Raw genomic sequence first — 131358 nt, 5'->3', positions numbered from 1 at the left:
CAAAAACTAAAAATAAACTATATGGCTTTCAGAATATGGAGACACTAAAAAAAAATTATATATGGTTTATGTGAAACTGAAACAAACAACCCAAAAAAGTTGTCATATTTTTTGTCGTGTCTGTAACAACCGGCTCTATAAAAATACCACATGATCTAACCTGTCAGATGTACAGCTATTTTTTTTTTTTTTTGTTACCTTGCCTCACAAAAAGTGTAATCTAGAGCAACCAAAATTTATATGTACCCTGAAATAGTACCAACAAAACTGCCACCTTATCCCGTAGTTTCCAAAATGGGTTTATTTTTTGGGGGAGTTTCTACTAGCGTTGTTTTGGGTATTGAACAATCGATACTTTTGTCCCGGTTATCGATACGATACCGGGATTTGTCTTTTATCGATACTGGGCTGTGCAGCCCAGTATCAGAGAACATGGATTGTGCTGCTCTCGGCGTCCGCCATGTTCCCTCAGCAGCACAGGGAAGAAGGAAGCAGTCCGTCCCCCTGTGCTGCCGGTGATGCCAATGAAAGCGTGGAGAAGGGGGGAGGCTGTGGCCACTGCTCCACCAATGCTAACTAAGATTTAATACATTACAAATTCAGGCGGTGGCAGAAACACATTGCTGGCACCCTGTCTCTGACAGGGCGCTGCGATCTGTGGCAATTAACCCCTCCGGTGCCGCACCTGAGGGGTTAACTGCCACAGATCGCAGCGCCCTGTCAGAGACTGGGTGCCAGCAATGTGTTTCTGCCACCGCCTGAATTTGTAATGTATTAAATCTTAGCATTGGTGGAGCAGTGGCCACAGCCCCCCACCCCCAGTATTAAAATCATTGGTGGCAGTGACCCCTACCCTCCTCTTCATTGGTGGCAGTGGTAGCTTCTGATCTGAGCCCCAGCAGTGTAATCCTGGGGCTCCAATTCGTTACCATGGCAGCCAGGACGCTACTGAAGCCCTGGCTGCCATGGTAATCTCCCTGATGCTGTGTGTACTATGCACAGGGCAGCAGGGAGAGTGTGAAGTCCTATTCATCCTGATAGAACTCTATTAGGGTGAATAGGACAAGGGATTAAAATATCCCAGGTTCTAGCACCTAAGGGGGAAATAGTTTATTAAATGAACTGTAAAAAAAAAAAAACACACCAAAATATTTAGGTATAAATCGCCTCCTTTCCCAATTTTACATAAAAATAAAAAGTCCAAACTATTAAAATATCTCCTATGCGGTGAACGCTGTGAAAGAAACTGCGTGATTCACCTTGTCCCCCCAAAAAATAGGATAGGACTGTTCGATTATGGGCCCAGACGTTCCATAAAATGCGTAATGCACGCGGCTTTTTATGGCGTTTTTAATTTTTTTTTGCATGGTATCGAGTATCGCAATACTTTTTTATAGTATCGAAACCGAATGAAAATGTTGGTATCGAAACAACCCTAGTTTCTTTCCTTCTGCGCCCTGCCGTGTGCCCGTACAGCAGTTTACGACCACATATGGGGTGATTCTATAAACTACAGAAACAGGGCAATTTATATTGTTTTGTTTGGCTGTTAACCCTTGCTTTGTTACTGGAAAAAAAATTATTAAAATGGAAAATCTGCCAAAAAAGTGAAATTCTGAAATTTCATCTCCATTTTCCTTTAATTCTTGTGGAACACCTAAAGGGTTAACAACGTTTGTAAAATCAGTTTTGAATACCTTGAGGGGTGTAATTTCTAAAATGGCGCCATTTATGGGTGGTTTCTACTATGTAAGCCTCTCAAAGTGACTTCAGACCTGAACTGGTCCTTTAAAAAGTGGGTTTTGGAAACTTTATGTAAAATTTCAAGATTTGCTTCTAAACTTCTAAGCCTTCTAACGTCCCAAAAAACCATGTACAAAATGATCCAAACATGAAGTAGACATGGAAAATGTAAAGTAATAACTATTTTAGGAGGTTTCACGATCTGTTTTAAAAGAAATTTAAATTTAGAAAATTTTGAATTTTTTTCTAACTTTTTTATAAATTTGGTATTTTTTTTATAAATAAAAATGAAATATTTTGACTCAAATTTACCACTGTCATGAAGTAAAATATGTGACAAGAAAATAATCTTAGAATGGCCTGGATAAGTAAAAGCGTTTTAAAGTTATCACCACATAAAGTGACATGTCAGATTTGCAAAAAATGGCCTGGTCCTTATGGTGAAAAATGGCAGGGTCCTGAAGGGGTTAACACTGACAAATCTAAGGTTATGCATATGGGAAGGAATAATGCAAGTCACCAGTACATACTAAATGGTAAAACACTGGGAAACACTGACATGGAAAAGGACCTAGGAATTTTAGTGAACAGCAAACTAAGGCCTCATGCACATGACCGTTGTGTGTTTTGCAGTCCGCGTACGTTCCGCAATTTGCGGAACGGCACAGACAGCCATTGATATAACTGCCTATTATTGTCTGCAAAACCGACAAAAATAAGACAGGTTATTTTTTTTTTTTTGCGGACCACTGAACAGAGCATCGGATGTGGACAGCGCACACGGAGTGCTGTCCACATCTTTGCGGCCCCATTGAAGTGAATAGGTCCGCATACAAGCCGCAAAAACTGCGGCTCGGATGCGGACCAAAACGACGGTCGTGTGCATGAGGCCTAAGCTGTAGAAACCAGTGTCAGGCAGCTGCTGCCAAGGCCAATTAGATAATGGGTTGCTTCAAAAGGGGCATACAGTGCCTTGCATAGTATTCACCCCCCCTTGACTTTTTTTGTATTTTGGTGCCTCACAACCTGGAATTAACATGGATTGTTTGAGGATTTGCATCATGTAATTTACAGAACAGGCCGACAACTATGAAGATGTTTTTTCTTTTTTTTATTGTGAAGCAAACGACAAATAGGACAAAATAACAGAAAAAGTCAATGTCCATAACTATTCCCCCCCTAAAGTCAAAACTCTGTAGAGCCATCTTCTGCGGCAATCACAGCTCCAAGTGGCTTTGGATAAGTCTCTATGAGCAGTCGCCACATCTCACCACTGGGATTGTTGCCCGTTCCTCCTTGCAGAACGGCTCCAGCTCCTTCAGGTTGGATGTTTTGCTCTTGTGAACAGCAATCTTTACGTCTGACCACAGATCTTCTATTGGATTGAGATCTGGGCTGTGACTCGGCCATTCCAACACATTTACATGTTTCCCCTTAAAGGGAGTCTGTAATCAGCATTTCACTTTTTTAACCCTTCCCGTAGCTCCCTAGCATGCTTACATTTAATAAAAACGTTACCTCTGGCATCAATCCTGGACTTATAGAACCATCAAAAACGATCTTTATAACTTATGCAAATGCGGGCTCGCAAGTGCCCAGGGGCGGCGTTACACGCGTAGGTGCCCTGCTTGCTCAGCCTTTTGATTGTGTCCCCCCGCCCCTTCCTACCCTCCGCCTGCCCATCCTTTCCCTCTGACCGCCTTTCTACTAACGTTATTCCGCTGAGATCCCGCGCCTGCGCAGTCCGTCGGCCAGCGCATGCGCACTGCGATGCCCATTCCTTGTACGGCATCACAGTAACTATTGCGCATTAATTACTGTGATGCCATACAAGGAATGGGCATCGCAGTGTGCATGCGCCGGCCGACGGACTGACTGCGCAGGCGCGGGATCTCTGCGGAATAACAAGTTAGTAGAAAGGCGTCAGAGGGAAAGGAGGGGCGGGGGGACGCAATGAAAAGGCTGAGCAAGCAGGGCACCTACGAGTGTAACGCCGCCCCTGGGCACTTGCGAGCCCTCATTTCCATAAGTTATAAAGATCGTTTTTGATGGTTCTATAAGTCCAGGATTGATGCCAGAGGTAACGTTTTTATTAAATGTAAGCATGCTAGGGAGCTGTGGGAAGGGTTAAAAAAAGTGAAATGCTGATGACAGACTCCCTTTAAACCTCTCAAGTGTTGCTTTAGCCATGTGTTTGGGCTCATTGTCCTGCTGGAAGGTGAACCTCCGTCTGAGCCTCAGATCACGCACAGAGTGGGGCAGGTTCTGCTGAAGAATATCCCTGTATTTAGCACCATCCATCTTTCCCTCCACTCTGACCAGTTTCCCAGTCCCGTCCCCCCAGTATGATGCTGCCACCACCAGGTCTCACTGTGGGGATGGTGTTCTTTGGGTGATGTGTTGTGTTGGGTTTGCGCCAGACATAGCGTTTTCTTTGATGGCTGAAAAGTTCAATTTCAGTCTCATCAGACCAGAGCACCTTCCTCCATACATTTTCGGAGTCTCCCACATGCCTTTTCGCAAACTCACAACGTGCCTTTTTGCTTCTAGCTGAAACTATGTTGGCTAAATGGCTTTCTTCTGGCCACTGCCATAAAGCCCAACTCTATGGAGCGTACGGCTTATTGTCGTCCTCTTTACAGATACTCCAGTCTCTGCTGTGGAACTCTGCAGCTCCTCCAGGGTCACCTTAGGTCTCTGTGCTGCCTCTTAGATTAATGCCCTCCTTGCCCAGTCCGTGAGTTTTGGTGGGCGGCCGTCTCTTGGCAGGTTTGCTGATGTGCCATGTTCTTTCCATTTGGCTCCTGGGGATCATCAAAGATTTGTATATTTTTTTAAAACCTAACCCTGACTTGTACTTCTCAACAACATTGTCCCTTACTTGTTTGGAGAGTTCCTTGGTCTTCATGGCAGTGTTTGGTTAGTGATGCCTCTTGCTTAGGTGACACTGAGATTGCACACAGGTGACATCATGTCACTATGTGACTTCTGAAGGTAATTGGTTGCACCAGAGCTTTTTATGGTCTTCCTAACAAAGGGGGTGAATACATACGCACATGGCAATTTTCTGTTTTCTATTTCTAAACCAAAGTTTTATTTATATATATTTCTTATTTCACTTCACCAACTTAGACTATTGTGTTCTGATCAATCACATAAAATTCAGATTAACAAAACATTGAACTCAAGGCTGTAATGTTACAAAATACGAAAAAAAAGTCAGGGGGGTGAATACCTTTGCAAGGCACTGTAGATGCCCGTGATGAAAACATAGTCCTACCACTTTACACATCACTAGTCAGAGCACACATGGAGTACTGTGTACAGTTCTGGGCTCCTGTGAACAAGGCAGACATAGCAGAGCTGGAGAGGGTTAAGAGGAGGGCAACTAAAGTAATAACTGGAATGGCTGGACTACAGGTCCCAGAAAGATTATTCACTTAAAAAAAAAGACTGCTGAGTTTCTTTGAGCTCTCAATAAAGCCCTTTGGAAAAAATAAATAAAGAAGACTCCGGGACAATCTAATAACCATGTATAGATATATCAGGGGTCAGTACAGAGATCTATCCCATCATTTATTTATCCCCAGGACTGTGACGAGGGGACATCCTCTGCGTCTGGAGGATTCTTTACAGTAAGAGCAGTGAGACTTTGGAACTCTCTGCCTGAGATGGTGGTGATGGCGAGTTCACTAAAAGAGTTCAGGAGGGGCCTGGATGTATTTCTGGAGTGTAATAATATTACAGGCTATAGCCACTAGATTTCTGAAGAGGTCGTTGATCCAGGGAATTATTATGATTGGCGTTAAGAGATTTTTTTCCCCCCCTTTGGATCAACTTGCAGGATAACAGGCTGAACTGGATGGATAGAGGGCTTCTTTTTTTACATCCTTATTAAGTGTTACAAAGGTGATCCCATTACAGGCAGGATTAGAATGACAGATAAGCAGATAATTGCAGTAAAGTGATCTGTACAGACTAAGAAGTGGCGCCTGTTATTAGGTTTAGTGGCCAGTGCGAAAACTGCAGGATTTTATGGTTTTTGTTCAAATTGAAATGGAAAATCAAAAATTCTTTAAAATATGTTAAATATTAAAAATGTGATATAAACAATAGGTCATGTTCTGATGACATTTCCTTTAGGCCTCTTTCACACTACCGTTTGTTTTTTTTTCGTTTTGCGGGCCGTTTTTGCGTTCCGTATACGGAAGCATTAATTTCAATGGTTTCTCAAAAAAAACAGCATGTACTCCGTATGCATTCCGTTTCCGTATTTCCGTTCCGTTGAAAGATAGAACATGTCCTATTATTGCCCGCAAATCACGTTCCGTGGCTTCAAATAAGTCAATGGGTCTGCCAAAAAAACAGAACACATACGGAAATGCATCCGTATGTCTTCCGTATCCGTTCCGTTTTTGCAGAACCATCTATTGAAAATGTTATGCCCAGCCCAATTTTTTCTATGTAATTACTGTATATGCCATAAGGAAGAACGGAAACGAAACACAACGGAAACAAATAAACGGAACAACGGATCCGTGAAAAACGGACCGCAAAACACTGAAATAGCCATACGGTAGTGTGAAAGAGGCCTTAACCAAATCTCATTTCCATGCTGCAGAAATTGAGTTGTGATGTGGATTTTAGATCTGTAGCATGTCGATTTCAATCTCTTCAATGCATGGGATGAAATCTGCAACAAAATCCAAAGCTTCGCCACTTGCCAAGATCTGCCTAAAATGAGATTCCAACAAAATATGCAGCCATTTACTGTACTTAGCATGGACAGGCAATTAGGAGACTATTCTCAGTCTGTTTGTATCTGATCTTGTGACATTTAGGTTTATCCTGCAGTTTTTCAAAAAATTTTATTACAATCTGGACAGAATCTGTCTCCTTCCCTCTCTGGCAGCCGACAATAGTTTCCTATGAATTATCCTAGGAGAGTCTTCTCAGCTGTTCTGCCATGCTCCGCCCCCTTTCCTGACAAGTAGAATGCTGCTTCTATTGGCTGCCCTGCAGTGAACAGAGGATCAGTATGGAGAGATCTGGCTGTGGGGAGAGAGATGTGTGACCAGCGGTACTCCTGAAAAATGTTCAGAACTTCCCCTTTTTCTCATTTATTATGAAAAATATAACTGGTATCACTTTCCAAACTATTAAAATATGACTATCCTGCACAAGGAACCGCACTTTAATCCTGCACTGACTGGAACCGCACTTTTAATTTATAATAAAAGCATTATTCTTGAAAACGAAGTGGAGTACAGGAGTCTGAATTCTATCCTGCACAAGGAATATACTGGGGGGGGAATCTGCCTTATTTAAAAAATTACATTTATAAAAAGGTGATCAAAAAGTTGTCAAAAAGTTGTACGTACCCTAGAATGGCACCAATAAAACTACAGCTTGCTCCTCAAGAAAAAAACATCCCTCACAGTGCTCCATCAACCCAAAAAATTGTTATGAGTGTCAAAATGTAGTGAAAATTATTTTAATTAGGTTTAAAAGGTAGAAAACAACAACATAAATCTGGTATCTCTAATTGTGCTGACCTCCAGAATGAAGTTCTCATTCAATCTACTTTTTTTTTCTTTTTTTTAAATAATATTCAATATGTTATACAGTGCATTAAAAGGAGCAAAAAAAATAAATAAATACAACTCGTTCTGCAAAAGAAATAAAAAAATCGCTACATCAATAAAAATAAAAAAATACGGCCCTTGAAAGGTATGGATATAAAAAAGAGGTCCTTAAAGGGGTTGTCTGAGATAATTAAAAATGTTTAGGCAGGCCCTGCTATAACCGAAAAAATTCACGTAAAGCTTCACGCAGGCAGCAGAGCCGGATAGTGCTGCGTGCCCACTAGACCCCATAGACATTGGTCAGCAACCTTCGGCACTCCAGCTGCTGTGAAACTACAACTCCCGCCATGCACACTTTTTTGGCTGTTATTGTAACTCCCATAGAAGTGAAAGAATGATTCTGGGAGTTGTAGTTTCACAACCGCTGGAGTGCCGGAGGTTGCTGATCCCTGCTACAGACAATAATGGAATCTGGCTGCTCCCCAGCATTTTTATGCCGGGATTCGGACAAATATGGCTGTGTGCAACTGAATCCCGACATAAAGGCCGGGGAGTGGCCGGATCCCCGCCAGTTCCTATTATAGTCAATGGGCTCCGGCCGTGAACGGCATTATCAGGCAGGCCAGATCTGGAGAACTGCAGAATTTCTTGCTGTGTGAACCTAGCCTTACACTCACCTCTTTCTCCAATGCTGTTCTCTGTGGCGCTCGTCCGGTGCTCCTGCTTGTTTATAAACGTGCTAGTATATGGCAATCAGTGCAACGGTCTACGGCCTCAGGCGACTGTATTTTAGGTCCGATTTGCAATTTTGCAGATTGCACGTAGACATTAATTTCTATGGATGTCCGTCCAACAAATTATAGAACCTGTAGGATTCTTGCCCGTCTAGCAGACAATAGCTATTTCTATAATGAGGACTAAGGAAAATGTGGCTGTGTGCTTATAGCCTAACGCTGAGGACAGTTGTTGGCTGCAGCAGTGGCGTTCTGTACACCTGCACATCACAGTGTTGGGGACGTACAGTGATGTCTCATAGGAGTGGTGGTCCCACATGCAGTTCTGCGCCACTTGCAGACCCTCGTTCTCATAATTACAGGTGGTTCCAAAACACAGTGGGTTCATGGTGGGAGCAGAGTTTTGTAAAACTCGTTTTCATAAAAAAATCCTGCATTTTGTTGACCGTCCAAAAGCAGTTTCCAATATTGCAGTTTTCTTTCACTGAAGTCAGTGAGAAAAAGAATACCGCACCATCACCAGCACCAAGCGTCCTATCCAGAGCATGCTACGGTCAGATATTTATAAACCTTCCTTTTACTAACACAGAAATCCAGTCACTTCAGTAACATGTAGCAAAACCAGAGTTAAAATCCTGTACCTTAGGCCTCATGCACACGACCGTTCAGTTTTTTGCAGTTCGCAATCCGTGGATCCGCCAGAAACGGAAGCCGTCCGTGTTGCCTTCCGCAATTTGCAGAACGGAACGGGTGCCGGCAATATAAATGCCTATTCTTGTCCGCAAGGCGCGGACAAGAATAGGACATGTTATATTTTTTAACGGGGCCGCGTAACGGAGCCACGGATGCGGACAGCACATGGAGTGCTGTCCGCATCTTTTGCGGCCCCATTGAAGTGAATGGGTCCACATCCGAGCCGCCAAAACGGCGGCTCGGATGCGGACCCAAACAACGGTCGTGTGCATGAGGCCTTAGGCTACATTCACATGAAGGTATTTTGTTTCCGTGTCTGTTCCGTTTTGGATGAGGACCCATTCATTTCGCTTCCGTATGTCCATTCTGTAGCCCTGCAAAAAAATATAGAGCAAGTCCTATTCTTGCCCGTTTTGTGGACAAGAATAGGCATTTGGACTTCCGGTTCCGGCGCTGAGATGGAAGGCGAGGAGTGAGTGAGCTCCGTCCATCCCTCACCTATAACAAGCTCCGGACGCTATATACCGGCAGAGTGGGAGTCGGGTTTGTGTTCCCGACCTCTCAAGCTTGCCCTGCAAGAGATCCATGGAAAGATACCTGCTCCGGAGCGGTAAAAAGCTAATACGGAGCGGCGCTACACAGGCCGACAGCAAGGTAACAGGCAAGATGGAGGATCAAGTTCCCGCGTCTCCGTCGAGCGCGGTTGAAAGTGTCATAGATGCCTTACCTGACTCGCCACTCGGTGATATATCGGAGGGGGCCAGAATAAATTATAAATCACTGGCAATAGAAGTGGCCAGACACCTGGCACCGGATATCAAGGAGACGCTCTCCAAAACACTGGCGACGTCCCTACAGCAGCTGCATGAGACTGTGGGGCAGCATGAGGTGTGCCTAGTGGATCTAGGACAGTGATGTACAGCATTAGAGGAGGAGAACTCTAAGTCCAACCTGGCCATTCAGGAGCTTCAGAATCACAACATCATACTGAAAGACCGTCCGGAGGACTTAGAGAACCGTTCCAGGCGGAACAATTTGAGGCTCCTGGGTTTACCTGAGGGGGTGAAAACACAGGTCCTCAAAGAAATATGTGAATTTGACCTACCAAGGGCCCTGGGGCTGGATGGAAAGCACAAAGTTGAGCGTGCACACAGGATCGGAACGCCACCAGACCAAAGTAATTCACCTGGCCGGAGCAGCAACAACCCAACGCAGAGACCCCGTCCAGTAATCATGAGGTACCTGGACTATTGCGATAAAGAGGCGATTCTTAGAGCATACAGAGCCAGGAGAGGCCCCTTGAGAATTAAGGGGCAGGTAATATTGTTATTTGCGGACTATTCTGCTCAAGTAGCGAAACAACAGAGAGAGTTTAGCGGTCTTTGCTCAGCTTTGTACCGCTGTCAGATCAAGTTCCAGTTGCAATACCCGGCTGCGTTGAGAGTGGCCATGCCAGATGGAGCTTCTGCCGTTTTTAGTGATCCCTTAGTGGCGACGGAGTCCTTGCAAGATCTACTGACCGCTGAAGATGCAAGGGACTTGGCTGACCGGGGAAGGGGTAATTATAAAAGTTGGGTCCGATCAAGTAGTCCGGAGAAGAAACATCTTCCTCAGAGGGATCGTGGTCGTAGAGGCGGAGAGCAGCCTCCTGGAAGAGGCCGAGCACTACGGGCCAGTTAAGGACTCTGGATAAACCTGATGTAGTCGACTGTAATGTAATGTTGGCATAGGGGCAAGTGGGGTAATGATGTTAAATTATCACGTGCTCGGATGCTAAAAGGTTTAATATGTTTAAAAAGTGTTCCATTAGAACCAAACCACTAATTTCTTATAGGAATGTGTAGGTCGCTAATGCCACATGGTAGAAGTTGTGTTATAATGCAATAACAGGTATATACACAGTTGGTCGGCGGTGACTGTGCCTTGACAGCTCAGAAAAAAGGAAGTCTTAATAATAGAAAGTGTATATGGTGTGAGGAGGAGTTGGTTTAACTGTTGGTGTTGACCGTCATAGTACTGCAGTTATTTTTGAAAGGGGGGTGGGGTTCTAGTTTTATTTGCTGAAGATCTGTTGTTCTATTTCCCAGGGAAGCATATTCTAATCAAATAGGAGATAAAGATCTTGAGCTGGTATAGCACTTAGGAGGCTAGGAATATGAAAGTCATTTCCTGGAACGTTAAGGGCCTAAGATCACCCCATAAGAGATGGATGGTGCTGCGTCACCTGAAAAAGGCCGACCCAGATATAGTACTACTTCAGGAAACGCACCACCTTGCAGCAAAAGATTTTACAAGGATAAACAAATTGTGGGTTGGAAAAGTATATGGATCGGCCTCGGTTGAAAAAAAAGCTGGGGTATTAATCCTAATTAACAAGAATCTAAATTGTCAGGTTCTAGGATCCTTTTCGGATGAAGGGGGGCGTCTTATCCAAATCCAGGTTGAGATCCAAGGAACACATTATAGTATCTATAATGTGTATGGCCCCAACAAAAACAATGGGAAGTTTTTTTTAAAGATCTAGAATCCAAGTTACTGACAGATCCCTGCGAAAATAAAATAGTGGGGGGGGATTTCAATACGGTGGCGAGAGAGGCGGAGGATAGGCAACGCAGTAACTCCTCAAAGACAGCTATTAGCAACCATGATAGAGCATTGGGTAGACTGATGGAGGGGGTGGTATTGGTTGATCCATGGCGCCAATTGCATCCTGATGAAAGATCTTATTCCTTTTATTCTCACTCGCAAGATTCATGGTCACGTATAGACTATATACTGACCAGCTTTAATCTGATGAGAAGGGTGTAAAAGGCTGCAATTGGCGACCTGGTGATATCAGATCACTCCCCAATTTGGATACAAGTGAGAGATACTTACCCCAAGGGATCCGACTACTTGTGGAGATTTCCCTCAAACCTGGTAACAAACGAAGATTTTACTAATAAACTGATTGCATGGTGGGAGGAATACATGGGTGACAATCAGGTTCATATACAGGGAGTGCAGAATTATTAGGCAAGTTGTATTTTTGAGGATTAATTTTATTATTGAACAACAACCATGTTCTCAATGAACCCAAAAACTCATTAATATCAAAGCTGAATATTTTTGGAAGTAGTTTTTAGTTTGTTTTTAGTTTTAGCTATTTTAGGGGGATATCTGTGTGTGCAGGTGACTATTACTGTGCATAATTATTAGGCAACTTAACAAAAAACAAATATATACCCATTTCAATTATTTCTTTTTACCAGTGAAACCAATATAACATCTCAACATTCACAAATATACATTTCTGACATTCAAAAACAAAACAAAAACAAATCAGTGACCAATATAGCCACTTTTCTTTGCAAGGACACTCAAAAGCCTGCCATCCATGGATTCTGTCAGTGTTTTGATCTGTTCACCATCAACATTGCGTGCAGCAGCAACCACAGCCTCCCAGACACTGTTCAGAGAGGTGTACTGTTTTCCCTCCTTGTAAATCTCACATTTGATGATGGACCACAGGTTCTCAATGGGGTTCAGATCAGGTGAACAAGGAGGCCATGTCATTAGATTTTCTTCTTTTATACCCTTTCTTGCCAGCCACGCTGTGGAGTACTTGGACGCGTGTGATGGAGCATTGTCCTGCATGAAAATCATGTTTTTCTTGAAGGATGCAGACTTCTTCCTGTACCACTGCTTGAAGAAGGTGTCTTCCAGAAACTGGCAGTAGGACTGGGAGTTGAGCTTGACTCCATCCTCAACCCGAAAAGGCCCCACAAGCTCATCTTTGATGATACCAGCCCAAACCAGTACTCCACCTCCACCTTGCTGGCGTCTGAGTCGGACTGGAGCTCTCTGCCCTTTACCAATCCAGCCACGGGCCCATCCATCTGGCCCATCAAGACTCACTCTCATTTCATCAGTCCATAAAACCTTAGGAAAATCTGTCTTGAGATATTTCTTGGCCCAGTCTTGACGTTTCAGCTTGTGTGTCTTGTTCAGTGGTGGTCGTCTTTCAGCCTTTCTTACCTTGGCCATGTCTCTGAGTATTGCACACCTTGTGCTTTTGGGCACTCCAGTGATGTTGCAGCTCTGAAATATGGCCAAACTGGTGGCAAGTGGCATCTTGGCAGCTGCACGCTTGACTTTTCTCAGTTCATGGGCAGTTATTTTGCGCCTTGGTTTTTCCACACGCTTCTTGCGACCCTGTTGACTATTTTGAATGAAACGCTTGATTGTTCGATGATCACGCTTCAGAAGCTTTGCAATTTTAAGAGTGCTGCATCCCTCTGCAAGATATCTCACTATTTTTGACTTTTCTGAGCCTGTCAAGTCCTTCTTTTCACCCATTTTGCCAAAGGAAAGGAAGTTGCCTAATAATTATGCACACCTAATATAGGGTGTTGATGTCATTAGACCACACCCCTTCTCATTACAGAGATGCACATCACCTAATATAATTAATTGGTAGTAGGCTTTCGAGCCTATACAGCTTGGAGTAAGACAACATGCATAAAGAGGATGATGTGGTCAAAATACTCATTTGCCTAATAATTCTGCACGCAGTGTAGATTCGCCTGAGCTATTGTGGAGCGCCTCTAAAGCAGTTATACGGGGGAAAATTATGAGCTATGTTTTTGGGCTTCGGAAACAATCTCAAGCTAAATTTGAGCAAACAAGTTTATTAGTAAGAGAATCCTACCAGGAGTACAGGAGGAACTCCACAGCCCTCAATAGACAAAAGTGGATAGATGCCAGGGGAGCCTTTGAAGCTAATGAAAAAAACAGGGAGATACTAAATAATACTAGGCTGACGGCAACGTTGCATAAATTTGGAAATAAATCTGGGCGCCTTATGGCTAATCTTGCTAAAGGCAGACGAGCCCCTCAGTTCATAACTGGTCTTAAGGAGCAAAAAGGACAAGTGGTCACTGACCCTTCTAGGATTAATTCAATGCTAGGTGAATATTATGAGAAATTATATCAGGATGCCACTAAACCGGATCTTAAGGGTTCTCGTTTGGAAAAGGTCAAATTACCATGTCTTAATACGGAACAATTACAACTTCTTAATAGAGAGATAGGTCTTGAAGAACTTCAATCTGTCATCAAGAAATTGAGCAATGCTAAAGCGCCGGGCCCAGATGGGTACCCTGGGGAATACTATAAAACATTACTAGGTCAGGTATCACCGATCTTACTACAATGGTATAATAATGTATTACAGGGAAAAGCATCCCCAGATCAGGAAAACACCTCCTATATCAAGTTACTTCCCAAGCCGGGTAAAGACCTTTTATCACCAGGGTCCTATAGACCGATCTCATTAATCAATGTGGATACCAAAATCCTATCAAAGATTATTGCGGACCGTTTGGCGGTCATATTACCATCGCTCATTGGTAAAGAACAGGTGGGATTTGTACAGGGTCGTTCAGCGGTAACAAACCTTCGTACGGTATTGACGGTCCTGGATAGAGTTCGCCATCGACCGCGACCGGGGGAAGCTCCAGCCATGCTCACCTTAGATGCTGAGGTGGGCATGGCTGGAGGCAGTGCTGGATAGGATGGGGTTCTCGGGGGCGTTTAGGGTTTTTCTCACGCAATTATATAGATTACCGAGGGCACGGATATCTACTCCAGGCTTTTTGTCCAAGCCCTTCTATCTCCAAAAAGGGACACGCCAGGGGTGCCCCTTATCACCCCTTTTGTTTAACCTTTCCATTGAACCACTAGCTAGGTTTTTAAGTCAGTCAGATCTATATGAAGGAATAAAGATTGGAAATAGGCAACTGAAGGTCGCATTATTCGCAGATGACATAATGCTATTCATAGCCAACCCTAGAAAACACATAGATAAAAATTTTCAGGCTCTGAATCATTTTGGCTCCTATTCGGGGTATAGATTGAATGCGTCAAAATGCGAGATGTTGGCCTTATCCGAGAGTGATGCGGGGGGATATCAGATACCAAAGCACTTGAATATAACAAAAGCGCAAGGGAGTATTAAGTATCTGGGCATTCATGTTGGCAGAGAGCCGCATTCATTATATACCTTGAATTTTCCCCCTCTCATAGCTAAGATAGTGCAAGAACTGGATAGATGGCAGGGTTTGCCACTAAATTTGGTAGGTAGATGCCATCTCATTAAAATGATGAGTATGTCCAAGCTTTTATATCCAATTCAGACTATCCCGCTTCTTATTCGACACGCAGATATTCAATACTGGAAAGCAGATTCATCCTCTTTCTATGGCAGGGGAAAAGGCCTAGAATCTCACTGGACAAACTAAAGCTAAGAAAGGAGGAAGGAGGGTTGAATTTTCCGGATATCAGAGGCTACAACTTAACGTGTTTAAGTAGACACATCTTAGACTGGGTTAATGGGACGAGTTACTATTCAAACTTGACCTTGGAGCGGGAATTGGTGCGGCCCTGGAACCTGGTTGCTTTACTACATGCTAAGCAGAGGCGGCTCTTCCATTAGGCCACTTAGGCCACCGCCTAAGGCCTCGCGCTGGTGGGGGCCTCGCTCTGGCTCCCACCAGCACCTGACACCGCCGCAATTTAATTGTCTGCTTCTCCGGACCTAGTTCTAGTTAAGTTAACTTAAGACGAGCCGCCGCGGCAAGGCCGCTCAAGCCCCTCTGCTCTCTGCCTCTTTAAGAGAGCAGAGGCTGCTGGGGCTCAGAGCGTGGCGCCGTCTCTAAATGTCGTCAGAGCGTGCCGCCGTCTCTAAATGCAACTGCAGACCCGCCCTGCCCTTAGAGTGCTGCACAGGCAGGGAGAGAAGGAGCGCCAGCCCCCAGGTTCCTGCTCACCTCACCGGCTGTGTCTGTTGTCCGGAGACCCGACCTGACCATTCTGGCTGCCGCCAGCACCGCCCTGAAGACAGTGTCAGTGGTGGTGGACTTTCACTGTGGAGTGTGGACTGGTGCCACTGAACCGAAGAAGAATCCTCCAAGGTGTTCAGGTGTGTGTCCTTGTCCTGCTGGCTGCTGTCCCCCCTCCCTGGCAGTGTGGGGGGAAAATTACTTAATGGGGCAATGTGGGGAGCAAATTACTTAATGGGGGCAGTGTGGGGGGCAAATTACTTAATGGGGTAAGTGTGGGGGGCAAATTACTTAATGGGGGCTGTGTGGGGGGCAAATTACTTAATGGGGGCAGTGTGGGGGGGGGGAATTACATGATGGGGGCAGTGTGGCGGGCAAATTACATGATGGGGGCAGTGTGGCGGGCAAATTACATGATGGGGGCAGTGTGGCGGGCAAATTACTTGATGGGGGCAGTGTGGCGGACAAATTACTTGATGGGGCAGTGTGGCGGACAAATTACTTGATGGGGGCAGTGTGGGGGGACAAATTACTTGATGGGGGCAGTGTGGCGGACAAATTACTTGATGGGGCAGTGTGGCGGGAAAATTACTTAATGGGGGCAAATTACATAGTGTGGGGCAAATTACATAATGGGGGCATTCTAGAAGGGAATTACTATTGGTGGAGCACCATGAGGAGCACTATTACTTTGGGGGCACTATTATTTCTTCAGGATAGTATTGGGGGGCACAGCGAGCAGCAGGATAACACTGTGGGGGCTCCAGGTTGGGGGATGATGATAGAAATGTGAGGACACTAAGATGTCTGTGTGTCACACTCTGCAGATACGAGGCGGCTGAGAGAAGTGTCCGGACCGAATGGAGAAGACGATGACAGAGAAGATCTACATCCGAGGAGACGTCACCTGAAGGCTCTGGATGTGACAGGTATGTGCTGCTGTATAGCAAGTACAGCAAAATGCGGTGTGCGGGGGGAGGGTCGATTTAGAGAACTGGGCCAGGGTTAATGCAAAGTGTTAATATGCACTGTGAATATAAGCCCTGTACTGTGTTGTCATTGTGCATATTAACCCTTTACTGTGATGTCACTGAATATTAAAGGGATACTTCGGGATAGGAAAATAAATCCACTATCCAAAGGATAGGAGATAAGTGTCTGATTGGAGGGGTCTGGCCGTTGGGATCCCCCACGATCTCCTGTATGGTACTCCGGATCTCCTTGTGCCCGGAGCGGTGGTCAACACTCCCCCTCCATGTATCTATGGGAGAGCCGCAGATTCAGCACTTGTGTATCTCTGAGTCTTCCATAGAGATGCATGGAGGGGGAGTGTTGACCACACCACCGCTCCGTGCGGTGGTTGCCACAGCTTATTTCTTGAGGACTGAGACGGGGCGCCGTACGGGAGATCACGGGCATCCACACGATCTTCGTGGGGGCCTCATGTTTAGGTTTCGCCTAAGGCCTCACAAAGTCTAGAGCCGCCTCTGATGCTAAGAGGCCCAATTTACCGGGTTGCATTAAATCCTCTCTCATAATAAGGGACACGATGATAGCCTGGAAAGCCCTTAGAACCCATTTTCATCTCCCATACCAGATATCCAAGCACTTACCTTTATGGGGGAACCCATCATTTCGGTCTGGTAATGAAAATGCATTTTTCAAAGAATGGGCCCTTAAGGGGCTGAATAAAATAGGAGATTTGTTTCACGAGTCAGAGGGGAGCTGGGCAACGTTGCAGGAATTAAGGAGTAAATTGGCATTAGGATGTTCCTCGTTCATGCAGTATTCTCAAGTTAAAGGTTATTGCAGGACTCTATCTAGGGACTTGTCAATGGAATGGAAGCCCAATGATTTTGATGCGTTTATCAGTGTTAAAACGAAGAGGTCATTGTCAATGTTACACCATGTGTTGAGGGATAGATGGAGAACTAAAGATCCCAAAGGAATTTTAAAAAAATGGGCCAAAGAATTAGAGGTGGTGGAGATTCATGAAACAATTGGGTCAGGGATATCAGCAATGCGCAAGGCCATAATAAATGAAACATGGAGAGAAACACATGTAAAAATTCTGCACCATGCTATATATGGATTTGATATCCCTAGTTCTCCGTCTAGTCCAGGGAGACTTACTGCTTGCCCTAAGTGCGACACCCCCAAGACAAATTTATATCATGGTTTGTGGAAATGCTCAAAGTTAGGTGGGTACTGGAAAGAAATCGGCCAGATGTTGGGGAAGATTAGCAAAATACGCGCTGTTGTCACGCCATCGGCAGCAATATTACATTGTGAAGCTAAGAATCATTCAGATGCCCAAATCTTAGGGGAAAAGGAAGATGATCTTTCTAAAATACCTTTGGTGGGTCATAAACTATTTATGGTTGCTAAAAGGTGTTTACTCCAGTTTTGGCTATCAACCGAGGTCCCCACTATTGCAATAGTGGTAGCCCAAATGGGTAACTTATTTCATTTGGAATGGCTGGAGGCATTAAACTGCAAAGAGGTGCTTGGACAGCGTTTATTTCGGACATGGAAACTGTATATTTTGTCATATGTTCCAAACACAGAGTTCATGAAAATTATGAGCCCATTCAGACTGACAGCATGGTATCTAAAAGAAGAATTAAGGGGAGGTCTAGGTCCATTGCAAGTAACCAGATAAGTTCCAGATGTCACCTTCAGACTCATATAGAGGCCAATCATTTGTGTGATCGGAAGGGGTAGTAATGATAGAGCTTCCTAGGGATATTTCCAGGACAATGGATCTTCATCAGATGGGTTGGGGGGAGGGGGAGAGGGAATCAGGGGATATACTAGCTTAATGGGGGGGGGGAGAAAATTGAAAATGAGATTCCGAATGTACTGTTTGACTTGATTTCTACTATACTTTGATTGATGTAATGCAATGATGAAAGAAGGATAATGTTATACCTTCGAATTGCCTGATATATGTAATTTGCTTGTCATTGTATGGAATCTCTTAAACTTAATAAAAAGATATTTGAAAAAAAAAAAAAAAAGAATAGGCATTTTTACAATGGATCCGCAAAAAAAAATGGATGCAATATGGATGCCAAAAGCACGTCATCCATATTTTTTGCGGATCAGTGTTTTGCGTACCTCAAAACACATACAGTCGTGTGAATGTAGCCTTAGGCCTTGATGTCCGGCTGTCTATCCTGCAGATGGTCTCTGAGTTACAAGAAAGGATTTGGCGCCATCTACTGCTGAACGTGGTGTGGGGCGATTAACTAACAAAGAAAACTACTCTCATTATGGAATAGACAACAAGCTAAAGTAAAAAACGGAAGCGAATGATGACAAAACGTCCCAGTTTTCCATCATTTTTGTTATTTCAAAATGTGCACTGTTGCAGCCATTCACACAGTTTGGTTCATGACGTTTCAAAAACATCTGACTTGATTTTTGTGTTGCATTTTTGCCCATATACTGTGGTATACCTGGTGTTTTTATTTTTGCATAAAGTATGTGCACCAAAAGAAGAAAAGAGGAAAGTCGTCCAGCTCACCACACCACCGCTGACAGAAAGAATGTGCTCCTCTGTGGTGTCGCTTTCATCTGTAGAGCTGAATGGAGCAAAAAAAAACTAAAAAAACATTATAAAAGACACAATGCAATAAAAAAAAAAAATAATAATGGAGGTCTATGGGAGAAAACGCCAGACTGAGAAAATTATGTGATTTAGGCTACATGCACACGAACGTTGTTTGTTTCCGTGTCCATTCCGTATTTTCTGCGGATAGGATGCAGACACATTCATTTCAATGGGTCCGCAAAAAATGCGGACAGCACACCGTGTGCTGTCTGCATCAGTATGTCCGTTCCGTATCCCCGCCAAAAAAATAGAATATGTCCTATTCTTGTCCATTTTAGGCATTGTTACAATGGATCGGCAAAAAAAAAACGGATGCCATACGGTCACACATACGGTCGTGTGCATGTAGCCTTAAACAAACAAAAAAAGTCACTGACACAAAAACTTCACCTTGCACAGCACTGTTTTGTACTGAATTTAATATTTCTCATAGACTTCCATGCAACCCCATAGTTGGGAACCCCATAGCTACGTACCTTTGGGGCCTTTTTTTTTTGTTATTATTACATTGTATTCTTTTTGAGCTAAAAATATTTTTTTCAATTGATCTTGGTATTAAATTGGTATTAAACATTTTGAGCCCCTTTCTTTGTGAAGCCTTCAGATTCTCCATTTGCAGGCACTGTATTTTTACCTTGTTCCGTCAGGCAGCTCAGCTGATGGCTCCTTATCTCTGAGCTCCTAAACTCTCATTATAGCTCAATTCATAGCTTACTGACAAGAATGTGGCGTAAAAAGGTGTTTATGACCTTTTAATAATTTAGAGATAAGGGTTATTAGATTCACACAGCTAGAAAAACACTTAACCCAGAACGGCTCAATATTTTTAAATAAAGAACAATTAACCCTTTCTACCCTGGGCCACTTTTCACCTTCCTGACCAGCAGGGGCGTTGCTAGAGTCTGAAGAGATCCGGGGCACGAGCCCACGTGAAGCCATGCCCCCACCCCATGAAGCCACGCCCTCATCACCACCGGGGGAGGGCCTTCACCCCTTTCAGCAGTCCCCCCTTCAGTGAATGGGGGACTGCTGAATGGGGTTAATAACTACAGTGAAGGGCCTAGCCGTCTGGGCAACCCCACAGATCATCCATAACAGTGTCATCCACAGATCCCCCATAAGTGTCATCCACAGATCCCCCATAAGTTTCATCCACAGATCCCCCATAAGTGTCATCCACAGATCCCCCATAAGTGTCATCCACAGATCCCCATCAGTGTCATCCACAGATCCCCCATAAGTGTCATCCACAGATCCCCCATAAATGTCATCCACAGATCCCCCATAAATGTCATCCACAGATCCCCCATAAATGTCATCCACAGATCCCCCATAAATGTCATCCACAGATCCCCCATAAGTGTCATCCACAGATCCCCATAAGTGTCATCCACAGATCCCCATAAGTGTCATCCACAGATCCCCATAAATGTCATCCACAAATCCCCCATAAGTGTCATCCACCACAGATCCCTATAAATGTCATCCACAGATCCCCGTAAGTGTCATCCACCACAGATCCCCATAACTGTCATCCACCACAGATAACTGTCATCCACCACAGATCCCTATAAATGTCATCCACAGATCCCCCTAAGTGTCATCCACAGATCCCCGCCCAGCGCCGCCTCCTAGCTAATTTGTTCACTTCACTTGCCTCTGTGTAATCTTGCACAGGCGCACTGGCAGAGGCATCGTCAAACGAGGTGCGCTGGAAGACGATGCCTCTGCCAGTGCGCCTGTGCGAGATTACACAGAGGCAAGTGAAGTAAATAAATTAGCTAGGAGACGGCGCCGCAGGCCGGGGGCCCCTGCCGGCCCTGCATTCGGGGCACTGGACAAAACATCCAGGGCTCCAGCCCTGAATGTTTTGACCTAACGACGCCCCTGCTGACCAGGCCATTTTTTGCTAATCCGACATGTGTCACTTTATGTGGTAATAACTTTGGAACACTTTTATTTATCCAAGAATTTCTGAGACTGTTTTCTCGTCACATATTGTACTTCATGACAGTCATACATTTTAGTCAATATATATTACACCTTTATGACAAAATCCCAAATTTACAAAAAAAAAGATAAAATTCGCAATTTTCAAGATTTCAATTTCTCTGCTTTTAAAACAGAAAGTGATACCTCATGAAATATTTATTACTTAACATTCCCCATATGTCTACTTTATGTTGGCATAATTTTGAAAAAGTTATTTTATTTTTTAGGACGTTAGAAAGTTTAGAATTTTGGAAGGAAGCAATTCTTACCATTTTTTTACGAAAATTTCCAAAACCCACTTTTTAAGGACCAGTTCAGTTCTGAAGTCACTTTGTGGGGCCTACAAAGTGGAAACCCCCCATAAATGACACCACTGTAGAAACTACACCCCTCAAGCTACTCAAAACTGATTTTACAAACTTTGTTAACCCTTTTAGGTGTTCCACAAGAATTAAAGGAAAATTGAGATAAAATTTCACTTTTTTTGGCAGATTTTCCATTTTAATCAATTTTTCCTTTAGCACATCGAGGGTTAACAGCCAAACAAAACTCAATAATTATTACCCTGATTCTGCGGTTTACAGAAACACCCCACATATGGTCGTAAACTAATGTAAGGGAGGAACGCCATATGGTTTTTAGAAGGCAGATTTTGCAGAACTGGTTTTTAGATGCCATGTCCCATTTGAAGCCCCCTGATGCACCCTTAGGTCTCTTTCACACAGGCGTTGCGGGAAAATGTGCGGGTGCGTTGCGGGAACACGCACAATTTTTCCGCGCGAGTGCAAAACATTGTAATGCGTTTTGCACTCGCGTGAGAAAAATCGCGCATGTTTGGTACCCAAACCCGAACTTCTTCACAGAAGTTCGGGCTTGGGATCGGTGTTCTTTAGATTGTATTATTTTCCCTTATAACATGGTTATAATAGCATTCTGAATACAGGTGATGGATCATGTGATGATCGGAGTGACGTCACCACAGGTCCTGTTGCTTCACACAGCTAAGATGAAGACAGAAGGAGATGCCGGCTCCGCGATCAAGTGGATTAAGGTGAGTTAAATTTTTTTATTTATTTTTTTTAACCCCTCCAGCGCTATTTTACTATGCATTCTGTATTCAGAATGCTATTATTTCCCTTATAACCATGTTATAAGGGAAAATAATAATGATCGAGTCTCCATCCCGATGGTCTCCTAGCAACCGTGCGTGAAAATCGCACCGCATCCGCACTTGCTTGCGGATGCTTGCGATTTTCACGCAACCCCATTCACTTCTATGGGGCCTGCGTTGCGTGAAAAGCGCTGAATATAGAGCATGCTGCGATTTTCACTCAACGGACAAGTGATGCGTGAAAATCACCGCTCATGTGCACAGCCCCATAGAAATAAATGGGTCGGTATTCAGTGCGGGTGCAATGCGTTCAACTCACGCATCGCATCCGCGCGGAATACTAGCCCGTGTGAAAGGGGCCTTACAGTAGAAACTCCCAAAAAGTGATCCCATTTTGGAAACTAGGGGATAAGGTGCCAGTTTTATTGGTACCATTTTGGGGTACATATGATTTTTAATTGCTCTAGATTACATTTTTTGTGAGGCAAGGTAACAAAAAAATTGCACCGTTTTTATTTTTTTCAACATTCATCTGACAGGGTAGATCATGTGCTATTTTTATAGAGCAGATTGTTAGGAACGCAATGATATCAAATATGTCTACTTTATTTGTTTGTTTCAGTTTTACATAATAAAGCATTTTTTTTTAAAAAAGTATGTTTTTGTATCTCCATTTCCTGAACGCCATATTTTATTTTATTTTTATGCCGATCGTTTTCTGCAGGGGCTTCTTTTTTTGCAGGAAGAGTTGACGTTTTTATTGGTACTATTTTTGCGTACATATGATTTTTTGATCATTCATTATTACACTTTATGGGGCAATGTGACCAAAAAATTGGTAATTTTGGCACAGTTTTTATTTATTTATTTTTCCAGCATTCACCTGACGGGGTTAGGTAATGTGATATTTTTATAGAGCAGATCTTTTTTCTTATTTATTTAAGTTTTACACAATAATAGCATTTTTAAAACAAAAAAAAATGATGTTTTTAGTGTTTCCATAGTCCAGTGATGTTTTAGTGTATACATTATTTTATTTGCCCTTTTGTCTTAGGTAGGGTCTCCTTTTTTGTGGGATGAGGTGATGGTTTGATTGGTACTATTTTGGGGGTCATACGCCTTTTTGATCGCTTGGTGTTACAATTTTTGTGATGTAAGGTGACAAAAAATGTTTTTTTGGCCTGTTTTATTTTATTTTATTTTTTTACGGTGTTCACCAGAGGGGTTAGGTCATGTGGTATTTTTATAGAGCAGGTTGTTACGGACGGGGAAATACCTAATATGTCTACTTTTTTTTTTTTATTTCACTTCACCACAATAATAGCAATTTTGAAGCAAAAAAAATCATATTTTAGTGTCTCCATTATGGTGACAAAAATGGCTTTTTTAAAGTTTTTTTTTTTTTTTTTTTTACGGTGTTCACCTGAGGGGTTAGGTCATGTGATATTTTTATAGAGATGGTTGTTACAGATGCGGCGATACCTAATATGTATACTTTTTTAATTTATTTCACTTTAACACAATAATAGCATATTTGAAACAAAAAAATTATGTTTTAGTGTCTCATGTTCTGAGAGCTATAGTTTTTTATTTTTGAGCGATTTTCTTATGTAGGGGCTCATTTTTTGCGGGATGAGGTGACGGTTTTATTGGTATCATTTTGTGGGACATACGCCTTTTTGATCGCTTGGTGTTGCACTTTTTGAGATGTAAGGTGACAAAAATGGCTTTTTTTTTTACACAGTTTTTATTTTATCTTTTTATGGTGTTTATCGGACGGGATGGATCATGTGATATATTTATAGATCCGGTCGTTACAGACGCGGTGATACCTAATATGTGTGTTTTTTCTTTTTTTTTCTTTTTTTTTAATTATAAAATCAGGGGAAAAGGGGTGTTTTTCTTTTTTCACTTGAAACTTTCTTTTTTTTTTTAAAACACTTTTACATTTTTTTTTTACTTTATTTCTGACTTTAACTTTTGGGGGTCTGATCCCCTTTGCAATGCATTACAATACATTTGTATTGTAATGCATTGCCTGTTAGTGTATTACACTGAGTAATACACTAACAGGTTGCCTGGATCTCCTGGGCACCCCTAGAAGGCAGGTCCCCATGCCGTGCAAGGCATTGGGCAGCCTCTGCATGGCATCGGGCTGCCTTCTCACCCATCGGGTTCCCACCACAGCAGCGCGGGGACCCGATGGGCTCCCTCACCCGCAGCAAACCCCTTCTATGTCGCGGTCAGCGCTGACCGCGGCATAGAAGAGGTTTATGCGCTGGCATCAGTGTTTTCCCTGATGCCGGCGCATACAGCAGGGGTCCGGCTAACGGGAACAGCTGGTCGCCTGCAGCTGGTCGGACGGGCGCAGCTCCTGCACCCGCCCGATCAGCGACGTAATAGTATGGAGCTGGGCGTACGGCGCTGGTCAGGAAGGGGTTAAAAATATGATTTTTAGCCCAAAATGAGTAAAATGCAATCATAAAAACTCTCCCCGAAGGTGTACACAGCCTTTAACATTTTCTGCCCAACCCCCATTTTCGTCGAGACTGACCAACATTCTAACGTGTATGAGGGGTTCCGACTATTCTGACAGATGATGTCAATGGAGAGAAGGATCGGGCATGATGAATTTCAACACTCAATCCTTTTGTTTTCTCAAGAGATAAGCCGTCGGCTGAGGTGTCTGGCAGCAGCTTCCTCCTCTATAATGTGCATATGGGGGAGTCACAAGAGACAGTTGTCAGGCAAATAAGCATTTGTCAACAGCCATTGAAGGTGTACTGACAACTTTACATCACATTTCGTGTGTACGTTCAACATATACAACAGCAAAATCTCCAGTCGTAACAGTACGGCATAAAGTTGTACATCTGTTATTGACGTATAGGGTTTTTTTTCTAAAAAAATTGATTACTTACATAGCATATCCCATGCCGCTACTCCGGATCTCCCAGCTGGTCTCTGTTGATGTGGTGACTGCTGCAGCGCACTGCACGATCAGTGGCGTGCCTAGGGTGTTTGGCACCTGGGGCAGGTCCTTTCTCTGCCCCCCCCCCCCCCCCCGCCCCCCAATACTTGACCACATACCTCTTACATCCAGGGACATCTCCTGTCATGTAGACCTTCTCTTTCCTCTTCTCCTCTAATAGACCGCCATTACAAATTCTTTCAGCCGCATCTCGTCTCTACAGAGTTTGTAACACAGACACGTTAGATTTCTTCGTTTTTCCATCAACCTCCCCATCCTGGTGTCCCCACAGTGTCCTCCTGCTGCCACCCCCAATACTGTACCCGTTGTGCCCCCCAATGCCCCAGGTACTATACTGCTGAAAAAACAGTGACCCCAGTAGACATAATTTGGGTCATTTATCAAACTGGTGTAACGTAGAACTGGATTTCCAAAAGAGCTGTCAAATATGAAAGGTGGAACCTGATTGGCTGCTATGGGCAACTAAGCCAGTTCTACTTTACACCAGTTTGATAAATTACCCCAAATGTCCCTATAGTGTCTACAGCAATTATAATGTCCCCTAGAGACCCCCAGTAATAGTAACACCCTATATTGTGCTCCAGGTAATAATCCCTGTATAGTGTCCCCAGAAATAATAGATTTGACCCTACAGTGCCTCCCCAATAGCAACGCTCCCCACGCTGCCCCATATAGTAATTCCCCCCACACTGCACCCATATAGTAATTTGCCCCACACAGTGGTTTCCCCCACACAGTAGTTTCCCCCACACAGTAATTTCCCCCACACAGTAGTTTCCCCCACACTGTCCCCACATAGTAGTTTCCCCCACACAGTAATTTCCCCCACACTGTCCCCACACAGTGGTTTCCCCCACACAGTCATTTCCCCCACACTGCCCCCATATAGTAATTTGCCCCACACAGTAGTTTCCTCCACACTGCCCCATATAGTTAGTTGCCAGGTAAAATTAGAAAGAAAAAAAACCTAAAAGCTAAATACTCACCTGCGCTTGCAGAGGAGAGGAAGGCGCACACACTTCACTGTGCTGCTGCGTCCCGTCACAGGCGCGCGCGATGACGTCATCACGCACGCCTACGCCGGGATTTCACTACTGCATAGGCCTCAGGCCTACTAGGCCTGAAGCCTATGGCGGTGGCGACGGGGCAGGGAACTATGCGCTCCCGTGCCCCGCCGCAGCAATGAGCGCTTCCATCTGTATTGATCGAAGCGCTCATTGCTTCTGGCACCCCCCTGAGAGCCGGCTCCCGGGGCGGACCTCACCCTCCGCCATCCCCTAGGCACGCCACTGTGCACAAGGTCAGTAATTGGCTGCAGTGGGAGAGCCCTGCTGGGAGAACTAAAGCCATACCTCCCAACCGTCCCACATCCGGCGGGACAGTCCCGGATTACAGTGGCTGTCCCGGTACTGGGGAGGTATGTACCGCTTTCTGGCAGCTGTCCCTGCATCCATAGGAAGCAGAGACAATTGCCATAATGAAGCAGAGAGCCATCGCCGGCATTGGCTCCCTGCTTCATCATTCCTGCCGGCTCTCCAGACCTCTGGTCTTCACAGACTAGAGCAGCCGATGTCCTGCTGCTGCTGCTAGGAACAAGGTGAGTATGTGGTGTTTATTTATTTTTTTACTTTCTATGAGGGGCACAATGTGGGCATATTACTGGGGGGCACAATGTGGGCACATTACTGGGGACACAGCTAGGCATATTACTGGGGGCAGAATGTTGGCATATTACTGTGGGAACAACTGGGCATATTACTGGGGGCACAGCTGGGCATATTACTTGTGGGCATATTACTGGGGGCACAGCTGGGCATATTACTGGGGGCACATAACTGGGCATATTACTGGGGGCACAACTGGGCATAATTCTGTGAAGGAGGCACAATGTGGGCATAAATACTGTGCGGTAGCATGAAGGGGAAATACTTACTTTGTGGGGTATTAAGCAGACTAGGTGGGATTAGATGTATAGTTATGTTTTGGGCTGAGTTAGAGGCGTTGCCTAGTGCGGAAAAAATGTCACGCTCTGCACAGTGTGTCCCTCCTTATATGTTTACAAAGTTGGGAGGTATGCTAAAGCAGCAGCGAAAAAGATGCTAGTTAAGTTAACATTTGCATTAGGCCTCCTGCACACGACCGTATTTTTTTGCGGTCCGCAAAAACGGGTCCCGTTTTTCCGTGATCCGTGACCGTTTTTTTCGTCCGTGGGTCTTCCTTGATTTTTGGAGGATCCACGGACATGAAAAAAAAGTCGTTTTGGTGTCCGCCTGGCCGTGCGGAGCCAAACGGATCCGTCCTGAATTACAATGCAAGTCAATGGGGACGGATCCGTTTGACGTTGACACAATATGGTGCAATTTCAAACGGATCCGTCCCCCATTGACTTTCAATGTAAAGTCAGGAGTTAATATACCATAGGATCGGAGTTTTCTCCAATCCGATGGTATATTTTAACTTGAAGCGTCCCCATCACCATGGGAACGCCTCTACGTTAGAATATACTGTCGGATATGAGTTACATCGTGAAACTCAAATCCGACAGTATATTCTAACACAGAGGCGTTCCCATGGTGATGGGGACGCTTCAGGTTAGAATTTACTAAAAGAACTGTGTACATGACTGCCCCCTGCTGCCTGGCAGGCGCTGCCAGGCAGCAGGGGGCAGCCCTCCCCCTGTAGTTAACACATTAGTGGCCAGTGCGGCCGCCCCCCCCCCCTCCCTCCCCTGTAGTTAACTCATTGGTGGCCAGTGGGCCCCCCTCCCTCCCCTGTACTTAACTCATTGGTGGCTAGTGTGGCCAACTCATTGGTGGCTAGTGCGACCGATCGCTGGGGCTCCGATCGGTAACCATGGCAACCAGGACGCTACTGCAGTCCCGGTTGCCATGGTTACTTAGCAATTTGTAGAACCATTATACTTACCTGTGAGCTGCGATGTCTGCGTCCGGCCGGGAGCTCCTCCTACTGGTAAGTGACATGACCTGTCACTTACCAGTAGGAGGAGCTCCCGGCCGGACGCAGACATCGCAGCTCACAGGTAAGTATAATGGTTCTACAAATTGCTAAGTAACCATGGCAACCGGGACTGCAGTAGCGTCCTGGTTGCCATGGTTACCGATCGGAGCCCCAGCGATTAAACTGGGACTCCGATCGGTACACTCCGCTGCCACCAATGATAGGGGGGAGATTTTAATTAGGAGGGGGAGGGAGGGGAGAAGGCCCACTGGCCACCAACGAGTTAACTACAGGGGAGGGAGGGAGGGCCCACTGGCCAACAACGAGTTAACTACAGGGGAGGGAGGGGGGCCGGCCGCACTGGCCACCAATGAGTTAACTGCAGGGGAGGGAAAGGGGGGGCGGCCGCACTGGCCACCAATGTGTTAACTACAGGGGGGGGGGGGAACTGCCCCCTGCTGCCTGGCAGCACCTGCCAGGCAGCAGGGGGCAGTCATGTACACAGTTCTTTTAGTATATTCTAACCTGAAGCGTCCTCATCACCATGGGAACGCCTCTGTGTTAGAATATACTGTCGGTTCTGAGTTTTCACGAAATGAAAACTCAGCTATGAAAAAGCTTTTATGCAGACGGATCTTCGGATCCGTCTGTATAAAAACTAACCTACGGCCACGGATCACGGACACGGATGCCAATCTTGTGTGCATCCGTGTTCTTTCACGGACCCATTGACTTGAATGGGTCCGTGAACCGTTGTCCGTCAAAAAAATAGGACAGGTCATATTTTTTGGACGGACAGGATACACGGATCACGGTCTCGGCTGCAAAACGGTGCATTTTCCGATTTTTCCACAGACCCATTGAAAGTCAATGGGTCCGCGAAAAAAAACGGAAAACGGCACAACGGCCACGGATGCACACAACGGTCGTGTGCATGAGGCCTTAAACAGATCTGGCAGGCTGTTCCGCAAGCAGCTTGCCAGAGTTCACCCGATCTGGCCTAGCCGGATACTGCCATTCACTGCTGGACTCCATTGACTATAATGGGATCTGCAAGTTTCCGGCATGAGTGCCAAGTTTCGCCCAGACAAAAACTGTTACATGCAATGTATTTTGTCTGGCCGAAAACCAGCACTTATGCCAAAAAGCACCTGGATCCCATTGTAGTCAATGGGGTCTGGTGGTGAACGGCAGTACCCTACTAGGCCGGATCGGGTGAACCTCGGCAAGCTATTTGTTTACGTTAAAAGGATCCGTCAGAGAACAGCACGTTGGATCCGTTTAACGCAAATATTATTTTTTTGAAAGCGCCATTAATTCCACGAGGGGTCCAGTGTGGTGCAGCTCCTCAGTCCTCCAGCGCGCCGTTTAGTATGCCGGGGCCGGAATGGCGTCATATTCCGGCATCACAGAGGGCGCGCAAGGGAGGAGTGGGGAGCGGCTAGAACAGCCTCCCTTGCCGCCCGTCTCCTCTCCTCCGGTAATTTACTGGCAGAGCAGGCACCTGCCATCAGGGTAAGCAGATGCCTGCTCTGCCATATTTAATAAGGACCTCCACCTCCTGGCCCCCGTGTAACGGCGCTGGGGGCGGCTCAAGAGCTGCTCGCCCAGGGCTGCAGCCCCAGTCAGGGGGAGCCCACAAGGGTGCCCCCAGAAGGCCGGCCCCCTAGGAGAACGCCTAGTTCGCCTATATGGTTGCACCGACCCTGCCTAAGGCAGTAAACACTGGTGGCACGGTGGCTCAGTGCTTAGCAGCGCTGGGGTACTGAGTTCCAATCTGATCAGGGACAACATCTGCCTGAAGTTTGTAGGTCCTCCCTGGGTTTGCGTGGGTTTCCTCTGAGAATTCCGGGTTCTTCCCACACTGCAAAAATATACAAATAGGCAGAATGGCTTCCTACAAAACTGTATATGGCAGCCACTGAGTTCCCGGGGAGCAGTGGCGACTCTAGGAACAATATATAGGGGGGCACATAAGATACCATAGTCAAAACTGGGGGGGGGCACTAATAATTTTAACCACTGAAAAAAGATGAAATAAGTATATATAAATAGGATTACAACATCCGAGAGTATTGCGGTATGCAGGAATACCTTTTTATTGAACTAACCTAATACTTAAAAGACAAGCTTTCAAGAGTTTTCCTTTCTTCCTCGGTATTGCTTCAGACCTGAGAAAGAGAGAAATACTCTGAAAACTTTTCTTTATAGTTTAAAGCAGTTTCAGCAAACACCAGGGCTGTGTAAATAATCCCATGTGTTAAACATGTCAATGAACAGAGGCTCACAGGCTCATTCACAAAAGGGTGAAGAGTTTGGAGAAGGGAACAATCTAGGACAACATAACTGAATAGGAAAGTGAGCTGAACTGGAGAATTTTTTTCTAATCAGCCATGTTGTCCTATATTGTTTACTTCTCTTGACTTCTCCAAACTTTTCACCCTTTTGTGAAATAACCCTGTGGGTGTTTTTGGTGTGTGCAACTAATACTACTTGCCATGTACCAATTTTACACAGCCGGCCACTTCCTACCTACTTAAAAGTTAAAATTAGACATTAAACTAAATTACATTTATAATAAAACAATTTACTTACCAAAGAAGCTATTCAGTCGTCTGCTGTGCCGTCCTCTGCTTGCTTCCGCAGATTCTTTCCCCTCCTTTCTGTCTCTCCTCATTGCGCAGGTGCAATGTTATGGGGGATCTGTGGAGGACACGCTGTTATGGGGGATCTGTGGAGGACACACTGTTATGGGGGATCTGTGGATGACACACTTATGGGGGATCTGTGGAGGACACACTGTTATGGGGGATCTGTGGAGGACACACTGTTATGGGGGATCTGTGGAGGACACACTGTTATGGGGGATCTGTGGAGGACACACTGTTATGGGGGATCTGTGGAGGACACACTGTTATGGGGGATCTGTGGAGGACACACTGTTATGGGGGATCTGTGGAGGACACACTGTTATGGGGGATCTGTGGATGACACACTTATGGGGGATCTGTGGAGGACACACTGTTATGGGGGATCTGTGGATGACACACTTATGGAGGATCTGTGGATGACACTGTTATGGGGGATCTGTTGAGGACACACTGTTATGGGGGATCTGTTGAGGACACACTGTTATGGGGAATCTGTGGAGGACACACTGTTATGGGGGATCTGTGGAGGACACTGTTATGGGGGATCTGTGGAGGACACACTGTTATGGGGAATCTGTGGAGGACACACTGTTATGGGGGATCTGTGGAGGACACACTGTTATGGGGGATCTGTGGATGACACACTGTTATGGGGGATCTGTGGATGACACACTGTTATGGGGAATCTGTGGAGGACACACTGTTATGGGGGGATCTGTGGAGGACACACTGTTATGGGGGATCTGTGAATTACACTATTATGGGGGATCTGTGGATGACACAGTGTTATGGGGGATCTCTGGATGACACTTATGGAGGATCTGTGAAGGACACACTGTTATGGGGGATCTGTGGATGACACACTTATGGAGGATCTGTGGATAACACTGTTATGGGGATCTGTGGAGGACACACTGTTATGGGGGATCTGTGGAGGACACACTGTTATGGGGGATCTGTGGAGGACACACTGTTATGGGGGATCTGTGGAGGACACACTGTTATGGGGGATCTGTGGAGGACACACTGTTATGGGGGATCTGTGGAGGACACGCTGTTATGGGGGATCGGTGGAGGACACACTGTTATGGAGGATCTGTGGAGGACACGCTGTTATGGGGGATCTGTGGAGGACACACTGTTATGGGGGGATCTGTGGAGGACACACTGTTATGGGGGGATCTGTGGAGGACACACTGTTATGGGGGGATCTGTGGATGACACACTGTTATGGGGGATCTGTGGATGACACTGTTATGGAGGATCTGTGGAGGACACACTGTTATGGGGGATCTGTGGAGGACACACTGTTATGGGGGGATCTGTGGAGGACACACTGTTATGGGGGGATCTGTGGATGACACACTGTTATGGGGGATCTGTGGATGACACTGTTATGGAGGATCTGTGGAGGACACACTGTTATGGGGGATCTGTGGATGACACACTGTTATGGAGGATCTGTTGAGGACACACTGTTATGGAGGATCTGTTGAGGACACACTGTTATGGGGATCTGTGGATGACACTGTTATGGAGCTGTGGATGACACTGTTATGGAGGATCTGTGGAGGACACACTGTTATGGGGGATCTGTGGATGACACTGTTATGGAGGATCTGTTGAGGACACACTGTTATGGGGGATCTGTGGAGGACACACTGTTATGGGGGATCTGTGGAGGACACACTGTTATGGGGGATCTGTGGAGGACACACTGTTATGGGGATCTGTGGAGGACACACTGTTATGGGGGGATCTGTGGAGGACACACTGTTATGGGGGATCTGTGGAGGACACGCTGTTATGGGGGATCTGTGGAGGAACACTGTTATGGGGGATCTGTGGAGGAACACTGTTATGGGGGGATCTGTGGAGGACACACTTATGGGGAGATCTGTGGAGGACACACTGTTATGGGGGGATCTGTGGAGGACACACTGTTTTGGGGGGATCTGTGGAGGACACACTGTTATGGGGGATCTGTGGAGGACACACTGTTATGGGGGATCTGTGGAGGACACACTGTTATGGGGGGATCTGTGGAGGACACACTGTTATGGGGGATCTGTGGAGGACACACTGTTATGGGGGATCTGTGGAGGACACACTGTTATGGGGGGATCTGTGGATGACACACTGTTATGGGGGGATCTGTGGATGACACACTGTTATGGGGGGATCTGTGGATGACACTGTTATGGGGGATATGTGGATGACACTGTTATGGGGGATCTGTGGATGACACTGTTATGGGGGATCTGTGGATGACACTGTTATGGGGGATCTGTGGATGACACTGTAGTAATTGTCCCCCACACTGCCAGCACAGTAGTAATTGTCCCCCACACTGCCCCCACAGTAGTAATTGTCCCCCACACTGCCCCCACATTAGTAATTGTCCCCCACACTGCCCCCACAGTAGTAATTGTCCCCACACTGCCCCACAGAAGTATTTGTCCCCCACAGTAGTAACTGTCCCCCACACTGCCCCCAACAGTAGTAATTGTCCTCCACACTGCCCCCACAGTAGTAATTGTCCCCCACACTGCCCCCACAGTAGTAATTGTCCCCCACAGTAGTAATTGTCCCCCACACTGCCCCCACAGTAGTAATTGTCCCCACACTGCCCCCACAGACGTAATTGTCCCCCACACTGCCCCACAGAAGTATTTGTCCCCCACAGTAGTAACTGTCCCCCACACTGCCCCCAACAGTAGTAATTGTCCTCCACACTGCCCCCACAGTAGTAATTGTCCCCCACACTGCCCCCAACAGTAGTAATTGTCCCCCACACTGCCCCCACAGTAGTAATTGTCCCCCACACTGCCCCCAACAGTAGTAATTGTCCCCCACACTGCCCCCACAGTAGTAATTGTCTCCCACACTGCCCCCACAGTAGTAATTGTCCCCCACAGTAGTAATTGTCCCCCACACTGCCCCCACAGTAGTAATTGTCCCCCAGACTGCCCCCACAGTAGAAATTGTCCCCCACACTGCCCCCAACAGTAGTAATTGTCCCTCACACTGTCCCCACAGTAGTAATCGTCCCTCACACTGTCCCAACAGTAGTAATTGTCCCTCACACTGCCCCCACAGTAGTAATTGTCCCTCACACTGTCCCCACAGTAGTAATCGTCCCTCACACTGTCCCAACAGTAGTAATTGTCCCCCACACTGCCCCCACAGTAGTAATTGTCCCTCACACTGCCCCCACAGTAGTAATTGTCCCCCACACTGCCTCCAACAGTAGTAATTGTGCCCCACACTGCCCCCAACAGTAGTAATTGTCCCCCACAGTGCCCCCAACAGTAGTAATTGTCCCCAACACTGCCCCCATAGTAGTAATTGTCCCCCACACTGCCCCCACAGTAGTAATTGTCCCTCACACTGTCCCTACAGTTGTAATTGTCCCCCACAGTAGTAATTGTCCCTCACACTGGCAAGGAATAACCTGGGGGGGGGGGCAATTGCCCCCCCCCCTTGCCCCCCTGTAGCGACGCCTATGCCGGGGAGTCACCCGGCCACACAGCTGTCCTTGGGCTTCGAGTGCCTGTGAGAAAGGCGCATTATAAATGTCTGTCATTAACAGGGGTCGATAAAATGGATATTATAACGGTTATCAGTTATATCAATGCAGCGTCCCAGCTGTTCACATCACGTTTAGAGCCTACATTTCGTGTACACAGCAGGAAGACTCAAGGCTCATACAGCAAACATACAGTATGCACAGCAGGGCCTAGGGTTGCCACCTTTCCCAACAAAAAATACCGGCCAAGTTAAGCCACACCCCAGAGAGGACGTGGCTTAACACAGGGTGTTAAAGGGTTTCTATCACTTCATATGACATAATTAGCTGGCAGACACTAGCGATCTGCTAGTGTCTGCTCTGGCCAACCATCCTACTATAATCACTTGTGGGGCAACGGTTTTGCTAAAAAACTAACTTTTATAAATATGCTAATGAGCCTCTAGGTGCTATGTGGGCGTCATTAGCACCTAGAGGCTCCGTCTACCTTCATACACAGCCGCCGCCCAGCGCGTCCCTCCAGCCCGCCCATGTCCTCCTCCGTGTGACGCAGCGGCCGAATTCTCGCGCATGCGCCGTGCGCGGCTGTATTCGGCGCATTAGAGATGTCTGAGCTCGGAGCGGTCAGACATTCAATGCGCATGCGCCGAATACAGCCGCGCATGCGCATTGAATGTCTGACCGCTCCGAGCTCAGACATCTCTAATGCGCCGAATACAGCCGCGCACGGCGCATGCGCGAGAATTCGGCCGCTGCGTCACACGGAGGAGGACATGGGCGGGCTGGAGGGACGTGCTGGGCGGCGGCTGTGTATGAAGGTAGACGGAGCCTCTAGGTGCTAATGAGGCCCACATAGCACCTAGAGGCTCATTAGCATATTTATAAAAGTTAGTTTTTTAGCAAAACCGTTGCCCCACAAGTGATTATAGTAGGATGGTTGGCCAGAGCAGACAGATCGCTAGTGTCTGCCAGCTAATTATGTCATATGAAGTGATAGAAACCCTTTAAGTCGCTATGTCATACTGTGGCTCTCAGTATTAATAATGCTTCCATTTGGGCCCCCCAGAATTGATAATTCTCCCTCCCTTAAGTGTGCCTAGTAATAGTAATGCCCTTATTAGTGCCCCCCAGAATTAATAATGCCCCCATTAGCACCCCCCAAGAATTAATAGTGCCCCCAATAATAGTAAGGCCCCCATTAGTGCCCTCCAGAATTATTAATGCCCCCAGTAATAGCAATGCCCCATTAGTGCTCACCAGTAATAGTAATGCCCACATTAGTGCCCCCCGGAATTAATAATGCCCCCATTAGTGCCCCCAGTAATAGCAATGCCCCATTAGTGCTCCCCAGTAATAGTAATGCCCGCATTAGTGCCCCCCGGAATTAATAATGCCCCCATTAGTGCCCCCCAGGAATAGTAATGCCCACATTGGTGCCCCCCAGAATAATGCCATTAGTGCCCCCCTAGTAATAGTAATGCCTGCATTAGTGCCCCCCTAAATTAATAATGCCATCAGTGCCATCAGTGCCCCCAGTGATAGTAATGCCCGCATTAGTGCACTCCAGAATTAATAATGCCCCCATTAGTGCACCCCAGAATAAATAATGCCCCCATTAGTGCCCCCCCAATAATATCAACGCCTTAATTAGTGCCCCCCAGTAATAGTAATGCCTCCATTAGTGCCCCCAGTAATAGTAATGTCCCCATTAGTGCCCCCCAGAATTAATAATGCCCCCATTAGCCCCCCTAACAATTAATAGTGCCCCCAATAATAGTAAGGCCCCCATTAGTGCCCTCCAGAATTAATAATGCCCCCATTAGTGCCGCCCAGTAATAGCAATGCCCCATTAGTGCTCCCCAGTAATAGTAATGCCCGCATTAGTTCCCCCCGGAATTAATAATGCCCCCATTAGTGCCCCCCAGGAATAGTAATGCCCGCATTAGTGCCCCCCATAAATTAATAATGCCATCAGTGCCCCCAGTAATAGTAATGCCCGCATTAGTGCCCTCCAGAATTAATAATGCCCCCATTAGTGCCCCCCAATAATATCAATGCCCAATTAGTGCCCCCAGTGATAGTAATGCCCCCATTAGTGCCTCCCACAATTAATGCCCCCATTAGTGCCCCCTAGTATTAGTAATGCCCCCATTGGTGCCCCCAGAATTAAATTAGTACTGCCATTAGTGCCTTCCAAAATTAATAATGCCCCCTTCTCTGCTTGTGTATAAAAAAAATAAAAAATTACCTCCTCCATTTGATCGCACTGCGAGAGGTCATCAAGCGATGCGATCAGATGGAGGAGGTGAGCGCTTTTTTTTTTTCTTCTTAACACAAGGAGGGGGGCAGTTAAAGGATGTACTAATGAGCGCCCCCATTAATAACAGGCCTTATAGGAAAATACCAGCAATTATTATTGCCAGTAGAAAAAAAATTACTGGCACCTTATAGGGTCCCATTTTACCCAATGGAAGCCAAAAAATTGTCCTTTCGGCCTCTGTCGGACCGACGTAGCTTTGGGTGAGGTATTTTTACTGTGTGTCTGTCGGAGGTATACGATGGTAGATCTTTCTAACCTCTGAGATAGGCTCTAAACGTGATGTGAACAGAGCCTGACCAGTCGGATTCGAATCAGTTCTGTCATCCATTTTTATTTCTTTTTTGTCCGCATCCGTTTGTCCGTTCCGTTCCATCTGCCAAAAAATAGAACATGTCCTTTTTTTTGTCCACATTACAAACAAGAATCGGTTGTTCTACTATGGGGCGGACGTTCCGCAAAATGCGGAGGACACTCGACCGGTACTCGTGTTTTGCAGATCTGCGATTTGCGGACCGTAAAACCGGCAACAGTCGCGTGCATGAGCCCGTATCTGATAAACAGAGAGAACGGGTGATATATGTATGTTGTATACACTGGGCCTCATAATGTCACACAGTCATGACATATCGCTGTTGTCGTGACATTTTTCTTTCTTCTTTTTTTTACCCGTTCAGCCTGTATTTGCCCAAATCTCAGACAACCCTTTTACCGTGAACTAAAAAGGTATATTTGGCTACTGGTACTTTCCACAAATGTGGTACTTTAACCCTTAAATGGTTTGTGGTTCATATATCTGATCTAGTAAAATGGAGGTGTGCCATGGTTAAACTTTCTTGTCAAAATCACCTTCCATCTTGGCTGCTGAGGAGAAAATGGTTGCCGATGGGGCAAAGCAACAGGTCATAGATATAGAAGCAGAGCTTTAAAAAAAAAAAAAAAAAAAAAAAAAAAGCTCCTGGTTCTATTTGATCACATTCCCTCTTCAAGAGATTTTTGTACTTGTGTAAACGCTAAAAATAACGCGTCCCTCCAGTCACACAATATGGCGGCCACAAGACGAAAAATATAGTCGCATCATTTTCCCGCCTCTTTCTCCGGGACCCTTGATTTCAAGAATACACGGAGCGGGACTGCGAAAAGAGCGAATCTGATTGGCCAGCAGTCTGCGCTTACTGGCAGCTGATTGGTTGCTATGCCGTACCTGGATTGTGATTGGTGGGTTCAGCTTTGCGATTAGCCCAGGTTTGTAGGCGCCCCTCTGTTGCGGGCGTGTCCTCAGGGAGTCCCTATGTGCTGCCGAGCCGTGCGGTCAGAGGCTGTGTCGCGAGGTTACCATTGATGTAAACACTCAGAGATATTGTGAATACTATTTAGGGCCATTATGTCGCGACATAGTCCTCATCGCAGTCAGATATTGCAAAAAATGTTTTTGTGGGAAAGCTGGGTGAAGACTATATAGCGCCATTACAGTAATTGCAGAGTCCTGAATGGCAAATCTACTTAGATCCTGTATACAGCGATGTATCTCCAGTATACACTGTATTTCCAGTATACACCAGTATATCTTCAGTATACAGTGATGTATCTCCAGTATACACCAGTATACAGCTATATATCTCCATTATACACCAGTATATAGCCAGTATACAGCCATGTATCTCCAGTATACACCAGTATATCTCCATTATACACCAGTATATCTCCAGCATACAGCCATGTATCTCCAGTATATCTCCAGCATACAGCCATATATCTCCAGTATACACCAGTATATCTCCAGTATACAGCCATATATCTCCAGTATAAACCAGTATATTTCTAGTATACAGCGATGTATCTCCATTTTACACCAGTATATCTCTACTATACAGCCATGTATCTCCAGTATACAGCCATATATCTCCAGTATACACCAGTATATTTCTAGTATACAGCGATGTATCTCCAGTATACACCAGTATATCTTCAGTATACACCAGTATATCTCCAGTATACAGCTATATATCTCCATTATACACCATTATATCTCCAGTATACAGCCATGTATCTCCAGTATATCTCCAGTATACAGCGATGTATCTCCAGTATACACCAGTATATCTCCAGTATAAAGCGATGTATCTCCAGTATATCTCAAGTATACACCAGTATACAGCCATGTATCTCCAGTATACAGCCATGTATCTCCAGTATACAGCCATGTATCTCCAGTATGCGTTAATTTCTTAATGATAATTTGTTTTCCCTTAGTCCTAACAGCAGCACATTTGGGGGTTTATCCGCCCCAGTGAAACTGGTAGGACAGACGGAATGTTTAATGCAGTCAAGTAATCAATCAGAACAATTAAGTAATTAGCGCCCCCATTACCTCTCTATAAGAGGCCAAACCCCCCATAAGTAAAAACATAAGGGTGGGATATTTGTGTGCTGCTGTTAGGACTAAGGGAAAACAATTTATCGTTAAGAAATTAACGCTTCCCTTACGTCCTAACCAGCAGCACATGTGGGGACTCAGCAAGAAGTTATCCTAAAGGGTAGGGACTTCAATGCTGAATGGAATTCAAAACAGACGGCCCTAAGGCAGTGTCTTCTGAACCCCTGAGGTTGAGTCTATAATGGCTCACAAAGGTAGAATGTGAGGAGGCCGCGGGACAGATCTGTTCCAGAGGGATAAGAGACCTTTCGGCCCAACTAGTAGAGACTTTCGGCCAGAATTTGTGCCACAATTTTGGCGTAAAATCTGCCTCCAGTCACAGCACTCCAGTGATTCCATGATCTATTCACCCATGTGCAGATGACCATCTCTCAGTCCAGTGTCATACGCTTAGTGACTGATACACTCCCCAACATGTGGAATTATGGAAATCACAGGATCCATGGACATGTAAATGATATGGAAGTGAGAACAAAATATTCATACTCTCTATATACACGGATTGGTGCCAAGGTCCAAAATAGAATCACCCCTTCAAAACAGTAAAAATCGAAGTAATATTGGCCCGGCACTCAAACCTATGGGTTCACGCAGAGCAGTATGGTATGGTTAAATAGTGCAATTTAATGAAGCATAAAATACATAAAAACATACATACACATAATAGTGGGGTGGATGAGGTAATAGGTAGATTAGCTCATATAAAGTCCATACAATGCAAATTATTTGTAATGTCCCATGTTTGTACGAAAATTTTCAGAAAATTCGATTATCCAGATGGTAAAATAGGAAAAATCGATAGGAAAAAATCGGTAGCAAACAGTCTTCAACTGTAATGAGTAGGATACTCACTTTTTGCGCGTTTCTGTGGCGTTCCACGTGTAAAAGCGCTTACCTTGGTGTCGGTTTAATCAAGCACAGACGGCAAAGTGTGATTACTTAGCTGACATCATCAAATCGGATCTCCGTATGATCGCTTCAATTATCGCGAGATGGGCTGTTTCTTTTCCTTTCTCTTTCCAATAACACAGACTCTGTCAATCGCGGTTAAAATCGCGATGAAGCTTCGATCTTTTGGATCATGGATTATTGTCAGTCACCAGCCGTTAGTAAAATCGATAATAAAATCGACCACCAGTCGGTTTGCTTACATTCATTTCAGATGATAATTTCCAAGGTCTCTTTCAGTATTGCATGGCCATGCTTCAAATTACGGACTCTTTATGAATATCCCATCGATGATCGATCCCAGACGCGTTTCGAAATAGATCCCTATTTCTTCCTCAGTGGGTTTGTCCATATTCAAGAGTCCAAGACCTTATATACCCGTCTGTTGATTGCTGGGGCGGAACCCGGCAGATCAAACAGAAAGCGCAGCACATGGGTCAGGGGTGGGTCAACACTTGCTCACCACCTCTTTTTCTGTCAAAAAATCGCATTGCGGTAATAGTGGCTTTTTTATGCGATTTTTTTTCGCATGCATGCGTTTTTGGGGGAATAGTTGCAGAATATCATATTAATAACAACCAATGTTTCAAAATCGCAATCCCACTTTTAGTTTGTAAAATAACAATTAAATACGATACATTGCACATGATTTTAAGAACTATCAATAAAATCGATATATGCACATATACTGTACTGGTTTGCAAGTCTTCCTACATACAGAATCATATGATAAAATTGCAAAAGTTGCCATAAAATTCAATAAAATTTATTAAAATTTTGTTCAAAAATTTGTTAAAATTAGTTTGGAGTCACTTCTACGATGGAGCTATGTGAGGGTGCCCATCACCAAGGGGATAAACAGCCAGACATGGGATATCCCTTTGGCAAGGGGCACCGCCACAAACTATTACCATATTTTTCACAGAAAGCCGAAAATCTCCAATTCGGCATTTAACTCTCAAATACCAAACTCAAATATTCGCCTAGACTCCCCCTACGTGACATTTTTGAAATGTAAATGCCTCCCCTCCAGTGTTTATCCACCTTCTCCAGTGCCGCAAATGTCAAGCCCCTTGGATCCTGGTGATGGAACTCTTTGAAATGTTTGGATAAGGGATGAGTTAGCGTTCCTTTTTTAATATTGTTAATATGTTCGGCCAAGCGTACCCTCAAGAGTCGCTTTGTTCTGCCGATATATTGTTTTTGACACGGACACTGGATAATGTAGACAACACCGGAGGAATTGCAAGTGAGGCATTCTTTAATGTCAAGGGTAAAGTCATTCTGAGTCGACGTGAATTTGGTAGTCTTCTTACTAAATATAGTGCTTCTACAGCCGACACACCTACCACATCTGTAGAAACCCTTCATTTGTACCCAATTTTGAAGTGAGACTGTCTTTTTTATATGATTTTTTACAGTGGGTGCTAATTTAAGCCCTAAATTGGGTGCCTTTGTAAATGTTATGAGGGGAGATGTGTTTAGTAGGGGTCCTATAACTTTGTCCTTTTAGCACAAAGTGCCAGTGTCGATTAACGATATGTCGTATTTGTTTCGACTGTGCACTATATGGTAAAATCATCATCAATTCTGCCTCTATTGGTTTCTTTTCACTTAGTGTAGATGTTTTTTTTTATTATTTTTTATTTTTTATTTTCCAAAATACAAAAAAGCGAGTACAAAAATGGACCGTCCAATGGGTTCATATTACAAAAAATTTTACATTTATTTAAACATTTGCATTTGACATTTTAACCCAGATACCACGCACCCCAATGAAGCGAGAGAGAGAGAGGAGAGAAAAGAAAAAAAAGGGGGGATTTTTTTCCCTTTCCCTTTTTATTCAAACACCTTGGCCCTGGTTCAACCATTTCTTCCAAATTTTATCAGTTTTTCCCTGTCTATCGCTCGATCTCTCCAAGCCCTGTTCCAGTCTAATCAAAGACTGTTGTAGATGTTGATGTAAAGAAAGATTGTCTCTCCATCTTTCTCACTTTCTCCAATGCATTATCTAAGATAAAGAACTACCCGGAAAATATCTTAGATAATGCATTGGAGAAAGTGAGAAAGATGGAGAGACAATCTTTCTTTACATCAACATCTACACTAAGTGAAAAGAAACCAATAGAGGCAGAATTGAGGATGATTTTACCATATAGTGCACAGTCGAAACAAATACCGGTGATCGATTTTATTATCGATTTTACTAACGGCTGGTGACTGACAATAATCCATGATCCAAAAGATCGAAGCTTCATCACGATTTTAACCGCGATTGACAGAGTCTGTGTTATTCGAAAGAGAAAGGAAAAGAAACAGCCCATCTCGCGATAATTGAAGCGATCATACGGAGATCCGATTTGATGATGTCAGCTAAGTAATCACACTTTGCCGTCTGTACTTGATAAAACCGACACCAAGGTAAGTGCTTTTACACGTGGGACGCCACAGAACTGCGCAAAAAGTGAGTATCCTACTCATTACAGTTGAAGACTGTTTGCTACCGATTTTTTCCTATCGATTTTTCCTATTTTACCATCTGAAAATATTCGTACAAACATGGGACATTACAAATAATTTGCATTGTATGGACTTTATATGAGCTAATCTACCTATTACCTCATCCACCCCACTATTATGTGTATGTATGTTTTTATGTATTTTATGCTTCATTAAATTGCACTATTTAACCGTACCATACTGCTCTGCGTGAACCCATAGGTTTGAGTGCCGGGCCAATATTACTTAGATTTTTAAAATATTCAAAACATCTGGATTTCTTCACCATTGATTATGAGTGCCACGTGTAGAAATACACCCACTTCCGCGCCCTGGCATGTTATCACTGAGGTTATTACTGGTTGTCTGAGGAATGATCCGCCTTGATGGGAGACAAATCCGGAGACGCTTCGGGCCAAGGTAGCACGTTTTGGTCATGCAGGCTGCTCACAGTAGCACAAGCAACATGCGGCCTGGCGTTGTCTTGTTGAAAAAAATTTTTGGGACACTTTGAAGAAATGAACAAGTCAATGTAACCCGAGCTGTTAGTGTACTGGATATGAAGACTAGAGGGGTCCGTCTACCGTACATTATGCCACCCCACACCATACTCCCAGACTAGGACTGGTGTGACGTGCCCACATGGACTCCAGACCAATCTCTGGCTCTCATTGTGTCTGAGACAAAAGTGGCACTCATCTCCGAAGAGGACAGACCTCTATTCCAGCCTCCTTTGCTGTCTTGCTTGCGGAGGCGGAGCTCAATGGACACCTGCATCTGGACGTCCGGCCCGTAGCCCAATGTCATGCAAATACCTTCTGATGGTTTGTGTAGACGCTGTTTGCCGCCTTAGGCTTGGGATGTGACATCCAATTTCATTTGCAGTACAGAATGTCATGACAGTTCCTCATTGTTATTATCAAATAACGTGTTTTAGGCTACGTTCACACTTGCGTTGTTGTTTTCCGGTATTGACATCCGGTCGAAGATCTCAATACCGGAGAGAAACGTTTCTGTTTAGTCCTCATGCATTCTGAATGCATCAGGATGTCTTCCATTCCATCAGACCGAAACTGCTGCAAGCTGCGTTTTTGTGTCCGGTCATAAAAACGAGAAAAGAAACGATCCGCCACTGAAAACAATGTAAGTCAATGGTGACGGATCCGTTTTTTTAGGAGTCTAAAGCGCCTCATCCGTTTTTTTTCCGTTTTGATTTCACACAACCACATCCTAACAGAACGCATGCGTCCTGATGTGCAAAGTCAAAATGGATACTCTGCCGGATCCCAATACCGGAATTAACAACGCAAGTGTGAAAGTGGCCTAAGTTAAAATATGCATAAAGATGATTACTGACTATTGACGGCATGATTTCTGAGACTTTCCCGATACTGTTCACAGATACATAGAATTATCTATGAACTGACACCAATTTTATATATTTGATGATATCTCTTTATGAGCACTGATTGAGGTTTACAAGGTATTTAATCCTCCCTGTGTAGAACGTAAAAAAAAAAAAAAGAAGCAAAGAAATTGTTTTTTTCCTATCTCCCACGTACCCCAAAATAGTGCCAGTGAAAACGACCTCTCGCTCCACAAGAGAACAAACCCTCATACAGCTAAATTAAGTTATGGCTCTTTGCATGCGATGACATAAAAAGGATTACTTTTGCATGAGACTTGCTAAGGCCTCTTTCACACGAGCGTGTCCGGATTAGGTCCGGATGCGTCCCGGTGCATTGCGGCAATCCCGTACGAGTAGGTACGCATTTGCAGTCAGTTTTGCGTTCCATTGTTCAGTTTTTATCGCGCAGGGTGCAATGTGTTTTGCACGCGCGTGATAAAAAACTGAATGTGGTACCCAGACCCGAACTTCTTCACAGAAGTTCAGGTTTGGGTTCAAGGTTGTGTAGATTGTATTATTTTCCCTTATAACATGGTTATAAGGGAAAATAATAGCATTCTGAATACAGAATGCATGGTACAATAGGGCTGGAGGGGTTAAAAATTTTTTTAAAAATTAACTCACCTTAATCCACTTGTTCGCACAGCCCGGCATCTCTTCTGTCTTCATCTGTGAGGAATAGGACCTTTGATGACGTCACTGCGCTCATCACATGGTCCATCACATGATCTTTTACCACGGTGATGGATTATGTGATGAGCGGAGTGACGTCATCAAAGGTCCTATTCCTCACAGATGAAGACAGAAAAGATGCCGGCTGCGCAAACAAGTGGATTAAGGTGAGTTAAATTTTTTATTTTTAACCCCTCCAGCCCTATTGTACTATGCATTCTGTATTCAGAATGCTATTATTTTCCCTTATAACCATGTTATAAGGAAAAATAATAATGATCGGGTCCCCATCCCGATCGTCTCCTAGCAACCGTGCGTGAAAATCACACCGCATCCGCACTTGCTTGCTGATGCTTGCGATTTTCACGCAGCCCCATTCACTTCTATGGGGCCTGCGTTGCGTGAAAAACACACAAAATAAAGCATGCTGCGATTTTCACGCAACGCACAAGTGATGCGTGAAAATCACCGCTCATGTGCACAGCCCCATAGAAATGAATGGGTCGGGATTCAGTGCGGGTGCAATGCGTTCAACTCACGCATCGCATCCGCGCGGAAAACTCACCCGTGTGAAAGGGGCCTAATATTGTGCAAAATTAGTAGAAAAAAAGAATAAAACTATACATATTTGTTATGTTGGTAATCGTACGGACCCATAAAATAAAAGTAACATGATAGTTCTGCAGTACGGTGAACGATGTAAATTTAAAGTGCAAAACACAATGGCAGAATTGCTTTTTTTCCATTACCTCCCCAAAAAGATAATAAAATGTAATCAATAAGTTATATATACCCCATAATGGTGTCACAAAAAATGTAATTCACCCCACAAAAAAAAACTGCGATATCTGTCTGTGTAAGGACCTGTCTGCTCAAGGTGCTTATCGTTCCCATCCGATCATGTACTGTCTCTGATCATTTCTGATTCTTACAGTATGAGGCACAATCAGGCTTGTTATGAGACTCCCAAGACAGTCACCGTTCACGTGAAATCTGCCTCCAGATCTCTCCGTCAAAGCAAGTTTAGGTTAAGGCGTCCGCTTCAAAAAGGAAATGTGTGCGACAACCATGTACCAAAACGCCCGAGAGGACCGTGTCTGGTCATCCAACGGCAAGAGATGGCGGCTTTCTTCAAGTTATTTGGTAGGTGAATAAGCATGAGCCTCAGTGATCTGTCATCAGAATGCTGATAGTTTACTAGGGCCGTCATATATAATCTATTATATATTATATTATATAAGCTGCTTTTTGCTTCAGTTCTGATCAGTTTTTAAAATCTCAGTCAGATAGAAACAGTCAGACTGAAAATGTGTAGATAATACAATTGCACAGCTTGGTATAAGAGGGCGCTTAAATGCTTAGGTTGTATTTACATGACCCGGAAAGGTGCCACGGCCGTGTCAAGGCTTACAATTCCATTTTTAGCTGCGTGATTTTTACAGTGATTGTTTTAGTGAAACATGTTAGAAACTGAGAAATATATAAGGCTAAATATATTAAAAGGGTTTTATTACTGATGACCTATCATCAGCATCTGATCGATGGGGGTCCGACACCCGGGACCCCCGCCGATCAGCTGTCTGAGAAGGCACCAGCACTCTTGTGAGTACCACGGTTGTATAGTGGCTGTGTTTGGTATCGCGCTCAGCCTCATTCACTTCTATGCGGTTGAGCTGCTCCTAGGCCACATGACCGATGCACGTGTTGTCACTTGGCCTAGGGAAAGTTGTGAGAAGGCCACGGCGCTACTGCCATTGCCGCCGACTTCTCAAACAGCTGATCGACGGGGATCCCGGGTGTCGGACCTCCACCGATCACATACTGATGACCTATCCTATTAAAATCTCAGAAAATCCCTTTAAGGCTCTGTTCACACTATAATAGGGTCCATCAGGTTTCCATGGTTCCAATGTTTTCGATGATAAGAATTTTGCTGCAGACTACACTATTTTTGTTGTAAAAAAAACCTGCATCCGGCTAGAATGAAAAAAATGCTCATGTTAAAAGATCCTAAAATGATGTGACTTCCGTTTAATAGTATTTTTTTAAAATCTGTATTCCAGATGATGATTTAATTCAAGATTTCTTGTGGATGGATTGCTGTTGCAAAATAGCAGATAAGGTAAATGATAGTCATAGTCTTAAGCCTGTATTACACCGGCCGAGGATTGGCCAGATCATTGCTTTTGTAGGAACGCTTGTTAGCGATGATCTGCAGGTGTAAAGGTGCCGCCATTTACTCGATGAATGCTGTCTAATCGCGCTCTGCTGCTGGCAAATAATGATTCTGTACGGGGACGAGCTATAGTATTAGTGATCACTGCTACCTATACCGTGGAGGAGATCGCTGCATGTAAATGAAAGCTTCCTTCCAGACAATTATCTGCTAAATCTGGCAGTGTAATATTGGGGGGCAAATGCATCTCTCAATTGTCTTAAAATGCAAAAAAAATACTTACCATATACTTACCTTTGCCCTTCTTCACCTCTCCCCATGCAATACACTCCATGCCTCAGCTCTGTGTAGATTTGTTAACACAGGAGTATGGTAATGTGACCACGGCCGCTGATGCCTGCCTACTAGACCATAATGTGTCACCCATGATGTCAGTAAACAGCTGTGGTCACATGCTTTGTAGTGTGACATCACAAAAAGCTGTCACCGGCCACATCCACTAATGGCTGTCCTGTTGAAGGAAAAAGTTGCTCTCAGGAATGTTGCCTCAACCATAGTTTTACATTTGCTTCATTGACAACATTTATCAGCTATCCAAAGAATCGCTGATAAACATTTGATTGCTGGGGGTCCGATTTCCCTTTGTAAATGTAAAGGGGGTTCACATGTGTGACTGTCTGCCTGCCGAGTACAGTGGTCGGTTATCTCGGTTAGTCCCATAGAAGGAAATGAAATGGTGTTCCTGTATGCACACCACCACTAGATCCATTTACAGTAGTGTACTAGGGGACCCTGTTCTCGGGAGCAGTTGGCGTCTGACTAGTTGGACCCCCAGCGATCATACATTTATAACCTAGCCTGTGGACAGATGATAAATCTTGCTAACATGAAAACTCATGAAAATAGGCCAAGCATGCAATAAATTACTTCGCCAATTCCTCCCAAAATTCACAATGCAAAAAACTGATGTCACGAGGGTGTCAAGAGCCACGTCTGACTCCGTTATACCCGGGGTCAGGAAGTCGCAGCGGGTGGCTGCGCTCTCTATGTAGAAAGATAGTGCTGTTTCTTTATGGTAGCTTTCTGGGTTTGCCTTGCAACCCTTTTTGGCTCACTCAGGGATCCGTAGCTCCTTCTCCTCAGCTGTTCCTTGTCCGTCACTCCCAACCTCCTTATATTCCCCTCTCCCACTTCTCTGGTTGCCAGATATAGAGCTTCCTGCCTGGACTTCTATAGTGACCCACTGGAGCTGTGTAGCTGTGTTCCCTGGTTGTTGTTCCAGAACGTTACCCTCCGGATCCCTGTTGGGCCTTTGTGGTCTGCTGTTGTCGCCCACCTGGGATTATATGTTTGTTTGTATTGTCTGTCCTCTCCTTGGTGTTTTCCTCTTAGTGTCAGTGGTGCGGACTAGTGATCCCACCGCCCCGTTCACTACATAGGGCTCATCTTAGGGAAAGCCAGGGTTTAGGCACGAGATCGGCGTACGGGTGAGGAACCCGTCTAGGGACGTCAGGGCAGTCAGGTGCCAGCCGCAAGGTGAGTCAGGGGTCACCACCTTTCCCTTGGACAGGGCCTTCCCATTTCCCTCCCTTTGCGTGACGCCGGTCATTACAACTGATCCCCAACAAAGGGAGATAAAACTTAACATTTATTAGATATGCTTAAAATACAAACCGCGCTAGCCACGGATAAGTACCCTCAAAATCAAACAATATACTCAAGCCCTGCTTGGGCCAAAACAAACACTGAATGATACCAGTATATAACATCAAAAAGTAAGGAACGCTCTCACCCATCAGTGGCTGTAGATGTTGATAGACTCTCCCAGTCAGGTGGGATTCCAAACAGTGGGTTCCCCAGATTGATGTAGGTTAGAGGATCACGTAGACTGGAGTACCATTCAGAGGAGGTGCCATACATGTAAGCTTGAGCGTAGATAGGAGTCTGGAGTCAAATTCCCTAGTTCACCCTAAATGAGGGACAGGACTAGTGTCACCCTACCTATCTATACGAAGTGCTTGCCCCGCAAGGGGCGACCCCATCCGGATGCCTTTCCCTGATACTGGGCGGTGTCCCTAATACACCCTACTAAAGATGAACTCCCGACGTGTCACGTTTCGTTTCACATTAACTCATCAGGGGAGATGTACAATTAGGGTGGCAAGCGAGAGGAGCTTGCATTAAAGGGGGTAGACGTAAATAAAAAGGTAGCAATGGCTGGAGCTTGCAGATACAAAAATGGCTCCAAGGGGGAAGCCAGGCCGGTGGGACCAAGGCAACCCAAAAATCACAGCAAGACCTATACACCAGCACACCAGTGGGTGAAGCAGGTGTAGAGTAACTATTGGTCCATGTGGGGCCCAAGGTATGGGGTCAAAGGAACAGGGCTATCGGCAAAGAGTGCCTACCTGCAGGTGCGTTTTGAAGGCAGCGGTCAGCGCGCCAATAATCCAGGGCCGCCCACTACAGTCACCTGGTGCAGTGTTGTGCGGGACACGTGATCGGTGGAACGCATGACGTAGATCGCAGCGCAAGGCGGCGCCGTGCTCCAACAGTTAAACCGAGGAACGCAGCACAGGAAGCTGCCGCGCTCCACGTGACAAAAGTCACGTGATGGAGGCTAAAAGCCATGGAACGCAGCGCTGAAGACCGCCGCGCTCCACCGCATGCGGATACATCAACAATCTGGAGGCGGGCCGAGTGCCTAGCAAACAGGACGCCACGGAGAAACAAACCCCGAGCGTCCTAGGTTGCAATGGAGGCTAACAGTGGCGTGAGCCTCTGGTACCAAGAACACAATACTTGTGAAACAGAGCTATTTATGCCAGGGCTTGACAAATTTCCTTGGAATCTAGGAGCTAGCTAAAAAAGTTAGGAGCCAGGCGGAGCCGCGTCATAAAATCTATATTGCGATATAATTTTAAGCATGTGCGATATGCGATATATATCGCGATATATTGTTTTCTATATTTGGGGGGGGGGGTGTTTAAACTTTTTTTTTTTTTTTTTACTTTTTATTTAATAACTATTAGCCTCCTTAAGGGCTAGAACCCTTGTCATATTCACCCTAATAGAGCTCTATTAGGGTGAATAGGACTTTACACTCTCCCTGCTGCCCTGTGCTTTGTGCACACAACAGCAGGGAGCTGACCATGGCAACCAGCCTATCATGTGCCCCCCAGCCTCTGATCAGCCTCTGATCAGCCCCCCCCCAGCCTTTGATCAGCCCCCCCCAGCCTCTGATCAGCCCCCCCAGCCTCTGATCAGCCCCCCCCCCATCATCATTGGTGGCAGTGGGCAGTTCCGATCGGAGTCCCAGCAGTGTAATGCTGGGGCTCCGATCGGTTACCATGGCAGCCAGGACGCTATTGAAGCCCTGGCTGCGATGGTATGTTAGTAAGCTGCATTATACTCGCGTGCGCTGTGATCGCCGGGAGCTCCTTCTTCTCATAGGTCTGTGCGGCGCATTGCTAATGCTATAAGCATTAGCAATGAGCCGCACAGACAGAAGAAGGAGCGCCCGGCGGCCACGGCACACGTGAGTATAATGCTGCTCACTAACATACCATCGCAGCCAGGACTTCAGCAATCGTCCTGGCTGCCATGGTAACCGATCGGAGCCCCAGCATTACACTGCTGGGACTCCGATCGGAACTTCCCACTGCCACCAATGCAGACAAACATTCCCGGCACCCGACCAGGCTCTGACAGGACGCTGTGATCCGCGCGATTAACCCCCTCAACTGAGGGGTTAATCGCGCGGATCACAGCGTGCAGTCATAGGGGCCGGGATATGGCCGGCACATTCATTGGTGGCGCAGTGGCCACAGTCCCTCCTACTCTGTTCTCATTGGTGGTCAGCGGCAGCCGCGCACAGTGGGGAGGGACTCCTCTCCTTCTCCACTGTACCGGCTCAGGAAACCATGGTGCGCGCCGAGAGCGCATCTTTGAAAACGGGCTGACAAATACCCAAGCGCCAGGACCAAATTCCTGGTCGCCATGGCGACCTGGCGCCTGGGATTTGTCGAGCCCTGATTTATGCACAGGATAAAGAGCAACAGGCCCTATCTAGGCAGTATAAGGCTGTTATGTCAAAGACACAAAAGGAGAATAATCATGACAGCAGACAGAGTTATCAAACAAAGCAGCTAAAATTGAGCTGCTCGTTCAGACCCAATGGGGCCACGGTTTTGAGGTAATAAATCCAGCGGGTTTCACGCTGGAGAATAGCCCAGTCCCAGTCCCCCCACGCCGTGGGGGAAGGACTCTGTCTATGCCCATAAAAGACACCCGAGCTTTGCCATTATGGTGATTGTGGATATGATTGGCCACTGGTGTGTCTTTGGCCTTGGAGATGTCATTCAAGTGTTCGCCAATTCTTCTGCGGAACTCGCAGATGGTCTTGCCAACGTGTTCCTTGCAAGTTAGGCGATAGACCACTCCTCGAGTTCGGCAGTTAATGTAATGATGAATAGCATATTCTTTACCGGTGATATTGCTACGGAACGTCTTCCCAGTTTGCAAGTGGCCGCAAGCAATGCAGCCACTGCACCTATAGCAACCTTTAACATTTGTAGCCACAAGAAGCCGGTGTGGGACGGAGGTATGTATTCGCTGGAAACCAGTCTGTCGCAGAGACTACGTCCACGGCGATAAGTGAGGTGTGGGTATTCACCCACTACCTCCCTCAGATCTGGGTCCATCAAAAGGATACCCCAGTTTCTGCGTATGACATTACGAATCTCAGTCGCCGCCCTGTCAAATGTAGTGATTAGGCGGATGAGCTTCGGGGTCTGTGCATGATATGATCTAGGGGTGAGGAGATTTGTTCTATTTTCCTGTATTGCTGACCTAAAAGCAACCCTCAAAACCCTATCTGGGTACCCTCGCTGACGAAACCTGAGGCGTAGATCATCAGCCTGCCTAATGAATTCACGTTTGGTGGAGCAGTTCCTCCTTAAACTGAGGTATTGCCGCTTAGGAATACCCCTTTTAAGGGGGAGAGGATGACTACTCTCCCACTTAAGTAAGGTGTTAGTAGAGGTGGGTTTCCTATAAACAGACGTGTCGAGCTCACCTCCTTCAGTTTTAGAAATGAGAACATCAAAAATATCGTCAATGTAGAGCACAGTCCCACCGGATCCATGGTGACGGACCGTTCCTCCGTAAAAAACAGGGTCTCCTCCCACCAGCCCAGGAACAGATTAGCGTATGACAGGGCACAGGGACTCCCCATCGCCGTGCCCCTGAGCTGGTGGTAGACCCTGCCATTAAAGGAAAACACGTTTTCGAGTCAGCGTAAATTCCAACAAATAAACGGAGGACAAAGAGACTGTGGGCGCGATACTGACAACCTCGGGTACTCAAAAAATGCTCCAATGCTTTAATGCCTAGGGAGTGAGGAATGCTGGAATACAGCGCCTCGACGTCAATACTTGCAAGTAAGCTGCCCCCCTCTATGTGAATCCCCTCCAACTGTTTAAGAAGGTCCGTGGTGTCACAGGTGCAGGGAAGTGCAGTCACAAAGGGGGCCAGAATCTGGTCGACATAGATCCCTAGACAGAGGTTCCCCACTCCTGACACTATGGGTCGCCCTTTAAGTGGGTGCGTCGCCTTGTGTAGCTTAGGGAGACAGTAGAACGTAGACATACGAGGACAAGCAGGTAACAAAAATGTATACTCGTCGTCAGTAATAATTTGTGACAGCTTGGCCTCGTCTAGAATTTCTTTGAGTTTCAATCTGAAATCGTTAGAAGGGTCCCAGGATAACACTTCATATGTGGAGGAATCGTGTAATAGGGACTCACACATGGCCCTATATTGATCATGATCAATAACCACTGTATTCCCCCCGTGTCAGAGGGTTTGATGACTATAGAACGGTCACTTTCAAGATTCGAAATAACAGTGGCATGGGCCTGGTCAAGATTGGAAAAATAAGAGGGCCGTAGGTCCTCAATTTGATGTGAAACAGTGTCAAGAAAAACATCTACACAGGACAATTCAGTAGAACCAGGTGGCATTTTGTTGCTTTTAAGTTTTAAATTGGTGAAAGGACCCAAACCTTCTTGTTGCTTGGATTCCCTTTCGAGATCATAGAGCAGATGCACGTCTGATATCCAAAGGGATACCAAGTTCGCGACACTGCTTCCTCTCCTGCAGTTTAAAATGTTTGTGCCAGCGAAGCTTACGGTCAAAAAGATTTAGGTCTTTACTAATATCAAATCTGTTGAAATTGGGGGTCGGCACAAAGGAGAGGCCAAGTTCGAGAACTTGAGTCTCAATGGTACTCAGGGGGCGGGAGGAAAGATTAACAACTTGGAGTCCTAAAGGTTTGGAGGGAGTTGGGTCCGGTTGCGTAACGGGTAAACTTAAGGGGAATTCGATTGGCTCAAATGTGGGCCAGTTCCCCCTAAAAAATGGCGGTCCCTACCCCGTGAACCTCCTCTCTGTCTCCCCTGACGATTCCCCCCCGAGGAGACTGCCTAGTCCCTTTTAGTGCACTGTCGGAATCAGAAAAGTCAGTTTCGGTCGAAGATTGGTCAGTGTTGCCACCCACAGTGTCCCTTCTATTGGCAATGGAGGAATAGATCCTGTTTTCTTTGAAGTCTGCTAAGTTCTGTAATAAAGTGGCCATGGAAGGAAATGCTCAAAAACCCCAAACACTGTAGCGTGTTTATAACCAGGGGAGCAATTCCTCCGCATGTGATCAGTTGCTAACGGCAATCCCCAGCGAAAAGGCATACAATGGAGGATGTCGGCAGCGGACCACATGCACCACAATGGCATCCTACACAAGATGGGATAATGTGTGGATGCAAATATAAAAATACATAAATCACTGCGAAAGGTGCACCACAATCATATGCAACTGACAACACTGGCTAATCCCTCAGGCTGATGTTAAGAACTGAGACTTTAGCCAATGTATTCCAGTCAGAAACATCGGAGCCCTTTTGCACCACCGTAAAGGTATCTCAGCGTGGCATGGGTTCCTACCACTAAGCTACCTACGGAGTGTAAACAACGGAGGTGCTAAGACACAACTTACAGCCAAGCTCCCACATACCTCCATAGTGAGATTACTCAGGCAGTGGGAGAGATGATAAGGCTGTAAGCCCCGCCTATAACAGGCCATGTGACACAGGCTACCAGGTGCAACAGAATGCTACCAGCAGTACGCAATGGCACATTCTAAACATATCAAGAAAAATAATGGAAATAAAGTGGCCTAAATTGGAGGAAATGCTCAAAAACCCCAAACACTGTAGCGTGCTTATAACCGGGGGAGCAATTCCTCTGCATGTGATCCGTTGCTAACGGCATTGCGTACTGCTGGTAGCATTCTGCTGCACCTGGTAGCCTGTGTCCCATGGCCTGTTAGAGGCGGGGCTTACAGCCTTATCATCCCTCCCACTGCCTGAGTGATCTCACTATGGAGGTGTGCGTGAGCTTGGCTGTAAGGCCTCTTTCACACTTGCGTTGTTGGGATCCGGTGTGTACTCCATTTGCCGGAGGTGCCCGCCGGATCCGGAAAAACGCAAGTGTACTGAAAGCATTTGAAGACGGAGCCGTCTTCAAAATGCTTTCAGTGTTACTATGGCACCCAGGACGCTATTAAAGTCCTGGTTGCCATAGTAGGAGCGGGGGAGCGGTATACTTACAGTCCGTGCGGCTCCCGGGGCACTCCAGAATGACGTCAGAGCGCCCCATGCGCATGGATGACGTGATCCATGTGATCACGTGATCCATGCTCTTGGGGCGCCCTGACGTCACTCTGGAGCGCCCGGGGAGCCGCACGGACGGTAAGTACACTGCTTCCCCGCTCCCCACTACACTTTACCATGGCTGCCAGGACTTTAGCGTCCCGGCAGCCATGGTAACCACTCTGAAAAAGCTAAATGTCGGGTCCGGCAATGCGCCGAAACGACGTTTAGCTTAAGGCCGGATCCGGATCAATGCCTTTCAATGGGCATTAATTCCGGATCCGGCCTTGCGGCAAGTGTTCCGGATTTTTGGCCGGAGCAAAAAGCGCAGCATGCTGCGGTATTTTCTCCGGCCAAAAAACGTTCCGTTCCGGAACTGAAGACATCCTGATGCATCCTGAACGGATTTCTCTCCATTCAGAATGCATTAGGATAATCCTGATCAGGATTCTTCCGGCATAGAGCCCCGACGACGGAACTCTATGCCGGAAGACAAGAACGCAAGTGTGAAAGAGCCCTAAGTTGTGTCTTTGCACCTCTCAGACCGTTGTTCACACTCCGTAGGTAGCTTAGTGGTAGGAACCCATGCCACACTGAGATACCTTGACGGTGGTGCAAAAGGGCTCCGATGTTTCTGACTGGAATACATTGGCTAAAGTCTCAGTTCTTAATATCAGCTTGAGGGATTAGCCAGTGTTGTCAGTTACATATTATTGTGGTGCACATTTCGCAGTTATTTAAGTCTGCTAAGTTCCTCACAAATTGGTGCTGCTTGCGTTCCTTGAGATGATATTGATATTTCTCAAGGAAATTTTGAAGTTGTTTCTCTTTATTCGCAAACTCCGCCTCCAGTGAGAACGTTTGAGCAACCTCAATACTTGCAGTTAATTTTTTATTTAAAGTTTCCAAATTATTTTTCTCCTCTGCCAAGAGAAGGCGCATAAGCCGGAGAGAACTATTGGTTGCCTCCTGTTCCCACGTACTCAGGAAGCCTGGATTTCTGAATCTCATTGCAGGCAAGAGCAAAATCCGAAGTCCCCTCGGAACAATGTTATGTTTTAAATAGTTCTCTAGGCTCTGTACCTCCCACCAAGAAAGGATGTGATCCTTATAAATGTCAGTTAGTTCTTTAAATGCTGCATGAAAGGAGGGAATATTTTTTTGGGGGGAAAACTCTTTGTCAGAGAACACGTCTTTGGCTTCCACCAGCCAGTTATCTGCGTTGAAGCCTGTTGCGAGAAAGCCTGCCATACTCTGGAGCAGAAATTTGAAACACACGAAAATAGGCCAAGCATGCAATGAATTACTTCGCCAATTCCTCCCAAAATTCACAATGCAAAGATGAGACATGAAACTCCTTTAAAGGGAATCTGTTGCTGTGATTTTGGACTTTTATCTGCAGTATTACATGAGTAGTACTGCACATAAACAGTCCAGATCGACATTTTTTATTTTCCTACTTCTCCCTGTTCCCCCGCTGTCTGCTTTCAAAGCTGCACTAAAAGGGCTGCTGTACTGCTCTAACATAATGGAGAGGAGTCCTGTGCGCATGCACAGCAGTCCTGAGAAGGTATTTCACTGCAGCGGGGGGAACTGTGTGCAGTAGGAAAATAAAAAAGAGTGACGTGGACTACTACCATGTATTACTGCAGGTAATAGTCCAAGAGCGTAGTGACAGATTCCATTTAAAGGGGTTCAGTAGTGCATGCATATTGATGACCTATCCTCAGGATAGGTCATCAGCATCAGAACAGCAGAGGTCCGATTCTCAGCACCCCTACCCATCACCTTTTTGAAGAGGAGGCGGCACTGTTGTGAGCGTTGCTTTTGCATCAAAATAGCCTTCCTGTTGTCTGGCTTGTAGAGACGGCACATTGTGATTACAGCTCCTCGTCTCGTTCAAGTGAATGAAACAAGCAGTTGCAATTACACCTTGCCACTGCTGCAAACAGTAATTTTGAAGCGGGTGCAGCTCTCTCACCAGTTCCGCCGCCTCTTCAAACAGCTGAGCTATCTTGAGGATAGGTCATCAATATCTTTGCACTGCACAACTCCTTTAAGATGTAGGTTCGCAGCAGAGTCCTTCCTGCAGGTGTTGGCTCTTCTGTGCTGGGCCATACATTGGTGCAGCTGCTGTTTTATTGGCCTTGGCACTCATCACTGCATCATACACAGCTTTGCTCTTAAGTTTCGGTGTTGAATCTTTTGTGTGAACCAGTTGCTGCCTCTGCGTTGCCAGGTCTTCTGAGTTTTTCAGACACCTCCATTTCTTCCATCTTCCCTACTTCACTTCTACGTCTTTCCTCTTCTTTAATACCAGTAGGGATGAGTGAATCGACCAGATGAAACATCAAAAAGTCGATTCACATAATACTTCTTTGAATACTGTACAGAGCAAGGGCGCCGTACAGTATTAGAATGTATTGGCTCCGATGAGCCGAAGTTTTTACTTTGCGAAGTCTCGCGAGACTTCGCATAATAACTTCATAAATCAATTTCTACTGTAAAAAAAACATTTCCTGAACTCGGGTTCGGTTCCAAGGTAAACGGGAAATGGTTTCATCCCTAAATACCAGGAAACATAGAATGTGTCGGCAGATAAGAACCATTTGGCCCATCTAGTCTGCCCAATATACTGAGTACTATGAATAGCCCCTGGCCCTATCTTATATGAAGGATGGCCTTATGCCTATCCCATGCATGCTTAAACTCCTTCACTGTATTTGCAGCTACCACTTCTGCAGGAAGGCTATTCCATGCATCCACTACTCTCTCAGTAAAGTAATACTTCCTGATATTACTTTTAAACCTTTGCCCCTCTAATTTAAAACTATGTCCTCTTGTAGCAGTTTTTCTTCTTTTAAATATTCTCTCCTCTTTTACCTTGTTGATTCCCTTTATGTATTTAAAAGTTTCTATCATATCCCCTCTGTCTCGTCTTTCTTCCAAGCTATACATGTTAAGGTCCTTTAATCTTTCCTGGTAAGTTTTATCCTGCAATCCATGTACCAGTTTAGTAGCTCTTCTCTGAACTCTCTCCAAAGTATCAATATCCTTTTGGAGATATGGTCTCCAGTACTGAGCACAATACTCCAGATGAGGTCTCACTAGTGCTCTGTAGAGCGGCATGAGCGCCTCCCTCTGTCTACTGGTAATGCCTCTCCCTATACACCCAAGCATTCTGCTAGCATTTCCTGCTGCTCTATGACATTGTCTGCCTACATTTAAGTCTTCTGAAATAATTACCCCTAAATCCCTTTCCTCAGATACTAGGCCCCTCATGTTTTTGAATTCCTTTTGTCTTAGCCTCTACAGGGCCGTCTTTAACAAGGGGCAAAAGGGGCAGCTGCCCCGGGCCCAGTTGCTCCTGGGGGGCCTAAGGCAGTTGCCTCTTGTGCCCTGCTGGCAACTGCCCCGAGTATCAGGCTATCAGCTACACAGGGGGGTGCTGCCATGCCATGCCTGCCTGCCGGCACTCCAGGCAGCGTACTGTGAGAGCTGTGATTTTCTAGGACCTTAGATGACATCATCACCATGTGACCAGTAACCTAGCAATATTACTGGTTACATGGCTATCAGGTCATCACAGGTCCTGTCTACCAGGAGTGTTGCTGCAGTAGAAGTTTCCCATAATTGTGGAGCTTTTTTTGAGAATATTACACCAGGAAAAGGTGACAGGGGCTGTAATGCTAATATACTGTAAGCTACTGTATAGTGGGGTGCTATACTGCTCTACTGTATACTATGGGGGTGCTGTATACTGTATATTTTGGGGTACTGTATACTGTGAGGTGCGGTATTCTGTATAGTTTGGGGTGCTGTATACAGTGAGGTGCTGTATATTGTGGAGTGCTATACTGCTGTACTGTATAGTGTGGGGTTCTGTATAGTGTATAGTTTGGGGTGCTGTATACTGTGAGGTGCGGTACTCTGTATAGTTTGGGGTGCTGTATACCATGAGGTGCTGTATACTGTGGGTGCTGTATATTGTGGAGTGCTATACTGCTGTACTGTATAGTGTGGGGGGCTGTATAGTGTATAGTTTGGGGTGCTGTATACTGTGAGGTGCGGTATTCTGTATAGTTTGGGGTGCTGTATACCGTGAGGTGCTGTATACTGTGGGTGCTGTATATTGTGGAGTGCTATACTGCTGTACTGTATAGTGTGGGGGGCTGTATAGTGTGGGGTGCTGTATAGTGTATAGTTTGGGGTGCTGTATACTGTGAGGTGCGGTATTCTGTATATTTTGGGGTGCTGTATACCGTGAGGTGCTGTATATTGTGGAGTGCTATACTGCTATACTGTATAGTGTGGGGGGCTGTATAGTGTGGGGTGCTGTATAGTGTATAGTTTGGGGTGCTGTATACTGTGAGGTGCTGTATATTGTGGGGTGCTATACTGCTCTACTGTATACTGTGAGGTGTTGTATACTGTATAGTGTGGGGTGCTATATTGCATAGTGTGGGGTGCTGTATACTATAGGGTTCTACACTGCATACTAGGGCTGCACGATAAATCGAAAAAATAATCGAATCGCGATAATCGGCAAATGCGATATGGCGATTTGGCCGACCCAAAAATTCTGCGATTATATATGAAGGGGCCCCGCGCACATAACTGGCTTTGTGTGTAAAGTATTTTACTAGTGTGTGAAACAATCTCTCTCCTATTGATAACAGGTCCAGCCTTTGTACTCACTTTCACTATGAATGCACTGCAGCGAACGGCAGCGAAGTGGGAGGAGCCGCTCGCTGTAGTGCATTCATAGTGACAGTGAGTAGAGAGGCTGGACCTGTTATCAATAGGAGAGAGATTGTTTTACACACTAGTAAAATACTTTACACACAAAGCCAGTTATGTGCGCAGTTTAGGACACATGAGGGGACACATAGGGCCATGAGGGGGACCAGCATAAGATGCTATATGTCTTATGCTGCCCCCCCTCATGGCCCTATGTGTCATCCCCAGATCCCCCACATAACAGCGTCGTCCCCAGATCCCCCACATAACAGCGTCGTCCCCAGATCCCCCACATAACAGCGTCGTCCCCAGATCCCCCACATAACAGCGTCGTCCCCAGATCCCCCACATAGCAGCGTCGTCCCCAGATCCCCCACATAGCAGCGTCGTCCCCAGATCCCCCACATAGCAGCGTCGTCCCCAGATCCCCCACATAGCAGCGTCGTCCCCAGATCCCCCACATAGCAGCGTCGTCCCCAGATCCCCCACATAACAGCGTCGTCCCCAGATCCCCCACATAGCAGCGTCGTCCCCAGATCCCCCACATAGCAGCGTCGTCCCCAGATCCCCCACATAGCAGCGTCGTCCCCAGATCCCCCACATAACAGCGTCGTCCCCAGATCCCCCACATAACAGCGTCGTCACCAGATCCCCCACATAACAGCGTCGTCCCCAGATCCCCCACATAACAGCGTCGTCCCCAGATCCCCACATAACAGCGTCGTCCCCAGATCCCCCACATAACAGCGTCGTCCCCAGATCCCCCACATAACAGCGTCGTCCCCAGATCCCCCACATAACAGCGTCGTCCCCAGATCCCCCACATAACAGCGTCGTCCCCAGATCCCCCACATAACAGCGTCGTCCCCAGATCCCCCACATAACAGCTTCGTCCCCAGATCCCCCACATAACAGCGTCGTCCCCAGATCCCCCACATAACAGCGTCGTCCCCAGATCCCCCAAATAACAGCGTCGTCCCCAGATCCCCCACATAACAGCGTCGTCCCCAGATCCCCCACATAACAGCGTCGTCCCCAGATCCCCCACATAACAGCGTCGTCCCCAGATCCCCCACATAACAGCGTCGTCCCCAGATCCCCCACAACACAGCGTCGTCCCCAGATCCCCCACAACACAGCGTCGTCCCCAGATCCCCCACATAACAGCGTCGTCCCCAGATCCCCCACATAACAGCGTCGTCCCCAGATCCCCCACATAACAGCGTCACCCCCAGATCCCCCACAACACAGCGTCACCCCCAGATCCCCCACAACACAGCGTCGTCCCCAGATCCCCCACAACACAGCGTCATCCCCAGATCCCCCCACAACACAGCGTCACCCCCAGATCCCCCACAACACAGCGTCACCCCCAGATCCCCCACAACACAGCATCACCCCCAGATCCCCCACTGATCCTGAGCCGCTGGAGTCTTCAGAACTGGAAGTATTTATTCACTGTACTCTACCAGATGTGTGGATTTTTTGTGTGTGTGTTGTGGTGGAGGCCGTGATTGCCTGCTAGGGTGTGGGAAGGCGTGATCCAGGGGGCCCAAGTAAATTTTTGCCCAGGGTCCAATCAATATTAAAGACGGCCCTGAGCCTCTATGCAGGGTGAGATAGTCTCTGCCCAGTGGTGTTAGGTTCTGATGATCCCCAGTTTGTGATCCAGAGAATGGTGGTAGTCAAACAGCAGGTATTGGTCCGTATGAATAGGTTTCCTGTAGACTCCAGTTTTCAGCCTGCCTCCCAGTACCGAATTGCCAGCATGTTGTTCTATACATCATCCCTAGTAAACCTGAAGCTATGGTGGATGTGTTCAGTATTTGCATGAACCTCTTGTTTCTGAATGTTAACCCAGGTGTCAGCCACATATCTGAACCAGTGACCGGATGCAATTCCCGGGAAGTTGTTTAGGGCTTTCTGTTCTATTTCCTCTGTGTACTGGTTAGCCACTGGTTAGCCACAATGCGAAACTGGTGATCCCATGGCACAGCTTGTTTCTGTCTGTAGAACTTATCCTTGTATTTAAAATAGATTATGGTCAGGCACAGGTCCAGCAAGGAACACACTTGATCTTGGTTAAGATTTGTTCTGCTGCTGAGGGTGTTGTCTTGTGTTAACCCTGTCCTCACCTTTTGGACTGCCTCTGTGGTGGATATTAAGGTGAAAAGGGATGTGACGTCATAGGCAGGGGCGGACACAGACAGCAGAGGGCCCCTGTGCAAAGAATGTGCCTGGGCCCCCTCTTCTCAAGCCAAATTCTCAACATAACCTATTCCGTCCTAACATTACTTATAGTAATACAAAACATACAGGTTAAGGCTACTTTCACACCTGCAGCACTACGCTCCGGACACCTGATCCGGCAGAGAATGCATGGAATTGGCCGGACACAAACTCAGGCATGCAGCGTTTGTGTCCCGCTGATTCTCTGCATTTTTGCCAGATTGTGGCCGATCTCTGCCAGACCCCATTATAGTTAATGTGGCCGGCGGACATTCTGTCTGCATCCAGCAGTGCTGGAGCATTCCGGCAGGTTGTTCTCTGCTGGAAGAGCCTGCCAGAATCACTAACGCAGATGTGAAGGTAGCCTAATACAGGTCCACATACCTCGTACATCCAGGGACGTCTTCGTTGATGTAGATGTTCTCTGTCCTCATCTTCTCGTTTCAGACCAGACCGCCATGATGATTTCTTTCAGTCATCTCTTCTTTCTGCAGGGTTTGACAGACAGACATCTTAGTTTCCTAGTTTTCCATCATCCTCCCACCTAATCAACACCCCTCTAATACTGTGCCCGCTGTGCTCCCTATAGAAGTTACACTCAGATAGTTCCCCTTAAATAATTACTGGCACACAGTGTCCTAAAAAATAACTGCGCCCAGGAAACAGTGTCCCTGACACTAATAGTGTAAACATAATGTTCCCCAAAAATAAGTGTGCTAAGCTGATACCGTGCCAGGGTGCCCCCCACAGTAACAGTGCTCCCCAAAGTCCTACCAATAGAAATAATCTACCAGACAACACGTAGTAGTAATAGTGCCCCTACAGTAATAATGATCCCACTGTGTCCCAGAAGTAATAATGCTCCCATAGTGCTCATACTAGTATTCAAGTTCCTCATAGTCCCTCAATTGTAATAAAGCCCACCATAATGCCCCCAGTGGTAATAATTCTCTTTATAATGTGTAACAGTAGAAAAATGCCCCCTTATAATGTGCGCCAGTACATAAAAGTGCCCTGTTGTGTGGCAGTATAAAAAAAACCTCCTCTTAGTGCCCCCTGTAGAGTCAATGTCCCCATCGTACCCTCATAATGTGTGCTAATGCCCCCTACTGTTTTCCCCGAAAAACCTCTTAGTGCCCCCAATTAAGCCAAGGCCCCATAGTGCCCTATAATTTGTGCCAGTATAAAATACTCCTATATTGTGCGCCTCGACTTGTCCCCATGGTGCCTGACAATGTGCCAGTATAAAATGCCCGATAATGTGTGCCAGTATATAAAATATGGTCACCAGTAGATGCCCCCATACTGCTCCCCCCTTCTCCATAGTGCCCATGTGTGCTAGCATATAAGATAGGGCCCCCATAGTGCTACTCCCCCTCCATAGTGCCCCCCATGTCTGCCAATATATAAGATAGAGCCCCAGAAGATGCCCCCATAGTGCTCCTCTCCCCCTTCTCCATAATGCCCCCATGTGTGCCAGTATATAACATAAGGTCCCCATAGTGCTCCTCCCCCTCCATAGTACCCCCCATGTATGCAAGTAACTAAGATAGGGTCCCCCATAGTGCTCCTCCCCTCCATAGTGCCCCCATGTGTGTCAGTATTTAAAATAGGGCCCCCATAGTGCTCCTCCCCCTCCATAGTGCCCCCCTTGTGTGTCAGTATATAAAAAAGGGCCCCAATAGTACTCCCCCCCTCCATAGTGCCCCCATGTGTGTCAGTATTTAAAATAGGGCCCCCATAATTCTCCTCCCCCTCCATAGTGCCCCCCATGTGTGCCAGTACATAAGATAGTGCCTGTAGCCTATCAGAAGACTGGGGAAGGGAGACGCCTCTCCCCTGCCCCGTTGCAGCATCCTAAGGACAACTCATCTCCCCCTGCTGCCGGTAGAAAGGGGCCCCCTCCTGCTCTGGGCCCCTGTGCAGCCGCTTCGGCTGCACATGCGGTATGTCCGCCCCTGGTCATAGGACACTATTGTTTCCTCTGTAACCAATATCAAGCTTTGGATTTTAGAAGTCCTGGGAGTTCTGGATGTGGTTCTCTGTATAAGGCTACTTTCACACTAGCGTTTTAGTTTTCCGGTATTGAGATCCGTCATAGGGGCTCAATATCGGAAAAAAAACACTTCAGTTTTGTCCCTATTCATTGTCAATGGGGACAAAACTGAACTGAACACAACGGAATGCTCCAAAATGCATTCCGTTACGTTTAGTTGCGTTCCCAGACCAAAGAGCAAACCGCAACATGTTGTATTTTGCTTTCCGTCCTGGGATGCGGAGCAAGACGAATCCGGCATTACCCCCAATGCAAGTCAATAGGGACGGATCCGTTTTCTCTGCCACAATCTGCCACAATAGAAAATTGATCCGTCCCCAATTGACTTTCAATGGAGTCCATGACGGATCCGTCTTGACTATGTTACAGATAATACAACCAGATCCGTTCATAACGGATGCAGACGGTTGTATTATCAGTAACGGAAGCGTTTTTGCTGAACCCTGCCGGATCCAGCAAAAATGCTAGTGTGAAAGTAGCCTTATCAACCAATTTAACCCTTTGGATTAAACCCTTTTTCGTTTTTGTGATTCAATTTTTCTTCCCTATCTTCCTGGAGCCATAACTTTTTTACTTTTCCGTTCAGGGCTTGTTTTTTTACTTTCTAATGTAACCACTTATTTTGGCATACAATATAGTGGGAAGCAGGGAAAAAAATTAAAATGGGGTGGAATTGGGAAAAAAAATTCCTCCACTGTTTTACAGTTTTTGTTCCCACGGCGTTCCTTTTGCGTCAAAACTGACCTGTGCCCTTCATTATGATTACAACAATACCACATATGTGTAGGTTTTATACGTCTAAATACTGTAAAAAATTAATTAGAACTTTTGATATATATATTTTTTACATCACCATATTCTGACCCCATAACTTTTTTATAGTTATGTCTACAGAGCTGTGTGGGGTCTCATTTTTTGCGGGATGGTTTTTATTGATACCATTTTGGAGTGTGTGTGACTTTTTGATCACATTTTATAGATTTTTTTGGGTAAGAGAAGCAATGAAAAAATTCGCTGTATTGGAAAAATATTTTTATATTTTAATAATAGGGGCAATTTTGGATGCGGTGATACTAGGGTTGGGCGATATCAAAAATATTCAGACGATAACGATATTAAGAAATTTATCGCGATAAATACCCGTTTAAAAGAAAAAACACACAAGGAGACGTTATACTGTATGGGGGCCACAAGGAGACATTATACTGTATGGGGGCCACAAGGAGACATTATACTGTATGAGGGCCACAAGGAGACATTATACTGTATGGGGCCACAAGGAGACATTAGACTGTATGGGGGCCACAAGGAGACATTATACTGTATGAGGGCCACAAGGAGACATTATACTGTATGGGGGCCACAAGGAGATGTTCTACTGTATGGGGGCAGCCACAAGGAGACGTTATACGGTATGGGGACCACAAGGAGACATTATACTGTATGGGGGCCACAAGGAGACGTTATACTGTATGGGGGCCACAAGGAGACGTTATACTGTATGGGGGCCTCAAGGAGACGTTATACTGTATGGGGCAGCCACAAGGAGACGTTATACTGTATGGGGGCAGCCACAAGGAGACGTTATACTGTATGGGGGCCACAAGGAGATATTATACTGTATGGGGCAGCCACAAGGAGACGTTATACTGTATGGGGCAGCCACAAGGAAACGTTATACTGTATGGGGCAGCCACAAGGAGACGTTATACTGTATGGGGGCCACAAGGAGACGTTATACTGTATGGGGGCCTCAAGGAGACGTTATACTGTATGGGGCAGCCACAAGGAGACGTTATACTGTATGGGGGCAGCCACAAGGAGACGTTATACTGTATGGGGGCCACAAGGAGATATTATACTGTATGGGGCAGCCACAAGGAGACGTTATACTGTATGGGGCAGCCACAAGGAAACGTTATACTGTATGGGGCAGCCACAAGGAGACGTTATACTGTATGGGGGCAGCCACAAGGAGACGTTATACTGTATGGGGCAGCCACAAGGAAACGTTATACTGTATGGGGCAGCCACAAGGAGACGTTATACTGTATGGGGGCAGCCACAAGGAGACGTTATACTGTATGGGGCAGCCACAAGGAAACGTTATACTGTATGGGGCAGCCACAAGGAGAGATTATACTGTATGGGGGGCAGCCACAAGGAGACGTTATACTGTATGGGGCAGCCACAAGGAAACGTTATACTGTATGGGGCAGCCACAAGGAGACGTTATACTGTATGGGGGCAGCCACAAGGAGACGTTATACTGTATGGGGCAGCCACAAGGAGACGTTATACTGTATGGGGCAGCCACAAGGAAACGTTATACTGTATGGGGGCCTCAAGGAGACGTTATACTGTATGGGGGCGGCCACAAGGAGACGTTATACTGTATGGGGGCAGCCACAAGGAGACGTTATACTGTATGGGGGCAGCCACAAGGAGACGTTATACTGTATGGGGGCAGCCACAAGGAGACGTTATACTGTATGGGGGCAGCCACAAGGAAACGTTATACTGTATGGGGGCCTCAAGGAGACGTTATACTGTATGGGGGCCAGAAGGAGATATTATACTGTATGGGGCCACAAGGAGACGTTATACTGTATGGGGGGCCACAAGGAGACGTTATACTCTATGGGGGCCACAAGGAGACGTTATACTCTATGGGGTAGCCACAAGGAGACGTTATACTCTATGGGGCAGCCACAAGGAGATGTTATACTGTATGGGGGCCACAAGGAGACATTATACTGTATAGGGGTTATACTGGTGGGACTCATGACCTGTATATTCCCCTTGGGTCTAGTTACTCTAGTACATCCCCATCTATGTGCACTGTACAGAGTACACTGTATACAGGGGTTGCTGGGTGCTGTACACTGTATATGGGGAGGGGTCGGGCGTTCATGAGTATATGGGGGGCAGTAAATGGTAAAGAGGTATATTTTTGTTTTGGGTGCTATTTCTCAACGCTAGAGCTGGCACTGCCATATGCAGGGGCTGCTGCAAAAACCGATGAGCCTGCCAATAGATGGTAAGATAGGATAGGAGATGGTATTACCTAGGAGACATGTTTATTCATTACCCTAGTCCGCATGTGTTTTCCCCCGCTGTGGACAATGGTACAGGCCTGGCTCGCAGCTGGCCTGTGAGGATTCCGTTGTCTTTTCTCCTCTCTCATTGGCTGCTAAAGTTTGGGCCTTCAGGATGGCCGTAGCGTGGCCTATGAGTGCCAGTTCTCAGGTCGGTGGGTGGAGTCCAGGTAAAGTAGGAACGAGGAGGGGGCAGTTGCAGTGAGAACTGGCAGGCAGTGTGCACAGGCGGCCGAACTCAGACGTTTTAGAAGCGGTCAGTGCAAGTGCGATCGCTCCTATGACGTCACTATTATACCGCGGTAATTAAGAAACTGTGATATCGCCATATCGCCGTTTCCTAATACCGCGGTATATCGTTAACACTGGTATATTGCCCAACCCTAGGTGATACCCCTGATGTTTATATTTTTTTATATTTATATATTTATTGTAAGGAAAGGGGGTAATTTAAATTTTAATCTTTTTTTTACATACTTTATTTATTTTTATATTTTTTTATTTGTGTTTCTGTAGCCAGTGTAGGAGGTTACAAGATTCACAAATTTTATTTTTTATTTTTTTTATATTACCATGCTACATACAGGAGCATGGTAATATGTGAATTGCCGATTTCTTATGGTGGCCTGCCACCTGTTGGCCAACATAAAAATTGCAGCTCTAATATGCTGGGTCTCTTCAGAAATCCCCATCCTATTAAAGTGAATTGCCGGCATTCTCATTGGCTGCACGGGGATGCAGGTAATAACCCGGAAGCGCGTGCTTCCAGGTTTTCTCTGTTTTCTCTGTTCACACTTGATCATGGCATCTAAAGGCTTTAATGAATGGCTTTATGAATATTTTTCCAATATGGCATCATTACCGGTCATTACCTGCATAACCATGTCTTGGATGATTTATTATGTCTATATAATAGAGTTACACGTGAGCGGGTGCCATGTTTACACGTACATGTACGGCACTGGTAGCGAAAGGCTTAACCATATGAGCTAGGATTAGATAAAATCTTCATTAAAAAATCTCGGTTTATTGGTATCTTCATAAAATCCAAAATACAACACAGAGGCTGCTGTGCTTTGGATTTTATAAAGATACCAAAAAACTGATTTTTTTAATGAAGATTCTGCTCGGTTTTGGGTATTTTCTTTTTACCTAATTGTTGTTGGATGGCTTCCCCAACTGTCTGAGCGCAGACTGGTCTGTTTGAAGCCTGGCGGGGAGCTGATCAATGACTTCTATGCATGGGAGCTAGGATGTTGGCGAAATACTTGGCCACTTTAAAGGTCACCGAGTTGATGCTGCTGATAATAGGCCTGATCCTGGTCCCTTCTTTGTGTATCTTAGGAAGTCCATATATATAAGGATGGGCTTCACCAGGGTAGAGGTGATAATACTTGGCCCAAGCTATAGCTTGGGTGTTTTTCAGCTGTTGTAAAAGTTCTATGTCCTTTTTCATGTAACCGCTGGTTGGGACCCTCCTTAGGGCTTCGTATGTGTCATTATCACTCACTTTGCATGGTATTTATTAAATACAACTGTTCGTCTTCCTTTATCATTAGGCAGGATGATGATCTTTGGGTCTTTCTTGAGGGATGTAATGGCCTTCCTTTCTTCTGTAGTCAGGTTGGATGGGGGTGGTTTAGTGCTGGATAAGGCTGCAGACACTTTAGTTGTTCAGTCTCATCCTGTACCATTTTGTAGTTTTGGATGGAGGCTTCTGTGGCTGAGATAATATCTACCACTGGGATGGTATTGGGGCAATCACAAAATTGAACCCTTTAGCTAGGACATCCGTCTGTGGCTGACAAGTTCTTAAACCCAGTTTCCTTGCCTTTGCAGTGTCCCAGCCACATCTCTTTGTGTCTAGTTTCTGTATGGCTGTTGCCAGTCCTGGCTAATAGATTGGAGAACTTGTTCTGATGTCTCTCCTTGCCCTTAGAGTTTTGCGCTAACTGGGCAGCTGTGCACAGCAACTGGTTCACCCAAAAGACCCAACGCCGAAACACAAGAAGAGCAGTATAGTGTATGCAGTCCAGTGCAGTGAGAAGTGCAAAGACTTGTACATTGGGGAAACAAAACAGCAGCTACACCAGTGTAAGGCCCAGTACAAAAGAGCCAACACCTGCGTCAGGACTCAGATGTGTACCTACATCTTAAGGACAAAATAAATTAATTTGATAGCGGCGAGGTGGACATCTTAAGACACAGAGGAGGACAGGTTCAAGAGGTGTAAAAGAAGCTATTTATATTATATTGGAGAGACCAAGCTTGAATAGAGGTAGAGTAGTAGTGTGGCATCTATTATCTGCCATTTACAATGCTGTTCTAACACCTCTCCCAAAGCAGTTTAATCACATCTAATAGCTTCAATCAGGCAAAGTGCAATCAAACTATTACTTCCACGAGGTCCTTGACCTCGTGTTGATTATGCTGACTGTAACCAGTACTTAATGCAAGAGATTACTTGTACAAGTCAATATAATTGAGAAAGCCAGATAGATGACTAGTAAAACGACTTTACAAGAAAATACAAGGAGTCCAGTTCCAGTTCCCCTAACTTATTACTACTGATATACCATGACCTGAATAAATGAGAAACTTCGCAGTACCCACAGCTGGAAACGTGTGTAATGGATGCAGTCCGATGCATTTCTGCAGCTGATATGATGCAATGTGGCTCATGCACAAACACCTTTTGTGACTAATTTTTTATGACATACTGGGGTTTTCATAAATGTCCTTGAGTATTTTTCTGTACATATCTGGTCACTTATTTCAGAGGACTATTGCGTCAGGGAAAAGCTGTGGTCTATTTCATCTACACATCAGTACAGGTACCAGTGTTTGGGCCTGCATGGGTCAGACATTTGGAGACACAACTTATTGCAGCACCAATAGCATCTGTGGTAGGAAAAATCCATAAATAAAATTACTGGAACGCTGGCTGAATCAAGAGACAAAATTCCCAACATCCGCCGTACATGTACGATGGATGTTGAGTCTTTAACCACCTCAGCCCCTATAGCTTAAACACCCTTAATGACCAGACCACTTTTTACAATTCTGCACTACACTACTTTCACGGTTTATTGCGCGGTCATACAACTTACCACCCAAATGAATTTTACCTCCTTTTCTTCTTACTAATAGAGCTTTCATTTAGTGGTATTTCATTGCTGCTGACATTTTTACTTTTTTTGTTATTAATCAAAATTTACCGAAAATTTTGCAAAAAAATGACATTTTTCACTTTCAGTTGTAAATTTTTTTTTAAAAAACTACATTTCTATATAAATTTTTCTCTAAATTTATTGTTCTAGATGTCTTTGATAAAAAAAATGTTTGGGTAAAAAAAAATGGTTTGGGTAAAAGTTATAGCGTTTACAAACTATGGTACAAAAATGTGAATTTCCGCTTTTTGAAGCAGCTCTGACTTTCTGAGCACCTGTCATGTTTCCTGAGGTTCTACAATGCCCAGACAGTACAAACACCCCACAAATGACCCCATTTCTGAAAGTAGACACCCTAAGGTATTCGCTGATGGGCATAGTGAGTTCATAGAACTTTTTATTTTTTGTCACAAGTTAGCGGAAAATGATGATTTTTTTAAAAAATTTATTTTTTCCTTACAAAGTCTCATATTCCACTAACTTGTGACAAAAAATAAAAACTTCCATGAACTCACTATGCCCATCACGGAATACCTTGGGGTGTCTTCTTTCCAAAATGGGGTCACTTTTGGGGTATTTATACTGCCCTGGCATTTTAGGGGACCTAATGCGTGAGAAGTAGTTTGAAATCAAAATGTGTAAAAAATGCCCTGTTAAATCCTAAAGGTGCTCTTTGGAATGTGGGCCCCTTTGCCCACCTAGGCTGCAAAAAAGTGTCACACATGTGATATCGCCGTACTTGGGAGAAGTTGGGCAATGTGTTTTGGGGTGTCTTTTTACATATACCCATGCTGAGTGAGAGAAATATCTCTCTAAAAGACAACTTTTCCCATTTTTTTATACAAAGTTGGCATTTGACCGAGATATTTATCTCACCCAGCATGGGTATATGTAAAATGACACCCCAAAACACATTGCCCAACTTCTCCTGAGTACGGCGATACCACATGTGTGACACTTTTTTGCAGCCTAGATGCGCAAAGGGGCCCAAATTCCTTTTAGGAGGGCATTTTTAGACATTTGGATCCCAGACTTCTTCTCACGCTTTAGGGCCCCTAAAATGCCAGGGCAGTATAAATACCCCACATGTGACCCCATTTTGGAAAGAAGACACCCCAAGGTATTCCGTGAGTGGCATGGCGGTGTTCATAGAAGTTATTTTTTTTGGCACAAGTTAGCGGAAATTGTTTTTTTTTTTTTTCTCACAAAGTCTCCCTTTCCGCTAACTTGGGACAAAAAGTTCAATCTTTCATGGACTTAATATGCCCCTCACGGAATACCTTGGCTGTCTTCTTTCCGAAATGGGGTCACATGTGGGGTATTTATACTGCCCTGGCATTTTAGGGGCCCTAAAGCGTGAGAAGAAGTCTGGAATATAAATGTCTAAAAAAATTTACGCATTTGGATTCCGTGAGGGGTATGGTGAGTTCATGTGAGATTTTATTTTTTGTCACAAGTTAGTGGAATATGAGACTTTGTAAGAAAAAACAAAAAAACTATTTCCGCTAACTTGTGCCAAAAAAATGTCTGAATGGAGCCTTACAGGGGGGTGATCAATGACAGGGGGGTGATCAGGGAGTCTATATGGGGTGATCACCCCCCCTGTCATTGATCACCCCCCTGTAAGGCTCCATTCAGACGTCCGTATGTGTTTTGCGGATCCGATCCATGGATCCGTAAAACACATACGGACGTCTGAATGGAGCCTTACAGGGGGGTGATCAATGACAGGGGGGGTGATCAATGACAGGGGGGTGATCAATGACAGGGGGGTGATCAGGGAGTCTATATGGGGTGATCAGGGGTTAATAAGGGGTTAATAAGTGACGGGGGGGGTGTAGTGTAGTGTGGTGCTTGGTGCTACTTATTACAGAGCTGCCTGTGTCCTCTGGTGGTTGATCCAAGCAAAAGCGAACACCAGAGGACCAGGTAGCAGGTATATTAGACGCTGTTATCAAAACAGCGTCAAATATACCTGTTAGGGGTTAAAAAAATCGCATCTACAGCCTGCCAGCGAACGATCGCCGCTGGCAGGCTGTAGATCCACTCGCTTACCTGCAGTTCCAGTGAACGCGCGCGCCTGTGTGCACTCGTTCACAGGAAATCTCGCGTCTCGCAAGATGACGCGTAGATGCGTGACTCTGCCTGAGTGAGCCGCCTCCGGAACGCGATCCTGCGTTAGGCGGTCCGGAGGCGGTTAAAGATGTTGCCCACTCTGGAGTAGAGCAAGTGCCACAGCTACCGTGTGTCTGCTGTTTCATACAGCAGACACCTGCGGCTAATGCCTACTGTGGACATGTAACCCCTCAGATACTGTGGTCAAATGGTACCATGGCATCTGAGAGGCCAGAAACCCGGAAGTGAGCACTTCGCGGGCAGGAAAGTCCTCCCTAGCCGTTGAATTGGCAAGGCGTTCCAAGTAGGTAATGAGCCTGGGCCTGTACTAAGCTTCTAGGCTCATTACTTGTATATTACAATTCAGGCCAGCAGGTGGCAATACTGAATTGTAATATAGCTATTTCTGTATAGATTAATGGAGGAAATTCAATTACTGTATAGCAAATTGCAGTCTGATAATTTCATATTGTGGTCTACTTGGAGACCTAAAAAAAAGTTTAAAAGAAAAATTAAAAGAATATATAAAAATTCTAATCAACCCCCTTTCCCCAAAATAAAAATACTTAATAAAAAAAAAAATCAACATTATGGGCATCACCGTGTGTGCGAAAATGCCCATACTATTAAAATATAAAAAAGCTTGTTGCGGTTGGTGAAACGCACAGAATGTCACAATTACTGTTGTTACACAGAGTTTGTCAGATGACATGTGTCCTAGATGTGGTGCACCCAATGCTACGCTGATACACCTTATGTGGAACTGCCCTAGGCTGAGGAGATATTGGGGGGGCATAATAGATCTAATACGAAAAGTGTTTGAGACAAGAGTGGAGGCAGATGCCAGATTATGTGTACTAGGCTGTACTGAGTCTGTACAACTAGTCGCTGAGCAGAAATTAGCGGTTATCCGCATAGTGTATCAAGCAAGAAAGGTGATTGCGTACCATTGGGTGGATCATGATCCTCCAGAGGTGGGGGAACTTGTTCGTAAGGTGCACACACTGTTGCAAATGGAAAAATTTGTATACCAGAAGAGGAATAATAGTAAAAAATATGAGAAGATTTGGGGAAGATGGAGGCAATACCACAATATTGTAGATTAATGCGGTTTAAGTAGATACTGGAATCTGAACCGGCTTTACTTATGTTTTTAGAGGCCACACATGAGAGGCATGGATGTCATTGTTCACTGGGAGGGGATGAGGGGTGGGAGCTGTAAGAGGGACTAGGGTATGGTCTTTTGGGATGAGAGGTGGTATATATGTTCTGTTACGCTGTCATGTAATGTACTGATGTATCCGAACTGTTGACATATGTTATGTGCTTGAGGATAATGTACCGGATGTCCAGCTGTAATGTAAAGCTATTGCATTTCAATAACGAACTCTTTATGGAGAGGACTTTTGGAGATGTTCTCCTTGGATCTAGGACGCTTGGGTATGGGGAGGGGGAGGGGGGGATTGCTTTGTTTGTCTCATAAAATGCTTTGAAAATCTCAATAAAAACAATCTGATTTAAAAAAAATATATAAAAAAGCTTATTCCATACGGCGATTGGCATAATTGAAAGGAAAATAAAAATGGTCGATTTGCCGTTTTTTTCATTACTTTACCTCCCTCAAAAAGTCATACAGACCCCAAAATGGTATTTACAAAAACTACAGATCATCCCATGAAAATTGAGTCCTCACACATCTTCTTAGACATAACTATAAAAAAGTTATGGGGGTCAGAATATGGCGATGAAAAGAAATACATTTTCAAAACGTTATTTTTTTTCAGTATTGAAATGCAAGAAAAACGATACATATTTGGTATCGCTTTAATTGTACTGACCTGGAGAATGAAAGTAAAAGGTCATTTTTACTCTATAGTGAACACCGTAAAAACAAAACCCATAAAACCATGTTGGAATTGCGTTTTTTTTTTCAGCTTTCCAATACATTGTGTGCAATATTCAATGGTGCCATTAGAAAGTACAATTTGTCCGACAAAGAAAAAAAAGCCCTCATATGGCTATGTGAACGTAAAAATAAAAAAGTGATGGCTCCAGGAAAGTAGGAAACGAAAATGCAAAAACAGAAAATTGCTTTGTCAGGAAGGGGTATAGTACATGACAATCTCTTTTTAATAACCTGACATGGATCCAGAGCTCTCCCCATTCACTGTTCCTATTGCTCTACTAGATTGTCTTCAGGCTGGCAGCTCAGGGGCGTGTCCTTTTCTCAGGGGGCATGTCCTTCTTGGTGGCAGCTGAACGATGGAACCGAGCACATGTGACCACCTCAGGAGATGGACGTGCACATTCCTATACTGATTAAACACCTTTATAATGAACAAAGAGAATATCTGACAACTCAACCATTTTTATAGCAGGAAGTAAATTACAATAGTATCTTGTTTTTCATACTGATTGCTGAATTATATTAAAATAACTTTTAATTGGATTGAGTATTTCCAGTATGGGGTAATGGCTGTATGCATAGTGTGCACTTTATATACATGTGCATATTCATAGTATATGATGTATTGTGGCCATTGATGCCTGATGGCTGAAAAAGATGCTGCTCTATATCTGTCATAAAGATGATGCGTAGAGTGTTATAGAGGTCTATGTGATCAGATGACGGCACTGACAGATTTATTTCTTCGCACAGTATCTTTTAGCGATGACCTTTGTTTATTTCAAGAGAGCTGGATTCCATATGAATGAGTACACCCGAACCAATTTCTTTACTGCTTTGTGAGTAAATCCTCTTCACTTTACATTTAAAGGGAATGTGTCATTAAAATTATTTTTTCTGCTAGTTAAAACCAGATAATATTAATAATAATGATAATATTTATATAGCGCCATCATATTCCGCAGAGGGTTCATGTACAAAACAAAAGACGTCACAAAATTACAGACTAGTATACAAGTGATACACTAAGAGAGAGGGCCCTGCTCACAAGAGCTTACAATCAGTGAGGAAGAGTTTAGTCCATGAGATAGTAACACATATCCACACTAACATGCTGATGGCTACTTTATATATATATATATATATATATATACATTCAACACTATAACAGTGCAACACTATGAAACCCACACCCTCCTAATATCAATACCCCCACTCAATATACAGTTTCCACAGACACTCACAGCAGCGGCCCCTACCCTACCTGGCAATAACTATACCTAAACAAGAGAGGGAAAGGGTTTACTGTCTCAGGGGATGATCCTTTGTCCTCCTCTAGGGAATGCTCGTTGCCCAGGGACTGCTCAGCTCAACTGATCAGCGCTCCATCGTCTGCGCAGTGATATGACGTCACTTAACCAGCCCACGTACGAGCTGGCATACAGGTGTCAGCACATCTCCCTCTGCCTTTAATGTGCCTGCAACTGGTTGTCCAGGCGGCTCCCCTCTTCAACATACTGTCTACAGTATCTATCTACACTGAACAAAAATATAAACGCAACACTTTCGGTTTTGCTCCCATTTTGCATGAGCTGAACTCAAAGATCTGAAACATTTTCTACATACACAAAAGACCCTTTACTCTCAAATATTGTTCACAAATCTGTCTAAATCTGTGTGAGTGAGCACTTCTCCTTTGCCGAGATAATCCATCCCACCTCACAGGTGTGGCATATCAAGGTGCTGATTAGACAGCATGAATATTGCACAGGTGTGCCTTAGACTGCCCACAATTGATCTGTGATATTAAGGTATACAGTGTATGATAAATTACAGAAAGTGTAATGAAAAGTCCTGATGTTGTTATATATTTATATACATATTTATTTACATATAGTGAGAAACAGCAGTATTTGAACACCCTGCGATTTTGCAAGTTCTCCCACTTAGAGATCATGGAGGGGTCTGAAATTCACATTGTACAGTCGTGGCCAAAAGTTTTGAGAATGACACAAATATTAGTTTTCACAAAGTTTGCTGCTAAACTGCTTTTAGATCTTTGTTTCAGTTGTTTCTGTGATGTAGTGAAATATAATTACACGCACTTCATACGTTTCAAAGGCTTTTATCGACAATTATATGACATTTATGCAAAGAGTCAGTATTTGCAGTGTTGGCTCTTCTTTTTCAGGACCTCTGCAATCCGACTGGACATGCTCTCAATCAACCTCTGGGCCAATTCCTGACTGATAGCAACCCATTCTTTCATAATCACTTCTTGGAGTTTGTCAGAATTAGTGGGTTTTTGTTTGTCCACCTGCCTCTTGAGGATTGACCACAAGTTCTCAATGGGATTAAGATCTGGGGAGTTTCCAGGCCATGGACCCAAAATGTCAACGTTTTGGTCCCCGAGCCACTTAGTTATCACTTTTGCCTTATGGCACGGTGCTTCATTGTGCTGGAAAATGCATTGTTCTTCACCAAACTGTTGTTGGATTGTTGGAAGAAGTTGCTGTTGGAGGGTGTTTTGGTGCCATTCTTTATTCATGGCTGTGTTTTTGGGCAAAATTGTGAGTGAGCCCACTCCCTTGGATGAGAAGCAACCCCACACATGAATGGTCTCAGGATGCTTTACTGTTGGCATGACACAGGACTGATGGTAGCGCTCACCTTTTCTTCTCCGGACAAGCCTTTTTCCAGATGCCCCAAACAATCGGAAAGAGGCTTCATCGGAGAATATGACTTTGCCCCAGTCCTCAGCAGTCCATTCACCATACTTTTTGCAGAAGATCAATCTGTCCCTGATGTTTTTTTTGGAGAGAAGTGGCTTCTTTGCTGCCCTTCTTGACACCAGGCCATCTTCCAAAAGTGTTTGCCTCACTGTGCGTGCAGATGCGCTCACACCTACCTGCTGCCATTCCTGAGCAAGCTCTGCACTAGTGGCACTCCGATCCCGCAGCTGAATCCTCTTTAGGAGACGATCCTGGCGCTTGCTGGACTTTCTTGGATGCCCTGAAGCCTTCTTAACAAGAATTGAACCTCTTTCCTTGAACTTCTTGATGATCCTATGAATTGTTGATTGAGGTGCAATCTTAGTAGCCACAATATCCTTGCCTGTGAAGCCATTTTTATGCAACGCAATGATGGCTGTACGCGTTTCTTTGCAGGTCACCATGGTTAACAATGGAAGAACAATGATTTCAAGCATCACCCTCCTTTTAACATGTCAAGTCTGCCATTTTAACCCAATCAGCCTGACATAATGATCTCCAGCCTTGTGCTCGTTAACAAGACAATTACTGAAATGATCTCAGCAGCTCCTTTAATGACAGCAATGAAATGCAGTGAAAAGGTTTTTTTGGGATTAAGTTAATTTTCATGGCAAAGAAGGACTATGAAATTCATCTGATCACTCTTCATAACATTCTGGAGTATATGCAAATTGCTATTATAAAAACTTAAGCAGCAACTTTACCAATTTCCAATATTTATGTAATTCTCAAAACTTTTGGCCACGACTGTAGGTGCATTCCCACTCTGAGAGACAGAATTTTAAAAATCAGGAAATCACATTGTATGATTTTTAACGAATGTATTTGTCTTGCACTGCTGAACATAAGTGTAACGGCATATAAAGGAATGCTCCAAACTCCCGAACGGAACCTCACGAACAGCTGCTAGCAGATGAATAGGAAAATGCACCCAAGCGGCTTACACTCCTAGCAATCAGTCTCTAACAGCATACAGTGAATCCCCCCAAAAACGAGACGAGGCTCCGTGTTGAGGGTCAAACAGTGGACAGCCAGAGCTGTGTGTTTATTGTTCTTATATAACATTGTTACACACTAGTACCACCCACAGGGTTTTGTAAAAACAACCAATAAACACGTACAATACAGTAAAACACTCCCACACAAAATCCTCCCCTCTGCCTGTGATACAATTACCTTACACAATGGGTTGATGTAATTATCACAGGCAGGAGAATACACAATGTCTTCTGTCCTGGAGACAACCGAGGAGTAATTCAATTATCTCTCAGGACAAAGGGAAATCGCCAATACACACGTGGAGACAATAGGACAGACATCACTACTCAAATATACAATGTCCCACCCATTGCAGTACACCTAGACATTTAACATATCCCCAGATGGCTTGGATCTGAGCGCTCAATATATCCAAACAGCGCTCAGATGCCACAAACACAGTCAAATCGCCATGGGGTTTAAGTTTAGCATGGGCTGATGAGAGGGCCCATAATCCTGGGGCAAGAGGCTGGCAACCAGGCTTCTCCACCAACCAGTGGCGAGGTTGGTTTCGCCACAATAAGTATTTGAACACCTGTGAAACAGCAAGAATTCTGGCTCTCAAAGACCTGTTCCTGTGTCTTTAAAAAGTCCACCTCTACTCCACTCATTAATCTAATTTAGTAGCACCTGTCTGCGATCTTTAAAGACACCTGTCCACCCGCCAGTCAGTCAGACGCCAACTACTACCATGGGCAAGACCAAATTGCTGTCAAAAGACACCAGAGACAAAATTGTGGACCTCCACAAGGCTGGAAAGTCCTACGGTGCAATTGCCAAGCAGTTTGGTGAAAATAGATCAACTGTTGGAGCAATTGTATGAAAATGGAAGAGGCTAAAGACGACTGTCAGTCTCCCTCGGACTGGGGCTGCATGCAAGATCTCACCTCGTGGGGTATCATTGATGATAAGAAAGGTGAGGAATCAGCCCAGAACTACAAGGGAGGAGCTGGTCAATGACATGAAGAGAGCTGGGACCACAGTTTCAAAGGTCACTGTCGGTAGAACACTACGCCGTCATGGTTTCAAATCATGCATTGCACGGAAGGTTCCCCCGCTCAAGTCATCACATGTCCAGGCCCATCTGAAGTTTGCCCCATCTGAAGTTTGCCGATGACCATCTGGATGATCCAGAGGAGGCATGGGAGAAAGTCATGTGGTCAGATGAGACCAAAGTAGAACTTTTTGGTCTAAACTTCACTCGTCGTGTTTGGAGGAAAAAGAAGGATGAGTTGCATCCCAAGAACACCATCCCTACTGTGAAGCATGAGGGTGGTAACATCATGCTTTGGGGGTGGTTTTCTGTGGAGGGGACAGGACGACTGCACTGTATTAAGGAGAGGATGAATGGGGCCATTTATTGTGAGATTTTGAGCAACAACCTCCTTCCCTCAGTCAGAGCATTGAAGATGGGTCGTGGCTGGGTCTTCCAACATGACAACGACCCAAAGCACACAGCCAGGATAACCAAGGAGTGGCTCTGTAAGAAGCATATCAATGTTCTGGAGTGGCCTAGCCAGTCTCCAGACCTAAATCCAATAGAACATCTTTGGAGGGAGCTGAAACTCTGTGTTGCTCAGCGACAGCCCCGAAACCTGACAGATCCAGAGGAGATCTGTGTGGAGGAGTGGGCCAAAATCCCTGTTGCAGTATGTGCAAACCTGGCCAAGAACTACAGGAAACGTTTGACCTCTGTAATTGCAAACAAAGGCTTCTGTACCAAATATTAACACTGATTTTCTCAGGTGTTCAAATACTTATGTTCAGCAGTGCAAGACAAATAAATTCTTTAACCACCTCAGCCCCCAGTGCTTAAACACCCTGAAAGACCAGGCCACTTTTTACACTTCTGACCTACCCTACTTTCACCGTTTATTGCTCGGTCATGCAACTTACCACCCAAATGAATTTTACCTCCTTTTCTTCTCACTAATAGAGCTTTCATTTGGTGGTATTTCATTGCTGCTGACATTTTTACTTTTTTTGTTATTAATCGAAATTTAACGATTTTTTTTGCAAAAAAATGACATTTTTCACTTTCAGTTGTAAAATTTTGCAAAAAAAACGACATCCATATATAAATTTTGCTCTAAATTTATTGTTCTACATGTCTTTGATTAAAAAAAAATGTTTGGGTAAAAAAAAAATGGTTTGGGTAAAAGTTATAGCGTTTACAAACTATGGTACAAAAATGTGAATTTCCGCTTTTTGAAGCAGCTCTGACTTTCTGAGCACCTGTCATGTTTCCTGAGGTTCTACAATGGCCAGACAGTACAAACACCCCACAAATGACCCCATTTCGGAAAATACACACCCTAAGGTATTCGCTGATGGGCATAGTGAGTTCATAGAACTTTTTATTTTTTGTCACAAGTTAGCGGAAAATGATGATTTTTTTCTTTTTTTTTTTTTTTCTTACAAAGTCTCATATTCCACTAACTTGTGACAAAAAATAAAAACTTCCATGAACTCACTATGCCCATCACGAAATACCTTGGGGTCTCTTCTTTCCAAAATGGGGTCACTTGTGGGGTAGTTATACTGCCCTGGCATTCTAGGGGCCCAAATGTGTGGTAAGGAGTTTGAAATCAAATTCTGTAAAAAATGACGAGTGAAATCCGAAAGGTGCTCTTTGGAATGTGGGCCCCTTTGCCCACCTAGGCTGCAAAAAAGTGTCACACATCTGGTATCTCCGTATTCAGTAGAAGTTGGGGAATGTGTTTTGGGGTGTCTTTTTACATATACCCATGCTGGGTGAGATAAATATCTTGGTCAAATGCCAACTTTGTATAAAAAAATGGGAAAAGTTGTCTTTTGCCAAGATATTTCTCTCACCCAGCATGGGTATATGTAAAAAGACACCCCAAAACACATTCCCCACCTTCTCCTGAGTACGGAGATACCAGATGTGTGACACTTTTTTGCAGCCTAGATGGGCAAAGGGGCCCACATTCCAAAGAGCACCTTTCGAATTTCACTCGTCATTTTTTACAGAATTTGATTTCAAACTCCTTACCACACATTTGGGCCCCTAGAATGCCAGGGCAGTATAACTACCCCACAAGTGACCCCATTTTGGAAAGAAGAGACCCCAGGGTATTCGCTGATGGGCATAGTGAGTTCATGGAAGTTTTTATTTTTTGTCACAAGTTAGTGGAATATGAGACTTTGTATGAAAAAAAAAAAAAAAAAAAAAATCATCATTTTCCACTAACTTGTGACAAAAAATAAAAAATTCTAGGAACTCGCCATGCCCCTCACGGAATACCTTGGGGTGTCTTCTTTCCAAAATGGGGTCACTTGTGGGGTAGTTATACTGCCCTGGCATTTTCCAGGGGCCCTAATGTGTGGTAAGTAGGTAAATGACCAGTGAAATCCGAAAGGTGCTCTTTGGAATGTGGGCCCCTTTGCCCACCTAGGCTGCAAAAAAGTGTCACACATCTGGTATCGCCGTATTCAGGAGACGTTGGGGAATGTGTTTTGGGGTGTCTTTTTACATATACCCATGCTGGGTGAGATAAATATCTTGGTCAAATGCCAACTTTGTATAAAAAAATGGGAAAAGTTGTCTTTTGCCAAGATATTTCTCTCACCCAGCATGGGTATATGTAAAATGACACCCCAAAACACATTCTCCACCTTCTCCTGAGTACGGAGATACCAGATGTGTGACACTTTTTTGCAGCCTAGGTGGGCAAAGGGGCCCATATTCCAAAGAGCACCTTTCGGATTTCACTCGTCATTTTTTACAGAATTTGATTTCAAACTCCTTACCACACATTTGGGCCCCTAGAATGCCAGGGCAGTATAACTACCCCACAAGTGACCCCATTTTGGAAAGAAGAGACCCCAAGGTATTCGCTGATGGGCATAGTGAGTTCATGGAAGTTTTTATTTTTTGTCACAAGTTAGTGGAATATGAGACTTTGTATGAAAAAAAAAAAAATCATCATTTTCCACTAACTTGTGACAAAAAATAAAAAATTCTAGGAACTCGCCATGCCTCTCACGGAATACCTTGGGGTGTCTTCTTTCCAAAATGGGGTCACTTGTGGGGTAGTTATACTGCCCTGGCATTTTCCAGGGGCCCTAATGTGTGGTAAGTAGGTAAATGACCTGTGAAATCCTAAAGGTGCTCTTTGGAATGTGGGCCCCTTTGCCCACCTAGGCTGCAAAAAAGTGTCACACATCTGGTATCGCCGTATTCAGGAGACGTTGGGGAATGTGTTTTGGGGTGTCTTTTTACATATACCCATGCTGGGTGAGAGAAATATCTTGGCAAAAGACAACTTTTTCCATTTTTTTATACAAAGTTGGCATTTGACCAAGATATTTATCTCACCCAGCATGGGTATATGTAAAATGACACCCCAAAACACATTCCCCAACTTCTCCTGAGTACGGCGATACCAGATGTGTGACACTTTTTTGCAGCCTAGATGCGCAAAGGGGCCCAAATTCCTTTTAGGAGGGCATTTTTAGACATTTGGATACCAGACTTCTTCTCACGCTTTGGGGCCCCTAGAATGCCAGGGCAGTATAAATACCCCACATGTGACCCCATTTTGGAAAGAAGACACCCCAAGTTAGCGGAAATTGATATTTTTTATTTTTTTCTCACAAAGTCTCCCGTTCCGCTAACTTGGGACAAAAATTTCAATCTTTCATGGACTCAATATGCCCCTCACGGAATACCTGGGGGTGTCTTCTTTCCGAAATGGGGTCACATGTGGGGTATTTATACTGCCCTGGCATTCTAGGGGCCCTAAAGCGTGAGAAGAAGTCTGGAATATAAATGTCTAAAAAATTTTACGCATTTGGATTCCGTGAGGGGTATGGTGAGTTCATGTGAGATTTTATTTTTTGTCACAAGTTAGTGGAATATGTGACTTTGTAAGAAAAAAAAAAAAATTCCGCTAACTTGGGCCAAAAAAAAGACTGAATGCAGCCTTACAGAGGGGGGGGGGGATCAATGACAGGGGGGTGATCAATGACAGGGGGGGTGATCAATGACAGGGGGGTGATCAGGGAGTCTATATGGGGTGATCACCCAACTGTCATTGATCACCCCCCTGTAAGGCTGCATTCAGACGTCCGTATGATTTTTACGGATCCGATCAGTCTATCAGTGGATCCGTAAAAATCATGCGGACATCTGAATGGAGCTTTACAGGGGGGTGATCAATGACAGAGGGGTAATCAATGACAGGGGGGTGATCAGGGAGTCTATATGGGGTGATCACCACAGTCATTGATCACTCCCCTGTAAGGCTGCATTCAGACGTCCGTATGATTTTTACGGATCCGATCAGTCTATCAGTGGATCCGTAAAAATCATGCGGACATCTGAATGGAGCTTTACAGGGGGGTGATCAATGACAGAGGGGTAATCAATGACAGGGGGGTGATCAGGGAGTCTATATGGGGTGATCACCACAGTCATTGATCACTCCCCTGTAAGGCTGCATTCAGACGTCCGTATGATTTTTACGGATCCGATCAGTCTATCAGTGGATCCGTAAAAATCATGCGGACATCTGAATGGAGCTTTACAGGGGGGTGATCAATGACAGGGGGGTAATCAATGACAGGGGGGTGATCAGGGAGTCTATATGGGGTGATCACCACAGTCATTGATCACTCCCCTGTAAGGCTGCATTCAGACGTCCGTATGATTTTTACGGATCCGATCAGTCTATCAGTGGATCCGTAAAAATCATGCGGACATCTGAATGGAGCTTTACAGGGGGGTGATCAATGACAGAGGGGTAATCAATGACAGGGGGGTGATCAGGGAGTCTATATGGGGTGATCACCACAGTCATTGATCACTCCCCTGTAAGGCTGCATTCAGACGTCCGTATGATTTTTACGGATCCGATCAGTCTATCAGTGGATCCGTAAAAATCATGCGGACATCTGAATGGAGCTTTACAGGGGGGTGATCAATGACAGAGGGGTAATCAATGACAGGGGGGTGATCAGGGAGTCTATATGGGGTGATCACCACAGTCATTGATCACTCCCCTGTAAGGCTGCATTCAGACGTCCGTATGATTTTTACGGATCCGATCAGTCTATCAGTGGATCCGTAAAAATCATGCGGACATCTGAATGGAGCTTTACAGGGGGGTGATCAATGACAGGGGGGTGATCAGGGAGTCTATATGGGGTGATCACCTCCGTCATTTATCACTCCCCTGTAAGGCTGCATTCAGACGTCCGTATGATTTTTACGGATCCGATCAGTCTATCAGTGGATCCGTAAAAATCATGCGGACATCTGAATGGAGCTTTACAGGGGGTTGATCAATGACAGGGGGGTAATCAATGACAGGGGGGTGATCAGGGAGTCTATATGGGGTGATCAGGGGTGATCAAGGGCTAATAAGGGGTTAATAAGTGACGGGGGGGGGGGGGGTGTAGTGTAGTGGTGCTTGGTGCAACATATTACTGAGCTGCCTGTGTCCTCTGGTGGTCGATCCAAACAAAGGGGACCACCAGAGGACCAGGTAGCAGGTATATTAGACGCTGTTATCAAAACAGCGTCTAATATACCTGTTAGGGGTTAAAAAAATCACATCTCCAGCCTGCCAGCGAACGATCGCCGCTGGCAGGCTGGAGATCCACTCGCTTACCTTCCGATCCTGTGAACGCGCGCGCCTGTGTGCGCGCGTTCACAGGAAATCTCGCGTCTCGCGAGAGGACGCACCGGCGCGTCCACCCAGAACAACAGGACCGCCGCAAAGACGCAATCCTGCGTACGGCGGTCCTGAGGTGGTTAAAAATCATACGTGATTTCCTGAATTTTTTTTTTATTCTCTCTCTCAGAGTGGGAATGCACCTACAATGTGAATTTCAGACCCCTCCATGATCTCTAAGTGGGAGAACTTGCAAAATCGCAGGGTGTTCAAATACCTCTGTTATACATATATACATATCACTGTATATACATATTTTTCGTTTTTATTTTTTGGTTTTATGACTTGTATTTGTTTTACCTTTTATTTATATGTACTATAATTAAAAATTACAATAAAAAGATTATTAAAAAAAACAGTCCTGCTCTGCTACATGTGCATGTTTACAACTTAGTATTTTTATGCTGTTCAAAAATTGTATATCATTTTCTTACTGCCAGAAAAAAAACATACTTACCTCTATGTTTACTCCACAGGTACCTAGCAAATACAATGGAAGAGGATTACGAAGAAGCCAAGTATGAAATCTTCCCGTGGGCTTTAGGAAGGAATTGGCGCAAGCTCTTTATGGGTTTTCTGACATCAAGAGATCACTTATGGTGTAGAATAAACTACAGGGCAGCTGTGAGCAGACGCTGCTGTGAAGAGGCTAGTTACTAGTCTGCAAAACTTTCCATGAGGCTGTTGTCACACCACATCTGTGCCCTATGTCAGACATTACTGCAGAAAAACATATACTCACTGTATACTTTTTGACAGATCACAAAATTTTTTAACCTCTATTGTTCTTTAGACTGAACACCATTTTACACGTAGAAATATAAAAGCATTGTCATTGTGTACTCACATTACATTATTAATCTTGTACCGATCCTAAGTTATATTCTGTATTATACTCCAGAGCTGCACTCACTATTTTGCTGGTGCATTTACTATATACATACATTACATTACTTATCCAGTACTAATCCTGGGTTACATCCTGTATTATACTCCAGAGCTGCACTCACTATTCTGCTGGTGGATTCCCTGTGTACATACATTACATTACTTACCCAGTACTGATCCTGGGTTACATCCTGGATTATACTCCAGAGCTGCACTCACTATTCAGTTATATGATTTACATTTTAAAGTTTTATTGAGTAGTAGAATAAACAGTGTCTTACTTGCAGGTCATGGCAATAGCACCATCACACTACATCTGGCAGCGCGAACGATCTGAGCACCACAGCGGAGCGCTGAGAACTTACAGTAGCAATGAATTCAACGTCCCCCGTGGACCTAGTGCCACACCACAAGACTGTTCCCTCTGCGGTAAGAAAGGACAGCTCTTAGGTCTGGGCCTATCTGACGACTCATCTTCTTCATCTGATTCCACATTATCAGTGAAAGAGCGGATTGCATCACACAGTACTCTGGACTCACCTGGGGACAAGATGCTCATCGATCCTCCAGAAATTTACGATTGCTACAAAGGTTTGTTTCTTTAAAAATGTTTAATATTTTTTTTGTTTTATTTGAACATCTAAACCTGGATGTAATGTTTAATGCAGCCCACCAGTAAGCCATGCCTTTTTGCAACAAATGAAAAAATATCTTTCTCGCTCGTATCATTGGGGGACACAGGACCGTGGGTATAGCTGCTGCTGCCACTAGGAGGAGACACTAGGCTGAAAAGTGTTAGCTCCTCCTCTGCCGGCTATTCTCCCTCCAGCCAGGAGAGAGCATATCAGTTTTTAGCTTAGTGTCGTAGGAGGCAGACCTCCCTGCTTGCAGGGCGGCTTCCTTTTGTTATTTTTTCTTTTTTGTTTTATCTTTTTCTTTTTTAGGTAGGGGAAACAGAGACACCTAACCCCTCTGTCTACCCGGGAGCTAGGCCGGTGTCGGATTCCCTTACCGATCGACCTCCCCCAAGAAGCAAAAGTGGACCAGGGCAGCCCAGCTCCCCTGCTTCCCGCCAGCCAAAGGGTTACCTGAATCCGGTGAGACGGCCCGCCATTCCAGTCTCCTGCCACTTCGGGTGCCATCTGCTGAAGAGGTGACCCTGCTGGAGGGGTGAAGAGAAGAGGAGGAAGATGGGGTGAGTAATCGGGATTGGGTGAGTATTATCCTGCACCGCCCCCTCTCAGCCACCACATTAGGGTAGGTCATTTGAACTCTTTCATTCCTGAGGGTGTCAGCGGTGTAGTTAGGGACACTGGGATGCATGTCTTGGGGGGGGGGCCCACGCTGTTACAGCTTCCCCTGGTACCTCCCGGCAGGCCACGTTTCACTTTAGGCCCAGGCTTAATTTCAGGCCTGCCCGGATTTCGGGCTCCGGCCCGCATTGGCTTCTTCCCGGGCTGCGCGCCGCAAATCAAGGCCCTGGCTTCTGTGGAGTGTGGGCCGCAACCAGCGCCTCCCACAATGACGTGAGTGGGCGGGGCTAGGCTTACCACCGTGGCTCGGAGAACTCAGCTGGACCGCAGCTATCTTCGTGGATCCAGCTTCAGCCGGCAGCACGATTCTTCAGGGACCACAGGGCCTGGGCCCCCTGCATGCTGGTATGACGGTTCCTTCCCTCTCCAGCCTTGAGAACAGTAGTGAGCAGCCATGTCCTACCCACTAGTGACCCCCGCATGCCAACAGCCACCACTTATTATACATGTGTGAAATGCAAAATTAAGTTCACCTCGCGGCTAGCCGGACTCTGTATGCTCAGACTCGGATATGGATCCGGAACAATCTTCCAAGGTTGCTTCAATGGTGGACAGCTGAGTTTCTGCTGTCCGTGACACCTTCCAGGGGCATGATGACTCCCTCTCCACGAGTCAACAGGGAGTGTCTTAAGCCTTCCCTTTGCATGACGACTTTTCGGTGGTCACTGCCAAGGCGTGGGACCATCCAGATCGTCGCTTTACCACGTCCAAGCGGCTTGATCTGCTTTATCCCTTTCCGGCTGATTGGGTGGCTAAATGATCCTCTCCTCCCAAGGTGGACCCTTCGGTAGCGCACCTCGCCAAACACACCTCCATTCCGGTGGCTGATGGCTCAAGCCCTTCAGGATCCCGTGGATTGTCGTATGGAGTCTTAGGCAAAGTCCCTTTTCGCGGCAAGTGGCTCAGTGCTTCGGCCCATTTTCACCTTCGCTTGGGTGACTAAGGTGGTCTCGGAGTGGGCATTCCAGTTAAACCAAGACTTGGCGACGGACCTCCGCTAACTGAGCTCCAGTCCTTGGCTCTGCAGATCTCACAGGCGGGGAAGTACCTCTGTGAGGCTTCCTTGGACGCGGGTGCACTTGTTGCCTGCTCATCGGCTCTCGTGGTAACCTTGAGGCGCGAACTCTGGCTTAAGGTTTGGGCAGCGGACTCTTCGTCTAAGCGTTCCCTTACCAGCCTTCCTTTTGTCGGCTCCCGATTATTCGGGGCCCGGCTAGATGAAATTAGCTCCGAGGCTACGGGCGGTAAAAGTACCCACCTCCCACAGGGCAAATCCAGGCGCATGTTTCGCGCTAAACAGACAAGTTCCCCGGGCCCAGTCCTTTCGCCGATCCTCTGGCACGCGTCCGGCAGCAAGAGCCCCTCCCAGATCCTCCACGCAGGACCAGCAAAAGAAGCCATTCTTCAGGCCTCAACCAGCCTGGCGCCCGCGGGCACAGCCTGCCCGTCCATCGACCGGCAAGCAGTCCTCTGCATGAAGACGTGCCCCCACCCTCTCGGGTGGGGGGGTCGCCTACTCCTTTTTCAGGAAGTGTGGCAGGCCCACATCTCAGACGTGTGGGCGCTCAAAATCGTAACCTCGGGTTACAAGATCGAGTTTGCGTCCCCTCCTCCACAACGTTTCTTTCTCTCCCAACCACCCAGGAATCCAGGTCAGGCTGTCGCTTTTTTCCAGGCAATTCAATCTCTCCTCGTGGGGGGGGGGGTGATCTCCCTGGTTCCTTTGACGGAACAATTCACAGGTTTTTATTTAAACCTCTGTCGTCCCCAAGAAAGAAGGATCTGTTCGCCCAGTTCTGGACCTCAAGTTGCTGACACGGTTCCTCCGGGTTCAACCTGGTCAAAGCAGTGACCTTCGTTCAGAACGAGGACAGTGTGCGTATCACTCTGGATACCCTGGCGCGGTTGGGCTGGCTGGTGAACTTCCAGAAGTGTTCCCTATGCCCCACCAGATGGATCACTTTTCCAGGATTATCCTCGACACGGCCGCGGCGTTGGTGCGCCTCCTTCTGGACAAGCGGCTAGCCCTTCATCGGTCAGTCTGCCAGTGCAGGTACCCTTCAATTAGATTTTGAATTAAGGTATCGGGTGCAATGGTCGCTTCCTTCAAGGCGGTTCCGTTTGCACAATTTCACACTCGTTCACTTCAGCGGACAATTTTGTTGTCGTGGGACAAGTCACAGGATTCCCTGGATCGTCACATCGTCCTGCCTCCAGGGGTGCGTTCTGCACTCAGGTGGTGGCTTTCGACTCCAACCTTGGAGTCGGGGAAATACTTTCTCCAGGTCTCATGGACGGTCATTAACACCGACGCCAGTCTTCAGGGTTGGGGCGGAGTCTTCCCGCCCCAGACAGTCTAAGGCGTATAGTCTCAGTCGGAGACCAAACTGCCATCAACATTCTAGAACTCCGGGCCATTCATCTGTCCCTTCTACAGTGGGCCCCTCTCCTGAAGGGCCGGCCGATCTGGGTACAGTCAGGCAACGCCACGGCAGTGACTTACAGTCAGGTCCATAAATATTGGGACATCGACACAATTGTAACATTTTTGGCTCTATACACCACCACAATGTATTTGAAATGAAACGAACAAGATGTGCTTTAACTGCAGACTGTCAGCTTTAATTTGAGGGTATTTACATCCAAATCAGGTGAATGGTGTAGGAATTAAAACAGTTTGCATATGTGCCTCCCACTTGTTAAGGGACCAAAAGTAATGGGACAGAATAATAATCATAAATCAAACTTTCACTTTTTAATACTTGGTTGCAAATCCTTTGCAGTCAATTAAAGCCTGAAGTCTGGAACGCATAGACATCACCAGAGGCTGGGTTTCATCCCTGGTGATGCTCTGCCAGGCCTCTACTGCAACTGTCTTCAGTTCCTGCTTGTTCTTGGGGCATTTTCCCTTCAGTTTTGTCTTCAGCAAGTGAAATGCATGCTCAATCGGATTCAAGTCAGGTGATTGACTTGACCATTGCATAACATTCCACTTCTTTCCCTTAAAAAAAACTCTTTGGTTGCTTTTGCAGTATGCTTTGGGTCATTGTCCATCTGCACTGTGAAGCGCCGTCCAATGAGTTCTGAAGCATTTGGCTGAATATGAGCAGATAATATTGCCTGAAACACTTCAGAATTCATCCTGCTGCTTTTGTCAGCAGTCACATCATCAATAAATACAAGAGAATCAGTTCCATTGGCAGCCATACATGCCCACCCCATGACACTGCCACCACCATGCTTCACTGATGAGGTGGTATGCTTAGGATCATGAGCAGTTCCTTTCCTTCTCCATACTCTTCTCCTCCCATCACTCTGGTACAAGTTGATCTTGGTCTCATCTGTCCATAAAATGTTGTTCCAGAACTGTGAAGGCTTTTTTAGATGTCGTTTGGCAAACTCTAATCTGGCCTTCCTGTTTTTGAGGCTCACATCTTGTGGTGAACCCTCTGTATTCACTCTGGTGAAGTCTTCTCTTGATTGTTGACTTTGACACACATACACCTACCTCCTGGAGAGTGTTCTTGATCTGGCCAACTGTTGTAAAGGGTGTTTTCATCACCAGGGAAAGAATTCTTCGGTCATCCACCACTGTTGTTTTCCGTGGTCTTCCGGGTCTTTTGGTGTTGCTGAGCTCACCGATGCATTCCTTCTTTTTAACCACTTCCCGCAACTGTAACGCCGAAAGGCGTCATTGCGGCGGCTCCCCCAGGCTACGCTAACGCCAATAGGCGTCATCTCGCGTGAGCCGAGATTTCCTGTGAACGCGCGCACACAGGCGCGCGCGCTCACAGGAACGGAAGGTAAGAGAGTTGATCTCCAGCCTGCCAGCGGCGATCGTTCGCTGGCAGGCTGGAGATGTGTTTTTTTTAACCCCTAACAGGTATATTAGACGCTGTTTTGATAACAGCGTCTAATATACCTGCTACCTGGTCCTCTGGTGGTCCCCTTTGTTTGGATCGACCACCAGAGGACACAGGTAGCTCAGTAAAGTAGCACCAAGCACCACTACACTACACTACACCCCCCCCCCCCCGTCACTTATTAACCCCTTATTAGCCCCTGATCACCCCTGATCACCCCATATAGACTCCCTGATCACCCCCCTGTCATTGATCACCCCCCTGTCATTGATCACCCCCCTGTAAAGCTCCATTCAGACGTCCGCATGATTTTTACGGATCCACTGATAGATGGATCGGATCCGCAAAACGCATCCGGACGTCTGAATGAAGCCTTACAGGGGCGTGATCAATGACTGTGGTGATCACCCCATATAGACTCCCTGATCACCCCCCTGTCATTGATCACCCCCCTGTAAAGCTCCATTCAGACGTCCGCATGATTTTTACGGATCCACTGATAGATGGATCGGATCCGCAAAACGCATCCGGACGTCTGAATGAAGCCTTACAGGGGCATGATCAATGACTGTGGTGATCACCCCATATAGACTCCCTGATCACCCCCCTGTAAAGCTCCATTCAGATGTCCGCATGATTTTTACGGATGCACTGATAGATGGATCGGATCCGCAAAACGCATCCGGACGTCTGAATGAAGCCTTACAGGGGCATGATCAATGATTGTGGTGATCACCCCATATAGACTCCCTGATCACCCCCCTGTCATTGATTACACCCCTGTCATTGATCACCCCCCTGTAAAGCTCCATTCAGATGTCCGCATGATTTTTACGGATGCACTGATAGATGGATCGGATCCGCAAAACGCATACGGACGTCTGAATGAAGCCTTACAGGGGCATGATCAATGACTGTGGTGATCACCCCCCTGTCATTGATTACCCCCCTGTAAAGCTCCATTCAGATGTCCGCATGATTTTTACGGATGCACTGATAGATGGATCGGATCCGCAAAACGCATCCGGACGTCTGAATGAAGCCTTACAGGGGCATGATCAATGACTGTGGTGATCACCCCCCTGTCATTGATTACCCCCCTGTAAAGCTCCATTCAGATGTCCGCATGATTTTTACGGATGCACTGATAGATGGATCGGATCCGCAAAACGCATCCGGACGTCTGAATGAAGCCTTACAGGGGCGTGATCAATGACTGTGGTTATCACCCCATATAGACTCCCTGATCACCCCCCTGTCATTGATTACACCCCTGTCATTGATCACCCCCCTGTAAAGCTCCATTCAGATGTCCGCATGATTTTTACGGATCCACTGATAGATGGATCGGATCCGCAAAACGCATCCGGACGTCTGAATGAAGCCTTACAGGGGCGTGATCAATGACTGTGGTGATCACCCCATATAGACTCCCTGATCACCCCCCTGTCATTGATTACCCCCCTGTAAAGCTCCATTCAGACGTCCGCATGATTTTTACGGATCCACTGATAGATGGATCGGATCCGCAAAACGCATCCGGACGTCTGAATGAAGCCTTACAGGGGCATGATCAATGACTGTGGTGATCACCCCATATAGACTCCCTGATCACCCCCCTGTCATTGATTACCCCCCTGTAAAGCTCCATTCAGATGTCCGCATGATTTTTACGGATGCACTGATAGATGGATCGGATCCGCAAAACGCATACGGACGTCTGAATGAAGCCTTACACGGGCGTGATCAATGACTGTGGTTATCACCCCATATAGACTCCCTGATCACCCCCCTGTCATTGATCACCCCCCCTGTCATTGATCACCCCCCCTGTCATTGATCACCCCTCTGTCAGGCTCCATTCAGACATTTTTTTGGCCCAAGTTAGCGGAATTATTATTTTTTTTTTCTTACAAAGTCTCATATTCCACTAACTTGTGTCAAAAAATAAAATCTCACATGAACTCACCATACCCCTCACGGAAACCAAATGCGTAAAATTTTTTAGACATTTATATTCCAGACTTCTTCTCACGCTTTAGGGCCCCTAGAATGCCAGGGCAGTATAAATACCCCACATGTGACCCCATTTCGGAAAGAAGACACCCCCAGGTATTCCGTGAGGGGCATATTGAGTCCATGAAAGATTGAAATTTTTGTCCCAAGTTAGCGGAACGGGAGACTTTGTGAGAAAAAAATTAAAAATATCAATTTCCGCTAACTTGTGCCAAAAAAAAAAAAATTTCTATGAACTCGCCATGCCCCTCATTGAATACCTTGGGGTGTCTTCTTTCCAAAATGGGGTCACATGTGGGGTATTTATACTGCCCTGGCATTCTAGGGGCCCCAAAGCGTGAGAAGAAGTCTGGTATCCAAATGTCTAAAAATGCCCTCCTAAAAGGAATTTGGGCACCTTTGCGCATCTAGGCTGCAATAAAGTGTCACACATCTGGTATCGCCGTACTCAGGAGAAGTTGGGGAATGTGTTTTGGGGTGTCATTTTACATATACCCATGCTGGGTGAGAGAAATATCTTGGTCAAATGCCAACTTTGTATATAAAAATGGTAAAAGTTGTCTTTTGCCAAGATATTTCTCTCACCCAGCAAGGGTATATGTAAAATGACACCCCAAAACACATTCCCCAACTTCTCCTGAGTACGGAGATACCACATGTGTGACACTTTTTTGCAGCCTAGGTGGGCAAAGGGGCCCATATTCCAAAGAGCACCTTTAGGATTTCACAGGTCATTTACCTACTTACCACACATTAGGGCCCCTGGAAAATGCCAGGGCAGTATAACTACCCCACAAGTGACCCCATTTTGGAAAGAAGACACCCCAAGGTATTCCGTGAGGGGCATGGCAAGTTCCTAGAATTTTTTATTTTTTGTCACAAGTTAGTGGAAAATGCTGATTTTTTTTTTTTTTTTTTTTTCATACAAAGTCTCATATTCCACTAACTTGTGACAAAAAATAAAAACTTCCATGAACTCACTATGCCCATCAGCGAATACCTTGGGGTCTCTTCTTTCCAAAATGGGGTCACTTGTGGGGTAGTTATACTGCCCTGGCATTCTAGGGGCCCAAATGTGTGGTAAGGAGTTTGAAATCAAATTCTGTAAAAAATGACCTGTGAAATCCGAAAGGTGCTCTTTGGAATATGGGCCCCTTTGCCCACCTAGGCTGCAAAAAAGTGTCACACATCTGGTATTGCCGTACTCAGGAGAAGGTGGGGAATGTGTTTTGGGGTGTCATTTTACATATACCCATGCTGGGTGAGAGAAATATCTTGGCAAAAGACAACTTTTCCCATTTTTTTATACAAAGTTGGCATTTGACCAAGATATTTATCTCACCCAGCATGGGTATATGTAAAATGACACCCCAAAACACATTCCTCAACTTCTCCTGAGTACGTAGATACCAGATGTGTGACACTTTTTTGCAGCCTAGGTGGGCAAAGGGGCCCACATTCCAAAAGCACCTTTCGGATTTCACTGGTCATTTTTTACAGAATTTGATTTCAAACTCCTTACCACACATTTGGGCCCCTAGAATGCCAGGGCAGTATAACTACCCCACAAGTGACCCCATTTTGGAAAGAAGAGACCCCAAGGTATTTTGTGATGGGCATAGTGAGTTCATAGAAGTTTTTATTTTTTGTCACAAGTTAGTGGAATATGAGACTTTGTAGGAAAAAAAATAAAATAAAAAAAAATCATCATTTTCCGCTAACTTGTGACAAAAAATAAAAAGTTCTATGAACTCACTATGCCCATCAGCGAATACCTTAGGGTGTGTACTTTCCGAAATGGGGTCATTTGTGGGGTGTTTGTACTGTCTGGCCATTGTAGAACCTCAGGAAACATGACAGGTGCTCAGAAAGTCAGAGCTGCTTCAAAAAGCGGAAATTCACATTTTTGTACCATAGTTTGTAAACGCTATAACTTTTACCCAAACCATTTTTTTTTTACCCAAACATTTTTTTTTTATCAAAGACATGTAGAACTATAAATTTAGAGCAAAATTTCTATATGGATCTCGTTTTTTTTGCAAAATTTTACAACTGAAAGTGAAAAATGTCATTTTTTTGCAAAAAAATCGTTAAATTTCGATTAATAACAAAAAAAGTAAAAATGTCAGCAGCAATGAAATACCACCAAATGAAAGCTCTATTAGTGAGAAGAAAAGGAGGTAAAATTCATTTGGGTGGTAAGTTGCATGACCGAGCAATAAACGGTGAAAGTAGTGTAGTGCCGATTTGTAAAAAAGGGCCTGGTCTTTAGGGGGGTATAAACCTGTGGTCCTTAAGTGGTTAAGAATGTTCCAAACAGTTGTTTTGGCCATGCCTAATGTTTTTGCTATCTCTCTGATGGGTTTGTTTTGTTTTTTTCAGCCTAATGATGGCTTGCTTCACTGATAGTGATAGCTCTTTGGATCTCATCTTGAGAGTTGACAGCAACAGATTCCAGATGCAAATAGCAGACTTGAAATGAACTCTGGACCTTTTATCTGCTAATTGTAATTGGGATAATGAGGGAATAACACACACCTGGCCATGGAACAGCTGAGAAGCCAATTGTCCCATTACTTTTGGTCCCTTAACAAGTGGGAGGCACAAATGCAAACTGTTGTAATTCCTGCACCGTTCACCTGATTTGGATTTGTACCCTCAAATTAAAGCTGACAGTCTGCAGTTAAAGCACATCTTGATTGTTTCATTTCAAGTCCATTGTGGTGGTAAATAGAGCCAAAAATCTTAGAATTGTGTCGATGTCCCAATATTTATGGACCTGACTGTATATTAATCACCAAGGAGGAACCCGCAGTCAAGCGATGATGGCGGAGTCGGCCAAAATCCTGAGGTGGGCAGAGACCCATGTTCCAGCTCTTTCGCTGGTCTACATTCCGGGAGTGGAGAATTGGACGGCAGATTTCCTCAGTCGGACGACGGTGGCCCCGGGGGAGTGGTCTCTGCATCCGGAGGTGTTCCAAGCGATATGTCTCCGGTGGGGTCAATCGGAGGTGGACCTGATGGTGTCCCAGCTCAACCACAAACTCCCCGCCTTTTTCTCTCGAACAAGAGATCCCAGGGCATGCGCCGTAGACGCGCTGGTGGCACCATGGGACGGGTTCGCCCTGGTGTACGTGTTCCCGCCTTTTCCTCTCCTGCCTCGAGTCTTACGCAGAATCAGGATAGAAGGCATCCAGACGATCCTCATCGCTCTGGATTGGCCCCATCGCGCGTGGTACACAGACATCGTCCGTCTTCTAGGAGACACGCCGTGGCCCCTTCCGCTCAGACCCAATCTTCTCTCTCAGGGTCCTGTCTTCCACCAGCGTTTAGAGTCGCTACGTTTGACGGTGTGGCTGTTGAAACCGCCATTCTGAAGCAGCAAGGTTTCCCAGACAGGGTCATCCACACTATGATTAAAGCCAGGAAACCACCGTCGTCCAAGATTTATTCCAGAACTTGGGGGTCTTTTTTGTGTTTCTGTGTGGAACGTAACCTCCCCCCGCTACACTTCTCCCTTCCCACCATCCTTTCATTTCTGCAGTGGGGTCTGGATTTGGGTCTTGCCCTTAGTTCTTTGAAGGGGCAGGTGTCGGTGCTGTCAAATTTTTTCCAGCGTCCTCTGGCACTACAGGCTCCGGTTAAGGCTACATGCACACGACTATTATGTGTTTTGCGGTCTGCAAATTGCGGATCCGCAAACAAACGGATGCTATCCATATGCCATCCGTTTATTTTTGCGGATCCATTTTAACAATGCCTAAAACGGACAAGAATAGTGTGCTGTCCGATTTTTTGCGGACCCATTGAATTGAATGGGTCCACATCCTATCCGAAAAAAAAAACGGAACGGACACGAAAACAAACAACGTTCGTGTGCATGTAGCCTAAGACCTTCCTACAAGGGGTGGCCCACACCGTCCCTCCTTATTGTCCCCCCTTGCCTTCTTGGTACTTGAACCTGGTTCTGGGCTCCCTCCAGTCGGCTCCATTTGAGCCTTTAAACACAGTTCCCCTCCATATTCTCTCCTGTAAGGTTGCATTCCTGGTGGCTATCACTTCCATCAGGCGCGTTTAGGAGTTGGCAGCGCTTTCCTGTAAGGAACGCTTCCTTATTCTGCACCAAGATAAGGCGGTGCTCCGACCTATACCTTCTTTTCAGCCAAAGGTAGTCTCTGCCTTCCATGTCAACGAAGACATTGTTCTTCCTTCGTTCTGCCCCTCTCCTTCGCATCCTAGAGAGCGGGCTCTCCATCAGCTGGATGTGGTTAGGGCTCTCAGGATTTACTTATCCGTCTCGAGCACTTTCCGCCGTACGAACTCTGTTCGTTATTCCGGAAGGTCCTGACAAAGGTTGGGTGGCCTCCAAGGTGACAATTGCCAGGTGGATTTGTTTGGCATTTGCTGAGGCATACGGCTCCCGGGGCAAAGCGCCGCCCTTCGGTATCACAGCCCACTCTACCAGGGCGGTGGGCGCGTCTTGGGCTCGCTTCCACCAGGCTTCAGCTTCACAGCTGCGCAAGGCAGCAACTTGGTCGTCCTTGCACACGTTCACCAAGTTTTACCAGGTGCATACTTTTGCATCAGCGGACGCTTCGTTGGGCCGCAAGGTCTTGCAGACAGCAGTGTCTTGAGCTTCCGCAAGGCAGTTTTCCATGGTGGTGTGTTCTTCCTGCCCCGTGGACTGCTTTGGAACGTCCCACGGTCCTGTGTCCCCCAATAAAAAGAGCGAGAAAATAAGATTTTTGTGGACTCACCTGTAAAATCTTTTTCTCGCTTAGTTCATTGGGGGACACAGCTCCCAGCCATTATTTTCCATTATTGCCGCAGGTGCTAGCGGTTTGTTTGCCGGTGGGGTCCTCAGTCTGGTTCGGCCCTTCCGGCATTAGTTATGTTCTGGTTTATTTCATGTATGTTTTTTTTTTCTCCTACTCCTGCTTGGGCACAAACTGATATGCTCTCTCCTGGCTGGATGGGGTATAGCCGGCAGAGGAGAAGCTAACAATTTTCAGCCTAGTGTCGCCTCTTAGTGGCAGCAGCTATACCCACGGTCCTGTGTCCCCCAATGAACTAAGCGAGAAAGAGATTTTACAGGTGAGTCCACAAAAATCTCGTTTTCACAGACCCTAAAGCTGATTGATAGACTAAGGCTCTGTTCACACGTTGGTCAAGCCTTCCAAGTTTTGTTCCCATTCATTGTCAATGGGGACAAAAATGGTCAGGATGCGTTCCGTTTCGTTGTGTTTTTGACCGTAGGCAAAAACGCTTCAAGCTGTGGTTTTGTGTCTGGTCTGCGAAATGGAACAAACAGTTAGTTAAAAAACTGAATCCGGCAACCATACAATGCCTTACAATGATTTTCATACCAGATCCGGCTTGTTCAGTTTAGATTTAATAAAACCAGATCTGGCCAAAACAGATGCATCCAGATGTATTAAATGGAACGGATCCGTTTAATTCCAGTTTTGAGATCCTCTGCCGGGTCTCAGACTGGAAATCCACAACACAACTGTGAAACAGGCCTAATTCAAAAAGTGAAACCCATCTATATTATGAAAATCAATGTCTGTCCTCTTTAGGCATCCGAATGCCTGAACCAGTTGGACACTAAATTTGGCACATAGGTACACTGGATGTCCGGGAAGGTTTTCAAAATGGTCTCAGCTCTCTAAGATATACCATTCTTGAGATATTACCCCCAAAAATGCAAATATGGCACCATCACATGACCCAATAGAAGCTTGCAGGTCCTTCATACATATTCTTATTGACATACACTCACATGACTTACTAGCCAGTATAAGCTCACGTCCTTCAGTCTTCGCCTCACTGACATACACACAGTTTTACACCAGGTTTTCATAACAACTCATATAGGTCATTGTTAAGAGGGCAGGACGTTGTGGAGGTCACTGTTAAGGGGGGCTGTGAGGGTCACTGTTAAGGGGGCGGGACGCTGTGGAGGTCACTATTTGAGGGGTGGGGTGCTGTTGAAGTCACTGTTTGGGGGTTGGGGTGATGTGGAGATCACTGTTAAGGCAGCAAGGTGCTGCAGAGGTGACTGTTTAGGGGGTGGGGCGCAGTGGAGATCACTTAAGTGGATAAGGCTTTGTGGAAGTCACTTTTAAGGGGACGGGCGGCTGTGGAGGTCACTGTTAAGGGCACGGGGGGCGTGGAGATCACTGTTAAGGGGGCGTGGTGCCATAGAAGTCACTGTTAAGGGGGTGGGGCTCAGTGGAGATCACTGTTAAGGGGACGGACGGCTGTGTGAGGTCACTTTTAAGGGGATGGGGGATGTGGAGGTCACTGTTAAAGGTCACTGAAAAGGGGACGGGGCTGTGGAGATCACTGTTAAGGGGGCGTGGTGCTGTGGAGGTCACTGTTAAGGGGGCAGGGCGGTGTGGAGATCACAGTTAAAGAGGCGGGTGTTGTGGAGGTCACTGTTATGGGGGACAGTTAAAAATATAATAAACACTGTGTAACTGCCGGAGTATAGAGGGCTACTAGCAATTTCCCCGTTAAAACAAAAAAAATGATTGGCTCCCTTGGAACAAATCCAATAAACACACAAAAGGACCAACACTTCATACCCGGGCAGCGCTGAGGTCTTTAACTAGTAGAGTCTATAGACTGATTACACAGAATGATCTATTTCAAGCGTTTATTTCTTTTAATGTTGATGATTATGGTTTACAGCTAATGAAAACCCAAAAGTCAGGATCTCAGAAAATCTGAATATTGTGAAAAAGTTCTATCTTGTAGACTCATGGGGTCACACTCTAATCAGCTAATCAACACAAAACACCTGCAAAGGTTTCCTAAGCCTTTAAATGGTCCCTTAGTCTCATTCATTAGTCTACACAATAATGGGGAAGACTGCTGCACTGACAGTTGTCCAGAAGACAGTCATTGACACCCTTCACAAGGAGGATAAGCTAGAAAAGGTCATTACTAAAGAAGCTAGCTGTTCACACAAAGTGCTGTATCCAAACATATGATGAAAAGTGTGGTAGAAAAAGGTGCACAAGCAACAGGGATAACTGCAGCCTTGAAAGGATTGTCAAGAAAAGGTCATTCAGGAATTTGGGGGAGATTCACAAATAGTGCACTGCGGCTGGAGTCAGTGCTTCAAGAGCCACCACACACAGATGTATCCAGGACATGGGCGACAACTGTCCATTCTTTGTGTCAAGCCACTCATGACCCAGAGACAACATCAGAAGCGTCTTACCTGGGCTAAGGATAAGAAAGACTGGACGGTTCTCAGTGCTCCAAAGTCCTGTTTTCAGGTGAAAGTAAATTTAGCATTTAATTTGGAAATCAAGGTCCCAGAGTCTGGAGAAGGGTGGAGAGGACACAATCCAAGCTGCTTCAGGTCCAGTGTGAAGTCTCCACAGTCAGTGATGGTTTGTAGAACCATGTCATCTGCTGATGTTGGTCCACTGTGTTATAGCAAGGCCAAAGTCAGCGCAGCCGTCTACCGGGAAATTATAGAGCACTTCATGCTTTCCTCTGCTGACAAGCTTCATGGAGATGCTGATTTCCTTTTCCAGAAGGACTTGACACCCGCCCACACTGCTGAAAGTACCAATACTTGGTGTAATAACCACGGCATCACTGTGCTTGATTAGCCAGAAAACTCGTCTGACCTACACCACATAGAGAATCTATGAGAGACACCAGAACCAACAATGCAGACGAGCCGAAGGTCACTATCAAAGCAACCTGGCTTCCATAACTCCCGGCTGATCTCCTCCAGGCCACATTGCCGCATTGATGCCGTAATTTTGCAAAAGGAGCCCTGACCAAGGTCAACATTTCAGGATTAAAAATCATTAATTGGTCTTATATAATAAATAATAAAATTTTCTGAGATCCTGACTTTTACGTTTTTATTAGCTGTACGCCATAATCATCAACATTAAAATATATAAAGGCTTGGAATATATCCCTCTGTGTGGAATGAAGCTATAGAATATGTGAGGTTCGCTTTTTGAATTGAATTACTGAAATAAATTAACTTTTTAACAATATTGTAATTTATTAAGATGCACCAGTATATGCCAAACTTGGGGCTTAAACACAGGCTGAACAAGTCTTATTTCCCTGAATGAAAAGGGGCATAAAGGTTAAGGCTAATTCATTAGTGAAGCCTTATACACTTAAAGGGCTTCTGTCACCCCACTAAACCGTTTTTTTTTCTTTGTTTACTAATAATCCCCACACTGCGAGCTCTGCATACATAAGTTAAATAATAATTTTGGTTCAGTAGAATTTGATAAAAAGCTATTTTTATAATATGTAAATTACCTTGCGACCAGCAAGTAGGGCGGCTACTTGCTGGTAGCAGCCGCATCCTCCGATCCTAATGACGCCCCCTCCGCATTGTGATTGACAGGGCCAGGGAACGGAATCGTTCTCTGCTGACCCTGCCTGTTTTCATTCAATATCTGGCGCCTGCGCCACGGCCGTACCTATCTTCAATCTGCGCAGGCGCACTGAGAGGCGGCCACTCACTCGGCCGCTCCATCCTCAATGCGCCTGCGCCGATGACGTCACATCTACACCCGGCGCAGGCGCATTAAGGACCGAGCGGCCGAGTGAGTGGCCGCCTCTCAGTGCGCCTGCGCAGATTGAAGATAGGTACGGCCGCGGCGCAGGCGCCAGATATTGAATGAAAACAGGCAGGGCCAGCAGAGAACGATTCCGTTCCCTGGCCCTGTCAATCACAATGCGGAGGGGGCGTCATTAGGATCGGAGGATGCAGCTGCTACCAGCAAGTAGCCGCCCTTCTTGCTGGTAGCAAGGTAATTTACATATTATAAAAATAGCTTTTTATCAAATTCTACTGAACCAAAATTATTATTTAACTTATGTATGGATAAATCGCAGTGTGGGGATTATTAGTAAACAAAAAGAAACAAACGGTTTAGTGGGGTGACAGAAGCCCTTTAATCAATTCCTCCGTTTTCAAGATCTCTGCTTGCTGTTCAATCAATCAACAGGAAAGTTTATTTTCTAATTCTAGTGAATAAAAATCTGTGCTTGTAATAACCACCCAGCTACAAGGCTCGTTACAAGACCCAACCCCGATAACGTCACTACTGTACTTGTAACAAGCAGTGTGGTCATCTAACGCCCAGGACAGACACAGTGCGGAATGTTAGGTGTGTTTTGCAAAGCACATTATAACTTCTTGCAGTCCTGTGATGAAAATGTAAATGCAACCCACAAGATCCATGGCAGGAGCGTAAAAACGTAATATAGAAGCCGTGATCTTTCCACAACTCATGGAAACCAAAATGATTTCTTTCCTTCCACAGCTTTTTGATACAGTATTTTCATATCTTAATCTAATACAACTATTCATGTCTACAGTGTTGTAAAAATAAAATAACTTTATAATCTCCACTCAAAATGCACATGTAAAATAGGAAAAACAGTTTTCTACTCCTTCCTTCTTCAGATAACCAAGCAAACGGCAGGACAAGGAGATGCATTTGTCACCAAGACAAGTCCATGGAGTGGTTCTCGAGCAGCGAGGAGTAACGTCGCTACCTCTGAATTTGGAAGCAGGTGCCTCAAACATTTACAACAGTTTTATTCCAAGAAGTTGAACGTTCTAGAAAAAATATTTTACATAATTTTGTATGTGTAACATCACATAAGCATAGAGAGATGATACTCTGTGCAGTCCTTGGCCTCAGCTGCTGTCCCCCGGTGTCATCTGTTTTGATGTGGCTCTGAATTTCCTCAACTGCACTAGAAAAGCTAGAAGGCAAAATAAGCATTTTACAAATTACAATTTTATAACAAGCCAGTGTCACAGCGGTAAAAAAAATATAACAACTTTGGATTTCTATTATTAAAAATACAATTTTCTCCCATTATTATTTTATGCAATTTTTTTTTAAACTATATTAAAGTGGGCAGTGAGCCTAACAACGACAGTGTATAATAATATATCTCATACCGATATACTGAGCTGTATGTATGCATATGTTCCTGCAATGGAGATATATAAAGTAGAACACTACAGTTTGCCTCTCCCCAGCCTGAATTGTCCTTTGTGAGTTAATATGTAGTTCAACAAAACCGTAAATGTACTTCAGTCACCTGATGGTCAGAGAAATTCTGATTACTGAGGAACTAAGTCTCTACCTTGATATTTTTGCACTTAAAGGGGTTGTCTCGCTTCAGTGTCTTGTATTAACTTTCTCTACATGATGAATGCCATTTGCAGGACTGAGACAACCTTGGTGCCGGGTCTATGAAGTATCCTTGGTAGTGAGGTCCACAGTCTATCCTGATGTTAAATGGGCACTGTCCTTTCAATAAACTTTGCATACATCAATAGAACAAGTGAAGATATCTTTATAATATATTTAATTGTAGAAAAATGCCTGTTTTTCCCACTTGTTAGCCACTTTTCCTCTACTCTGCCTCCTGCAATAATCATTGACTTTCAACTCACTGCTAAAATCTGTCTTGAGAGACGGAACGGATTATCACCTCACTATAGGGATCAGGTTAGAGCTGCCCATAAGCAGAGGAGACGAGGAGGAGTGCGTTTCTGGAGTGAGAGGCACAGACATGGCTAGACACTGCTCACCTGCTATCTCACCCCAGTGCTGGATCTCACTGCTCAGTACTGCCTTATAATGTCCTCCATACTGGAGCTTCTATCTGTGTTTGAGAGATCGATAGGAGCAGGATTTTTTTTTATCTGTGTGAGCAGTGTATGGGAGACATTATATCAGCTAGTCTTCCCCTCAGCTAGAGCCTGCAGAGGGGAAAAATGCAGAATACAAGTCATATAATAGCCAGAATTGGTGTTTTCCCTCATGTACACAAATGACATGCACACTTTAAGACGACTGCACAATTCAGATGATGATCCTTAGTGTCAGTACATGCATGCATCATTGACAAAGTGAATGCACACCATTCCAAGATAACCCAATATATGGTTAGTGCCACCAAGGATATCTTCCAGACCCACGGGTGAGTTGAGTATATATGAACACGTAGAACCTCAGCAATTTAAATAATCATAAATAATGTGCCTTCAAATCTTCCATTGGCAGAACAGGACTATAAGGAAGGAATCCGTATTTACCTGTATGTCCTACCTGCCAAGGCATTGGCCGTGCTATATAAGGCACTTTCCCAAAAGGCTGGGATCCGATGGCGAAATCGTCATCTAAAAAATAAACAACAAAATCTTAAGTCAGTGTTCTGTATATATAATTGTAATACCGACACCCAGGATATAGTAAAGCTCAGATTTTATAGCAGGGGAGGAGAACACATTCCTATGCATCTATATATATATTTTTATATATATATATATATATATATATATATATATATATATATACACTGTATATTGTGGGGATTCGCTCTGGTAGTTAGGACTAGCGTATGCAGTATACAGTAGAGGCAAAGTACACAGTTCTTGAATCAAACAGCGGTGTTTATTCACACATTGGTTTATAACAAAATGCAGATAAGGTGTATCACAAAACGCAGGTGGCTTGGTGTTTGTTCACACACAAGGAAAGTCCATAAACAACAAAAGTCACCTTTTCTCATGGGTGTTAATTCACACCCTGTTAGCAGTTCAGCCTCATCAAGTCCATAGGCGGCCTGTTCGCCTTTAGAGGGGCCTGAGTCCTCCAGTCCGGCTCAAACCTCAAATCCCAGCACAGCCCTCAGTTCACAGCACACAGACTCCTGAGTTCCACTGTCAGAGGGAGGTAAATCCACACACCTGGCAGTGCTAGCTGTTTTTTATGCCTGGCAAAACCCGGCCTGGACCATGGGGAGTAGTCACCCACCCAGCACTTTGACTACTCCCAGTAAGAGCCATCCCGGATCAGCTATGACATCCATGCTAACTCTCAAGGTGTCAATTAGCAATAGCTGCTGCTGACACATAAAATACTGGCTCTTACTTCAGCCAGGAACCTCGGTGACACATACCTTCCATCCACGATGATTCCAGGTACATATATAGTTCAGCTCTGTGCATGTGTCTTTAAAAAGAAAGTCAGGAATTCTGAATTGTCAAGCACAAGCCTAGAAAACTGCACAAGGACATTTCACTGTCCAGGGGGCCACTTGATCCCTCCTCTTGGCTGTCAGCAAGGTACATAAAAATCTGATGCTCTCAGCATGAGCATCAGGCACTTATGCACCTGGCCAGTGGCTGCAGATGCCCTCCTGAATTGAATGATATTGCCGTCCTCAGGGTGATGATACAGCTTCATACTGTGGGGCAGGCAGCAGTATTTCGTGCTGCACTGTGGTATGTGGTTTCCCAGATGCTGTATTTAGAGCTACACCGTGGTATTTGGATCTGCTGGGGTGGGATTTTGTCCTGCACTACAGTATTGCTGGACCCACCTACTTGTGTTGCCACACCTTCTGTCAATATCCACCCGCCTACAACATGAGGCCACTGTTATTTATTTTTACACAGGCAGACAAACAGCAGATTGACGGGAAGTCGGCTGCTCGTTCAGTGGGGATGAAGCTCTGCATTTATATGCAGTGATCACCTCCACAGTATGAGAACGAGCGGTTGTTATTGCGATCTCTCGTCCTCACACAGCTGCACTGTTTCTGGCCAGCAGTTCGCTGTTTACACAGCATGATCTTCTGCCCCGAAACAATAATTTATGTTCCTGCACTATTACTAATGATCATTTCACCCAATAAAAGGGTGTTTCTCGCCCATATTCCTTGGGGGACACAGGAAACCATGGGTATAGCTCTGCTCCCTAGGAGGCGTGACACTAAGTGAAAGCTGTAAGCCCCTCCTCCATCAGCTATACCCTTCAGCCTGGAGAAGAGACTGCCAGTTTTTTGCTTAGTGTCCAAGGAGGCAAGACACCCCCTGCTTATGCAGGGTTGTTTTCCTATAATTTTTATTTTTGCGTTTTTTGTTGTTTTAATTCGATTTTTTTCTACTTACAGGGACAACAGAGGCGCATTAGACCCCTCTGTTTCTCCCGGGGTTGAGTTGCGCCAGTGCCGGTAATTCCGCACTGCCGCCTCCCCCACAGAAGACAAGGTGGACCAGGGCAGCCTCGCTCCCCTGCGTCCCGCCAGCTCAAGGGTCGCCCGCATGCCAAGTCCCTCCCCCGGCTTCCTGCCACTGCGGTGCCAGTAGCTGAAGGGGCGACCCTGCTGGAGGGATTGAGGGCGAAGACAGCGTATGGTGAGAGTGGCTGCTCCAGCCTCCCCTTCCTTCCTCCCACCGCTGCTACATCCCCCCCCCCCCCCATGGGCATATCGGACCGGCAACCTTACCGGGTATCATTTGGGGGGGACTTTGTCTGGGCAAAGTCCTTTATTTAGCGGCAGGGCACGGACTCTGCCTTCAGGGGACGGCTGTAGGCAGGAGGCCGTCTGCCACATCCAGGCGCGGCGGGGGCCGCTTACTTGGCGCGAACGGCACCATTTCATCTTGGCCGGCACTTCATCCACCTCGGGGGTTAAAATCATTTTGCCGCGCGCGAGCGGCTCTGCTTCTCCTTCAGCGCGGCAGGGGGGGCGGAGCTTCCTACATGCGCTCCGCTACTTCCGGGTTCGTCGGGCTCCACATCTCCTAGTGCTGCGTGGAATCCTCTCTGCCGTCCGATTCTGAAGCTATTCATCTCCGTGCCTGCTGCCTCTCCTCCACAGCCTCCTTCAGTCTGCTCCCCTTGCTGCTGCCGCTTGCATCATCCGGGTCTGGTAGGACTGTTAACCCCCTCCGTGCCACCAGTACTGTTGCTTGGGTGTAATCCCCGTTCCGCTTTTGCCCTGGGGTCTCCCACTTTAAGTGCAACATTTTTTCCACCATGTCAGACCCTTCTGCAGCCGCCAAGCCTTGGTACCATGCCTGTACCGCTTGTAGGGAACCCTTTCCCCGGGGGCAGTCTGATCCGCACTGTCCTGCATGCCGAGCTCCACCGCAGCCTCAGTCGCCCGCTGTGTCGCTCCCTGCTTCCTCTGACCCGCCTGACTGGGCTAGATCCCTGTCCCAGGCCGTGGAAAGCCTCACTCATGTCGTGGGCCGCCTACCCCGCAGGACGCCACTCTTACTGTCGCGCCCTCCGGGTCCACCGCTTCTGCCGCTGCAGCGGGTTCACCCTTTCTTAGTGACCCCTCCCGAGCTAGGCACTCTCAGAAGCGTCTTAGAGTAGAGCGAGCCTCCTCCTCGGATGCCTCCCTCTCCCCGCCACGCGTGCGCACTCAGACGGGCCTCTCCTCTCCAAAGGATTCGCTCTCTGAAGGTGAATTGGCGGTTTCAGATTTGGAAATGGACTCGGCCCTGCCGTCCAAGCTAGCCTCAGCGATGGGTCAACTCATCTCTGATATTCGTGACACCTTTAAGGTGCAAGATGACCCCCCTAGCTCTGACGCAGCTAGCGTCTCCTTTATCAGACCCAGGCAGGCCTCAAAAGTCTTTCCAATCCACTCTGATTTCTCCTCCGTGGTGTCTAAGGCTTGGGCTCGCCCGGACGCCCGTTTTGTCAATCCCAAGAAGCTGGACATTTGCTATCCTTTTCCAGCCGATGTCGTGGCCACCTGGTCGTCCCCACCCAAGGTGGACCCCCCTGTGGCCCGTCTGTCAAAGAACACGGCCATCCCTGTTCCCGACGGGTCCTCTCTTCAGTCAGCGGAGGACCGTCGCATGGAGACCCTTTCCAAGGGCATTTTTGCTGCCTCCGGTTCTGCTCTCAGACCGGTTTTTGCCTCTGCTTGGGCAGGTAAAGCAATCTCTGCTTGGGGTGCGCAGCTGGAACAGGAGTTGGACTCGGACGTCCCCATCCAGGACCTACGTTCCTTGGCCCAGCTTATTATTCGGGCCGGGAATTTTGTTTGTGAGGCCTCCCTTGATGCGGGAGCCCTTATTGCACGCTCCTCCGCCCTGGCAGTTTCCGTCAGGAGGGAGCTCTGGCTGAAGGTTTGGAAAGCGGACGCTGCCTCCAAACGTTCCTTGGCGGGGCTACCGTTTGCGGGTTCCCGCCTTTTCGGGGTCCGCCTAGACGAGCTTATTTCGGAGGCCACGGGTGGTAAAAGCACCCATCTTCCTCAACCCCAAGCCAGGGGCGCCCCCCGCGGACGCCCTGGTGCGTCTCGTTTTCGGTCCTCCCGCAGGACCTCTGGGGCTCCCCCCGCAGGATAAGCGTAGGAAGCCGTTTTTTTCTGGCGCAGGCTGCCCGCACACCCGCAGCAAAGCAGTCCTCTGCCTGAAGGCGCGCCCCCACCCACCCGGGTGGGGGGCCGGCTCCTCCTTTTCAGGGACATCTGGATGGCTCACGTCTCCGACGCCTGGGCTCTCGAAATTGTGTCCTCCGGATACAAAATCGAATTTGCGTCCTTCCCTCCAGATCGGTTCTTTCGCTCCCGCCCCCCGCGGGATCCGAAAAGCGCGGATGCGTTCTCCGCGGCTGTTCAAGCCTTACTGGACAGGGGGGTGATTACCCCCGTTCCTCTAGAGGAAAGGTTCCAAGGGTTCTATTCGAACCTCTTTGTAGTTCCCAAGAAGGGAGGTTCGGTGCGGCCCATTTTGGACCTCAAAAAGCTCAACCGTTTTCTCCTCCTTCGACGGTTTCGGATGGAGTCCCTCCGTTCCGCGGTGGCTTCCCTGGAGCAGGGAGATTTCATGTCTTCCATCGATATACAGGATGCCTACCTCCATGTTCCGGTAGCCCGGTGTCACCATCGCTTCCTCCGATTCGCCGTGGGGGACCTCCACTTCCAGTTTGTCGCCCTTCCCTTTGGGCTGGCAACAGCCCCCCGGGTGTTCACCAAGGTCCTGGCCCCGGTTTTGGCCTTACTCCGTTCCAGGGGTGTTTTTCTGCTACCGTACTTGGACGATATCCTCATCAAGGCTCCGTCCCTTTCTCAAGCGGTTGCCAGCGTGGATCTCACTCTAGAGACTCTGGCGAGATTCGGTTGGGTCATCAACTTCCCCAAGTCCTCCCTTCCTCCCTCCAGACAACTGGTCTTCCTGGGAATGCTTTTAGACACGGGAGCGGCGGAGGTACGTCTTCCCTCGGAAAAACGACTAATCCTCCGTCGGGCGATTCGGGGTCTCCTTCTCCACCGTCGACCGTCCTTCCGCTTCTGCATGCGGGTCTTGGGGCAGATGGTTGCCTGCTTCGAGGCAATCCCATTTGCGCAGTTTCACTCCCGCCCTCTCCAACGGGCGATCCTCTCCTCCTGGGACAAATCGCCGGAGTCTCTGGATCATCCCTTCCATCTATCGCCTCCGGTGCGGTCATCTCTCCGCTGGTGGTTGCAGTCCCCTCTTCTGGGCAGGTCCTTTCTGCCGCTCAACTGGTTGGTGGTTACAACCGATGCCAGTCTCTTGGGCTGGGGAGGCGTGTTTCCTCCCCGATCCGTCCAGGGCATTTGGTCTCCATCGGAGTCCAAACTCTCGATCAATGTCCTGGAGCTGAGAGCGGCCCTTCTGTCTCTGCGACACTGGACTCATCTGCTGAAGGGTCATCCAGTTCGTGTGCAATCGGACAACGCCACGGCCGTGGCGTACATAAACCACCAGGGGGGCACTCGCAGCGCTGCAGCAATGCGGGAGGTTACCAGCATTCTCCGTTGGGCGGAAGCCCACGTCCCGGCCCTATCTGCAATTTTTATTCCAGGGGTGGACAATTGGGCGGCGGACTTCCTCAGTCGCACCACCGTCGACCCCGGCGAGTGGTCTCTTCACCCGGAGGTGTTCGAGGCCATTTGCCTTCGTTGGGGCATACCGGACGTGGACCTCATGGCCTCCAAATTCAATCACAAGGTCCCCGCCTATCTGTCCAGGGCCAGGGATCCGGGAGCCTGCGGAGCCGACGCCCTCGTTCTTCCTTGGCGAGGCTTCGCGCGTCCATACATATTCCCTCCCATCCCACTCCTGCCGAAGGTCCTTCGGAAGATCGCGGCGGAAGGCGTCTCGGTGATTCTGGTCGCTCCGGACTGGCCCCGCCGGTCTTGGTATGCCGACCTCATGCTGCTCCTGGCAGACGCGCCCTGGCCGCTGCCCGCCAGGGAAGATCTTCTCTCTCAGGGACCAATCTTCCACCCGCGTTTAAGGTCCCTACGTTTGACGGCGTGGTTGTTGAGACCACCGTCCTGACACGTAGGGGTTTTTCTGCGGACGTCGTCCGCACCATGATCCGCGCCCGTAAGCCGTCCTCTTCTAGCATCTATTATAGGACCTGGAGGACCTATTTGGGGTTCTGTGCCGATCTGGGGATTCCTCCGCTCCGCTTTTCTCTCCCCACCGTTTTGTCCTTCCTGCAGAGCGGACTTGCCCAAGGTCTGGGCCTTAGTTCTTTGAAGGGTCAGGTGTCTGCGCTGTCCATTTTGTTTCAGCGCCCACTGGCCCCCCTTGGTCCTGTCAAGACCTTCCTTCAGGGCGTGGCTCACGCGGTTCCCCCGTACCGCCCTCCGGTACCGCCCTGGGACCTGAACCTGGTTCTCTCAGCGCTCCAGGCTTCTCCTTTCGAGCCTCTGCGGACGGTTTCCTTGCGACTTCTGTCCTGCAAGGTTATTTTCCTTGTAGCCGTCACCTCTCTTCAGAGGGTGTCCGAATTGGCTGCACTCTCCTATCTGGAACCTTTCCTAGTGTTCCACCAGGACAAGGTGGTTCTTCGTCCGTTCCCTTCCTTCCTTCCTAAGGTGGTCTCCGCCTTTCATCTGAACGAGGACATCGTTCTCCCCTCTTTGTGTCCTTCCCCTTCCCACCCGCGGGAGAGGAAGCTTCATCGCCTGGACGTTGTCAGGGCGCTCAAGGTTTACCTGGAGGTAACCAGCTCTTTCAGGCGTACTGACTCGCTCTTTGTGGTTCCGGAGGGGTCGCGCAGAGGGATGGCGGCATCCAAAGTTGCTATCGCCCGTTTTGTCAAGATGGCTGTTACTGAGGCTTATCTCGCCAAGGGCAAGGTTCCGCCCCTCGGTGTTACCGCTCACTCCACTAGAGCGGTCGGGGCTTCCTGGGCTCAGAGGAATCGGGCTTCTACGGAGCAGATTTGCAAGGCGGCCACTTGGTCCTCCTTGCACACCTTCACCAAGTTCTACAGGGTGCATACTCATGCGTCGGCTGACGCTGCTTTAGGCCGTCTGGTGTTGCAGGCGGCAGTTAATTGATGCCTCTGGTGTTGGTCTAGTTTGTTCTGGTCCCTCCCTTCTGGGACTGCTCTGGAACGTCCCATGGTTTCCTGTGTCCCCCAAGGAATATGGGCGAGAAAAGGAGACTTTTGTATTACTTACCAGTAAAGTCTCTTTCTCGCTCTTCCTTGGGGGACACAGCACCCGCCCTTCATTTGGGTTACAGTTGTGGTTCCGGCTTGGTTGCCCCCGTTGGGGCTCGACAGTTCTTTTTTCCGGTTGGTGGTTATCTTTCACTACTTGGACACGCAACTGGCAGTCTCTTCTCCAGGCTGAAGGGTATAGCTGATGGAGGAGGGGCTTACAGCTTTCACTTAGTGTCACGCCTCCTAGGGAGCAGAGCTATACCCATGGTTTCCTGTGTCCCCCAAGGAAGAGCGAGAAAGAGACTTTACTGGTAAGTAATACAAAAGTCTCCTTTTTGTCTGCTCATTAGATGATCAGCTGCCCATTTAGACAGACAGATTGTCGGGAACGAGCATTTGCAGGAACATTCGTTCCTGACAATCTGCCCGTCTGATTCCAACTTTACTGTCATCTCTTCTCCTCTACAGCTTTCAGTGACTCCACAGGGGAAAGGGGGAGACATGGGGAGGAACAAAGGAACTTTACTTGATGTTATCACTCCTCTTATCAATCACAGCCTGTTAAGGTGGCCATAAACTTTCAATAGCTGATAGCTAGTCCTAACTTAAAGGGGTATTCCCATCTCAGACAATGAGGGCATATTGCAATAGCGATCCCTCGTTCTCATACTGTGGAGGTGATCAATGCAAGTAAATGCAGCGGTCTCCTCCACTGAAGGAGCAGCTGACTGTTGGGAAGGAACGCTTCTTTCCTGAGAATCAGCATCTCCTCAGCACGTGTAAATCCACATTTAGGCTAGTTTCACATCTTCGGCATTGTGATGCAGCAGCCATTGTCGGCAGAGAATGCTGTAAATCGACTGGACACAAACTGCAGCGTGCAGCGGTTCCTGTCTGGCTGATTCTCAGCATTTTTGCTGGATATCGGCCAGATCTCCTCCAGACTTCATCATAGTTCATGAGGCCAAAGGACATTCCGGTTGCATCCTGCAGTGCCAAAACAGCCTGACAGAATTCCTGCCATAGATATGAAACTAGCCTAATGGTGCATTTACAGGTGTCAGCTGAGCAGAAACTGTTCCTTCCCGATAACTGCCTGCTCATCCGAGGATGTGAGAGCTGGATTTACATGCAGCTGTCATCTCCACTGTATGGGGACAAGGGATCGCTGTTGCAACTGCTTGACTCCATACAGATTCATTGTTTCTGGGCAGCAGATTGCCGTTTACACAGCACAATCTGCTGCCCAGAAACTATGATTTTGCTGTCGGCATAAACGATTATTTCACCTGATGAATGAACATCTTTACACGGGCAAATTATCAGGAATAAGTGTTCCTACGAAAGTTTGTTCCCAATAATCTGCACGAATATAGTCCCATGTAAAGGGACCCTATCTCCCCATATACACTACTCACAAAAAGTTAGGGAGATTTGGTTTGTGAGTAAAATTTCAGGATAACCCTAAAATGCCCTCTAACCTTTATAGGTGAACTTAGTGTGACCTTCACTAGACTTTTGAATGCACATGTTCAACCGTTCAGTGTTTCAGTACTTTTTGCACAACTTGCTGTTCTCTAACAAGGAGCTTAACGGCAAAATTCAAAACACGTGTTTAATCCATGAATTACCCAATAAATTTCCTGGTTCCATTAGAATTGGTATTTAAACAGTCCTCCTCATCATGCTGTTCACATTTTGATATCATTAGACCAAGACGACACCTAACAATTGATCAACAGTACCTCGCCATTGCAGGAAGTTCTCAGACGGAAGTGGCCACTGAGCTTAGAAAGTCACAGAGTGTCATCAGCAGGTTGTATCAGAGATACAGAGACTGGAACAGTCACAGAAAGGCAGAAAAGTGGACGTCCTTTGGCCACATTCCACACTGATGACCGCCTTATTGTGAAAAATGCCCTGTGGAACCGGATGATGAATGCCACACAACTCCAGGCACATTTAAGGGAGGTGAGAGGCACCCAAGTGTCACGTCAGACCATTCAAAACTGTTTATATCAGCGTGGTCATACCTCACCGCACCACCAGGCACTGGTGTTATAGTCTTGCATGGGCCAGGGAGCATCTACGCTGGATGAGGGACCAGTGGGCCTCAGTGCTGTTCACTGATGATAGTCGATTCAAACTGAGCAGAATTGATGGCCGCCAACGATGTTGGAGACTTCCAGGAGAGTGCTATGCATGAGCCACTCTTGTCACCAGTCGAGCCTTTGGTGGTGGTGGTGTTACAGTGTGGGCAGGTGTGTCTAGTCAATACAGAACTGCTGTACACTGTGTGAATGGTCCAGTGACAAGCCCATACTACTTGAAGAACATCATTAATCCAGTCATTGTGCCTCTGCATGAACAACACAGGCCTAATTTCATCTTCACGGAGGACAATGCGCCAGCTCATCTAGGTGGCATCATTAGGGAACGGCTGCTGGAGACTGGGGGACGTCAAATGGAGTGGCCTGCACTTTCTCCAGACCTGAATCTCATTGAAAACCTATGGGATCAGCTGAGTCGCCGTGTAGAGGCTCGTAACTCTGTACCCCAGAACCTCAATGACCTAAGGGCCGCCCTTCAAGAAGAGTGGGACGCCATGCCTCAGCAGACAAGAAGTGGACTTGTGGACAGCAGGAGACGTTGTCAAGCTGTAATTGACGCTCAAGGCCACATGACAAATTACTGAGACACTGACATTTTTTGGGGGTATACCCACCACCGGTGGTGGCTTTTGTGTCAATAAATTGTTTGAGATGAGGAAATCACCATTGCTGCTTCTACTTTACTGCCCTACTTTCATTATATAATATCACTGGAGTGGGAACTTTTTACATTTTCCATAAATTTCACTCGAAAACCAAATATCCCTAACTTTTTGTGAATAGTGTATATGCACTGAGTCTGGCCAAACAAGTGTGTGTTTTTGATGGGCACCTTTGGCGACAGCATATATCCCTTGGGAACAAAGGACTGGTCATGTTAAAATCAGTCATGGGAGCTTTTCTTCATCACTCCCTTACCAATCACTTCCTGTTACTATCATTTCTCCCCTGAGGATAGTTCGCCAATATTAAAAGCCCGGAGAACCCCTTTAAATGTCCAAATCCACCGTCCCAAATCTCTAGTGTATGAACAGAGTTATGGAACTTGAATCATCTCACCGTCTGTCTGACTTTCCTCAACTTCATCGTCATCTGTTTGCTCTTGAGTTTGGGTTTCAGAAGACAGATTCCACTGGGGTTCCACCCTTTTGGAGATTCTGCCGTCCTTACGTACAGAGGGGGTGACCAGCCAGTCCTTGACGCTGACCTCCATAACCTTTTCACATAATAGGGGAAGTTCACAAGAACGAATGCCCTCAAGAAGATCGATCACCTGCGTGATACTGTAGAAGGTAAAGACATTTCTTACATGATTTACATAGATGAGTAACTTTACAGGAAAGTAACTTGAAGATTTTGGTCCCCAGTGCAAAAATGATGGCGTTAACTCCTTAGAGGGGTTGTCCACTCCCTTACATGTGATGATCTATCCTCAGGATCGGTGGGGGTCCAAGTCAACTCTTCTGCAGTAATCTCCCCTGTCCACTGCACAACCTACAGAGCTGTGTAGTATCAGGGCCGGCTTCCAGCGCTGGAGTTACTGCAAAACAGCCGAACAGCGAGGGTGCGGGCTATCAGACCCCCGACAATCACATAGCAGTGGCCTATCATGAGGATTATCCATCCCTTGTAGACGAGTTGAAGACCTTTTTAAAGGGTTTGTCCAAAATATTGAAAAACTATCCCAAAGCCAGGATTTGTTTTAAAATAATAAAAGATCTTATACTCATCCATGTACTCCCCTGCTGCATCCAGCACTGCACTCCGGTCCTCACCTCCAGTCTGTGTTTACGTGACTGCAGTGGTGACGTAGCCATATAGCCCACTTGACCGCTGCAGCCAATCACTGGTCTCAGTGCTAAATGGCATATATGGATATGCTGCTTGTATGGCCTTCTGAGAAAAGCTGTCAAACGCATGCACAGGAAAACGGTGACACACAGATGTGTAATGTGTGTATTGGGTGGAGTTACCCTGGGTATTTGCAGCTGCCCACTTACTTAGCTATGTACACAGCACACACAGCACCCTGCTTCAGATTCCCCACTATCACTGGCAATGCAACTTGTGGGTTCAACATATCCAAGGCCATCTGCAAAACACAGACACAGAGATGACTGAGCATGACCCGGAAATAGCTGTTACCGCAGGAGTCCTGATGTCCAAATCTTACTCACTGCATCGAATCCTACAGCCCGGAGTTCTGACATAGCGTCCAGGACGTCCTTGTTGATGAAATTCACATTATCTGGCCAACTTCGTTCGCTTCGAATTTCCCAGGCGGTCTTCCATTTTAAGAAGTTCCTCTTTGATACATGATGATGGTCAGGACGCACTTCAATGCTGTGGACACAACCCTCTGGCCCCACTGGGGGAAAAAAGGAGAACGTATTAGTTATCAACCAGTACAATGGCGCTATAGTGTATGGCGAATGTCACTACCCCCTCCAGAAATAAAAAATACCAGCTAGAAGTCAGGATACGTGACAAACTAGTGTTCTAATAAAACAATGTCACCATGGGTGTCAGAACATGAAGAGGCAAAAACAGAAAACTGACTGCAGCCAAACTGCGCCAGACTTTAACCCCTTAAGTACCGAGCACATTTTTGGTTTTGCATTTTTGTTTTTTCCTCCCCACATTCCGATAGCCATAACTTTTAACATTTTCCGTTCATATAGCCATATGAGGGCTCATTTTTTGTGGGATAAGGGTGGGTTCACATTCTGTGTTTTGGATTCCGTTATAACGGAAAATAACAGAATCCATAAGACGGAAGGACGGATCCATTATGCTGCCCATAGACTTCTATTATGACGGAATGCAAAACGGAAGCCTTTAAAGGGAGTCTGTCACCAAAATATGACGTTACACACCACTTACATGGCTCTCTAGCACACCGATCCATGATTTAAATGGTACCTTTGTAATTTTCTTCTGACTTTCACCAGCAGGAAAAACGACATTTAATCCATATTTAAATAAGGGCTCGCAAGTGCCTAGGGGCGGCGTTCGGTGTGTAGGCCTCTGCCTTCTTGTTACAGAACTCCTCCCTAGCCTCTTCCTTGGCCCGCCCTGCAAGTCCCTTGCTTTAACCACAGGACCGGCCGATATCCCGCGCGTGCGCAGTGCACCGCACTGTGATGCCCATTGTGGGCACGGGATCGCTAATAGGAGTCCGTCCCATTTCCCAACAGGACTTTGTTTTCCGTCTTTTGGTTCCCGTTATGCTTCCCCATAGACTTCTATGAAGACGGATCAAAACGGAATGCCTTATAAAGGCTTCCGTTTTGACTTCCGTCTTATGGATTCCGTTATTTTCCGTTATAACCATGTTATAGCGGAAAGCCAGAACGCAGATGTGAACCCACCCTAAGTTGTATTTTTTAAAGACCATTGGAAAATGGGAAAAAAAAATCTTTGTGGAATTAAATTGAAAAAACTCACAATTCTGTCAAGGTTTTTGGGGTTTTGACATCTCGTTCAATGCGCGCTAAAAATGACAGGACGTCCATATTCTGCGGCTCAATACGAATACAGCGATACCAAACTTGTTTAGTTTTATTTTATTTTGCTACTTTAAAAAAAATAAAAACCTTTGAAGAAATCAAAATTTTCTTTTCATCGCTAATTTGTATGAGGGCTTTTTTTTTGCAGGGTGAAATTTAGATTTTTATTGGTACCATTTTTGTGGTACGTACGACTTTTTTAATCACTGTTACTCAATTTTTTTTGGGGGGGGGGGGGGGGGAGGTGACTAATAAATGGTGAATTGTGCGTTTTTAAAAAAGTTGACCACACCGGAAATTTAAAAAAATATTTTAATAGTTTATCCAATTTTTGGGATGCAGTGATACCTGGAATGTTAATTTTTTTATTGTTTATATATTTTTATATGGAAAATTGGGAAAGGGGGGTGAATTAAACTTTTAAAATTTTAATCCCATCTTTTGATCCTTTGTGCCATTCACCCTTAGGGTCCATTCACACGTCCGTAGTGCATTGCGGATCCGCAATGCACCCGGCCGGCACCCCCCATAGAACTACCTATTCTTGTCCACAATTGCGGACAAGAATAGGACATGTTCTATTTTTTCCAGAGCCGCGGACCGGAAGATCGGGGCCACGCTCCGGAAATGCGGAGGCGGAGAGCACATGGTGTGCTCTCTGCATCCATTCCGTCCCTATAGAGAATGAATGGGTCCGCACCCGTTCCACAGAATTGCAGAACGGGTGCGGACACATTCACGGACGTGTGAATGGACCCTTATAGAGATCTAATAGGGTGAATGGGATTTTGACACATTCTCTGCTGAGCTGTGCCTCGTGCACACAGCAGCAGGGAGGTTACCATGGCAGGCTTCCGCAGCTTCCAGGATGCCAGGGTAACCGATCAGAGCACTGCGACTTCATGGCGGGGCTCCCATCAGCGGGAGCCGCATCCCTCTGCCTTACCTCACCGATGCCGTGATTGGTGTTGATCGTGGCATCTGAGGGGTTAAATGATCGCAGTTCCCCGTCATTGTGGCCGGGTGTCTGCTGTGTTATGCATCTGGCACCAGATGCGTATGGAGTGAGCTCACTGCGGAAGCCCGCTCCATACATTACCTCAGCCACCGTGTCCATGATTTGTGGACCGCAAAACGGATAAGGTCGTGTGAATGGGGCCTAACAAATCAGGGAAGAGAAAAGCAGAGAAATATGACAGAAATAGGGGGCCATGCTCTGACGGATTTATTTCACATTCATCAGCGCCAGCCGCTAGGTGAAGGACTTACACACACTGTGCATAACAAAAGCGGAAGGAAGTTTATAATGCAGACCGTTTAGAAAGTGGTTTCATTTTGGAAGCAAATGAAGAAGAACATTCAGTGGGGTCCGTCTCCCCATAGATGTCTTACACATTGTTTACAGCTTGGACCCATGCACAGGGCTGTGAAGCAGCAGTGAGATCTGAACCTTTGCAGCATGGGACCTAACAGAATGGGGAATGCAGCTCTGGGTGTAAATGGAGTATACCACACAATGTAATTTGCAGAATGTCTCCACAGTCTGTGCAGCTTTGACTTGCAAAATGATGTTCAGAAGTGAAGCGCTGCTTTAAAATCAGGCAAGTGGATATTTAGGCTACAGGTTTGTGGGGTGCCATGTGCCTGGTGATCATCTCAGAAACCATTACACACCATTCATGCCAAGCCACCCGAGACTGCATAAAGGCACATACCTACCAGCACGTGACAAGAAGAGACTCAGCGCTCCAGAGCCTGATCCTGCTTCTAGTATCACATCCCCGGGATTCACATCCATCATCATCAACATGGAGGCAATGTCCTGAAAGTGACAGGGCGGTCAGCATTGGAGAGTCCCCGGCATGCATTATACATATTACTGTACACTACACATCATTCATTCTGCTCCAGGAGATGGAGCATTGTTAGGAGTCATGAGTCCATGCCTCTGACAGACCGGTAAGGGTACGTTCACACAGGGGTGAATCACTTTGGATTTGCATTCGGGAAATCGACAGCTTTTTTAAAAAAAAAATTTTTTTTACAGTGCCAGCAATGTTCATGAGATTTTAAATGGGTTGTGCAGCCTGATTATATTGATGACCTATCCTCAGGATAGGTCATCAATATCTGATCTGTGGGGGTCCAGCACCCCCACCGATCAGCTGTTTGAAGAGGAGGCAGGATCCATGCAAGCGCTGCTTCCTCTTCATTAGGCCTCATGCACACGACCGTTGTGTGCATCCGTGGCCGTTGTGCCGTTTTCCGTTTTTTTTCGCGGACCCTATGACTTTCAATGGGTCCGTGGAAAAATCGGAAAATGCACCGTTTTGCAGCCGCATCCGTGATCCGTGTTTCCTGTCCGTCAAAAAAATATGACCTGTCCTATATTTTTGACGGACAACGGTTCACGGACCCATTCAAGTCAATGGGTCCGTGAAAGAACACGGATGCACACAAGATTGGCATCCGCGTCCGTGATCCGTGGCCGTAGGTTACTTTCATACAGACGGATTCGAAGATCCGTCTGTATGAAAGCTTTTTCAGAGATGAGTTTTCAAAAACTCAAATCCGACAGTATATTCTAACACAGAGGCGTTCCCATAGTGATGGGGACACTTCTAGTTAGAATATACTACAAACTGTGTACATGACTGCCCCCTGCTGCCTGGCAGCACCCGTGCTGCACCTGAGGGGTTAATTGTGCATATCATAGCCCCCTATAAGAGATCAGGGGCTGCCAGGCAGCAGGGGGCAGACCCCCCTCCCTCCCCAGTTTGAATATCATTGGTGGCCAGTGTGCGGCCTCCCCGCCCCCCCTCCCTCTATTGTAATATCATTGGTGGCCAGTGTGCGGCCGCCCCCCCCCCTATTGTAATATCATTGGTGGCCAGTGTGCAGCCTCCCCCGCCCCCCTCCCTCTATTGTAATATCATTGGTGGCCAGTGTGCGGCCCCCCCTCTACTGTATTAATATCATTGGTGGCCAGTGTGCGGCCTCCCCCCCCCCCCTTTCCCGATCATTGGTGGCAGCGGAGAGTTCCGATCAGAGTCCCAGTTTAATCGCTCTGGGGCTCCGATCGGTAACCATGGCAACCAGGACAATACTGCAGGCCTGGTTGCCATGGTTACTTAGCAATATTACAATATTAGAAGCATCATACTTACCTGCTTGCTGCTGCGCTGTCTGTGACCGGCCGGGAGCTCCTCCTACTGGTAAGTGACAGATCATTAAGCAATGCGCCGCACAGACCTGTCACTTACCAGTAGGAGGAGCTCCCGGCCGGTCACAGACAGCGCAGCAGCCAGCAGGTAAGTATGATGCTTCTAATATTGTAATATTGCTAAGTAACCATGGCAACCAGGCCTGCAGTAGCGTCCTGGTTGCCATGGTTACCGATCGGAGCCCCAGAGCGATTAAACTGGGACGCCGATCGGAACTCTCCGCTGCCACCAATGATCGGGGGGGAGAGGGGAGGCCGCACACTGGCCACCAATGATATTAATACAATAGAGGGGGGCCGCACACTGGCCACCAATGATATTACAATAGGGGGGCGGGGGGGGGGGGGCGCACACTGGCCACCAATGATATTACAATAGAGGGAGGGGGGGGGGCGCACACTGGCCACCAATGATATTACAAAAGAGGGGGGGCCGCACACTGGCCACCAATGATATTCAAACTGGGGAGGGAGGGGGGTCTGCCCCCTGCAGCCCCTGATCTCTTACAGGGGGCTAGGATACGCACAATTAACCCCTTCAGGTGCGGCACCTGAAGGGTTAATTGTGCGGATCACAGCCCCCTGTAAAAGATCGGGTGCTGCCAGGCAGCAGGGGGCAGTCATGTACACAGTTCGTCGTATATTCTAACTAGAAGCGTCCCCATCACTATGGGAACGCCTCTGTGTTAGAATATACTGTCGGATCTGAGTTTCAATGTAATGGTGATGGGGACGCTTCAAGTTAAAATATACCATCGGATTGGAGAAAACTCCGATCCTATGGTATATTAACTCCTGACTTTACATTGAAAGTCAATGGGGGACGGATCCGTTTGAAATTGCACCATATTGTGTCAACGTCAAACGGATCCGTCCTGAATTACAATGCAAGTCAATGGGGACGGATCCGTTTGGCTCCGCACGGCCAGGCGGACACCAAAACGACTTTATTTTCACGTCCGTGGATCCTCCAAAAATCAAGGAAGACCCACGGACGAAAAAACGGTCATGGATCACCAACGGAACCCCGTTTTGCGGACCGTGAAAAAATACAGTCGTGTGCATGAGGCCTTACACTGTGCATCGTCACAGGGGAGACTACAGGCAGTGTAATGAAGAGGAAGCAGCGCTGGCATTGAGCACCTCCTCCTTTTCAAACAGCCAATCGGCGGCGGGGGTGCCAGGTGTCGGACCCCCGCCGATCAGATATTAATGATCTATCCTGAGGACAGGTCATCAATTAAAACTGGCTGCAGAACTCCTTTAAGAAATCTTACCCACACGCTGTGAAAAAAAGTCAGTGTAAGGCCCCTTTCACACGTGAACGCATTGCACCAGCACTGACTCCTGACCCATTCATTTCAATGGGTCTGTGTACATGAGTTCTGCGTTGCGTGAAAAACGCAGCGTGTTCTATATTCTGCGCTTTTCACGCAGCCCTGGCCCCATAGAAGTGAATGGGGCTTCAGTGAAAAACACATTGCATCCGGAAGCAAGTGCGAATGCAATGCGTTTTTCACGGATGGTTGCTAAGAGATGTTTGTAAACCTTCAGTTTTTTTATCTCGCCAGTGAAAAACGTCTCAAAACACATTGCACCCGCGTGGAAAAAACTGAACAACTGAACGCAATCGCAGACAATACTTACTGAACTTGCTTGCAAAATGGTGCGAGTTTCACTGAACGCATCCGGAGCCAATCCGTCACGCTCGTGTGAAAGAGGCCTAAATGGTGGACTTTACATCGGCAGCGTGCGCAGATGTCACCTCTTACAATGAGGGTGAGATCTGAAACAAATCTGCATGTAACTCATTACGTCCTGTGTGGATATACCCCTACAAGGGCTCATGTACACGACTGTATGTATTTTGCTATCCGCAAAACACGAATACGCAAAAAATACGGATGACGTTTAAATGAACGGGTCCGCATCCTACCCGCAAAAAAACCTAAATACATTCGTGTGCATGAGGCCTAAGTCAGGATCCGCCTGATTTGATTCAGGGCTCATTCACATGACCGTACGAACGAGTCCGCATCCGTTCCCCAATGCCTCTTAAAGGCTTCCGTTTTGCATTTTGTTCGAGAATTCCATTATAAACGGAATATCCTAACGCAAGTGCAAACCCGTCCTAAGGCTCCTTGCAGATGAGCGTTTCTCCCGCAGCGAGTCCGCAACGCAGCTCCCGGCCTGACCTCCCAGCGCTGCCGGGAGTCACACAGCATTATATTGATTTATGATGCTATGTAACCCTTACAGTTCTGGAATGTATTGGATAACACTGGCAGCATTATGTCTCTGCCTCCAATTGTTATATTTTTTGTTTTTTTGGGGGAGGGGGGGGGGCGCAGCAGTTCGCAAGCCAGCGGACAGACGCGCTTTAACCCACAACGAGTGTCCGCTCTTGGCTAAGCCATGAGCCTTAGCATCTGAAGTGAACAACTGCGGCTAAAGACCTGATCAAAACCTGCCCATGTGAATATATCCTAATGATACTGAGCATGAAAGTGATCATGTGACTGGTCTGACCAGCAAATAAATATAAAGATGTCGTCGTCGTCCGCCCTTCCCCTTTAAACTGAAGAACGTGCAGACAGTGGAAAGAACACGATGGGAGAAGCCGGTCGAGCGCAAACCTTTGGATAGGAGATGGTGGGCCCCCTCTTCATGTATATGACGTATTCATCCAGCGAGGGTCTTCTCAGGAGGAACTGGTGCCCGGTGGAGGTCGTGATCTTCTCCCCGGGCAGTTTGCCCAACAAGTCCTGGTAATCGATGGCCCCCCAGTTGCTGACCAGTTTGCCGGAGTTTTTCAGGACGAACATCTTCCTGAACATTGAGTAATGTCTTCTCTTGAACTCTGCCATGAGAAGATCTCCAGGCTGGAGAGGGACACCCCCTGAAGGTGCAAGGTCTTGGGGAGGTGAGGATATTGGGGGGCTATATGGGGCGGCATTGTACTTTGGGAGGGATGGCGAAGGTTCTGGAGGTTGGTCCTGCTCAGGGCTGCCATGATGTCCACTCTCTTGGGAGGATGACGGGGGTCTAAGCTGCTGTTTGTGGTCTTGGAACGATGATGGGGGTCTGAGCTGCTCAGAGTGGTCTTGGAAGGATGATGGGGGTCTGAGCTCCTCAGCGTGGTCTTGGGAGGATGATGGGGGTCTGAGCTGCTCTCCATGGTCTTGGGAGGATGATGGGGGTCTGAGCTCCTCAGCATGGTCTTGGGGGGATGATGGGGGTCTGAGCTGCTCTGCTTGATCTTGGGAGGATGATGGGGGTCTGAGCTGCTCTGCGTGATCTTGGGAGGATGATGGGGGTCTGAGCTTCTCTGCTTGATCTTGGGAGGATGATCGGGGTCTGAGCTCCTCTGCTTGATCTTGGGAGGATGATGGGGGTCTGAGCTCCTCTGGAGTTTGCAGATCTCTGATCTCCTGTGAGATAAACTCAGGAGAGATCATGCGACTCACTCTGTCCAAGGGGGACAGGGACCACCTCCTCCTCCATGTCCTTAGGGCACCTGTAGAATGGGGGGCTTCAGGCGGCCCCCCGCCTCCTTGACCTTCCTGTGAAGCAGAGTAGCAATTGATACAATGTTGCAACTGCCCCTGGACTCTTGGTGTCGTCAGGTTTCTCGCGCGGCCGGCAGGGGGCGACCGACACCAGAGCGCTGCAGAGCACAGCCTCCTGCCTGCACACAGCGCCGACATCCCGGGGAGCTGAGGATCTCCCCCTAACCACAGGGGCAGCGATCGTTACGTCATCACTCGGCGACAAGCAGGAAGCAGAGCACCCACGTGGGTGAGCAGTCAGTGCTTCCTGCTGGGAGGCTCTCAGCCCATGTGCTGATTGCTGCTCTGACGGTGGAATACGAAGTGCATGCTGCTCCTATACACAGCAGAGGATAGAAGTGGCTCTAAATGTCTCATTGTGGTCATGTGCACTCATGTAGGGAATTGCATTATGAGCAGTTTTCTAATACTATGGTATTAGGGGACTGGGTCAACATAAACCAGCAGTAAAGTCAGGGTTATAGTGTCTTCACAGTAGACGCAAACCTACCGATAAGGCTACTTTCACACTTGCGTTGTTCTTTTCCGGCATAGAGTTCCGTCACAGGGGCTCTATACCGGAAAATAACTGATCAGGTATGTCCCCATGCATTCTGAATGGAGAGTAATCCGTTCAGTTTGCATCAGGATGTCTTCAGTTCAGTCGTTTTGACTGATCAGGCAAAAGAGAAAACCGTAGCATGCTACGGTTTTATCTCCGGCTAAAAAAACTGAAGACTTGCCTGAATGCCTGATCAGGCATTTTTTCCCATAGGAATGTATTAGTGCCGGATCCGGCATTCAGAATGCCGGATCCGTCCTTCCGGTATGCGCATGCGCAGACTGAAAAAAAGGTGAAAAAATAAATGCCGGATCCGTTTTTGCCGGATGCCACCGGAAAGACGGATCCGGCATTTCAATGCATTTTTTCGACTGATCAGGCATTTTTAAGACTGATCAGGATCCTGATCAGTCTTACTAATGCCATCAGTTAGCATACATTTTGCCTGATCCGGCAGGCAGTTCCGGCGACGGAACTGCTTGCCGGATCTCTCTGCCGCAAGTGTGAAAGTAGCCTAAGCCGCTGTAATTGCGTCTGCTCAGCAGAGAAGATGCGTTCATTTGTAATCGTATGAGCTTCTCCAACCTCGAAACGGAAACCCAAATATAACCCAAACAGTTCGGCCTCTTTCACACTTGCGTTGCTTTCCGGCAAAGGATCTTAATACCGGAAAGAAACGTTTCCGTTTAGTCCTTATGCATTCTGAATGTAAAGAGATCCGTTCAGGATACATCAGGATGTCTTCCATTCCATTTTGTGTCCGGTCATAAAAACGGATCCGTCACCCATTGGCTTTCAATGTATGTAGTGAGGGATCCATTTTTTTTTTCCGTTTTGAATTCATACAAACGCATCCTAACGGAACGGAGGCACGCTGATGTGCAAAATCTAAAACGTATCGGTTTAATTCCGGTATTGCGATCCTCTGCCTGATCTCAATACCGGAATTACAAACGCAAGTGTGAAAGTAGCCTTAAAGGGGTTATCCAAAATCATAAACAGCCCCCTGACAGGTAATATATACGCTCCTGGTCCCTGCACCGCCGCTGCTGCTTCTCCCTGCAAACGGATGAAAACATCCAGTGTCGGGGACGAGCCTCCCTAGCGTCACCCGCGATACTAGGGAGGCTCGTTCCCGGTGCGGGAACCAGGAGCGGGGTAAGTATATTCTCTCTGAGGGGCCCGGCACATGTGGGGCTGTTTGTGATATCGGATAACCCCTTTAAACATACAGAATGTAACATGGAGATATTGCACATCCATATGGCAATTTTTTTTTGGAGGATTGCACCCTGAATTCCAAAACTGTTTAACAACTAGCCATTGTTTTTAATGGTGCAGGTTTTTCAGCAACATTAAGAAAAAAAACTCATGGCAATTCTTGGTATGGTTCTTGTAGCTTCCGACCAAGCATAACATCTATGTGGAATTTGTATGTTCTCAGTATGTTCTTGAGGGCTTCCTGCCACATGCCGGTAGTATAATTGGCCTGAAACTGACACCAGTGTGTGAGATAGGGATATTAGATTGTGAGCCCCGCTGGGGACAGGGACTAATGTCAATGGTAGCCTCTCTATACAGGGCTGTATGACAGGGAATAAAGACAGATCCGTGCAAGTCAGAGCTACAAATATACAAAGTTCCACATTCACTTCATATTAACCCTCACAGATAGCACCGTCATCCACTACTAATACACCGTGTGCACAATTATTAGGTGAGCTGCATCGTCTAATAAAAGGATGAATTTTATTATTGAGCAACTACAGCGCTGCCGGTCCGGGCCAAAATGTTAATAAACCTCGAACCTGAATATTTCAGAAAGTAAAGTGAGGTTTTGGCTTTCTTAGGAGAATATGTATGGGCGCACACCAATTCGATTTTAATATGCTTCTTTTATTATTTCATCGTTTTTAGCCATCTAAACAGCAGGCCTTGGAAAAGTGCGACATTTCGGGCCCTATGGTAGGAGGCCCTTTATCAAGGTCTAGTGGCGTGTTTCTGCGACTGAACATCAGCTCCATTGACCTTAATGGGGCTTGCAGAAAACCATGTGCTTGCTGCTCCACTCATATGAATGGAACTGATTTTCAGTGGCAGAATTTCTGCCACGTGTGAAGGCACCCTAATACACTGCTCGTTTCCATGGTTATGACCACCCTACAATCCATCAGCGGTGGCCGTGCATGCACACTATAGGAAAACATGCCAGACTCTGGTGGCTGGGACCTTGGGAGTGCACTTAGGCTGGTGCTTTTTCCTATAGTGTGCAAGCACGTCCACCACTGCTGTGTATACAGCGTTGTATTGCGCTGTAAAGCCTCTCTGGGGGGTGTATTTCTCCTGTAACTACTATGTCAGCCCCAGTTACAGGAGAAATGAATAGTGAAAAGATAAAAAAAAAGATAAGTTAAATGTCCCCCAGAGGTCTTGTATGACCTTATGGGGGATGCAAAGTGTAAAAAAAAAAGAAGAAAAAAGTGTTTTATAAAAAAAACTATAAAAAAAGGTTTCACATAAAAAAAATTCCCCAATTAAGTAATTTAAAAAATGTTAAAAATAGAAAAAAAGAAATAAAATAGATATATTTGGTATTGCCGCGTCCGTAACAACCAGCTCTATAAAAATATCATGTGACCTAACCCCTCAGGTGAACACTGTAAAAAAATAAAAATAAAACAGTGCCAAAAAAGCTATTTTTTTGTCACCTTACATCACAAAAATTGCAACACCAAGCGATCAAAAAAGCGTATGCCCCCCAAAATAGTACCAATCAAACCGTCACCTCATCCCGCAAAAAAGACCCTAACTAAGACAATCGGTCAAAAAATAAAAAAGCTATGGCTCTCAGACTATGGAGACACTAAAACATATTTTTTTGGTTTAAAAAATGCTATTATTGTGTAAAACTTATATAAATAAGAAAAAGTCGACATATTAGGTATTGCCACGTCCATAACGATCTGCTCTATAAAAATGTCACATGACCTAACCCCTCAGGTGAACGCTGTAAAAATAAATAAATAAAAACTGCTAAAACAACCAATTTTTTGGTCATCTTGCCCCATAAAGTGTAATAAGGAATGATCAAAAAATCATATGTACCCAAAAATGGTACCAAGAAAAACGTCAACTCTTCCTGAAAAAAACAAGCCCCTGCAAAAGATGATCGGTGGAAAAATAAAAAAATATGGCGTTCAGAAAATGGAGACACAAAAACATATTTTTGTTTTTCAAAAATGCTTTATTAAAACTGAAAAAAACAAAGAAAATAAATTCACAGGTGGAAGGATGCTAAAATAAAACAACATTTTTTTTTATTTTCTTACAAAATATTAAGATGAAGGGGAGGACAAAGAACATATATTAAAGTGCATAATTTCAGACATGAACTAGCAAAACCATTAACAGATTTATATAACCAATCACTGGCAACAGGAGTCGTCCCGGAAGATTGGAAATTAGCAAATGTTGTGCCCATTCACAAGAAAGGTAGTAGGGAGGAATCGGGCAACTATAGACCAGTAAGCCTGACATCAATAGTGGGGAAATTAATGGAAACCATACTTAAGGAGAGGATTGTGGAACATCTAAAATCCCATGGATTGAAAGATGAAAAACAGCCTGGGTTTACTTCAGGGAGATCATGTCAAACTAATCTTATTGATTTTTTTGATTGGGTGAATAAAATAATAGATGGCGGAGGTGCAGTAGACATTGCTTATCTAGACTTCAGTAAGGCTTTTGATACTGTCCCACATAGAAAGCTTATCAATAAACTGCAGTCTTTGGGCTTGGACTCCCATATTGTTGAATGGATTAGGCAGTGGCTGAGGGAGAGACAACAGAGGGTTGTAGTCAATGGAGTATATTCAGACCAAGGTCTTGTTACCAGTGGGGCACCTCAGGGATCTGTTCTGGGACCCATATTGTTTAATATCTTTATCAGTGAAATTGCTGAAGGCCTCGATGGTAAGGTGTGTCTTTTTGCTGATGACACAAAGATTTGTAACAGGGTTGATGTTCCTAGAGGGAAACGCCAAATGGAAAAGGATTTAGGAAAACTAGAGTAATGGTCAAAAATCTGGCAACTAAAATTTAATATAATACTGGAAGACTGGCACTCTCAACACGTGGAGTCGTATGGTTTATTTGCAGATCACAAAATTTATTAATAAGTACATAAAAGGTTAAAAAGTAAAATGTGTAAATACATGCACTAACAATAAATTATCACAGTATGGTGCCAGTGATAGCAAATAATATCAGTCAATGTTCGCTTATTCTGTATTACAGGTCCTTCCTTATAATAGTCCACCAAAATGCTTGTAAAAAAGATTAAATGGGAAAAAGGAAAGGATCCTCCTTCTTCCTCTCCTTAACGAACAAAGGTCCAATGATATAGATATTCCAGTTGTAATAAACTTTTAGTATAATATTTATTTTTGTGTCTTAAGCGGACTTTTGTAATTTGGCAATTAAGGTATGTCTAGTAACAACCCACTGTGTGGGCTTACCTTTTCTTCGTGCCGGTCGGTCACTCGGATGTTTCAAGGTATGTTTAGTAACAACCCACTGCTTGGGCTTACCTTTCCTTCGTGCCGGTCGGTCATTCGGATGTTTTGGGGCCTGCTGAAAGCCGGCGTCCCGGCTGTTACTTGGTCAGCGTCCCACGTGGATTCAGAGACGAGTTCGTCGCTCCAGAAGTGACGTGTCGGCACTCAGGATTTCGCTCGTTGGTACTTTCTTCCGATTTTCTAAGGCTCAAACTTTGATTGTTACAGCCGATCGATTTTACAGTGCACTGTTATCTCGCAAGATGTAGAAAATATCTTCTTATAAGTGGGTCATATTTGGATCTTTGATCGGATCACTGGAAACCAAACGCGTTTCGGGGACACCTCTCCCCTTCTTCAGTGGTAATGACCCTGCTCCATATTTAGTTGGTTTTTATACTCTTGGTTGGAAAATTAAAAAATCAGACATGGAATATATGCCAACATCATTTCTTTCAATTTTGAACATTTTAAGTGTCATTTTTTCTTTTCTAACATATACCCTTTGTGTCTTTTCTCATTGGACCTTCCATACATTAAATTGTTCTTCAATTTTTCCATTTGTGTTTTTATTGCGTTTTAGATGCGTTTTTTATTTGACACATGCGTTTTTTTTGCCAAAAGTTACAACTCTCCTCAAATTATAAGGTCCTTAAAGGATTTTGTTGCATCGACTTTAATTAAGCTTTTATGATGTTTTTTATCATTATTTTCAAGATATATTCAATTTATATCCACGTGTTGAGAGTGCCAGTCTTCCAGTATTATATATATTTTGTAACCGTGAAGGGTGATTCATTTATAGACTAGAGCACCTCTTAGTGGTTACGAGTGGGTGTAGCTATTTCCTATATCTCCCTTCTTTGAAAACTAAAATTTAATGTTGATAAGTGCAAGCTAATGCACCTGGGGCGTAAAAACCCAAGAGCAGAATATAAAATCAGTGATACAGTCCTAACCTCAGTATCTGAGGAAAGGGATTTAGGGGTCATTATTTCAGAAGACTTAAAGGTAGGCAGACAATGTCATAGAGCAGCAGGAAATGCTAGCAGAATGCTTGGGTGTATAGGGAGAGGCATTACCAGTAGACAGAGGGGGGCGCTCATGCCGCTCTACAGAGCACTAGTGAGACCTCATCTGGAGTATTGTGCTCAGTACTGGAGACCATATCTCCAGAAGGATATTGATACTTTGGAGAGAGTTCAGAGAAGAGCTACTAAACTAGTACATGGATTGCAGGATAAAACTTACCAGGAAAGATTAAAGGACCTTAACATGTATAGCTTGGAAGAAAGACGAGACAGAGGGGATATGATAGAAACTTTTAAATACATAAAGGGAATCAACAAGGTAAAAGAGGAGAGAAGATTTAAAAGAAGAAAAACTGCTACAAGAGGACATCGTTTTAAATTAGAGGGGCAAAGGTTTAAAAGTAATATCAGGAAGTATTACTTTACTGAGAGAGTAGTGGATGCATGGAATAGCCTTCCTGCAGAAGTGGTAGCTGCAAATACAGTGGAGGAGTTTAAGCATGCATGGGATAGGCATAAGGCCATCCTTCATACAAGATAGGGCCAGGGGCTATCCATAGTACTCAGTATATTGGGCAGACTAGATGGGCCAAATGGTTCTTATCTGCCGACACATTCTATGTTTCTATGATGGATGTGCACCTCAGTGCCGCATACTTCAACTCAGTATTGTCCTTTCTCAGATCAATGTCTGCAGTGAGGTTCGTGGTGGTGATATGACCAAACCTAGTATTTATCACCACTCTCACCCTAAGTGCCGCACAGGGTTCTAGCCCAATCAAGCGATCTCCTCAGACTATAACACCCACTCTCTGTCTCACTGTGATATTTAAATGAACAGGAACCTCTGTCTATCTTGTCTTAACTGCGTCTGTTGTGGCTAGCTGTGCTTCTTCCCGGCTCAACGCGTTCCTGGTACTGCATTAGACCTCATCGGGAGCCCTTGTTTCACTACAACGAATAGTCTATTTTCATATAGTAACTCTGTTGTGGCGGCGCTTCCGGCACCTCACGGCCGCCAAAACTCCGCAATTCAAAGGGTGTAGCTCCACCCCTTCACACCTAACCGACCATTGAGCTGGGGGCACGGAACGCCCACACCTAGCCACTCCCCGATGAGAGGATCAGCTGACTCGGCCATGATGTGATGATGATAATAGTCATGTATCATTTCCATGTATCAAAGGACTCTGTCGGCGGACCTCTTCTGTAGGTGATAACACATCAGGTCTATAATTAGCCAATTTTAATTCACCATTCAGAACTGTAATGAGTGGTTAAAGCATTATGCCACAAATAACTTGGTTGATTCATTATCATATCTCAAGAGAATGTAACATATTCACATCATAAAGTGAAATCCACAATAGTCATATAATATTTTTTTAATAGGCTTTATTTCCAATTTTTTTAAATCAAAAATACAACTCAACATAGACACAAGGAGATTCCACCACAGTAGGAGAAACATTATCAGTCATTACAAGTAGGATACATATCAAAATCATTGCTCACTCATTGGATTAGCGAGACCATTGGTGGTATCCTCCCTACTTGCGTCTACAAACAAAACACCATGCACGCACACATTCACCCGGGCAGTGACTCCGACCATTCCTAGCTGATGTAGTTCAACTTTCCGAAGTTGAGTTTGCACTTAACCAAGTGCCCCAAATTTTCTGGAATTTCTCTGGAACCCCTCTAGCTTCATACGTTAATTTATACATGGGAAGGGCCTCGTTAGTCATTTGGATCCAGTGCGACACACTCGGCGTTTTGGGAGGCTTCCAGTTGAGCAGCATCGACTTCCTTGCATAAAACAGTAATATCCTATACAAAATCCTCTCATATTTGGTCGGGAGGATGTCATTGACCAAACCCAACAGGCTAACTTCTGGTGCGACCACCCCTGGGAGTCCCAGCCTAGCTTTTAGGTACCTGTGCACCTCTATCCAGAATTGCTGAATAACCGAGCATTCCCAAATCATATGGAATAAAGTCCCCCTCCCCCCACCGCATCGTGTACAAGTATCTGAGCCAAGTCTGCGCATACGCACAAGGCGCAC

At 46.0% G+C, this 131358-nt stretch overlaps 2 protein-coding genes across 2 annotated transcripts; one reads left to right on the top strand and one right to left on the bottom strand.

Annotated features, from left to right (window-relative positions):
* The first annotated feature begins 45641 nt into the window (after positions 1-45641).
* Positions 45642-102087, top strand: SPDYA (speedy/RINGO cell cycle regulator family member A). The gene is made up of 6 exons (XM_040430631.1): positions 45642-45849; positions 46770-46828; positions 74656-74741; positions 84889-85060; positions 85588-85891; positions 101959-102087. The coding sequence occupies exons 1-6, from the start codon at positions 45642-45644 to the stop codon at positions 102039-102041; spliced, it is 912 nt and encodes a 303-aa protein (XP_040286565.1). The 3' UTR covers positions 102042-102087.
* On the bottom strand, positions 101450-123376 carry TRMT61B (tRNA methyltransferase 61B). The gene is made up of 7 exons (XM_040430629.1): positions 122232-123376; positions 118092-118194; positions 115041-115231; positions 114864-114955; positions 113923-114146; positions 103612-103695; positions 101450-102263 (listed from the first exon to the last, which is right to left on the bottom strand). Exons 1-7 carry the CDS (start codon positions 123300-123302, stop codon positions 102196-102198), a joined length of 1833 nt encoding a protein of 610 aa, XP_040286563.1. The 5' UTR covers positions 123303-123376; the 3' UTR covers positions 101450-102195.
* Positions 123377-131358: the final 7982 nt, after the last annotated feature.

The sequence above is a fragment of the Bufo bufo genome, chromosome 4 (assembly GCF_905171765.1).
Source record: "Bufo bufo chromosome 4, aBufBuf1.1, whole genome shotgun sequence".
NCBI classification, from domain to species: Eukaryota; Metazoa; Chordata; class Amphibia; order Anura; family Bufonidae; genus Bufo; species Bufo bufo.
This window is presented reverse-complemented; position numbering and strand designations above follow the sequence as displayed.

Coding starts and splice junctions, on each gene's coding strand:
- SPDYA (XM_040430631.1), top strand. CDS start 45,642: ATGAGGCACAATCAGGCTTGTTATGAGACTCCCAAGACAGTCACCGTT. Junction 46,829..74,655: donor GTTGCAAAATAGCAGATAAG/GTAAATGATAGT, acceptor TTCTTCGCACAG/TATCTTTTAGCGATGACCTT. Junction 85,061..85,587: donor GCAGACGCTGCTGTGAAGAG/GCTAGTTACTAG, acceptor TCTTACTTGCAG/GTCATGGCAATAGCACCATC.
- TRMT61B (XM_040430629.1), bottom strand. CDS start 123,302: ATGTCGGCGCTGTGTGCAGGCAGGAGGCTGTGCTCTGCAGCGCTCTGG. Junction 115,232..118,091: donor TCTCTTCTTGTCACGTGCTG/GTAGGTATGTGC, acceptor TTTTTCCCCCAG/TGGGGCCAGAGGGTTGTGTC. Junction 103,696..113,922: donor TGAGGAAAGTCAGACAGACG/GTGAGATGATTC, acceptor TTTATTTTTTAG/ATGACGATTTCGCCATCGGA.